The 142,758-nt window shown below is 37.7% G+C and overlaps 10 protein-coding genes and 1 non-coding gene across 17 annotated transcripts in view; 6 read left to right on the top strand and 5 right to left on the bottom strand.

Moving 5' to 3' along the window:
* The window catches only part of LOC116298733 (voltage-dependent L-type calcium channel subunit alpha-1D), a 55,693-nt gene extending 8,073 nt beyond the window's left edge, over positions 1–47,620 (bottom strand). For 2 of the 3 annotated variants that reach the window (XM_031707275.2, XM_089036129.1), the window contains exons 1-44: positions 47,451–47,620; positions 47,016–47,247; positions 46,708–46,813; positions 41,229–41,368; positions 40,656–40,762; positions 39,309–39,461; positions 37,973–38,175; positions 36,429–36,532; positions 35,425–35,540; positions 34,283–34,345; positions 33,630–33,729; positions 33,148–33,308; positions 32,392–32,504; positions 31,383–31,495; positions 30,413–30,544; positions 28,592–28,667; positions 27,856–27,979; positions 26,288–26,462; positions 25,051–25,105; positions 24,309–24,372; positions 23,726–23,828; positions 23,274–23,403; positions 19,097–19,156; positions 17,895–18,001; positions 17,158–17,254; positions 15,747–15,854; positions 14,681–14,733; positions 14,203–14,248; positions 13,657–13,757; positions 12,678–12,879; positions 11,997–12,155; positions 11,275–11,385; positions 10,742–10,825; positions 9,428–9,508; positions 8,325–8,444; positions 7,603–7,668; positions 6,642–6,733; positions 5,719–5,881; positions 5,400–5,527; positions 4,886–4,982; positions 4,255–4,360; positions 3,247–3,357; positions 1,251–1,378; positions 328–444 (exon numbers count right to left, since the gene is read on the bottom strand). In XM_031707275.2, the coding sequence (XP_031563135.2) occupies positions 328–444; positions 1,251–1,378; positions 3,247–3,357; positions 4,255–4,360; positions 4,886–4,982; positions 5,400–5,527; positions 5,719–5,881; positions 6,642–6,733; positions 7,603–7,668; positions 8,325–8,444; positions 9,428–9,508; positions 10,742–10,825; positions 11,275–11,385; positions 11,997–12,155; positions 12,678–12,879; positions 13,657–13,757; positions 14,203–14,248; positions 14,681–14,733; positions 15,747–15,854; positions 17,158–17,254; positions 17,895–18,001; positions 19,097–19,156; positions 23,274–23,403; positions 23,726–23,828; positions 24,309–24,372; positions 25,051–25,105; positions 26,288–26,462; positions 27,856–27,979; positions 28,592–28,667; positions 30,413–30,544; positions 31,383–31,495; positions 32,392–32,504; positions 33,148–33,308; positions 33,630–33,729; positions 34,283–34,345; positions 35,425–35,540; positions 36,429–36,532; positions 37,973–38,175; positions 39,309–39,461; positions 40,656–40,762; positions 41,229–41,368; positions 46,708–46,813; positions 47,016–47,247; positions 47,451–47,463 (4,920 nt within the window). In that variant the 5' untranslated portion in view covers positions 47,464–47,620. The remainder of the gene's footprint in view (positions 1–327; positions 445–1,250; positions 1,379–3,246; positions 3,358–4,254; positions 4,361–4,885; positions 4,983–5,399; positions 5,528–5,718; positions 5,882–6,641; positions 6,734–7,602; positions 7,669–8,324; positions 8,445–9,427; positions 9,509–10,741; positions 10,826–11,274; positions 11,386–11,996; positions 12,156–12,677; positions 12,880–13,656; positions 13,758–14,202; positions 14,249–14,680; positions 14,734–15,746; positions 15,855–17,157; positions 17,255–17,894; positions 18,002–19,096; positions 19,157–23,273; positions 23,404–23,725; positions 23,829–24,308; positions 24,373–25,050; positions 25,106–26,287; positions 26,463–27,855; positions 27,980–28,591; positions 28,668–30,412; positions 30,545–31,382; positions 31,496–32,391; positions 32,505–33,147; positions 33,309–33,629; positions 33,730–34,282; positions 34,346–35,424; positions 35,541–36,428; positions 36,533–37,972; positions 38,176–39,308; positions 39,462–40,655; positions 40,763–41,228; positions 41,369–46,707; positions 46,814–47,015; positions 47,248–47,450) is intronic. The other variant, XM_031707276.2, reaches the window with a different exon arrangement.
* Positions 43,302–43,373, top strand: Trnas-aga (transfer RNA serine (anticodon AGA)). The gene has a single exon. It is a non-coding gene; the product is annotated as a tRNA-Ser (tRNA).
* A 6,135-nt stretch (positions 47,621–53,755) lies between the features above and the next one.
* On the top strand, positions 53,756–67,586 carry LOC116298742 (uncharacterized). The gene is made up of 10 exons (XM_031707285.2): positions 53,756–53,912; positions 56,092–56,132; positions 57,002–57,129; positions 57,571–57,637; positions 59,385–59,448; positions 60,332–60,415; positions 60,790–61,155; positions 62,835–62,876; positions 64,243–64,443; positions 65,461–67,586. Exons 1-10 carry the CDS (start codon positions 53,760–53,762, stop codon positions 65,530–65,532), a joined length of 1,218 nt encoding a protein of 405 aa, XP_031563145.1. The 5' UTR covers positions 53,756–53,759; the 3' UTR covers positions 65,533–67,586.
* Positions 67,587–71,083: 3,497 nt separating this feature from the next.
* Positions 71,084–76,133, bottom strand: LOC116298731 (histone-lysine N-methyltransferase SUV39H2). Its single transcript, XM_031707269.2, has 3 exons — positions 75,196–76,133; positions 73,289–73,537; positions 71,084–72,248 (listed from the first exon to the last, which is right to left on the bottom strand). Exons 1-3 carry the CDS (start codon positions 76,051–76,053, stop codon positions 72,021–72,023), a joined length of 1,335 nt encoding a protein of 444 aa, XP_031563129.1. The 5' UTR covers positions 76,054–76,133; the 3' UTR covers positions 71,084–72,020.
* A 736-nt stretch (positions 76,134–76,869) lies between these two features.
* LOC116298738 (N-alpha-acetyltransferase 10) lies at positions 76,870–84,232 on the top strand. 2 transcript variants are annotated; one of them, XM_031707280.2, is made up of 9 exons: positions 76,870–76,978; positions 78,052–78,150; positions 79,197–79,255; positions 80,082–80,127; positions 80,315–80,368; positions 80,595–80,656; positions 81,237–81,281; positions 81,669–81,753; positions 82,246–84,232. In XM_031707280.2, the coding sequence occupies exons 1-9, from the start codon at positions 76,958–76,960 to the stop codon at positions 82,348–82,350; spliced, it is 576 nt and encodes a 191-aa protein (XP_031563140.1). In that variant the 5' UTR covers positions 76,870–76,957; the 3' UTR covers positions 82,351–84,232. The 2 variants fall into 2 exon arrangements, with proteins under 2 accessions (XP_031563140.1, XP_088891550.1); XM_089035424.1 differs by lacking the exons at positions 81,669–81,753; positions 82,246–84,232 and adding an exon at positions 81,556–81,616.
* A 516-nt stretch (positions 84,233–84,748) lies between these two features.
* Positions 84,749–86,370, bottom strand: LOC116298739 (uncharacterized). The gene is made up of 3 exons (XM_031707282.2): positions 86,203–86,370; positions 85,993–86,108; positions 84,749–84,925 (listed from the first exon to the last, which is right to left on the bottom strand). The coding sequence occupies exons 1-3, from the start codon at positions 86,338–86,340 to the stop codon at positions 84,832–84,834; spliced, it is 348 nt and encodes a 115-aa protein (XP_031563142.1). The 5' UTR covers positions 86,341–86,370; the 3' UTR covers positions 84,749–84,831.
* A 1,395-nt stretch (positions 86,371–87,765) lies between these two features.
* LOC116298737 (calcium/calmodulin-dependent protein kinase type 1D) lies at positions 87,766–110,972 on the top strand. Of its 4 annotated transcripts, none has more exons than XM_089035124.1 (13): positions 87,766–87,990; positions 98,621–98,695; positions 98,881–99,012; positions 99,253–99,327; positions 104,708–104,846; positions 105,262–105,284; positions 105,967–106,067; positions 107,201–107,276; positions 108,044–108,136; positions 108,952–108,971; positions 109,187–109,265; positions 109,507–109,594; positions 109,844–110,972. In XM_089035124.1, the coding sequence occupies exons 1-13, from the start codon at positions 87,911–87,913 to the stop codon at positions 109,946–109,948; spliced, it is 1,086 nt and encodes a 361-aa protein (XP_088891250.1). In that variant the 5' UTR covers positions 87,766–87,910; the 3' UTR covers positions 109,949–110,972. The 4 variants fall into 4 exon arrangements, with proteins under 4 accessions (XP_088891250.1, XP_088891253.1, XP_088891252.1 ...); XM_089035127.1 differs by lacking the exon at positions 87,766–87,990 and adding an exon at positions 93,545–93,569; XM_089035126.1 differs by lacking the exon at positions 87,766–87,990 and adding an exon at positions 97,859–98,012.
* A 1,612-nt stretch (positions 110,973–112,584) lies between these two features.
* On the bottom strand, positions 112,585–119,567 carry LOC116298744 (EF-hand calcium-binding domain-containing protein 12). The gene is made up of 6 exons (XM_031707287.2): positions 119,161–119,567; positions 118,581–118,783; positions 116,328–116,665; positions 114,931–115,201; positions 113,807–114,032; positions 112,585–112,889 (listed from the first exon to the last, which is right to left on the bottom strand). The coding sequence occupies exons 1-6, from the start codon at positions 119,411–119,413 to the stop codon at positions 112,741–112,743; spliced, it is 1,440 nt and encodes a 479-aa protein (XP_031563147.1). The 5' UTR covers positions 119,414–119,567; the 3' UTR covers positions 112,585–112,740.
* Positions 119,568–120,007: 440 nt separating this feature from the next.
* Positions 120,008–122,715, top strand: LOC116298740 (uncharacterized). The gene is made up of 2 exons (XM_031707283.2): positions 120,008–120,737; positions 121,507–122,715. Exons 1-2 carry the CDS (start codon positions 120,081–120,083, stop codon positions 121,546–121,548), a joined length of 699 nt encoding a protein of 232 aa, XP_031563143.1. The 5' UTR covers positions 120,008–120,080; the 3' UTR covers positions 121,549–122,715.
* A 4,044-nt stretch (positions 122,716–126,759) lies between these two features.
* Positions 126,760–127,935, top strand: LOC148908769 (uncharacterized). Its single transcript, XM_089035142.1, has one exon. The coding sequence runs from the start codon at positions 126,760–126,762 to the stop codon at positions 127,840–127,842; it is 1,083 nt and encodes a 360-aa protein (XP_088891268.1). The 3' UTR covers positions 127,843–127,935.
* A 100-nt stretch (positions 127,936–128,035) lies between these two features.
* On the bottom strand, positions 128,036–130,454 carry LOC148908768 (uncharacterized). The gene is made up of 3 exons (XM_089035143.1): positions 130,266–130,454; positions 130,089–130,151; positions 128,036–129,281 (listed from the first exon to the last, which is right to left on the bottom strand). Exons 1-3 carry the CDS (start codon positions 130,370–130,372, stop codon positions 128,594–128,596), a joined length of 858 nt encoding a protein of 285 aa, XP_088891269.1. The 5' UTR covers positions 130,373–130,454; the 3' UTR covers positions 128,036–128,593.
* Between the last annotated feature and the right edge of the window lie 12,304 nt (positions 130,455–142,758).

The following is a 142,758-nucleotide window of genomic DNA, read 5'->3' as shown; positions in this document are numbered from 1 at the left end:
TTAGTTTAGGATGGGGAGGGGTGGGTCATTGCTTTTAAAAATAACAGATATGTGAATATTTCTTCCATAGCATGCGCCGCCACTACCATACAGTCAATGACTCCCCCCCTCCCCCGCCCTCCTGACACTAGATTTCATGGGACCCCTTCTAAATATGGTCTACAGAGTCTAAGTTATCTCTAAGCCAAAATTCCATCTTTCTTCCAGTCTGCAACGATATTGTCAAATACTGGCCTTAAACCAGCTGACTAAATGGGATGCTGATTGAGAGCACTATCACCCTTGATTCCCTTTGTCTTGTATTCTCTCGATCATATGGATATTTACCTGCGACTTTTGCTGGACATCTTCCTTTAAGAACAGTCCTACGTCATCATCGTCCAGTTGACCGGAAATGGCTCTTCGTAACTGAGGGCCCAGTCCATGAAGAGTTCTCAGACCAGCCTGTATAAAAGTACAACTGATGGTTATCTTATGATAGATAACAATAGTCATGGAGTCTTCTCAAAATTCTCGAATTCGAGGTTAACATGAAAATACCAAAAGAAGAAAAAAAAAAAGAAATGCCAAAAGTTCCATCCAGAAAAAGTCTGCGTTCTTTTGTTTTCATGTTAGCCTCTTATCCAAGATAATTTTGAGAAAGCTCCATTGATTAAATTGTTTGATATGGATTGAAGTTTTTTATTTATCAATGAAGTAATATATCAAACACTCAAAAGGAGTGTTACATTCGAATAGACCTCCTCGGCTCGGCGTAATGCTGTCCCATTTCAGACCACGTGTCATTCCCTCGAGAATAAGATTCTTTGCTTGAGTTATATCCATATTCATGTGTCTTCCCATGTGCAATCGAGCGCAAACCTTACACAAAGAAATGATACTCTAGGGAATGACAAGTGGTCTGAAATGGGAAAACCTATTTCTATTCTATTTCACACACTGAGAAGTGAGTGAAAAAACGAGACGAAACCGAGTTTTTTTAAACCAACTTCGAGGTGTTTGGATAAAGGATGAGACACAGTGCTTGACATGGCTTCTCAAGCTATCAATTTAAAGCATACTAATTAAGAATACATTTTCAAACCTCCTTCACGCTTGTGATTTGAGTAGTCAAATGTAAGCAGAGCGAGGATCAGCTTAATATTTAATATTTAATCTTGAGCCGGGAAAAGGCTGGGCTATAGGAACGGTGTTATGTCGATGTTTTAAACACTAATCTTTTTCTATATTAGTAAATTATTTCTACAGACCTGTAGAGCCTGGGTACTATTGCTGTCTTTGTGCTCCATGTCCTCTGCACGTTGCCGTGCCTTGAACCGCCTGAAGTAATCCTGGATAAGGTACGTGGCGTAAAACTTGCCTACTGTTACCTCGTCGTCTAGAATAAACAACAAACATATTATTGTCTGTATATGTAAGTGTATGTAAGTGTTTTTAATTGGCCAGGAGGTCCGCATATGGAAAAAATATAAGGCCCCGTCCACACGTATCCGGAAATTTTTGTATCCGCAAATTTTTTTTTGCGGATACGAAAATGTTCGCGTCCACACGCAGCGTATTCGAATCGTTTTCGAATCGTTTTCTCTGTCCACACGTTATCGGAAATTTCTTGATCCGCCCTGATGCACGCTAGTGTCTAGTCCCTTTGACGAATAGTTTTTCTTATTGAGCATTTGCAAAATCGTGTTTACGTCATCATATTCAAAAATTTGCGGATACGGCCGTGCACCCGTATCCGTATTCGGATCGTATTCGATAATTTCCACTCTGGAGACCGTTTTCAAAAAAATTGCGGATACGGATACAAAAATTTCCGGACACGAGTGGACGGGGCCTAAATAAAATCGACTTTGTTTATAGTGGTTGACACTAGGCAGTAATTCTAACGATAAACTCGTGGTCATCTTTTAATGTCTCTAGTTAATTAGGGACGAGACTTCCATTAATATGCTCATCCGAGGCACGTGAAGGTCTAACCATTTGCAGCTGTAATTACAAAAGCAGCACCTTCTATTCAGTTATTTTAAGATCCTGGGTGTTGGTCCGGCTGAGGCTTAAACCACGACCTCCCGCACAACAGAACGACGCCGACGCTCTTACCAACTCAGCTAACCGGGTGGCGGCTTAAAACTGTGCCCGAGGTCCACTTTTAAGGCCGAGGACACAGTTTTTCCTTATCCCAACCGACTTTAGGCCGGTAAATTACTTGTTTTGTTGTTTAGCAATCCAGTATCCCAAGATAGAAAATGCCGCCCGCTCCAATAGAAAAAAAAGGTTACTATATCGTAGATAAGTGAATTAATAAACCGATGTATTAAACCAATTTCCTACAATTTTCCGTGGCATGTCCTCTTATTTACCACTGTAGAATAGAGATTTTCGTAACTATAAGACGTGAAAAAATTCTGATTTCCTCATTAAATTTAAGACCCAAAACTCGAATTTAAAACGCAATTCGTAGACTTCAATTCTAGATTCTTTCAGATTCTTTCAGGTCTGAACAGAAGAAACAAAATGTGTCTACACACATCTCACGTGAGACTTAACACATTACGTCATTTCCGTTCTCACAACCACGATTTTCGTCATCTAGCCGTCAAAATGTGTTGTGGACTCACGAGGTCAGGCGTAGCCGAAAAACGGATCCTTTTGAAGTTCATTGCGATACTCTAGTTTCGAGTTCTCTTTTGCTCAGCCTCAGTTGTGCGTTAAAATATTCAGCTATTCAACCAAAACCCGTAGCATCTTAATCAACTCGTATTGGACGCCAGGGAAAAACGTTTGCGCATGCGTGCACTTCAGCACGTTTTCTAAGAATTTTGAAGAGTTTGAGTGAAAAAGTAAATGTTTGTTTTCTCCAAGCATACAAAAAAGTTCGAGAGTATACTTTTGTCAGACCAAGATACTGTATTAACAAACACAATATGAAAGAATTAGCCTTAAGTTTCAAGCATGGACACTAAGTTTTGGCATTTTGTGAAGTCCAATTTATCAGGCATGCTTGAAAGTCAAATTATGTTTTGAGTAATTTGCATACGGATTCAGAGAATGCGCAGACGTTTTTCACTCGTGTCATCGTATTGTTCCGTAGCGTGTACATTCCTACTATAAATCCCTTTGCTCTTGGGAATTGAATTCTTTCTCATGTGAACGAATTCTATTGTTCCTGCCATGTAACATGGCTGCCGTCACGTGATGGTGCAAAACCTCTATTGGTTAGAGATAACATATATCATATCTAAGTACCTCCGCCAGGGGGTTGGACGATTGTGTCCAGGAATTCCGGCGATGTTTTTGACCAGACTTTCATTATGATCGCTCGCATCTCCTCATTTGCCTTCTCGATCGAGCCCTTACCTAGAAGAATATTAGAGAACTTTTTTTCAACTAGCACTGTCATCATCAATTAGTTAACAATTATTCGCCGAAGGCGAAGTGAATATCGGGGAATAATAACCGAAACGAAGTTGTGGTTATTATTCCCAATATTCACTGAGCCTGAGTGAATAATTGTTTTAGTATAAATACACAGGTGATTCTTTAAAAAAAAGAAAAAAAAGAAGAAAAAGACACTTTTTTTCCCGGTAACAGCAACAAAGCGGCTGGCCGCCATTTTGGATTATCGCTGGAGGTGATTATCGTGTGATAATCTGAGTTTCTCAACCAATCAGCGCGCGAGATTTTCAATAATCACCTGTGTATTTATACTAATAACTATTATGAAGATCATCGTCAATAATCCCTAAAGTGCCACTACGATGAAATCTTAATATCTCCAATTCTTACAATTTAAACACATGTTAAAGCACTTTACAGAATAACAAAATAGGCGTTTTTTATTTCTTGTTAGCATTTTTGGTTCGAGAGATATAAGATAATTAGAGAGTTTTAGATTGACTTTTTTTCTCGCCGCAAACGGCAAACGTGACCACGTTTTCATAGTTTTCCTTTATTTTACTTTACTATTTACAAACCTTCTCACCAAGCGCAAATACTCTTTTGTTTTTCTACTACTTGGACTTTTTTGCGATTCTTTTTCAGTAATTTAAAATAATTTTTTACTGGTCAACTGACGTTTCACGTTTGCCGCGAACGTAAATCTAAAACTCTCTATTAGTAGGTTGAAGACGTCACGTCACTCACAGTTTCCTTCAAAAAAGATTTCAGTATATCTGAAATTGACTTTCTGATGAATGTTATCTATCATAATAACAGATTGATGCTAAGACCTACTGATGTGTGAGATGTTGTTACCTTCAGGTCGTTTGATGTTCAGTGATGTTCGAACTAGACCAAAGAGTGTAGCGTTGAAGTTCACAGTTCCATCCCTGTTTAACGGCATGTTCATGCTTACTAGACGCTGAAACACAAAGAAAAACATCACTTGCTTATGTGCAATAATATACAGCTATGTTGCATATATTAATATATTATTATAATATATTATAATCATATGTAAATAATGACAAAACAGAAGAAAGTATACCGGATACATGTGCGAAAACTTTGCTTAAATTCCTAACAGTCGTCATCACCTTCATCGCCATAATTTCGTCGTCTCCATCTTCACCCATCATCATTATCACCTACATCACCATCATCATCGTCATCAACAACACCATCATCACCATCCTCATCACCATCATAATCATCCTCATCGTTATTGTCATCATCCGATCATCACCGTCATCATCATTATCATCATTGCCACCATCATCATAACCATCATCATAGTCATCATCATAATTGTCATCATCATCATCATCATCATTTTCATCAACGTCATCATTGTCATCATCATCATCGCCGTCATGGTCATTATCATCATCATCATTATCATCATCATCATCATGATGATATTAACCATGGACTGGCCAGTCGTTACCTTGCAGGCTTCTCTGTGAGGACAGAACTTCCCGAATCCAAGAGGAGGGGCAATTCTCTTTAATACAGTAACAATGTCCAAATGCTTGACACAACCACTGTGGACGTCAAAAAACACAATAAATCACACTAAGACATATAATAACACACCACAATACGGTGAGGACTAAAGGGGCGACGCCGATCGCTAGGGCAAACCTTCAAAACTCATCCATGCATCAGAATCAGCAAATTCATCCCGACCAAAACTACCAAAATTCCTTTTCTTGGATAAATGCTGATATCACAGAAGATTGATCAAAGGAAAAGAAAAGAATCTTACTGGAATTACGTTCATGAGGTACAAGTTTTCGATGTAGAATTTAGCAAAGCCTGCTTAGCGTGCAGATGACTTGCACTCTTCATCGAGAGAACACAGGTTTGAACCAATCGGAGCACGGGTAACTAGAGGTGACTAAATAATAATTGGTACTTGATTCTAGTACCACTGATTGATTCTAGTATGGCTGTCATACCTTGCTTCAGGGTCGTACTCAGACCACACCCTTACGAACTCATCCAGATGGTGGGGGCCAAGAATTGACCAATCGCGCGTCAGATAGTCAAAATTATCCATTATAACAGCAACGAATAAATTGATAATCTAAAATGCAATAAAATATACAGGATTTAGTAACCTAGCACGATATGAACACTTTATTTGGGGACGGCAAGGGAAACGACTACAGAGAGAAAGCAAGAGGGGCGGGGGCGGGGGGACCTGAGGATTCCTGCTTTTGCTTAAAAAGTTTTATCTGAAAACCATATCTAGACAAAAATAAGGCGATGACTGACCAAGAAAGAACAGATGACGTAGAAGGAGACGAAATAGAAGAAAGAGAAGGACGTCCCACAAAGACCATTCTCTTCTTGAGGTTCTGCATTCACATCACACTTGACATCAGGTGAGCTCGAACAAGCTAACATGATCAATTGCCAGTTTTCTCCTGTGGCTGACCTGTCAAAGATTTTAAAATATCGACTCATATCTTGGATCTGTTAGCGTGACATTATAAGACATCTTAATCGGAAAAAGAAGTTTACTTTCAAATAGCGCAGCGCAACCGTGACGTCATAAGAACGAAGACAAAGGCGAAATTCGGACAAACAAACTTACAAGTTCACTTTCAGCAGATAATTTTCACAGCCGATCGCAGTTGATCTTAGTTTACATGGGTTATTATTGTATTTTTAAGTAAAAATAATAAAATCGGTTCGTATAATCCTCGTAGAGGTTAAACAGAATGCAATGTTTGTCCGAATCTTTAAGCTATTTTTAGAATCAGTGCGCTGCGCTATTTGTCACATCGATAATAGAAGAACGTTCGTGGAACTTTTCCAAAGAAATGTATGTCTAACCTAATAACGAGGCTGTTAACGCATGTGATGTGTTAGTGCCATACATTTCTTTTTAAAAATGTTAGGTTTAAAAATTCAGATCAAGCCTTAAGCATTGGTTAATAAATCAAGATATATTTTTCCTTTATTTTCAAGAAATGAGCTTAACTTATGCATAGCAGTTTTGAAGCTGATTTTGATATTTTTGGAACCAGACATTTTTTTTAGCGCAAGCATGCGAGCCCGCGATTTTGGCCACGACCGCTGATTCGTTTTTTAGCCCTCAAAAACCATAGGGTTCCCGCGGATCCAATATTACTTGAAGAATGCAGCGTGTTACATATGACCAAAATAGCAATAGTAACAACACAATAGCTTACCTGAAGAGCACCATCAACGACTGCGGGAAAGTCTGGAAGTTGTTGTTTCTATTTATGTGTGTATCATCGTCTATCGCTATTCGTCCAAACATCTACACGTAAATACAACATGGAGGTACTTCAAAATTGAAAAGTCAGGATTCATAATAAACTTTTAAAAAATACATATGTTAGGGTCTAAATATCGTTATACTACCGTAATCGTGCCATATTTTTCTTTATCATATATATATATCGATGAAATACCAGGTTTTCTCTAGTGTCGAAAACTTGATATCTTTCACCAGTGGAAGATACCATATCTTTCACACGTGAAGATATCGCTGTTGAATCGGCTTGCTATTTTAATAAAGAATTTTTGAGCTTTTGTTTTATCTAAGTTTCATCGATATCTATATAATAAACAGAACATTACATGGCCGCGCGGAGATACGAATTTTATCTTCTCGTGTTCAATTTAGACATCTGACTCGTTCGCTGCGCTCACTCGTGAGATATCAATTGAACACTCGAAGATAAAATTCGTATCTCCGCGCGCCCATGTAATATCCTCTATATATTTTATATTCTATATTCATTAGCCATTCCTAGGTAAGGAAATAAACTGGGTCAAGTTGATATTGCAATGCATTGTGGGACTGTTTCATGGGACTGTTTCATGGGGACATATTTTTCAAGATAATTAGAAAATCCTAAATGACTTTCAAAATGACTAGTTCGATAAAAATTGCTTTATACAGAAACAACTTTTTACGCTCAGGATTTCATAGTTAAGTAGGGTTTAATAAATGCAACTGTAGCACGGAGAACTCAAGGGTAGGATCGTACTCAGTATGATATGAAGTAACCCCTCCCCCCATAAATTTTGATGAGGGTAAAAAGCTCAAAATATTGTGGTCTTTTAGTCCCCCCTCCACGGTGACTTGATATAGATTGGAATGGTAGCCTATATATAAGATACCTGCATGCCAACCACAGCATAGATGAAGAAGGTCATGATAATAAGAAGACCAACATATGGCAAAGCCTGTAAAGAAAATAGTAGATACACATAAGCCACAGCCGACTAAACTACTCATACTATATTGGTTATAAAACAAAGTAAAAAAACAAAAAAAAAAAAAAAAAAAACACACACGAAGGAAAAAAAAAACCCCAAAAAACAAACCAATCGAACTCACTTGTTGAAATCAATATCTAATCAGAGAGAATTTTTTTGACAATACAACGTGAAAATATAAAGGTTGAGGTAGAGTCGGATATTTAACGTCGAAAGGCTCATTTTTCGAGCGAGGCTGGTTTCAAGAATGTCAAAGTTGCGTCCTTGTAGCAACCCTCCCCATCTGTGCTCAGTAGACCTCCTCGGCTCTGACGTAATGCTTTCCCATTTCAGACCACGTGTCATTCCCTACAGTATAATTTCTTTGTTTAAGGTTTGCGCTCGGTTGCACATGAGAAGACACATGAATATGGATATAACTCAAACAAGAATATATTCTCAAGGGAATGACATGTGGTCTGAAATGGGAAAACATTACGCTCGAGCGCTCCAGAGCCGAGGAGATCTGTTTCAAGGGCATTTAACAGATAAGTCACTGAGGTTGAACCCAAGGACTGAGCTCGGGCGCAGGAGGCCATCCAAGTTGTTTGAATGCATAAATTAACATAATAACTAGGACAAACCTGGAAGGATTTGATGAAAGTCCATAGTAAGGTCTTGATACCAGAGCCTTGGTTTAACAGCTTGACCAGACGAAGAGCTCGAAACAGACGGAAAAACCCAAAGGCAAACATCTGTTCGCTCTGTCAATACAACAAGTAGTCATGTTTGTTTATCCGACGTGGTCTTCTCATAGTTTATGGAGCAATTTTCGTATGACCGTAAAATACTCAGAGCCGTATGCGGTAAAAAAAAAAAAAAAAAGGAAAAAAAAAAAAAAAAAAAAAAAGAAGAAAAAGCCGTAACCGTGGTTTTCTTAACTTTTGATTGGCTGATTTTTTTTCGCAATTTGATTGGTCCGACAGTGTCCCGCACCATATTCGTGCCGTGTTTTGGGTATTTGATTGGATGGAGAGTAAATTCTCATGCAATGTGATTGGCCTGGCCTACGCCTTGCTGTGTCACGACCGCGTTCGTGCCGCGAGCTTTTCACTGTCATACGAAAACTGCTATAAGGGCCATTCGCGTAAATGGCAATTGTGCTAGGGACAGCAAAAGCAGAAGAGTTCCCTAGCATAAGATACACACTACCTTGATGTAAACAGCTTCTAAGGCCCTCGCTTACAACAACCGCCCAAGCATAAGCATCGACAATACGTTCACAGCTTGTTGCGTGTCGGTTGTTGTCATAATCATTACATTCGTGTTCTCATAAAGCGAGCTTCGTCAAAAATGACCCATATATTATTTATGACTAAACAATTTGAATAGGACGTTGGCCAACCTTGGTCAACTACCGCGAGATTTGAGGCATGAAACAATATTTTGCAGAAATTTAACTCGCTTTAAAACTCTTTAGGGATATTTTAATTTCAAAGCTTTTTCAAGTGCGGCCCGACTAGTGAGTTGAGAAATTTAGATTCAAACTTAGCATTTATAAACTAGATAGCGCAGGTACTTTGGTGAAAAATTGTTAATTTTTGATCTCGATTATTTAAAAGTTTAGTGCACTTATATCAAAATTAACCAATTATTCTCATGTATTTAATAGGAGATCAAGCCTTTAAAAGAGAGATTAAGAAGTGATAAAGTGATTATTTAATTGTTAGAGTTTAATAAGTCTTACGAATTTATGTATTTTTGAATTCCTGCTGTAGTCGTCGTCCCTCTTTGGCCCTCCTATGGCCATTCCACTATACCTGTCCGGCTACAAGACAATATCATGTATTAAATGACTTGAAAGGATATTGATTGGCTGTTAAACGTCACACTAGGGGGTATGGATCAGTTAACTGACAGGCAGTCAAGGACAGCTCGTACAGTACACACTGTCAAAGGCCTACTCACTGGATGGTGATTTTGTACTGCATAACGCTTCGATGCAAAGGCACGGCTATCTTTCAAGATGGCGGAGGGAACTGTGAAGGGGACTATTGTTTGTATGCAGTATTGAGTTTTTTTATAAAATAGAATATGCATACGACAGTTGTTTCCCTAAAACACGTCCATGCTACATATCCCCTAGTGTGTTTAGAGTTTAAAAAAATTATCAGCAACAGAAACGAAATACAAACAGATGACAAGGTGGGAACAACAGGCTGATGCTACAAATAGAAAAAAAATAGAAATTACGCCAAGTAAATGACTTGATTTTTTAGGACACTAATAATACGTTTTATAATGGTTGCCTCTTATCTAAAACATATTTCAAACTAATTATTGCATTATTGATTTAGTTTATCAGTTAACAAGAGTTATTTCAATTATCTTGAGTAGAATGCCACACCTTACTATCCCGGGTAATTCGTTATTTACTGTTTTGTCTTATCATTTTTAACAAGCCTTTATAGTGAATTTTATATAGTCAAGCAGCGCTGGACCTCGATCGACGCAAGTTATAAATCGTATATTCCCGCTGAGCCAGTTTCCTTCCCGGTGTTATCATCTTGTGAATGCATTAAACACGTCTTTCAGCCCTGCTACCATTAAAACGTTTTTTTTAAAATCGTAAGTCCAAAAAATAGACCCCTTGCAATGAGTCACGAGAGGAATTGTTCTAAGGGACAAAACAATGGATGTTTTTGCATAAGAAAAAACGGCCTACTGTTTTGTCCCCCAGAACGATTCCTATAGGAAATCAATGCAAGAGCTCTATATAGACTTTTAAGCGTGACGTCAATCGTATGGAAAAACGACTTCGGGTCCAATACAAAAACCAGTCGTATTGCTTTTACTTCATGACAAGATTTGCTATCCAAAGTTCTAATTGTTTTTCGGTTGATTTTAGCGGTTTTTGTGAGCAATTGGAACCGGAAATACGTCACAACTTAACAAATCGATTTAACCCTTGTTAGGGATAAAACTGGGCGAAGACCTGCAGAAGTGAATTTTTTTTGAGAGACGACAAGGAAGAGGAAGACTGTTAATGTGACTGACTTACCGATACTTCGTTCATGGTGATGTCAACTACACTACCCACGACCACTACGAAATCAAACAGATTCCATCTGTCCAGGAAATAATTCTGTAGACAATAAAACCATCGTTTTCTTTAGTCAGCATTACAGTTAGTCACAGGGGAGGATACAGGATTTTGAGTGTGGGGGGTAAAGGGGGGGGGGGGGGGGGGGGGAGTCTTTTTACATAAAATGTTGAACACGGGGGAGGGCCATTTTACATTGAAAATGAATTAGTGTAAATTAGACAATATACATATGTAAGCATTCCTTCAATGGCAAAGGGGTTCAAGGGAGCCTGTTAGCCCCTACCTGGATCCACTAATGAGGCATGACCAACCAGGGCCCGGTTGTACGAAGCCTGGATAGCGCTGTCCAATGGACAAATTTTATCCAGTGCTTAAATTTATTGGATAACTGACAGGATCGACTTATCCACTGGATAAAGGTTTATCCGCCGGATAGCGCTATCCACCCTTCGTACAACCGGGCCCAGGTGAATAAAGAAACGACCTACCTTTGGTTTGAAGGCAAAGAGTTTAAGGATGCACTCCAGTAAGAAAACAGACGTAAAGCCGATATTAAAACCATCTAAGACCCTGGTGTACAGCTTCGGCTCGTTAAAATACTAAAAGGGAAAAAGAAACAGGAATACTTAATTCTAGTCTCAAGTCTAAAGATTGTCTTGCTAAATACATCTGTACGTATGGGAAGTACTGGTGACGTTAAGCGCTCGCCTCTCACTACCAATGCGACACGGGTTTGACTCCCAGAATCAGTATCGTAAGTGAGTAGAGTTACTTGTTGGTTCTTTCCTGTGCTTCGAGGGTTTTAATCCAAAAATAATGATTAAATTCCAACTGGATTTTTAGTGAACGAAGGCTTACTCTGCATAAATGCCACTCACGACTAAATCCCATTTCTCTATTTTTTCTCTATTTACCGCCATTTGCATTGCCACGCGGCCACCCCAGACAAAAAACGCGACGTGCACTTTGCAACAGATTGCCGTCAATCAAACACGTTGACGTCATTTACACGCGTGTGATTCAAAAGGCGCCAAAACTTCGGTCGATTGTTTACAAGTATTATGAGCCACACTCACCGGGCCTATCTGGGCCGATCCAAACGCGTGTAAATGGGGTCAACGTGTTTGATTGACGGCAGTCTATTGCAAAGTGCACGTTGCGGTTTTTGTCTGGGGTGGCCGGTAGCAATGCAAATGGCGGTAATAATTACCTGCATCATAAGCAGAATGGTATTGCCAGTAATAAATGCAAATATCAGGTACTCAAAGGGTTGTGATGTTACTACTCGCCACACATGGAATTGTAGCCGATGGGTGGGGATGTATCGGCAAATGGGACGCGCCTTCAGGGCAAACTCCACGCATTTTCTCTGAAATAGAAAAGAATGATTAGAAGAATGACACACAATCTATCCCTGTGACGATAATGAAAGTAAAAAGTTATGTTTAGCGACGTTTTACGCATCGTCGCTCAATGTCTAGGGCGGGGCCAGATAAGGTCACACCCTAGTGCTAGTAACAAGTCTTATGTTTTTCTACTCTGTACCCTTGATGACGACAAAAATAAAAGCCCTTGTACTGAATTTTTAGCAATTAGTCCTAGAGCCCGAATGGGCCAGAAAGGGCCACACCCTAGTGCTAGTGACAAGTCTTATGTTTTTATACTGTACTCTGCGTGACGACACAAATAGAACCCCTGGTATTGACATATTTAGCAATAGTCCCCTTCACAGTCGCCTCAGCCATATTGAAAGGTAGCCGTGCCTTTGCATCGAAGCAAGACGAACGGCGAGCTTGCAATGATAGAGACTTAATAGTGAATAATTGTCCAAGGTGCAAAAAGTAATAGATTTCTATTCCAAATAATCGATTTCCATTGATTCCATACTGACCTGGTTCTTATCTAGTTCACAATCCTTATATTCCTCTTCACCCTCGTTCTGGAATGTGACGATAACAAAACCAACGAATATGTTGACCATGAAAAAGGCGATGATGATGATATAGATGACATAGTAGACAGCCACCCAGGGACGGTTATTCAAGAACGGACCTTGGTCGATATCTGTAGAGTCCATGGAGTTCTCTAAGATACTAAAAAAAACATCATCTAAATCAAACAAGTATGACTGCAAAGATTCACGTTTTACGATACTCGTGAGCGAACTAGGAAGTTAAATAGAGCTTAATTTTTCACCCGAGTGGATTAGAAGCAAACGCTACTGATCTAGCTGCAGCATGTACACGGTACGACATACCCTGACACTGAAATGGCTTCCCATGTTTTTTCCGAGTAAATTAGAACTAACGCACGCTACTGATCTAGCTGCAGTATGTACACGGTACGACATACCCTAACACTGAAATGGCTTCCATGTTTTTCTGAGTGGATTAGAAAACGCATGCCACTGATCTAGCTGCAGCATGTACACGGTACGACATAACCTAACACCGAAATGGCTTTCCATGTTTTTCTGAGTGAATTAGAAAACGCATGCCACTGATCTGGCTGCAGCATGTACACGATACGACATAAGCTAACACTGAAATGGCTTCCCATGTTTTTCTGAGTGAATTAGAAAACGCATGCCACTGATCTGGCTGCAGCATGTACACGATACGACATAAGCTAACACTGAAATGGCTTCCCATGTTTTTCTGAGTGGATTAGAAAGCGCATGCCACTGACCTATAACACTGAAATGGCTTACCATTAAATTCTTTTTCGAGTGGATTAGAAACGCATTCTACTGACCTAGCTGTAGTCCCCATTATTTGCAATGGTCGTAAGACATTTAAGTACGGCTACAATAATTTAACGAATTTTTCCTATGATTTACGAGTGAAACTTAGTCTTAAATTGTTGTTTACCCTGGCCATCCTTCAAAAGTCATGACTGTGAAGAGGGTCATCATGGCGTTGCCAACGTTGTCAAAATTGAATTCGCGAAACTTCCATTCTCTCTGTTTTGTCTGGAAATCAAAGAGTAAACATCATGTGAGAAGATTCGTCTGGAGTGAGAAGATGTCACACACTAAGAACTACAACAGTCTTTAGTACTATATTACAATACTACGCACTCATCTAACCACGAGAATGCCAGTTGATCTGAGAGGAAATGTTAGCCAATCAGAATCAAGAAAATTTGCAAAACTGAGGTGTCACCTTTCCTCTTGAAATTATGGATTTCCAGGCCACCAAATGAAAAGAAAAAACTAATAAGAGGTTGATGACAGTAACACAATAACCAATGAGTTTTTATATTTTTATTGCAATGGTGGAGAGGTTTGTATTTTTTGTTGGTATTAAAATGCCAAGCACACAAACATCTTAATAATTCGTACACACGTTTTCTCAAAAAAACCAAAAACTAATGACTGACTTGAAGGAAAGGTCTTAGTACTCAACACTACTTACCACAGGATTTGTGAGTCCAGGACCCTTGAATTCTATGTACTCTCCCCTGGAAATAAAAACAGCTAACTTAGATTCAACAACAACGAAGCGCACAGAAAATCCAACAGGTCGCACACGTGACATTAAATTTTGCTAGAAGTACAAAAGGCTATGTTTTAGGCATGACGATTAGATGGTGAAGAGCGGTGAAAAACGGCATGAAAAACAACATTTCATTATAGTGCGAATCGAAAAACCGTGGGCACCCAGAAATATTTCAATAATGTTTAATCAGCCAATCAGAAGCGTTATTGTTATTTTTCCGTTATCTTGTGGTTAGAAAGTCCATTCTGATTGGCCAAAGAAAAACAGAACATTCCTAGAATATTTTCTAAGTGCCCACGGTTTTTCGATTTGCACTGTGAGCGTTTTTCTCTGTGGTAAATGATCACTGTACTACGTGGTATGAAGATGAATGTAGATTTAGAAGGTAGCTTACCTGCAGGCTTCTTTTGTAATCTTCTCACCATCAGTACAGTAGAAAAACGTTCCCTAAAACATACACAACTACGTTTAAGTTTGGTTACAGCGCTTCGGAATCATACGCGTGAAATCGTACAATTTGCCATTGCGAGGAAGTAGGTTTTGGTGGACGTCAATTAATGCGTTTCCATGACATTCCATAGTTACGTGCCCTTAAAAGCTTCGTGTTTTCCGAAAATGCTGGGAAACACTTTGCTTGGCGATTTTGCGCGTGTGATTGAGAAGCGCTGTAATGGAAGCGAAAACGCGCCAATAGCGTGCGTTTCTCACGGTTAGTAGAAATAGACATCGCAAAGGATTCTGGGATCAATATGCTCGATATGGATGATATACAATAGTCACAAAAAAAAAACACAACAACATTGCAGCATATAAGCATGTGCGCAATCATGACGTCATCGGTTGCTCTTCGCAGAACATCGAAAACAGCATTAATATCATTGATCACGGTAAAGATCGAATGAGATATGGAATGCGTAAGAAATTCCATCTCAGTAAACTGCTTGTTATATCAAGGTTTGTGCAAGATTATTCTAGATCTGCGACTTTTTAAATTCAAATCTTTTATTCGTTTTCGATGGATTTCAAAATCGAGGAATTTTCGAGGAATTTAAAGATTTGCATAAAACGTGGGTGTGTAACAAACTGGTTTATCTGGTTTAGTTGGCAGTTTTCTATGCAAATGACTCGTAAACTGGTTTATCTGGTTTAGTTGGCAGTTTTCTATGCAAATGACTCGTAAACTGGTTTATCTGGTTTAGTTCGCAGTTTTCTATGCAAATGACTCTTAAACTGGTTTATCTGGTTTCAAAACACAGCGCGCAAAGCAGGCTGGAGGCTTTGGACTATAACAGTTTTTTATGCAAATGAGCCAAGTGATAGCATAGACCCACAACTACTCCTACGGAGTATCCGTGAGTCAAAAAGAGATTTTTAACGAAGAAATGGAAGACGAATATTAAATAGATTGCTCCTTGACAACCGAGACCATCAAGAAATGCTTGTACAGACCAAGTTGTTACCTTGAACAGTTGTACCCCAATGACAGCGAACAAGAAGTTGAACAGGACTGTGACCAACATGATGTTACCAATAGTCTTTACAGCAACGAATACGCACTGAACCACGTGCTGAAACATTACGACAAATCACTGAATCACTACTAACAGGGTGTATACCATATATATCTGTGAAAACGTCAACTAACAAAATTGTACAAATTAGTGCAAAGTTTTGTAGGTTTACGGTCTGCTGAGCTTACTAATTTGTGCAAATTTGTACAATTTCTTACGACGTTTTTCAAGGATATATGGTACGCAAAAATAAATATGTGTAACTTTTTCATTCCTTGTCAGTTCTTCAAGGTTAGTCTTAATTTTGTGAAGAATATTCATGTATTCCTGTGAATGTCAGCTAATCAATTGTTCATATTGTTGAAGTTGTGCATTCTTTACTTTACCGTTGGTATTTGTGAATATTTAGAAAATGAAATGAGGCTAGCCCTGAGTGAGTGAAAATGAGTCTGTAGTCAAGGAACACAGCGGTAATTTGGGATATCGAGAATGGTCTACTCCACAGTACACGCACAGCATTCGTGCAACAGGGAACACGCTTATATAATGATTTAAGGGAAGAAAATCGAAGGACAACGAACGAAAACTTTGAAGAACGGGAGAGCAATCCAACCTACCCATGACATATATAGAGTATATAAGGGTGACGTTACTCGTATGAATAAACGACTTCCGGGTCCAAAATGAAAAGCATTTCTTTAAATTTTTTTTTTTTTTTACTTTATCTTCATGACAGAATTTGTGGTCCAAAGTCCTAATTGCTTCAGGTAAAGGTTAAGTCAATCTAAAAAATTTCGCTTTATTTTAGCGGTTTTCGTGCCGATCAATTAGACCCGGAAGTACGTCACAACTTAGAAGCTATATACTACTTGTCCAATGCCACAGAGGTGAAAAGCAAACTAGCTTCAATACGGTGAAATAAGATTACCTTGAGTCAGTGTGTGTATATATGTGTGTTTTGAAATTTGTTTAAGTATAATCTGTGTATGTGTATCTATCTAAGTAGGGCAGATTCAAAATTCAAAATATGGTACTTCATGTTTTGCTCATTCTTAATTTATCATACAAAAATATATTGTAAATAGTTATCTATAAAAAAGGAAAAAAAAATCTAGAGGGTTGCACTTAGTGGTGCAATACTCATCAATTGTAAATGACAGAATAAATTCTAAAAGCCGGATTTGTAAATATATTATTATTTTAAAAAAAAGCATATTGTAAATAGTTACAAAATAGAATCTAGAGTTTTGCATTTGATGATGCCTTACTCATTAATTGTAAATATATTATATACATATAATTTGTAAATATATTAATATATTGTATTATTAAAAAAAAAAGAAAAAAAAAAAAAGATTACCTTGAGTCCCTTGGCTCTGTTGATGGCCCTCAATGGACGAAGGACCCTCAGGACCCTGAGAATTCGCACTGTCGAGATCTGCGATGACTTAGACCCTCTGCGGATAAACAGACACATAAATAACGATGTCGCTTATTACTGGTGCTTTTTTGCTAGTTAAGCCAGTCCATAACATGAGTGACGTGTTGCAACTTGCTACGAATATGATCGACACAGTTGTTGCATGCTTTCAACAGACATTTTTACCCACGGCAGTTGAACTGAATGAAGTCAATTTTTCATTAAAAAAAATAAAAAAATAAAATAAAAAAAAAATAAAAAAATAAAAATTAAAAAAAACAAAACAAAAACAAACTGAATAGCACAATGGACTACTTTGACGATACGGCGGCCATCTTGGATCTCAAGGCATCATCGGGCATTCAGTGGGCAAATAAAGCTTTGTTACAGAAATGACGTCGATTGATATTATCAGCTCACCACAAGAGAATACAACAAAAGATGAATTAAGACGACACATCGATCACCTTTATCCATAAAAGAAAGACAAACACATGAAACTCTTTATATTTTCCGTCATTTTTGTTTTGTTTTGCCTCCTGGTAAGATGGCCGCCGTATCATCGAAGTAGTCCATTAGAGAATACAACTCATTGATTCCTTCGAACGATTTATTGCAGACAGCCTAGATTTGATCGAATGGGTCATTTAACGCATTGAATTAGTATTGATTGATACCTTAGAGCAATAGACAGAATAGATACTGCAACGACCAGGAAATCAAGTAGGTTGAAGGCACTACGACAGAACGAGCCTTTATGAAGAAACACACCATAGGCGACCATCTGGGGAAATAATTAGATCGTTATCAATACCGAATGAAAATATAGGTATACACCTATTTCAAAAAACGTTGTCTTCGCCAAAGGCGATAAGCAATAGGCGATAAACGAAAAGCTATAGGACATAGGTCATTCCAAGATCCAAGAATTGCTGGAATGACTTGTGTTCCTGCTTCTTATTCTCGTCAAGAACATGGACCTTAGTGTTGAGACTGATTCAATGTTGTTTGTATTCAACGAAACCATTTCCATGTCGGAATGAACAAATCGCCTATCGCCCTTGGCGATGACAAAGTATGTTGAAATAGGTGTATACTAAGAGAAAATATCAAATAGTGCTGACAAAACATTATTAAGGTCAAATCATCGAAACCAAGACCGAGGGGTATTCTGGGTAGTCGATACCCTGAGCGTTTGAAGAGTGTTTGCAAACAGACACATTCATGAAGAGTGACTGAAATGCTTTGTTTGGTAACTTGAATCAATGTTAAAGAGCTTCACAAACTACAATAGAGGCTTTGCCACATCACGTGATTGCAGCCATGACAGGAGGCAGGGACAATAGACCCTTTTCGAGTTCCACAGTACCGCTGTGTTTCTTGATTACGAACTCATTTACTCAGGCTTATCCTCAATTTTGTGAAGAATATTCACGTGTTCCAGTCAAGGTCCGTCAAGTTTTAAAGTGCTCGTATTGTTGGAGTTGTGCATTCTTTACTTTACCGTTGGTATTTGCGAGTAATTAGACACTGATTCGAGGCTAAGCCTGAGTGAGTCTGTAATCAAGAAACACAGCGGTAATTTGGAACTTGAAAAGGGTCAATTGAATATCGTTTAATCTCATTTACACGAGGAAAAATTTAGTTTCCCAGGGGGGAAAGGCTATTGTTGTGCCTCCTGTCATGGCTACCATCGCGTGATGGTGCAAAGGCCTCTATATGTATAATATTAATCAGTGTTTACTCAGAACACTCTTCGGTCTAAACTTCGATGATTGAACCTTTTCAACCTGACAAAGATTTTTTGAATTTGGTGTATAATATAGGCATACTTAAAGCTTACACATAGCAATGACAAAATCTAGAAAAAAATATTTACCTTAACTGAGATCTCAATGGTGAAGGCAGCCGTGAAAAAATAGTCAAAGTAATTCAGCACCTAATATACACAGAAAAAGGGTTAGATTTTCTATTTAAATCACGTATCACTAATTCTATTATCACCAGTAACGTAAACAAAAATGAAACGAATTAGACATTTCCGATTTAGCGGCATAGGGAAAGTATATTCCGCATTCTATAATCCGACCGGAATAACATAAATTAAAAAGAGCTATCATTATTTTATTCCAGATTTAACCAATAGAATTTTTAAAACTCCTTATCTTACTGTTTTCTCAGCTAGTACAATGTATTATTAGGTAAATAACAACTGCGTAAGAAAGTTTGTAACTATTGGTACTGACGTTACTCCTTCGTCTTACTAATGGTCCTTATTAGTCAATCCTCTTACTACGAAGAACTAATGTCCGAAACGTCATATACTTATAAACTTTCTTATACACCTGTTGTATTCAACGCACCAAAACAGTCACAACTGACTAGTTAGCGCTAGTTATTATCGACATATCTTGAGATTTGTTTACAGTATTAAGCTAGGAATTTTTCTGCTCTCACTAATATAAACATGTGTTACGCCAGTTTGTTTTACTTTTCCGAAAAGTATAACAAAAAGAACATATATAACATTACAGTGTTTTTAGAATTCTTTTCCTTCGATTAGCAAGAGCACCACAAGTTGCTATTACAAAGGGTTGAAATGGCCTCATGTGTCGAAAAATATCCGAGGTCGCTGAGTAAATTTTCAGGAATCCAATGGCGTGCTCTACATGGATACGAAGCGACCTTAGCGCTCTGTTGGCATTCTGTTGTCGTTTGTTGTAAGCAATACGCCTTGGAGTGATAAGAGGTGGGGCGTTAGCGTATCCCCCATCAGCTAGCAGGCTTGCTCGTCGTGGTAGATTCCTTCTTCTTCCATGTCCTATAACAGGAAGTCGTCTGTATGACTCCGCATCGTTTTTATTTATTCAAACGTGGGACGTTTGTCACAACTGTGTATTACCATGCTTCGGGAGTAAATCGGAAAGCGGCCAAGCGAGATCAGACCGTGCATGGTGCGAAAGAATTTGGTGTTATCGTCATAAGCAAACAATAGAATTCCCAGAGCATCAAATTGTTGGGAGACGATCAATGTTTTCTGTGTTTTTCGTTTGCTTTAGACCGCTTTAAATGTATTCAATAGTCTTGCAATTTTGTGTAATATTAGTTTAAGTACTAATTTGTATCCTGACGTAGTTTTGAGAGAAATGATCAGCGAATTTTAGAATAATGGAAGATCTAGTAAGATTGACTAGAAAACTGCGATGAAAAGTGCGCATCAAATATTTACCCCGTCTTCTGCACTATCCGTTTTCACAAAATCGCATAAGTTGATTACCTTCAAAATGTTCCTTTTAAAACTAGATACAGAGTAAAACTAAATGAGCAATGACTTTTGTGAATATATAGCTCTGAAATATTAATTTCGGCCGTATGAAATCCATTGTTTAGTTTTGAAGTAGATTATGCACTATATTTAAAGAATCTCAAATATCTCATAATTAGCTAGATAGATTTTTCAAAAATCCCTACAAATGGAGGCATCTAGTATGTTTGATATGTGGTACGAAGCATTTTAGTGTTGAACGCTCTGCAAGGCTAAAATCATTTTCTAAACGAAAACAAATATTTCATCATAATCACGTGTTATGACGTCCGATCTCACCAAAAACTGCATCAAACATTAATTCAATCTTTATCTGACTTATGTGCAAAAAAGATTTGCGATGGGATGGGATAAAACACGTTTATGCACCAGCGTTCCAAAAGTGGAAGGTAGCGGTCAAGCGTGAGGGGGTCCAGCCACCTTAAGCAGCTGATTGCCAAAAAGTCGGGCTAAGAGGTTAGCTCCTGTTGGTGCCGTAGAGACAAGCGCAACGAGTGTGATGAGCAGGTTCCATATTACATGCATAGGAAATAAAGGGACCAAACGTTGTGGTCTTTGAAGACCCAATTTTATACCTGCAAAGATAGACAGCAGGATTACTACAATAAACATTGAGAAAGGTGGGACATCCATTGTTGACTGACGCGAACAGGTAGTGTATTAAACATATATGCAACTTTTGCGTTCGCAATCACGAAACCAAACAAAAATATTTTTAAAGAAAACATTACGACCAGTGCACGTGTGCACGTGCCTATGTATGCAAATTTTTAGAGCTCTTTTCACTTTTCTTAGTCCTGCGAGAAAGGTGTGATGGACAACAACAAGCAAAGAAAACCAAGGAAAAACTACACTCAAGTCGAAGATACTCTTCTTCTTCAAGCTGTGCAAGCATGTGGAAGAGAGTGGAAAAGTGTTTTGAGTTTTATGAGGCATGTTGAGGTTTTGGGAGAAGCAGGTGATCAGTATTTGGCTGAAGGACATTCCAACAAAGTGTTGCAGGAGCGATTAAGGAAGAGAGCTACTAAACTGCTTAACAACGCTTTTCCTTCAAGGTAAGAATGCTGTTGACCAAAGAAGAAAAGACTCTCAATAACGGTATTATATGGAGTGTGATGATTCTTTTATTTCCTGTTAAGAATGCCAGTGAAGCAAGCACGTCAAATAAAATAATTGATGAAGAATACTCGTCCACATCCAGTGAGGAAGAAACTTGTAATAAAGATACTGAATAAGTTGAAGACATTTGCGAATGACCGCGAAACAAAGTATGTGTTAGATGCAGAAAATAACGAACCAAATGACGACCCTGCTGACATCATTACACGAATCAAGAAAACAAGAGAAAGCGAGAGGATGGAAGACAGGTAATTTATAAGCAGAGAGAATTACTTTGAACGTTGCTCATACCTATTTGATAATAAAACCTCGTTAATTTTGCTATTATCCTTTCAGGAAAAGACCTCTCAAGGAAAGCTCAAAGTCAAGTAAAAAGCTGAAGTCATCTAGGAACTCCCAGGTCACCAGAGAGAAAAAACTGGACAGCTTACTCATGCGGCCCAAAGTGCTGCACGAGAGCACCAGAAAGCATTAAAAAGCTGGAGGGCAGTTCGTGGTCTTGACGTGACAGATTCTTCGACAGATGAAGACTAGCACATTATAGGCTTTATGAGTTCTGTTCACGTTATTAGTAAATAAACATTAAGCATCACGTTTTTCTTACCGCAGAGCCTGGCCGGCATAAGCACGTTTTTGTTCTTTCCCTGTAATTTAACTAGTACCTTTTATGCACCTTCTCAGCAAAGACAAAGATTATTTTATTATTTATCTATTGCTTCTTGAAAAACTTTTCAACTTCTTTTTACGCTTTTTTCGTTTGCGTAACACAAATGTTTGTCGAAAACACGAGATTCTTACTGAATCTCTCAAATATCTTGTTTTATCCTGAATTTCAACGCATTGGCTATGTGCACAGCCTTTTCCACTGTAGAAGAACTAACAGAGAACTTGAATGATATCCTGTTTTTCCCCGCAGAGGAGGGGGTACAGAGTTGGGAAGCAAGTGTTTACAGGCAGTGAACAATCTCAGTAGCCATCCACATATCAACTATATGTTAGCGATACGTACGTGTCCATGCAGAAGGAAAACTTCTCGAAAATAATAACCGTCGTGATATTCTACATTATATGCTAGCATTCTTAGTCCTTTTATAAATTTAAGGGCGAGCATTTACATTAGTATATTATGAACGCAACTTTTTTATATACCTGCGTTTGGACGAGATCTTATTCTCGAGCACACTGCTCGTCAGTTAAGCTAATAAAACAGGTAGTGTTAACGATATTAATTGTGCAATACCTTAAGTTAAATAAAACAGGTCTACTGAAAGCTGTTTCATTATTTTATTGAATTTTCTGGCCAAAACAATGATTCTAGCCTTATTCCGCTGGTTTATGCTTATTCCGCTAGTATATGCCTATTCCGCTCATATGCCGCTAAATCGGAAATGTCTAATTGCTTTACTTTGTTGGAAATGACACATGGTATGAAACAGGAATTTGGTCTTTTCTCCAGGTTTTTAGTGTTGTTTTTTTTTATTTTTTGTTTTGTTTGTTTGTTTGTTGTTGTTTTTTTTTTGTCAAACGTTTTACAACGAGAAACTTCAATAAACTGGACATTTCAAAGCTAAAATATCTTTGCATATTAGTAAGTAAAGCAGGAGAGACTCACTTGGTTTCTCTCGGAGTTGGCATTAAGAGGGTCTTCAGCAGCCAACAAGGCACTACTAATGATGATGAGTATCAGGATAAAATTAACGAAGTACATATTGGTGGCGATTCTATGGCACATTATACGGAACCTGACAAAAGAACATAATGAATTATAAGAAAAGAAAGAAAGAAGGAAAGCCAGCAAGCCAGCAAGCCAGCAAGCCAGCAAGCCAGCAAGCCAGCAAGCCAGCGAACCAGCAAACCAGCAAGCAACCAAGCAAGCACGTAAGCAGCCAAGCAAGCAACCAAGGAAGGAAGGAAGAAAGGAAGGGAAAAAAAGGAGAGCAAGAGAGAGAAAGAAAAAAATTAATGAAAGAAAAGAGAGGAAGAATTACAAATTGCATTCGCCTGAGAATTCATATTACTATGATTGGTTGGGAAATTAAATTTATTCATATTGGGTTGACAAACCTGTTGGTATCCGAAAAAACGAACATGGAACTATCTGGTGGCATGGGCTCACGGTCCAGGTTTTCTTCTGTTGACGTTGCACTTCTTACTGAAAGGGTCGATCCTGGAAATAAACGGCCAATAACACTCGTTAAAATAGTTACGCAAAACAGTAGCTTTGTTCTATGGAGTTTCCAAGCCATTTCGCTCCATTAACTATGGTGCAACATAGAGAAGTTTACGTATGACTGTGAAAAGCTCACGGCACGAACATGATCGTGACACGGCAGAGCATTCGCCAGACCAATCACGTTGCAAAAGAATTTATTCTCCGTCCAATCGAATGCCCGAAACACGGCATAAACACGGCGCGGATACGGTCACGCCATGGTCACGGCAATCACAATGCGCAATAAAAAATCCGCCAATCAAAATTCTAGAAAACATCACGTTCACGGTAAGGCACGCATGCGGCATCGCTTTTTTCACAGTGTTACGAAAACTGAACTATTGCATCGTGTGTCATGGCTCGCAACCTCGACTGCCTGCAACATAGCCCAGAATGTTGCACCGTGGGTCTGTGGCTTTACTTTAGCATACTTACGATCTAAGGTTGCTTTTGAACCCTTTGAATTTGACTGAGCTTCAATATCACCTTCAGATATCGCCTGTACACGAGAACAAATCAAATAAGAAATTATATAAAGAACAAAACATCGTTATGAACACTTAGAAGTACGACAATTAAACGGGAAACAAGGTATTTGCAATGAATAAGTTATTTCTCGTGTTCTGTTTGACTGTTTGCTGGTTTTTTTCTTACGCTGTCATTGACCAGACAATGTGTCACTCCTATTACGTCCAAGGCAGAGAGTTCTATCATTTATAACGTTCAGTGAAGAAGCAGTCACATATTCCAAGTTAAAGAGTACGAACATTTTTTTGAAAGCAAGAGAGTCGTGAGTGAGGTGGTCCTCGGTCCCGCCAGATGATGATGATGATGATGATGATGATGATAACGATGATGATGATGATAATAATGATGATAATGATGATGATGATGATGATGATCATCATTTATTTATATAGCGCTTATTTCTTAGAGTCCATAAGAGCTTTACAAATTTAAAAAATATCTACACTAGCTAAAATATACACATTCAAAATAAAGAAAAAATAATAATATTAATACAAGAAAACTCTGAAACCAGAGCTAAAAAGTTATTAAGATTACGAAATACAAATGAAACAAAATACGTGTTCAAAAATAAGCCTTCCTAAAAAGTTGTGTAGACGGAGATAACAATCGTTGGGAAGTATAATGTAACTAAAATAGGCGGTCTTACCTTGGGTATACTGTTCCCATTGGAATGAAGTTCTTGAGAGGTTCTTACTACTGACCTGAGCAAAGCACATAAAAAATAGCAAGTGAATATCCATGGGTCAAAGGCGGATCCAGGGGGGGAGGGGGGTGGGGGCACAGGGGGCTGAAGCCCCCTTTCAGCAGGGAAAAAAAAAGCCAAAATAAAACTGAAAAATTAGATGCTTTTTTTGTTTTCCGTGGTGTTGACGGAAGAAACTCAATTAGCCCCCCCTAAAATTTTGGTTGGATCCGCCCTTGTGGGTGTCTTAGAGCAAATTTCGTATGACCATGAAAAGCTAGCGGCACGAACACGATCATGACACGGCAAGGTATACGTCAGACCAATCACATTGCGCAAACATTTTACTGTCCATCCAATCAGAAACACGACACGAACATGGTACGGACAGGGTCACCGCCAAGGTCACGGTACTGCTAGACCAATCATATTGCCCGAGAGAAAAAAATCCGCCAATCAAAATTCTACATCATGGTAGCGGAAAGAAACTCGTACGGCACTAAGCTTTTCAGTCATACTAAAACAAAGCTGGACGAGCATGATTGCCAGTGAGGGACTGCAACCTTACCCCGGTCCTTCCAGAGGCTCTCTCGCTCTCGTAGGTTTCTTTATCGCGAGTGAACAACGACAAAGACAACCAAGAAGACGTGGAGCGAGAGAACCACTGGAACGGCAGTTCGACGTCGGGCGTTTCCCTTCAAACTTATGACATTCAGCAAGGCTTCATAAGGAAGTTGTTGCTGGAAGGACTGGCATATTGAATTTCATTAGTGCCGAGTTTTTCTCTGGTGTGTTTCTCCGTTTTCCTGGGCCTGATATCTAGCAGTTAGAGCTTAGCGGTTAGCAGTAAACCAGATGCTAAAGGTCTCTAAGGGTAGCATGGGTGGCGTTCGCGGCTAACGCGTCGTCATTCACCGCTGTGAGTCCAACATTTTGGTTCGCTGGTTCGAGCCCTGCGGACACCATATGTGAATTGAGTTAAATGTGTTGTTCTCTCCTATGCTACGAGGGTTTTCTCCGGGTTCTCCGGTTTCCTCCCTCCGTAAAAATCAACATGTGAGTTGAGCGTTGTGTGCATAGAATATTAAATGTAGTGGTCGTGCGTGTGAACGAAAAGTGTCCCCAATTAGTGTGAAAGCGCTAGAACGACTAGACACTTATTTATCATTCTACTGATGTGCTCCTACACTGATGTACCTACCCTCGAACCGGTGAACCAGTTTCTCCACTTCTCGACTCTTCGTCTCGTAAACTTTCCCACTCTTTCGCTTTTGCTTCTTCTTTCTTCTTCATCTTTTCATTCTCCATTTCTGTTAGACTTTCTGCATCTGCTAAGTTGTCGACGGCGATGGCCAAGAAAACATTGAGTAAAATATCTTTGACATGTTAAGAAAATATGTTGTACTGACAGAGTACTAAGTGTAGTGTTTGTGCTACGTTCGAGGGAAGCCCTATATTTGGCAGCATATTATTAATAGCCTACTTTTAAAGTAAAAATTATGACCCTCGATTCTCTTTAAACCGGATTAAACCTTTTCTTAGTACGTTAACTCCCCTTTTGCAGGATATCTCATGGAAAGTGGGACATAGTTTTAAGTGTGTTGGGAGGGAGGGGGTCTAACTTTCCAAACTGAGGCTCTCAGTAACGCAATATCCAGTGTTTTCTTAGTAACGCAATATCCAGTGTTTGTCTCAGTAACGCAATATCCAGTGCTTTCTCAGTAACGCAATATCCAGTGTTTTCTCAGTAACGCAATATCCAGTGTTTTCTCAGTAACGTAATATCCAGTGTTCTGGGGAAAATATATTTCTTGAATTCCTGCGGTTTTCGATATTCTGCGAACTCAAACATTTCAAAAGCTTGTTGTGAAAATGGTTTTTCACTGCCGTCAGTTAAGAACATAAAAGGTAACGACAGATTATTTTTGATTGACGGCAGCGAAAAACTAGATTTCAGTGTGCATAATGCTCAGTGATTCGTGACGGGATAAAATAATTGATTTAATTTAGTACTGAAACCTTTGTGCGTGACAAGCGAATTCAGTACTGAAACCTTTGTGCGTGACAAGCGAATTCAGTACTGAAACTTTTGTGCGTGACAAGCGAATTCAGTACTGAAACCTTTGTGCGTGACAAGCGAATTCAGTACTGAAACTTTTGTGCGTGACAAGCGAATTCAGTACTGAAACCTTTGTGCGTGACAAGCGAATTCAGTACTGAAACCTTTGTGCGTGACAAGCGAATTCAGTATTGAAACCTTTGTGCGTGACAAGCAAATTTAGTACTGAAACCTTTGTGCGTGACAAGCAAATTTAGTACTGAAACCTTTGTGCGTGACAAGCGTTGCCTATCAAAGAATGGACCCTTCTAAAAAGTAGCGTGACTGCGGGACTAACAAAGAAATTCAAAATTTTTTCTCGATGGAATAGACCGTTTTCAAAAGGTTGCGTGCGTATGCAATCTTAACGGACCACAAAACTAAGAAAACGCAAATTCAGTACAATTGACAAGACAGTTTTATTTTCAAAGAGGAGAATAATCGATTTTATAAATTCTTATCGAAAATTTTTTCATAGCAACGCATGATAATACTTGTGTTCTGGTATCGTGGCCCGTCAAGTTCCTTCAATTTGGATGCGCACGCAACCTTGAGAAAAGGGTCTATTTGTGGCATTTTTCGTATTTCCATGTTAGTCTCGCTTTCAAGACAATTTTAAGAAAGGTCCAATTGGGCTACTAAAGTCATACTAAATATGTTAAAAAAGATACAGTTTCCAACGATAACAAGAAATATAAAATATAAAATAGGTATGACAGATGAATGATCGGTGATTCCGCCCCAAGCTTGTATACCAATGTACATTACAGAATTCCAGTCTTCTCCTGTCAGGATCTGAAGCAAAAAATACAAGGGAAATTGGTATAGCGAAGCACTGTGCCTCTGTTGGGTCATCCGATAATCATTAGCATCACCATCACCATCACTATCACGTACTATAACCACCATCATATGCATCATCATCACTATGATCATCTATGATCTATAGACACATGCAACTCTGTTGGGTCATCATAATTATTAGTATCGCCATCACCATCACCATCACGTACAACAACTACCATCATATGCATCATCACCACTATGATCATCTATGATCTATGGACACATGCAACTCTGTTGGGTCATCATAATCATTAGTATCACCATCACCATCACGTGTAACAACTACCATCATATTCATCATCACCACTATGATCATCTATGATCTATAGACACATGCAACTCTGTTGGGTCATCATAATCATTAGTATCACCATCACCATCACCATCACGTGTAACAACTACCATCATATGCATCATCACCACTATGATCATCTATGATCTATAGACACATGCAACTCTGTTGGGTCATCATAATCATTAGTATCACTATCACCATCTTTTAGACTGAAGCGACTGAACTTACAAATAACACTTTTAAAAGATGTCACCATGACGACATACCTGGAACACAGTGACCAACGCACGCCAGAAAGAGTCAAAATTACTTCTAGGTACCTCTACGTCATCTAGATTGAACCTACAAGGAAGCAATAACTAGAGCCCTTAAATCGTTTGCCGGGCCATCGATACGGAGTTTAAGCACCTTGATTACGGCAAACATCAGTCGACAAGCAAGATATTTTTTCAGAATTAGTGAAAAAGAATTGAAAAAATATAATAACTGTACATCGTGAAATTTGTAATTGCTTAAAGTAAAATGAAATGCAGGGAAAGGCTGAAAACGTGGTCATATCTACCGTTCGCGGGAAGAAAAAGCGCGATGCTTAATCTGTCTATTATCTCTTTTTCACACTACTTTTTCTTAATAATATATGATATATAATATATTAAGAGGAATTTTTTCTCAATAATGAGCAATAATGGCAAAAAGCGCCAAAAACTAGACTTTCGTATGAGTTTTGGTCCCAATTTTCGTTTTGGGTTAACACTCAAAACCTTTTTTAAATAGTTAGAAACTGATGTACATGATAAAGTGTCTGTTTGAAGCGGTATTTTTAATTGTACAAAGATGTTTTGTTGCATTTGTGTTAGAATGTTGCTTTGTCAGGTGTTTTTATAGAAAATATATGGGAAATAAGCAAATGAAGGCCTAAACCTCATTTTCGAATAAAATTTTTGCTTTGGGTTAACACTTTGATTCCACTTTCATCGGTCATCTTCACTTCCAAACAAGTTAAACTTTCTGAATAACAAGATTTTAGCCTTGTACAACAGCCTTCTTCAATAAAATAGTTTTTGGCGCTCACTGCTTGAATACGAAAACAAGTCTTTCTTAATATATCAATAGACCGTTTAAGCTTGTTTGAGTTGTATCCATATTCATGCGTCTTCTCATGGGTAACCATTAAACAAAGAAATAATATTCTAGGGAATGACACGCGTTCTGGAATGGGAAAACATTACGCTCAAGGTAAACAGATCTATTCTAACCAAAATAAAGGATCAAGGTGCTGGCCAGACGTTTGAGCCTTAGTCTGAACATACTAACCGTGCGCTCTGATTGGTTAAGCTACTAGTGGTTTATTTCAAAATTCTTTGTATCCATTTATTAGACCGATTATTAGGTTTAGACTTAAACAATTAGACCTCTTGCCCTCATGGTGCACGAGTCAATAGACCATTCGACCGTCGGCCTCATGGGCTTAGTATTGAGGAAATAGAAAACGCGCGCGCGTGCTGTGTGCAGTTATGAAGCACTCGGGGTTTGGCAGAACACGAGAGAAGTGTTAGAAGAAGCATGACGCGTAGCAGAGTGCTTTTCGACACTTCTCGAGTGTTCTGACAATCCCCAAGTGCTTTATAACGGCACACAGCACAGCAAGCAAGTTTTTTATTTCTTTTATAAAATACGAATTACATCAACCGTTATTTTAGATAGCAGTGATGCAACGGAAAGTGCGCGCGCGTGCAATGCGCTCTCATAAAGCACGCGCTCCAAACCAATCAGAACTCGACATTCACAACAGTTATTTTATAAAAAAACTCTTAGACCATTCGGGCTTCGTGGCTAATAATTCCATTTCGAGTTCGCATTTGTCCAGTCTTAGCCTCGATTGTGTACGAATGCGTTCTTCTATTTTATTAAGGTCCATTGTATAGTAAGTAATGTACGTACTAAGGAACAATAAGAGTTAATTAAAATGCCACGGGTTTTGGTTGAATAGCTGAATATTATGACGCACAACCGAGACTAAGGCTGAGCAAAGAGAACTCGAAGCTGGAGTATTGTTAAACATTCATCAACAGTTAACTGTGACTTACTTTCCACCAAAGATCTGCATACCCAGCAGAGCACAGATGAGCATGAATAGCGAGAGAAGCAACAATAATCCGGCTATAGATTTCATGCTGTTCAGAAGAGATGCTACCAAATTACTAAGAGAACTCCAATATCTGTTAACAAAACATTATTCCAAGGTTAAAAGAAACTAGAAAACAAATTGATGGGAAATAAACTGAATAAAATGTATTCTTCGTTTGCAATAGACGTCATAGTCGCCATGTTGGAAGAATTTGACAAAAGATTTTTCAATGAATTCTTTTGTTATATCTTCCAACGTGGTGGACATCCCTTTTGTTATTGTGCTCTCTTGGGATTGATCTGATTATCTGATAACTTTTCCTTCGACATTTTCTACGGAAATGCAAGTACTTCAACAGACGAAAATAGTAAAGTAATATTATTCTGACAGTTCCTTCGATTTCTTTGTTCCATTTTTGCAGTACTCTGTGTCTCAGAGTGCTTTGTTAGCATCGATCAATGCACATTATCTATGTTGCAATCACATACCCAACTGGCTGAACAATGACTATCTAATTGTAGATTGAGAACTCGTTTAAACTAATGAGTTTTCAAAGCGTTTGGGCCATGCGTTTACTCTTAAAACATCAAAAACTCAAAAGCTTTTTCAACAACAGCGCATACATTTGAAAACGCTCCAGAATGGAGACATTTGAAAACGTATCGTATCGTATATCTATCGTATCAGCGTAGACAGGGTAAACGGGGGCTTTTTAAAGCGTCCGACGTCTTTTACACCGGCACGTCTGGCTTTTTTCGCATCAGCCCAGATGACGATATTTGATGGTTGTTTTTGATGGACGCTATGAAAACGCTAGTGTGGACGCAAAGCTTTTGATGCGTTTTCGGTTAGGCGAAAACAGAGCGTTTCGAAAACGCATTAGTGTAGACGTGTCCTGACTCGTGGTCAGCCAATGTAACAGTCCTTACCTTGTTACTTTAAATATTCTAAGAAGACGCACACAACGCAGAACACTGATACCAATAGGACGCTTTTCCAGTGTTTCTGTTAAAGCTAACTCCAAGAGACTGCTGATCACAACCTACGATAAAGAGTGGTTAAAAATAATAATGGTTCAACCAACATTGCTTCTCTATTGGCCAGTCATAAGCACAGTTCGTAGATACTATCACTAGGGTAGCCACAGTAGTGCACTCGCCTCTCAACTCTGGGGTATTTAGTTTGATTCCTGGACTTGACATGACATGTGAGTTGAGTTTGTTAGCCGTGCCCTGACTCAGCCCAGAGGTTGTTTCAGGGTATGATCTGTAAGTTACCATGCCCTGACTTAGATCAGCCCAGAGGTTGTATCAGGGTCTGATCTGTAAGTTAGCTATGCCCTGACTTAGATCAGCCCAGAGGTTGTTTCAGGCTTGGATCTGTAAGTTAGCCGTGTCCTGACTTAGATCAGTCCAGAGGTTGTTTCAGGCTTGGATCTGTGAGTTAGCCATGTCCTGACTTAGATCAGCCTATGGATTGTTTCAGGCTTTGATCTGTGAAGTTAGCCGTGGCCTGACTTAGATCAGCCCAGAGGTTGTTTCAAGGTTTGATCTGTGAGTTAGCCGTAGCCTGACTTAGATCAGCCCAGATATTGTTTCAAGGTTCGATCTGTGAGTAATTAGTTTTGTATCGCGATTCTAAAGAATTTAACACACACACACAAAGAAAAATACTGACCGATTTTCTTTGATTAAAAGCGAAATTCTCCTTACGAGCGCGCGCTATGGGGCAAGCAACAAGGGTAAAAATTTGACGCGCGCGCGCTCAAGCTTTTCTTTTTTTCGCGCGTTAGCCAATCAGAAACCTCAATTTTGAAACGACAATACCACAAAATATTGTTGTGTCAAAAAAATGAGACTATTTAGTGAATCGCGATACTCCACGATATTCACTCACTTCGTCTTGGGAGAATAATTGTTAAATATCCCAAGTACTCACCAGGCAGTCAAATCTATTGAACAACGAAGCAAAATAACCATGGAATCCCAGACAATACATCTTAATCACCATCTCTAATGTAAATAGCGCTAAAAATAATTTATTTGCCTTATCTGTGGAAAAATAAAAATAATACGTCATCATAAGGGATGAACCATTAGATAATAGTCTCCTTCACAGTTCCCTGCACCATCTTGAAAGGTAGCCGTGCCTTTGCATCGAAGCAACCGTTGGTCTCGCTTCGATGCAAAGGCACGGCTACCTTTCAAAGTGGCGCAGGGAACTGTGAAGGGGACTATTGGCGGGAGGGGGTGCAGAAATTTATATGTATATATCGCGATATATTTTTTCATAGAAGAAGTGCTTGTTCGATATTTTTTGGGGATTTACTCAGCCCCACCCCCCCCCCATCCCTCCCCCCTCAATTATCTAAAGGTCCGTCCCTAAGCATCAAGTTAACGTGAAAATGGTCTATTTTTGAGTAGGGAGAGCCGACACTGAGTAGCCTGAGGACAAGGCTAGTACTATCAATACTTTACCGTGACCGCTGGTATCAGTGAATATATAGACACTATTTCGAGGCTAACCCCGAGTAAATGAATCTGTAATCAAGGAACACAACGGTAATTTGGAACTTGAAAATGGTCTGTTTTGGATTAGGAAGAGCTGACAATGAGTTGCCTGATGACAAGGTTAGGACTATCAATATGTTGTGGTTGCAAAAGGGACCACTCTTTTATATGATGATATTCTCACCTAAAAATTGAGTAAGAAATTCCGGTTGATTGTAGTGCTCCAATGCAAGCGTCAGGGAGTTCAAAAAGACAACTACTATAACCGTCCAGTAAAATGTCTGGGTTTTGACAGCTATTCGACATTTTCTTCTTAATCGATGGTGAAATTTCTTGATGACTTTCCTACAAGACAAAACAAATACTGCTGTTAATGGCCTTATCTGGTGATGATCAACCAGCCATAGTATAGATCCCTTGTCCTGAGACCCGAGAGACATTTTTCTAGGGGAAAAACAATAGAAAAGACTGTTTATTGTTTCGTCCCCCAGAACAATAGTCCCCTTCACAGTTCCCAGCGCCATCTCTAAAGGTAGCCGTGCCTTTGCATCAAAGAGAGACGAACGGTGAGCTTGCAATGATAGACACATGTGAATAATTGGTGTTAAAAAAAGGTAGAAAGTCAAATAAAGAAAGTGGCCTTTCATAAACCCAGATTTGACCTACTTATTGTGTTGCCAAAAGCCTCCTTGGTCTAACGTGGTGGTGCTCTCCACATTCTCTTCGTTTGGCGTCAATTCACCATCTTCCATGCGACGTTTTGTAGCTACAAATTGATCAACCATCAAATTAGTTTTACCCAAACGAAGTATAAAGGCCGGTTTACAAGGTTTCTCGATTTTTCCTCGCAAGTGTCACGCTCGGCATGCTAACGACACGAATTGCTAGGTGTAAATCGACCGTAAAACTTGCTGACGACCGTACGACTTGACCGTGATAAATTTTAATTGGCTGATTTTTTCAGTCTCGCGCAATGTGATTGGTCAGGTAGTGGCGTGACCTTGGCGTGACCGTGTCCGCGCCGTGTCCCGGGTATTTGATTGGATGGAGAGTGAATATCTGAGCAATGTGATTGGTCTGGCGTATGCCTTGCCGTGTCAGGACCGCTTTCGTGTTTAAATGGCAGCTAAAACTTGGCGTAAGTATGTTGCGCGCGCGCGACAGTTGTGAGGAAAAATCGTAATCTGTAAATCTGCCTTAACGATAACATGGGTAGATATTGAAAAGTAATAAAGATAAAAATTAGATTGGAATCAAGAATTATATTTCCTAAATAATATAGATAAAAAAATATATATAATAACTGTTTTTTTACTTACAGACTTTTCTACTTGGTTTGCCCTCCTCATCTTCATCGCCGCTGCTTTCGCCTTCAATATCCTCTGTGAATTAATCAGTATTTATCAATGTATGTCTTGCATGGAAGATAGTTTGGTCTCTGCTTGATCAGGTTACATTAACAGCAAGAACACTTATGACAATGTCAGTCGTAACAAGTGAAATAGTTTGCAACAATGAAAATTAAAAAAATTGGCCGAAAACCGGGGTTGACGAACACTTGAAAATGATATTGATTTTGAAGCATAAGCCGTTCCGAGGTTGAGAAAATAACTGGATCGCGTTGGTATTGCAGATAGTTGGACTGATATAGGAGATATATATATTTAATAGCGTCTATTTCGTCTCCTAAAACAGTCCTACAATCTCCGGTTCTCAGCGGCGTATGGGGGAAAGAATAGACCTCTTCGGCTCTGACGTAATGTTTTCCCATTTCAGACCACGTGTCATTCCCCAGAGTATCATTTCTTTGTTTAAGGTTTGCGCTCAGTTGCACATGAGAAGACACATGGATATGGATACAGCTCAAACAAAGAATCTTATTCTCAAGGGAATGACACGTGGTCTGAAATGGGAAAACATTACCCCAAGCCGAAGAGGTCTATTAGGCTACGATAGATTACGATGGAAAATAAAAATCGTCTCCGAGGTAGTAACAGTAACTAATTAATCATCTAAAATAAGTTTATTTGCCTTCGCCATTTCCACCCGGATTTATGGAGTCTGCGCAGTACGATTAAATACGCCTAATCAACTCGCACCCAGAGCCTGCGTTTCTTCTGGCCTTCGGCGGAGAACGAGGGCTCTGGCATAATCCATTTTTTGAGACCAGGATTTCTTGGACGGTATAACAGAGCACGCGTTCAAACACTTGCCAAAAATTTTAAAAAATATTTTCCCGATTTTCAATTTTTATTATGATTTTTACTTTGATTTAATCTTTACTTTGATTATTTTGATCGGTTATATCTCACTTTCCGAAAATTACGCATACGCCAAAATATGGATCATGCTCTCGTTCTTCGCCGCAGGCCAGAGGAAGCGCAAGCTCTGGGTATGAGATTGACGTCTAGTCTCTGGTCTAGTCTGTCACGCGTCTTGTTGTTTTGTAAGAATGGTATACCTGCTCGAGCAATCCAGTCTAAATACCCGTGATACGCTTCGTCAATTTGTTGTTTTTCTCGTAGTTTTTGAAATTCGCCACTTTTCTGTGCTCTTGCTTTCTCTTTTGCAAATTCCCTGAAAAATGAGAAAGGTTTTCAACGACACAACGATGTCTGGAATAAAACTGATGAAAACCACAAACCCTTGATATGTTTTTCACGACGACACCACATAACTAATATTAAACAAACGAAGATAATGAGGTCGAAGTATATCGAAAATATGGTTAGTTATGATTACCACATGGGGATAACGGCTTTTAAGGGGATTTTAGACTTTCGCAGTCCTTCGTTCACGCTGAATAAATCACAGGCAGCCCCCGTGGGGGGGGGGGGGGGGTACTCTCCCCTATATTCGCTATACGGGTACGTGCCGCCAAACAGGGTATGGTTTTCAGCGATTCTACTCTGGAACAGGGTATATAAAATCGCGCTCGCTCTGGAACAGGGTATATGAAATCACGCTCTCTCCTCTCTGGAACAGGGTATCTATTTTCGCAATACCGGAACAGGGTATGATTTTAAGCGATCTTGCTCTTGAAAAAGGTATGAATTTCATCGATTTTACTCTGGAACAGGGTCAGGGTTCAGAGGGCTCAGCGGCACATCCCTACTTTAAATGGGCAAGAGTACCGCTCCCCCCCGGGCAGGCAGCCCAATCAGGATCACACGCGCTGGAACTAGACGCTGGAAGAAAGACTTTTCCAACTTGCTTCCCGCCAAAAACGGGTCGCAGAATTTTGTTCGCGCTCGCTCTTTTTTGAATTATGAAAATCTTAGCGCGCGCTATTAAAATAAATGCCATCTTTATTGGCGCGAAACGCCAATGAAAACTATTTGATCTCTCGCGATTTCAACGCTCGCATTTTTTCTCTTCTTTATTTGCTTTGCTCGTGACTCTGCAAGTCACTCAGAGAAGTCGGCTTAGAGCAAGTCTAAGGGGACTGGTGTTGAGTTTTCTTACCCGCTAAGAACACCCAGAACAAGATTGAGGACGAAAAAAGATCCCCAAATAATGAGAGTTACAAAGTACAGCCATGGCCAGGAATTACCCACAGCATCGTTAATCTGAAATATGATGAATAAGTAAATTCTTTATTATTAGAGCAGTTTTCGTATGGCTGTGAAAACTTGTGCCGTATGCGTAACTTGCCGTGACTGTAATATTTCCTACAATTTTTATTGGCTGATTTTTTTCTCGTACAATGTGATTGGTCTAGCAGTGTCGTGACATTTGCGTGACCGTGTCCACGCCGTGACATTTGCGTGACCGTGTCCACGCCGTGTTCATGCCGCGTTTCCTGTAATTTGATTGGATGGAGAGTCAATTCTTGTGCACAACCGTGTTTGTCGTTTTGGCCTCGAGCTTTTTACAGTCATACGAAAATAGCGCTATCACTATCATCAACATCCTCAATCCACTTCCGTCGAGATTAGAGACACTACTTTAAGCCATTGAGTCTTGTTCATCATTGCGCGCCCAAGTAGCACTAAAAGCCAAAAGGCTATTAAACTTGTGGCCCTCAACAATGAATGAGGTTTGCAAAACGACATGGTAAAAAAAGAACGAACTTGAACTTGAAAATCAAATAAGCTATTTTTAAAAGCTTTTCGTGACATCATAAAGTCTATCGATTTGCAAGCCTCTTAGCAAGCATCATTAGAAGTCTATATTTAGGACCTCAAGCAGAGACGCCAAATGATGGCCGCGTTTTCTGTTGTTTTAATCAGACCTTGATTCATTTTTTTAATGTATTTTTTCTCACAATAGCCTCGTTATAATAATAGGTACACTAGAGTACAAACACTATAAGTGTTCAACATAAATACCACTAAATACTGCTAAATAATGCTTGTTTAATTAGCACTATTTACTGCTAAATAGTGCAAAGTGTTGCACACTTTTAGTGTTTGTACTCTACTGAACGACCAAGTCTTGTATAAAGAATACACTCATCATTTGGTAAGGTTGTTAGTGATCTAAATAGAGATACTATAATGTTTTGAAAGGGAACGGATGAAAAGAAGGATATAAAATATAATAAAAATAGAAATGAATAAATCTTATAAAAAATAAATAGGATTTTGAAGTGGAATTTTTCAATTGGAATCCACTGAATTATCATAGATAGATTTTTGTGGCTATATATAACAAGGCTACTTTGAGATTCTAATTTTTACAAGTATCTCCTCAAGAGAAATCTCGAAAATGCCTGGCTCCTCCTATTCCTGTATTAATAAAAGGAATGTGGGATTTCATATAGGTTACTATCAATAGACGTCACTTCCGGTAATAGCTCTTTTTTGATGGCTTGTAGAATCCTGGAGGTTGTTTTGATCTCTTGTTTTCTGGTTTGATGTCGTGAAAATAGTCAAATACAATAGTTTGAGGACTTATTTTGATATGTTTTGACTTAACATCCGCTAGTTGCCTCCCAGTTAGCCGCTTGTTTGCCCCCCAGTCAACTCCAAAAAGTCACGTGATTGATAGTAAGCAATACTACTTACACTATATAAAACGTCTGTCCATCCTTCAAGTGTTATACATTGAAAGACTGTAAGACAAGCCAGTCCAATGTTATCAAAATTGGTAATACCATAGTTAGGCCCTTCCCATTTAGCAAGGCACACTTGGCCTTCACCTGACTGTGAACAAGAATACCCTTCTGTGTCTGTACTGCAAGGATGTGGTTCATCATTTGTTAATTGACCTGAAGATAATCGCATGGTATTCGTGAATATTTAGACATAAGGGACTTTGAGATTTGCAAAATCTACGACGGCGACATCAAGGAAAGTAAAAGGGGAAGTAAATGGGAGGGGAAAAGACCGTTTTTTGTCGCAATAATAATAATAATAATAATAATGAAAATAATAACAATAATAATAATAATAACAATAATAATAATGATAATAAATAATAATAATAATAATAGTAACAATAATAATAATAATATACTTTATCTATATAGCGTCTATATCAATAATTGCTCTAGGCGCTTTACAATACTAAGAAAATATATTAAGTTAAAATATTTAACAAGACTAGTAGAAAATGATAATAACAACAACAACAACAATAATAATGATAATAATAATAATAATAATAATGAACTTTATTTATATAGCATCTATATCAATAATTGCTCTAGGCGCTTTACAATACTAAGAAAATATAATAAGTTAGAATATATAGCAAGACTAGTAGAAAATAATAATAATAATAATAATAATAAACTTTATATATATAGCGTCTATATCAATAATTGCTCTAGGCGCTTTACAATACTAAGAAAATATAATAAGTTAGAATATATAACAAGACTAGTAGAAAATAATAATAATAATAATAATAATAATAAACCTTATTTATATAGCATCTATATCAATAATTGCTCTAGGTCCTTTACAATACTAAGAAAATATAATAAGTTAGAATATATAGCAAGACTAGTAGAAAATAATAATAATAATAATAATAAACTTTATATATATATAGCATCTATATCAATAATTGCTCTAGGCACTTTACAATACTAAGGAAATATAATAAATTAGAATATATAACAAGACTAGTAGAAAATAATAATAATAACAATAATAATAATAATAATAATAATAAAAATATAACAACTATAAAAATATAACAAGACTAGTAGAAAATAATAATAATAATAATAATGATAATAAAAATAAAACAACTATAAAAATATATGTATGATCAAAAAAAAAAACCATAAAAATATATGTAAGAACAAATATTTGTACTAAGAGGCTGTCCACGTGGGAAGAGGAAGTTCTAACAAGTCATTTAAGCAATAAACTAAGTATCAATCAATCTTACCTGTGACATTATCATAACAGGTTTTATGAAGCTTGCCCATAAATAGCTCAACACCAATAATAGCATAGATAATAACTACAAACACTACCAACAAGGCAATGTGAAAAAGTGGTATAAGAGCTTTGATTATAGAGTTAAGCACAATTTGTAAACCTGGGGGAAAGAAGACAAATGATGATATAAACATTAGTTCCATGCACCTGCTTCCTTATGGTACTAGAACTATATCTGGCTGGCTGTCATTTGATTTTACAGGCTCTTCCTAAGTAGCAGACGATGTTAGTACAAATTAATATCTCCAGCCCATTAGGAACTGTTTATTTTTTATTGGAGGGAAATTAAGGGGGAGAGGTGGGCAGGCAGGGGCGGATCCAGGATTTTGGGGGGGGGGGGGGTGCACTTATTTGGTTCTTAACCTCATAATGAGTGATGACGTCAGTAAACAAGAAAATTCTAGTTTTTATAGTTATTTCCACTCAAGCAGCATTTTAATATGTGATATCAAATCAAAGTGATTCACAGTAAGATGCAGTGTATTTTGTATAGCATTTGCAAATAAAAAATAAAAAAAATAAAAAAAATATAAGTGTAGAGCAAAAGATCGATTAAGATTAATAGGCAACAATTCTTAAAATGTCAGCTTCTCTCAGGGGGGTGGGGGGGGGGGGGGGGGTGCACACTCCATAGCTGGATCCACCACTGGCAGGGCTTTATATAGTTCATAATGAGTGATCAAACTAGTTTGAGTTCTGTCATAACTCATTTCTGACTCAAAGTTACTGGTCAAAATTACAGGCAAGGCAAAGAATTTAATGGACAAGTTCCAAATCTGGATCAAAATTGTCTGATATCCGGCCATTATTCTAAGCCCTGGAGAGGGGAAGGGGGAGTGGTAGGATTCGTTTGATAACGAGTAAATATTAACGGCCCCTGATAAACCTGACAAGGTCAATCACACATTAATTCCACTATGTACTCTTACATTGAATCCTTTAAAAGGGGTCAAAGGAGCCATTAATAGCGCAGCGCAGCCGTGACGTCATAAAAACGAAGACAAAGGCGAAATTCGGACAAACAAACTTACGAGTTTACTTTCAGCAGATAATTTTCACAGCCAATCGCAGTTGATCTTAGTTTACATGGGTTTTTATTGTAACTTTAAGTAAAAATAATAAAATCGGTTGGTACAATCCTCGTAGCGGTTAAACAGAATGCAATGTTTGTCCAAATCTTTAAGCTATTTTTAGAATCAGCGTGCTGCGCTAATGATCAATAAAGAGCTCCAATATGGACAATAAAAAAGCACAGTAAGCCCACCAGTTGGGTGTTGTTACACACACTACTTACTAGGTACACCAGATACAAGGCGTAAAGGCCTGAGAACCCTAAATGCTCTCAGGGCTTTGACATCAAAACTTTGGACGTTTAGTGTCTTCACTAGAATAGTTGCAAGTCTGAAAAAAGAGAATGATAATATTCAATGTTACAATCCATTCTTCTTTTTGAAACAGCAGTCTAGAAATGAATATTCCGATGAATGGACCTGGCCAGTTGAGCAGTGAATTTAGTTTCAGCCAATCACAGCGTGTTTAGATGTTTTGCCGCCGGCCCTTATTAACAGGCTACTAAACCCCACTTTTGCATATTTTTTTCTTCTTTTGACTAACGCATTATATAGTGCCTACGAGAAGCTGAAATATGAAAAGAAAGAATAAAAACAATTTCACTTAGCACCATGTTTGCTTTGATCATTCAAGCTCCAAAAATGCTTAGGGCCGGTCATTTTGTCCACTCATGCTTTGTGCTCTGTGTTCACCGCTCACCGCTTGTATGGCCATCTAATCTTTCCAGCCCCCCACCCACCACACTCCTCCAACCCTGTAGTTGAAATCAACAATTAACAGTTTGAAATGTACTCACCCTACAACAACAATTACAAAATCTAAAATATTCCATCCATTCCTAAGATATGCTCCAGGATGCGCAGCAAATCCATATGCTATGATCTTAAGTATGGCTTCAAATGTAAAAATTCCTAAAAATACATATTCAGCTACTTCCTGGAAAAAAAAAAAAGAAAAAAACTTTATATTATTAAGTTCCCTGCTAGGAGAGCCTATTTTCCTTTTGTTTTTTGGTGGAGTGAGAAAAATAGACTCTGCCGATGTAGGATGTTATACTTGTCGTGCCTGCTTGGCGTAACTTAGCAACACTGCCATGATTTTGACAGCCGCTCTCGTCAAAACAACGTTTGGCGCCACGATGAGTTACATTTGCTCATGCGCACTACATGTTCCCAGTGCAAGTTGTCTATCTTACGTGTAAAATAGCTACAATTTTGACATAAAATTATGTATTGAAAAATGAGGTTTTTCAAAAATATTCAAAGTTCATTTCCAAATTTTTGTCAAAAAAATAATACCAGTACTACATTATTAGAATATTAGTTATTATTTGATTACATATTTTAAACAGAAAATTAATTGTATTTTAAGAATGGCATTAACTGTGACCTTGTTTAGTAAGCTGGATAAATACCATGGCTTGAATAATAATGAGGAAAATAACAATGTGTGGTTCCATAAATTATCCATATAACCCCCTCAAAGAGGAAGGCCCCACCCAGGAAATTCAAATTTTCTTCCATACAAACTCTGTCATTTTTGTTCTTTCTTTGACCCCCCCACCCCTACCCTTCGGAAATTCCAAATTCCTCTGTGGGGTGGGTATGAATAATAATTTCTGGAACTACACGATGTAAGATTAACTAACATACATAAAAAACATATGAAAAAAATTTATCACGAAAAATTTTTATCTTTCTTAAATGCATATTTTGATTAATGAAAATCAAGGTATTGAAAAATATATGTTGAAAAACATTTTATTGATTACTGTCTAAGTCATAATACACAATTTCTAACTCATTTTGAGCCCATGATTTTCACAATTATATCATATATATATACAATATGTGCAGTCGTTTGTAAAAATTATGGCCATTGAGGAACGTTCCATCATTTACTGTACTAATATATCAGCTAAGTGCAATGAAAATATGGGTGCAACATGTGGATTACTCTTATATTTCGACAAAATGACATTTTATAGTGCCAGCCATTATTGACATTATACACTTTTACAGTACAGCTGGGAGCTACAATCATTTGACAAGCTTTTTTTCCTATTATTTAAGAATTGCGTGTCATGATTGGCTGCAGCATGCGCGAGGCAGTATTTTCTATCTCTGACCGTGGTTTGGTATCCTGGAATAATTGATTGCTAAACTACGAAAGAAATTTGAAAAACAAGTCGTAAAGTAAATAGAAAAAATAGGAATCATTTTTTTATCATCTACTACACTATGGCTAGCTGTAGAGCACTGATGAAAAGCAATAGATACACCTCGGCCTGGTTGTACGAAGCCTGGATAGCGCTATCTGACGGATAAATTGTATCCAGTGGATAAATTCATTGGATAACAGCATCACTTTATCCAATGGATAAGAATTTATCTGCCAGATAGTGCTATCCAGGCTTTGTACAACCGCGCCCTGATGTTTAGCTTGTTTTTCTCTTACTCTACAGCTCCCAGACTGTTTATATCATAATACAGAGACATGCCTATGTTATATTCCTTAAATATAGTAACAGCTAGACACATTTCAGATTATTTTATGAACAGATGGTGAGTTGTCACATGTCAAATGGTACATTATCATTTAGTTAAATTGTAAAAAATTGACTTGGAAGTGAAAATAATATTGACTACTTTGACAGTAATTGATGATATCAGGAAATGAACAAACAATATGGAATTTTCATCAGAGTGCCTTAATTTCCTTTGTTTTAAAATATTAAACTGATTATAAATAGTCATGGCAGCCATCGATCACTCTTCAGGTAAAAATGTACAATTACATAAATACATGTTCTATCAAATGTTACACTACATGTATTAACCATATTCCGGCTGCGTTACCAGCATTGTTGGTCCTTGTAGTGTAGTGGTTAACACATCGGACTAGAATACTGAAGACGTGGGTTCGATTCCCGCCAAGGACATTTGATATTTTTCTCTTATTCTCTCTACATCATTGTATAATCTTATTTAGATCTTCAAGGATGGGAATTCCCCATAAGAATCTTCTCTTATTTCAGTGTCTAATGAATATCTTCTGAAAAATCACACTGTGTCTTAGGGTTGGGGGCTTGTTAGAGGCAATGATCGATTTACCAGTATATGGATATTATGTGAAAATATTTAACGATTATTATTCGCAGAAGGTGAAGTCTTTATCGGTGGAATATTTACCAAACATCAAGTCTTCAAGCAGCTAGGTAAATATTCACCATAATCATTGAGCCTGAGGGGAATAAGTGTTTTAGTATAATCTTAGACTCGAATATCAGAGAAAAGTCGAAATTCAAGATAAAAAAACGTTTTAGTATTACTTCCAATCTGGAAAACTTTGGGAAACCGCATAATCACTGCACAACCAATCACAGCTTGAGAAACTCTACGTTAAAGTCTAAAATTATTATACGAAAATGGAATAATGAGAAAAAATCAAGATAAAGTTGAGACAGGCAGAATCAACACAGCCTTACAGCCTTGATATCTAATAATATTACCTCATGCAATGATCCAATAACACAAGTAATAGCATACTGTCTTAATACACTGTTTAAATTTGCAGTATTTTGTCTATTAATTATTATTACTTATTATTTTATAAAAAACGATGCTTTTTTATATTGTTTTCCATTGCGTTGACGGAAGAAACTCAATTAGTCCCCCCTAAACTCAGTTAGACCCCCCCTAAAATTTTGGCTGGATCCACCCTTGTCAGTTTACTTTAAGCTCTAGGCGTATATAATTGAAAACATAGTTAAAAGTAATATAATAGTATTACAATATTAATAGCTAGTAACATGTATTCAATAATATAATTCATTTGTGATACATCAATTTTAAAAACAGAATAAATAAAAAATTGAGTTGAGTTAAGTTGGATTTAATGAAATCAAAACGGATATAAGAATTTATTTTTCAATTTGGGCTCTGGAACGGGTCTTATCTCTACAAATTACCCCAATATTCTGACTGTTAAACCTAAGTTGTCAATCCAAGTCTTGATTGAAATACATTAAGATATTAATTCCATTCTTGGTATTATATATTTCAGAATAAAAATGCATTTTTGCTATATGTCTAGTGTGATCATCTAGTTAATGTATTCATATCGTAGAACAAGATACATTACATATTAATAATATTTACTTTATGTAAACCACAAACAACTAAGGACTTAACCACAAGTCCTACGACAAGACCTGCACATATATGCAATAACATGACTGCAATTTTCCATACGATTTCTAAAATATGAGCATAGTGCAATGCAACTATATATCAAATTATAAATGAAAATTGCATAACCTAAGTCATGTACAACATGGTTGTTAAACAAAATGAAGAAATAAGAGCAACTGTTTTGAATATTGTTCAAAAATAATTTTGCACTTTCGGCTTATATATGAATATGTATTTATATATCAAGACTTAATAAATGCTAGATCTTATGAGAAGCATACTATATCTGCCCCAGAAACATTAAATCAAGCATTTAAAATCCCAAAATTTGACAATTTGAAAGCTTTTAGATTCCTTTCTGGGCTGTTAAATGATTTACAAAATCATTGTACAAAGGAAGAGTAGTCTAAGAGAGATTTACAGACTTATTATCATTGCTTTTACGTAGAAATAGTCGTGACAACTCTCAGGTCCCTTAACATTATTTTAAATATTCAACGAATCCTTTTTTCCTCCACAGCATGAAATATTCAACACGACAGTTATTACAGATTGGTGTAACAGACAGGATAGGGCTGCTCCCAAAAAAATTACTTTAGCGATTAATACAAAGATAGATTTACTAAAGAATACTAGTGCATTACTGTAAACATTGGTTAATAATTTTAAGATGTAAGAGCTCATCTTTTTCATCCTTATTTCACACATTAATTTTTTTTTACTTGCCTTTATAATATGGATACAAACTTTATTTACAACATTTGTTTTCATTACCTTAATTAATCATACATTTTCTTGAATATTTGATTTATTTTGACCTCTTGAATAACTTTATTTTTAGAGAAATAAGGAAAACAAAAACCTGACTTTGTTTCTATATAGCTAAACACTTTACATCTAACGAGTTTAGAAGGTTATTACTAAGAAAACAATCTCAAAGCTTTGAACGTTGGTCTGAAATGAGGTTGCGTTTGACGAGATATTGAACAGTTTGTGGGAATCTGTAGATACATTCACGTCTTCACGTATATATATTAAAAAGCTTGGGTATTTTCGAAGCAGTTTTCAAGCAATATAAACACGCACTTGTGATGACAGTCTGGCTTTTGTGTTAACCTATTTGCAAGGGCCTGAAAAATTACATTACACGAAAAGGAAAATTAACTATTTCTATAAAACGAGATAGCAGAATAAAATTTTGAGAGATTTAAATATGCAATTTAAAATTGCCGGGGTAACGACGTTTCACACACGTTCAAAAACAAATGTACACTGTTGACGCGTTTTCTGTACAATATTGAGTCAATCCCCGTTCGAAATTAATCTTTATTAAGTGTGAATAAAGCATGCAAATCGACAACCGTTTTTTGACGAGCCTGAGCATTAAGTGAATGACTCGTTCATCCATGAGTGATCGCGAGTATGAGCAGCAAATCGTGCATAGCCTCGACTAAACTCTGAGCGATTAAAAATTAACCATTATTCGCACATCAAATGTACAAATGCAATGCACAAATGGTCAGAGCTCGATCTAAATAGCTCTCTCTCTAGACAGCTTTCGACACCTTAAAGTTACCAACATCTAATACTAATGTTTTCTCCTTACAACAAAGTACTCAGAAGTTCTGAATAAAAGGCTTTTGGAATGAACTTTAGCGATAATCATAACCAAAACAAAACAAAAAAAACTGAAGTCGTAAAACAGAACTGAACAAATAAATGATACAGCAAAACTGGTTATGAGAAACCTATAAGTGTAAAAGCAAGTCGTGCAGTGGTTCATTCGTATAATTCGCATATTAAGAGTATATACTGATTAGCAAGTCTACACAAAAAGTCCATGGGTTTGTGGGCAGCCTTCAACATACATATTATACCACTTGCTATCAAAACATTGCGCTGGTATTTTTGTCTGCCATCGAAACAGAGAAGAGCGTACCACTAGGGATACGGCTTCCCAGAAAGCTAGTTTGTTATGGTCGCAAACTCTATATAATATAACCAAAAGCCAAGCAATAAGTTAAAGGAGATAGATGATACCTTAAATATTAACTGAATTATCAATAAAAGTCGTCTACTTACCAAATCCTCGTTGACTGAACTACTGTCTTGTTCAGGAAGCGGTTGGTAAGCGGCTAGTGCCGCACAATTTGCAAAAATAGTTATTAATATCATAACATCGAACGGCGTACGAAGTAAGTTAAGGCAAAAATTAATGATTGAGCTAGAAATAAGTCACTGAATGGTTAACAGAAGTAGAATGTTGCCCAACAGATAACACGAAACGCCCGATAGCAAAGTAACACTTCACTTTGAGAAGATTGAAAGCAAAACAAACAGCGAACGTGAAAAACCTTAGAACGAATACAACTGCTTTTCTAAAAGGATATTTCCATTCTACAAGACTGATGGCAGCACTTCGTATAGGATTTCCTAGAGTTAAACAAAGCAGAGCTCGTTTTGGGCGAACAGCAATCGGTGGCTTCTTCGGTCTTTTCGGCTGCTGAGTTGGCTTGCCATATTTTGGTTGGCCGTTCAACTTAGCTCGTGAGATAAGCACTGCGTCTGTAGACGATGGCCAAGTTGACTTCATAGTAGCCAAGGACTTTTCTCTCGTATAGCCTGACAAATTGGAAATCGATCGGTTAGATATAAGGTCTGTTGTCGCAGTCAGTTAACCACTCTTCAGCACACACTAGCCGCATCGTAAATCGCGCTGAAATAAGCGCCACAGAGAGGGTGCATGCTTCTCAAAATGAAATGTTCATTTGGGTTTAATCGATACACAAACTGTCCAGAACAAATTCACTTGCATCAAGACTGACCGTTTTGGTCCATGTTAGACAGATCAATTTGGCTTGTTCCTTAGAGTATGTACATTTGGTTTCTACAGACATTACGCTACCGCCATGTCAATAACTTCCCGAAATCACATCATAAATTCATTGTTTATAGAAATTCCTCTGTCCGATCAGACCCGTGGTACTTACATACGGGAAATCTAATATATGGAAAGCTTTTTATGTTTTGCGTGATCAACGATTAACGGGATATATCTGGCAAAGAAAACAATTGTTTCTATGACGACCGGGACAAGTGTACGCCTCCTTAACCTCTCACAATGAACTCTCAGTTTGTCACGTCATGCTCAATTAAGAAACCGCATTTCTTGGATTGGTGCTTGAAGGACCACTGGGGCTTTCTGGCACTCTGTTCTATCTGGAACTTGGTATAAGTAACGGTGATATGACAAGAGCACGAGTCGTATGTAGAAAATAAAATCACTGCTTAGGCAATGCGATACACCGACCACTAGTTACCGAGCAAGCCTATGCAAACAAATAAATCGTGGAAAATACGATTAGCATTCGTTGCAAGTGCAAGGAAAGATATCCAACGCATCATCATTTAACCGCGCAGACAATATTTTCAATCATACAACCAGCCCTTATTATAAAGAATGGTAATGATAATCTCTCATTACATATTTTTTGAAGGGAAAATTAAAATTATTTAAGATTTATCGCGCTCGATTCATGAGTTCGATTTTCTTTATTTGATTGGTATTATGCTAAATTATTCATCGCGGCCTAATGGATTGGAAATTGTGAGCTGCTCGGTCGTGAAAATAGAATAACCCGATAATTTAGCTTCTGAGCGCTTTACTTACAAAGCAACTGTACTAACACCAGGAGAACGATTTTCTCGTATTCCACGTTTACGATTTTGATTTTTGTTTTTCTCGGCCAAGTTATTTCTTTCTTTCTTATTTTATATTTTCGCAATTTTTTAAAACAAGCAACTGTTCCTTTCTGCGCGCGCAAATGAATCTTAACTTGAAGCAGACTTCATTATATCGCACAATGAAAAAACATTTACCTTAATGCTCTTTGCGTATAAGATATCTGAATAAATTGAAAGAAATCGTTCCATCGGCTTTTGCAAATCTTCCAAGGCTAAAAAGGCAAGAGATCAGCGTAAGATGCGATAATCTCGATAGCTCTGTAGCTCAGGACAAGGAAATCTTTTGCCTGCTAGGCGTGGGAGTCGGGAATTTCAGTTTGATGGATGCGTGGGTTTTCTTCGCGATGGAGTTATAACACGTGACCGCCTAAACGTTTGGATTGAAGAGTTCTTCCTGAGTAAACTAAGCTCTTCTTTTGGTGAACTGAAAAAGCGCGTCATGAGAGGGAATTTTCGAAGGCAGTGCGTTGACCATCATCGGTAGCTTCACGAATGGGAACTGAATTGGTAACTTAAAAATTTCACACCAAACATTTTTTAAATCGCCATTTCGTCTTCATGTGTTAATTATGATCACACTTTCGGGCAACAGCTTCATTTTGTTAAATGGTCATGGTAATTTACTTAAAAGCTTTTGCTTTGTTTAAGACTTTCTCAAAAAATAAATTAACCATTATTTCAAGAATTAAGAAAAAAATCGATTTGTTTTTAAACACTCTTTAACTCTACGGATATAAGGAGATCCGAGCTTGAATCGAATAGTTGGACACGTATCGCTATAGAACGGAAGATTGGGGTTAATTAATCCAAAAAAAGAGACCAAAGTTTAGGTGTATCGTTTTGATCTCATTGGTTTTGAATATTGGATTTTGGTAGGCTAAAAAGCCCGCCATTACTCGATTCATCTTGAGACTATCTAAGACCTGCTGCTTTGTATACGGCAGCTCAACGTAAAAACCAACCTCTCCTTCTTTAGTTAAAAACAATGTTTGTCTGGACCAGAGTTTCTTAATGGATATGAATTTTACCAGCGCACAATTGAGCGAAATAGTTAATATCAGTAAGTGTTATGAACCCTGTGGCATTTTCAAAGATTTTTTTCATGAAAGTTGTGATCTTTCTTTGGCAGACTTGGCAATCGAGTCGGGCCAATCGATCAGTGTGCGCTTATTTGTTAACGACAAGGCCTGGATACTCACAGTTTAGTTGATGTTTAACAGTTTTTTGTTCAATCTTTTGACTACAGGGTCACCCCTGATTATTAAGCCGGGGTGGTTTTTTTGTGTTCTTGATCTTGATAACAAGCTACCAGAACTGAAAATAGAACGTCAATTAACATGACAATCATGTAGTGTCTGTAGGAATAGCTTTTTTTTACAAAACGCTTTACGAAAACCGGAAATCCAACTCTTAAAAGACTAGAGAGAAATGGGATGAAGTATCCAAATGCCCTGAACCAATCTGTAGTGGGGTTTTGGAATAATAACAACAGAAAAGAGCTTACGCCTACCGCCTACACCATGCACGGGTCATTGTTTGTCTTATTAACATTATTAAACTTCAGGAGCCTGATTGCACGGGCTTTACCACGACTCTTCTCATTCTCCTGAGAGCTATATTTTTTGAATATATTACTTACAAGATATCATCTTCAGCCTTTCGAAGGCGCGCTCAACGGGATATAAAACCACAGGCAGCCCATGCTCTGTTCTAGAGCTGCACTTTTATATGGAGAATTTATGGGGATTATATTTTTAAAAATAAGAATAAAAAATACTAACCTTAGTTGACCTCTTGATCTATATTGGTTGTTACATACGCCATGAGTATTTTCCCCCCGACATACCCTCAAAATAGCCTGAAAATTGATCACAGGGATAATGAGCAAACAAATAAAAACGTCAACTAAGGTTAGTAGATTTTATTCAAAATTTTTAACATCAAATACGGTCGAAATTTCCAAAATTCTCTCAAGAAGTAAAACTCTAGAACAGAGCTTGGGTTGCCTGTGCTAAAAGTCGTGGTCATTTTGAGGCCGATCGGGGGCAGATCATTCTCAGGCTGTTAAAAAAACTTTATAACTAATCGGATTATCTAAATGCTGTAAAATTACATACATTTACCATTACACTACTTATTCTTAAATTACGAAGCGAGTAAGTAATAGATTTGTATTAACTTTTGGAGTGTTCATTTATTTATAACGAGAAGTCATTTAAGGTTACTGGAGACCTTCAGGGGTATTTTTCTCTTAAGGGCTTTTTCTACGCAACACTTTAAGAGAGAATTCTTTGCGTATTCAAGCAGTGAGCGCCAAAAACTATTTTCTTGAAAAAAGGCGTTGTACAAGGCTAAAATCTTGTTATTCAGAAAAATTAACTTGTTTGGAAGTGGAGATGACCGACGAAAGTGGAATCAATATTGACAAAACCACATAAAACTATATATCGTTTTAAAGGTCATATGATAAAAATTTCAAAAATAATATTATTCGAAAGCGATTTTTTCATTTGAAACAATGCCAGAGCCTTAAACACAAATCGGGCACTTTCAGTAAAGGTGAATTAATGGACATGGAGTTAGCGCGTATACCCAAAAGAATTTCACTATGTGAATAAGCAAAAGATAAACTACAAAAGGGCATGAGCGATTTTTGTTATTTTGCTTCTTTAAAAAGTTATTGAATTTTGAAGTTGGAACCTCGAAAAATTTCAATGTCGGTCGATGTTCTACCGCATAAAAGAAAAGAAAAATACTCAAAAATCGCTCGCACCCTTTTTTGTAAATTATCTTTTGCTTATTCATATAGTGAGCTTCTTTTGGCTACACGCACTAACTCTACCTCCATAAATTCACCTCTACGGAACGTACCCGATTTGTGTTTAAGGCTCTGCATTGTTTCAAATTAGAAAATCGCTTTCAAATAATATTATATTCGAAACATTTATCATATGACCTTTAAGACGATATATAGTTTTATGTGGTGTTGTTTAAAGTGTTGCGTGGAAAACGTTTAAGAGAAGCATACCCCTGAAGGTCTCCAGAAGTTATCAGTTAACCCCTTTGGGCGCAGTAAGGGGCGTCAGCACAGCCTGATTAAGAAATCCTTTTATCTTAAGTTGAGTGTTTCAGCCGATATTTATGAGTGGATGCACTGGAGGAAAGGAAGCTTTCTATCATTCATTCCCGTTAATCAACTTCAGTAACACATCGTATGTAATACAATTAGTCAGAATATGTATATTCATTGCTTCCTACGATAATTGGTAATGTCAATAACTATGGCTCCTGGTTGGTCACTGGCGGGGGAGTTGCACGCATATATTGGGCCAAGTTGTGGAGGTGTTATATTTCGTTGATGAGAGGGGAAAGGAAGCTTAGTTCCACTTCCGCCTTTCAGACTTCAAACTTCACGTATTAAGCAATTATTCGTACATGACCTAACATATATAGGCCCTGATTTTCTTACACAGTCATAAGAACTGAGGATAACAGAATGTAATATAGCCAACTGACAAAGAAAATACTGTTATGCTTTAGTTTGTGATGACAGCACAGACGGATGGACGGAAGGAGGGAGGGAGGAGGGGGGAGGGGGGAGGGAGGCGGGAGGAGGAGGGAGCCAGGGAGAGAGGAAGGAATGAATGAGTGGATGATCGAATGGAGGGAAGGAAGGAAAACTATTTCAAGCAGTTACTCTTTCCCTTTATGTTATCTTTCAGGAAGAGCTTTGTTCTTATTTATATGATACTGGCATTCAGTTGCTTTCTTATACAGTGATATGGAAGGTCTAAATCACTTCCCCGCGCACAGCCTGGGATACATCAGGAATATCGGGGAGGATCCGGAATTGTAAAACGCCAACATGAATGTAGCCTGCCGAGCAGATGTTTTTAGTGTCCGCTCGTTCTTTCCGCTCCCCACAGACTGAATGGAGTTAAATTGAAAGCATCTTATACGGCCGGAAATATCTAAAAGAGCATAACTCCCAACTCCCCCTCAAATCATAATAGTATTGTGAATTAGTTAAGTCTTATTAAGCTGTACTTTCAATTTCAGCAGTAGTACTGAGTCACCCCCGCATCTGAATCCAGTAATATATAACCAGATATACTGCAGTAAAGTGACTTGTGAAATTGAAATTTTGAAATAAAGTAAAGTAAAGTAAAGTGAAGTATCTTCTTTGGTCAATACTAGTACTGCTTCAGTCTTAAATATTTATAATCGAAAGAAATGAGATTACTAAACTTTATTCCTTAAAACTAAACCAAGTCTACGCCATTATAACAGAGGCTTTTCAGACTCTCATGCTTAACTGAATAATTAGTCGCTCGGCAATCATTCTGAATGAATAATAAGATAAGATTGAAGCTACTCGTTACCTTGTTTTGTATCTGTTCTGTGTTGTTGTTTTTTTCATGGTACCTCGGTGGATCGAAAAACGACCATTTTTCAAATTTGGGCGAATACAAAATTGATCATCCTTGAAGATCAGCGAAGATTTTCCACTTTTTCGGGTTCCTTCCATTCCTTCGCACAAAAAGACCATAACGACGATTGCTCTCAAGACTTTAAATGAATTTAAGTTCATTTTGACAACAAGATCAAGGGTTTAATTGTTCTTCATGTAGTTTTAAATGCGTGAACAAGATTCTAACTGAAAAAATTCAGCTGGAAGCCAAACAACATGCACGAAACACAAAAAGCCGAGCTAAACACACTATCAGTACGCAGGCGCGACCGCCGGCCTTTCCCGCCTTTTCAGTAAAAATCCTTACTTTCCTTAATTTTCGTAGCTTTGAGTAGCTAAGAAAGTTCAAGATTCTGAAAATCTCCAAAAACTAATTTAAAAAAATGACCAGAACTGGAACTAATGAAATTTTGAAAAGTAGCTACTAATATGGTACTAAGCAAAAGACGAAAGAAATTAAGCATCCTTTTGACAATGGCTCTTAATGCTTTCGAGGTGAAGAGTATCGTTTTTGCTTCCATAATGGAACGCCCTAGAGTCCCTTGAGTGCATTCTCCATGTCATTGAAAAACGGCAAATTTACTATTAATTTGCTTTATTACGACATTTATTTTCAGGAAATAAAAGCCTTTCTCCTTCTTTACCGGAAGCGCCTCACACCGACTGCGCAGGAGGCTAGGGGGAGTGGAGGGGGAAGAGATGGCTTTGAAAAAATATTCTCCCCTTACAAAATATAAATTCGATGTTCCCTCCTTCTTCAGTGCATTCCAAGTTTTAAAGCCAAACTTCTGAGAGAAAAAAACGGGGGCAATCAATGCAGTTCCGATTTTTAGTGCGCACTCATCGACGCAGTGCGTAGGTTTCAAAATACTTTTATTTTGGGCAGCGGTTGATCATAAGGCAAGATCTAATATTCAAGATGGCGGCTGGCGGCAGCGTGTATTGGCCATCAGAACTAGAACTCAAATTAAACCTCAATGCTATCAAAAAATCTGATCAGTTCGTTGTAAATATTATAGATACTGCTTCGCAAGTCGCTTTATACAAGTTTAAATCAGAAACGCAAGCGTGGGTAAGTGAATTTAAACAACAAATTATTGTGGATAAATTGACGATGGTTGTTGTTTGACAAAAGGAGCTACATGTAGCTAGTCGTTGTGCGATGTTAGGCAGTTTTCAACAAAATAAGAACTCTGTAAGAGGAAATATTTTCAGTGCATAATTGCTTTGTTACAGAAAAAGACGATTTGCAGATGAATTCTTATTTAACCCCAATTGTTTAGCTATTAATTGCTTATCAATCAGTGAAATGATTATAAAATACAAAATAAGATTTTCATCACCTCTTAAATAATGCAAACACTATGTTTATATTATGTTCTCTACGCAATATTGCAATGAAAAGCTTGTTCTGGGAGAAATGAACGACAACAACCTGGTTTTTTCTATTCATAATGTAGTTATTCAACAATTGTTTTTCAACATATATGCCTTGAATTAATTAACTTCCTGGTCAAGATTTCAGCTCGTTTCGAATGTGATTTTCTTTTCACATAAAACTGTAATATGATAAATTCAAATATTGTCCAGTTGCGAAATGACTTAACAAAATAACTCCTAGAAATACCTCATTGAGTTATTGATGTTGTTGTTCAAGTCCTATAGCTAGCAGGAAGGATTTGTTTGTCTAATTTTTCTCCCACTACGATTTAATTCCAGCAGTTCCTCATATTTATCATCACCTTAAAATCACTTTATTTAAATAAAATATATGAATATTTATTTGATTTTGTTGATTAGAGGACTTGAGGTGATGTCTCACTCACTAGCTATTGTAGTGGCTAATGTTTATATGTGTAAACATTTGATGTCATGTCTCACTCACTATCAGTGGCTAATGTTTAAATGTGTAAACATTTGACAGCACACAACTCAACTCACATGTTGGTATTTGCAGAGGGAAGAAAAGTGAAAGACTCAGAGAAAAATTCTCTTTGCATTCCCCAGTTTTTGATATTTTGCAAACTTGGTAGTTGCAAGCTGCACTCTGAAATTTGGTTGTTTAATTCTTGTCGCCAATCAAAAATAACCATTCGGTACCTCTAATGTCCTTGACTGGCATAAAACAGTAAAAAAAATTGTTTCAAAACGAGCCATTGAAGTGCCTTAGTTCCATGTCGAAAGCCGACAATATATTAAAAACAGTGCAAGAATCAAATCAGCAAAACAGATGACAGGCAAAGATATCAATACTATACCATGTACATGTGTGTCACCCTAAATGTTATGCAGGAGAGTTGAGGCATGGCTTTTGCATATCCTTACATAATGTGACAGACTTTGGAGTGGATCTGTAATGTTTGTATAGTATTTTCTTAGTGTTTCTTTACTTCATTATCTTTTCTTTCTCATTGTATTCATGACCTTTTGTGTGCCAATATCCTTATTAGAAATAACATTAATTCAGCTACCTAGCTAGTTTAGCGGTTATGGCTATTAAATAGCATGCATCTGTAAATATATTAATTAGTTATAAATATTCAATGTCAATTATAATTTGTTTATGATTTTAAATAAAGTATATGTATGTACTATGTATGTAACTATGTAATTTGCAGTCGGCATTCATCATAATGGCATTAGAATATTTTTATGGGGAAAATATTAAGAAAACAATTGTTTTTAAGCCCTTTGTAACCCTTGGAAAACATTCTGTGACTCCTTTCAGTGGTGTAGTGGGATAGGAGGGGGGGAGGGGCAATTGTTACATCCCCAAAACGTTTTACTAAACCTGTGGATATAAGGGGAAACTAGAAAGATGCAATCTGTACATGCGTGTGTGTGTATTGGCTGGAAAGTAGTAAACACTTTTTATGGACATTAGGGCCTGGTTGTACGAAGCCTGGATAGGGCTATCCAACAGATAAATCTTATCCAGTGGACATTGGATAACAGCATCAACTTATCCACTGGTTAAAGATTTATCCTCTGGATAGCGCTGTCCAGGATTCGTAAAACCAGGACTAGATGAGTATAGTTATAAATAAGACTGCACTATGTGGTTTTTAGTGGGTCCACATGGGTTGGTCTCCTGGTACAGTACCTGATTAACGTATAACTAAGGAATGAAGTTGGAAGTTATGTTCTTGGTTGGAGTCCCCTTGACATGATAGGGTTCGTGAATCTTTGATTGTCAGGATAAATGAAATAAAGGCCTATCATTTTTGAATATCTTTGCTGTTTTGTTGCAGGATAAAACTGATGTAGAAGGTGCACTATTTGTCTATATTAGGTAATTACATTAGACTATTATATACTTCATTTATCATATTAATGTGACATAACAAGAGGTTTATCAGAAAAGGGAGCTTGTTATGCCTTGTTAATGGTCAAAATTACCAGAATGGCAAAGAGTTAACTAGACAATTTCCAAGTTTGGTCGGACATTGTCCAATGACCAACCGTTATTTAATGCTCTGTCATGTCAGCAGAGAAATTGGAACACATTCAAATCTAGGCATGATGTGAATCATTCTCTTCAAGGCTGTAATGCTTTGTTTCCCATTGAGGTGTAAAGGTTAAGGTTGCTACTGCTTCATTTCTGTTAACATATTTTAGGCCAAACAAAAAAATAAGTGTGTTTGCTGTTGCGCGACTGACCCTAATTTTCTTGCCAATTTTTGCCGACCCTAATATTTTTTCATTCCCAAATGCACCACAGGGTTCCCAGTAGACTCATTTCCACGGTTGTGTCAGTAAAAAAAATCTGACCTACCGACCCCAATTATTTTTCTCATGCAATATATATTATATATAATTAACATATTTATTTGTTAACATATTTATTAGTAATATATACAGTATGAGTGGCCGTGTTGTATCAGATTTACGAAGTTGAGGCGTAGGCGAGAGTTTGTATATCTGATACAACACTGACATGAATACCGTATATTGCTTATCAAACGTCTAGGTTAGTTCCTTTGTGTTTCACTAAAATTTTCAAAATTAAAGTGAATCTGGCCAAGAAAATCCAACTTAAAGTTTATGCAAATGAACACAGTTTTGTATCAGATTTACAAGACTCTTCACGGTCGTGATTTCTGTTGTGTTTTCCTCATGAATTATTAATGAGTTTGATAATATTTGTATTAATGTTTTCAGGTCCAGTCATCCCAAGCATTCATTTTTTATCATGAACCGATTAAATATGAACAATATTAATGAACCAGTTACTTGTGATATGGAATTCAAGCAACAGGATCCTTTTCTTCTGTTTAAAAACAAAAAAAGTAAGTAAAATACACAAATTTAAGCTGGAAAAACTTTGTAGTAGCAACTTCTAAGGACTAGATTGGTCTGAACCTTGCTGTATACATGTATCCTTCTACAGTTGACTCTCCGGTAAGCGACCACCTCAGGGCCAGGAGAAAGTGGTTGCTTATGGGAGATGGTCGCTTACGAGAGTTAACACAGGAAGCCCAATCAATGGGAACAATGGCATGGAAAAACCTTTATAACTTCAAGAAGCTGCACTCAAACTATGTAATTTTTTCAGGTTATTCAACATGTTACCCCATGTAGAATCAATACTGACAATATTGTCAGAAGTGTGATAGGCACTAAAAAAATACTTCATAAAAAGATAGTGCTCTTACAAATGACCTCCTCAATCTTGAACATTTTACAGCAAGAATTTTACAACTTAATTTCATTTTTTTTCTCTCACTTAGATGGTATTTTTGGAATATGGTTTTATGACGCACAAGAATGTACTAGACTTTCAAACCTACTAATAAAGTAAGTTAAGATCCCCCCCCCTAGTGTTATTGTGTAGTGCCAGAAATTATCCATACCCCCCTGCCCCCCACCCCCCTCCCCCATGGAGGCATTTTTTTCAGGCCCTGTTACTCCCGGGAATTTCAATTTTCTTCCATACAAACTCTGTAATTTTGTTCTTTCTCTGACCCTGCCCCCCCACTACCCCTTGGAATTTTCAAATTCCTCTGTGGGAGGGGGAGGGGAATGGATGATAACTGGAACTGCACATTGAATAAATCATATATTAAATGAATGAAGGAATGAATGTGTCCTGGAATAAATGAGTGTCTTATCGATTGAATGAATGAATGATTGGAAGAGTAATGAAAATAAATGGATGATTGAATAAATGAATGACTGATTTATAGAATGAGTAAATGAAGGACTGAATGAATAAATTATGAAATAATTAAATATTAATGAATGATTAGTTAACTTAATAAAAGGATTCGTGCCACTCCTTAAACTCCTTGAATTTAATTCACGTTTTCAAGGGCACTTGAAAATCTCTTGAATTTTACAATTTTAGCGAAACTCCTTGAAAACTCCTTGAATTTTTGCTTTGATCATTACTTGCATGGTTCTGAAATAGATCTAGTCAGAAAGATTGGAAATTCTGAAAGTCGGCCATGTGCAACCACCATGTAAAACCTTGGCATAGTTAGCTGAACATACTCCTTGAAAATTCATATTTGGGTCCTTGCATACTACTTGAATAGTCCTTGAATTTTAAGTGGTTACCTCAGTACAAACTCTGTAATAAATAAATGATGGAATGAATGAAAATATGAATGATTGAATAACTATATGGACAAGCAAATGAATAAATGATTGCAGTATTGTATTGAGTGAATGATTGAAGGAATGAATTACATACAGTCAATGTCATTAACGTTGTCCACCAAAAAAAGACATTTACACATTTAGACATTTAGACTAAAAGAAATGTCATGTGTTTCCTTGAAGGTTCTGGCATAAAACAAATGCTGAAATACCATTCTCCATCTTAAATCCTCTCTAAATGGTCAGGGTATTCTGGATTTTCGATTCACAAGCTGAATTTTACATTAGAAGTTCAGGCTAACGCACACAAAGAATACATAATGAAACACATGATATATCTTTTAGTCTAAATGTGTAAATGTGAAAAGCCTTTTTTCGGTGGGCAACGTTAATGACATTGACTATATAATTGTGCGATTTTTTGTTTATAGTTCACTCAACAAAATTTCAGTAAATAATGCGAAGCGACGCCGTTCATCTTTGTCTATTTGGCGGCAGATTTTCAGTCCATCGCGCAACTGAAATGCATAAAAAAGATTAGTTCTCACACCTTTAAAATTTTATTCTTATGTTTTTTAAGTACAAAAATGATAGAAAATAATTGTTTTGGCATTATTTTGGCTGTGTTGCCATAGCGACTTAATTCGGTACTCCTACGGAGTACAATTAAGGCTATAATTGTACTCCTCTCGACCAATCAGAGTCGAGTAATTTTGTTGAGTGTACTATAAGTCATTAAATTCAATTTATAAATGAATTAACAAATAAAGGAGTTAATGTCTAAGTGAATATTTCATATACCATAGATAAAAACTAAGCCATAAGTTGCAGTGGTTATCAAGGAGGAGGAGGGATTTCTTAATTCACACCAAGTATACTAGATTACGAAAATAATTAAAAATCTTTAAAATTCCTTGTTAAGTGTAGCAATTTCGTTCCACAGACTAAGTTCAGAAGAGACAACTCCTTCCAGAAGACCCCTTAGTAATCCAGAATTTGTTTCAAAGGTACAGTTAGGCAAGATTTCAACTTTTATATGATTGTGTAGTTCCAAAAAATAATTATCCACTTATCCACCCCCCCCCCCCTCACTCAGAGGAATTTGGAATTTCCAAGGGGTGGGGAGGTCAGAAAAAGAACAAAATTACAGAGTTCGTATGAAAGTAACGTGGAATTTCTGGGGTAAGGGTGAGGGGGGGGGGGGGGGGGTATAAAAAATGCTCTCTCTGGGGGAGGGGGAGGGGGATATGGATAATTTCTTCACTATATGCTAATTAATGATTACTTCACTATATTTTCAATTTATTATTTTCTTCATTGAAGATGTAGAGCTACTCTGTAGTTATGCTTCAATAAATTGTTATTATTAGTATATGTAATAGGACTCCATGCAATTGGACGAGGAAAATTCAGAGGACTGACAAAATTGGATGAGACCATAGGCCGAGTCCAATTTGGCAGTCAGAGGAATTTTTTGAGTCTAATTATTTCTTGATTGGGGAGCATGAAATCCCATTACCTATTAATTATATAGCTGCCTAATTAATCTCATATCAACAAGACCTGTCCAATTAAGAAAATAATTGGACAGTTACCTATATGGGATTAGTGAGAAGCTGTATAATTATTATTATTATTATTATTATTATTATTATTATTATTATTATTATTATTATTATTATTATTATTATTATTATTCTGGAACTAACCTGACCCCCTTGGACCTTCCAGTCATGTTCTTTATGCTCAGTTTAGAGTAAAATTGGAACCCTCCTTCGTGAAGGCAATCTTACCAAAACCGCTTTAATTTTAAAATCCTGGATCCTGCTCTTGCTCTATGCATATTTGTTTAACATACTGTATCAATTTTGATTTTTTGGTGGAACAAAGGACAAAGAACCAAAAGAAGAAGAATCTGAAGACAAAGTGGACATAATGAGCATGTTTGCTAAAGCTCAGGAGCAGTATAACAAGGTAAGAAAAATTTGTCACATCAATAATGGTAAAAGTTTGAAATGAAAAGTTTTGTAAAGATTGCCTTGAAGATGAGGAAGATATGGATTTTTGAATCTAAGAATGTTTGTGTATTTTTTTTTTTTTGCAAAGAAATGTATGTGTCTAGCTTGATAATGAAACTGTGTTAACGCATGAGATGCATTAGTATCATACTGTACATTTCTCTGCAAAAATGCTTAGTTAAAAAAATTAATATCTTGGTCATTTTAAGAGCAATCTCCTTTTTCTGATAAATCCAATATCTTATAATGTCACGCTAGCATGATAATTGTCAATCTCACTGTGAAACTTATATTAATCTTTGGTTGTTCATTTGAATGTGTGAACAAAAGAAAACATCAGAGCAAGTTGAACCTCCAGAACAAAAACCACCCCTTCAAGAAAAACAGCAACAAAAGTTTCTCCAACAAAATCAGCAGCAACTGGAACAGTTAAAAAGCATGTTATCTGGAAAAGAACACGTCAAAGTGAAACAGAGAGCCTACTCTTCTCCTGCCCCTTATCAACCACAAGTTTACCCAGCTATGCCAACACAGTTTCCAAGTATCACTGAAAATGGCTTATCAAATAACCAGCTTCCTATGGGGTATACCAGAGAAAAGGATCTTGCAAAACCACAGTCGTTATCTGTAAGCAATGTTTTAACTTCTCAAGGAACTTCTGATATGTCTCCTGATAGACCTGGAGCACAAAGAAAGGTATTTTCCACACTATCTGATTGATAAGGACATCATTTCGTGGTTTTCATTTTAGGTAGCGGTGGGTGGGAAACATGTTACAGTATTTATGAAATGTGTTTTTGTCACTCGGTAAAGATCTATATGTAAAGTGTATGCTACATTGAGTGTATAAGTAGATTAAAAATCTGCCTCAGTTGGGTTCTCGCGGGACTTGAACCGCTGACCTCTCGTTTGCTAGATGAGATCTCAACCACTCGGCCACTGAGGCTTTATGGGAGAAGGTCGTGTTATATCTATATTTTAAATCAAATCTGCACGTGATCTTTTACCCAACTGAGGCAGATTTTTTAATCTGCTTATACACTCGATGTAGCATATACTTTACATATGTTACAGTGACAGCTGACCATAAACAATTAACAATGAATTAACCCAAACAGGAAGGGTGTTCACTATTGGTTTTGTAAACTGGAAGCAATGATGAATAATTATTTGTTAACTGTGTATAGGTTTATTTCCTGGGGGGTTTTACAGTGTGATTGGAAAAGGACAGGGATGCTTAGTCATACCTTTTAGGGTTCCAAATATGCGATTTGCAATTTAGGGTACTTCATAAAATTAAAAACTTCCACCAGAGAATTAGCCAGTACCTTTTAGGGTGTTTGGCAGTTAATAAGTTGCCTGTTATGAGATAACAGCTATTTTGATAAATAGGCTGGTGAACCTTTCGTTGCATGTTGCATACCAAGCCTGCACTGCACTATGGTTGATGAGAATACAATCAGCAGGGCCCGGTTGTACAAAGCTTGGATAACACTATCCAGCAGATAAATCCTTATCCAGTGGATAAGTCAATGCTGTTATCCAATAGAATTATCCACTGGATAAGATATATCCATCGTATAGTGCTACTCAGGCTTCATACAACCGGGCCCAGAAGGTCACAACAATATGAAATTAATTTCCCTAAACTTTGTCTGCATGTCTTACTGGCATAATTTCTTCTGTGCTGAAATTATTTACATGTTCACAAAATATAATACATTTCAAGCTTAGCATGCAACATACACCATTGCAACATGCAACCTGCAATATACAACATACAACATACAACATGCAACATGCAACATACAACATGCAACATACAATATGCAACATACAACATACAACATGCAACATACAACATGCAACATACACCATGCAACATACAACACGCAACATGCAATATGCAACATACAACATGCAACATACAACATACAACATGCAACATGCAACATACAACACGCAACATGCAATATGCAACATGCAATAGGCAACATGCAACATGCAATATGCAACATACAACACACAACATGCAATATGCAACATGCAACATGCAACATGCAACATGCAATAGGCAACAGGCAACATGCAACAGGCAACATGCAACAAAACCTTCACCAACTATTTTGAAATAGTACCATATTAATGACAGCTATAATAGCAGTTGTAACTCAGGATATTTATTTTCGGTCACTTAGATCACTTTAAAGTGTAAAATTCGTGAGTTGCCACACCCAACTTAACAAGAAACTGATACCCAGCAGGGGTCATTTTCAAAATTTCTGATAACCATCCCTGCTATTCTATTTATTTAAGTATCCCCCCCCCCAGGTCACCTTATGTTATTTATTCTTGATGGTTTGTCTTGCATTCAGCTGTTTCAGGGGGATAAACAACAAGTCACAAAACAACAACAGGTACGTTACTCAATATTGTCACTAATCTTGAACACCTTAGAAATTAATATTGTCAATATCCAGTTGATCCCATCATCTTACAGTGTGAATCGAAAAACCGTGGGCACCTAGAAATATTCTAGGAATGTCCTATTCTTCTTTGGCCAATCAGAATCGACTTTCTAACCGCAAGATAATGCAAAGATAACAATAACGCTTCTGATTGAATTGGCTATTACTGTCATTTGCATTCCTACGCGGCCACCCCAGACAAAAATTGCAACGTGCACTTTGCAATAGACTGCTGTCAATCAAACACATTGACGTCATTTACACGAGTGTGGGATTCAAAAGGAGCCAAAACTTGTAGATTGTTTACAAGTATTATGAGCCACACTCACCGGGCCAATCCAACTGCGTGTAAATGACGTCAAAGTGTTTGATTGACTGCAAGCTATTGCAAAGTGCACGTATGGATTTTGTCTGGGGTGGCCACGTAGCAATGCAAACGAAGGTAAATATTCTTGAAATATTTCTAAGTGCCCAAGGTTTTTTGTTTCGCACTGTAAATTATAGAATTTCTTACTGAAAATAGATTTTTAATAACTTAAGAGATAAGTTTCTATTATTTTGTCAACAATGTCAGGTAGAAAGAGTTTTAAACAGGACACGCCCATGTTTCTAGTAACTTTAGAATTTTCTGTTTTTCTGGGTTAGCCTCAAAATTTTTGTAACATTTTCATTTTTTCCAGTGAAGGTATTTGGAATTTTATGTGTTGTGAAAGTACTACATTGTTTACTTTATTGTTGGTATTATTTTGTGAATGTGTAGTCCAGAAATAAACCATACCCTCCCCATGGAGGAAGACCCCCCTACCCCAGAAATTTTTCCTCTGACCCACCACCCCCTTGGAAATTCCAAATTCCTCTGTGGGGGTATGGATAATCTCTGGAGCTACACAATACACCTAATTAAAAAACGTTGGGTTCAAAAAAAGGTTATATCATCAAAGCTAAGACCGAAGGGGAGCATGGGAAGACAAACAATTATGCTAATTTCATGCGTATTGCAGTTTTCCCTTCCTGTGCACATTTTATGAATCATGGTTTTGGCATGTTGTTTATCTAGGTCGACCGACTTTGCTCTACTGTGCATTTTTACATGTCTATATGCAAATATAATACATATTTCGGAGTACCCAGAATCCTTTTCGGTCTTAGCTTTGATGATATGACCTCCTCGAACCCGACTACGTTTTTCAATTAGGTGTATATATGATTCTGAAATAAGGTTAAGCCTGAGTAAATGAGTCTGTAATAAAGAAGCACAGTTATTGCAATATTTCATGGATTCAGAAAGGTGTCTTTGATTTCTGTTTTATTGTAGGACTCACCTCAAAAAGGCTCCCACCAACCGGTATCTGTTTCCACATCTCTTTTATCTCCTATGGCCTTTAAAACAATGGCAAAAACAACAACAACAACGACCACTACACCTGACCCTCAACCAAAATCGACACCGCAGAAACTGGACATATCTCCATTAACCCAGGAACAGTTATTACAGGCTATGATGTATTTAATGAAGGTAGGTTTAGATTAACTGGACATATCTCCATTAACCCAGGAACAGTTATTACAGGCTATGATGTATTTAATGAAGGTAGGTTTAGATTAACTGGACATATCTCCATTAATCCAGGAACAGTTATTACAGGCTATGATGTATTTAATGAAGGTAGGTTTAGATTAACTGGACATATCTCCATTAACCCAGGAACAGTTATTACAGGCTATGATGTATTTAATGAAGGTAGGTTTAGATTAACTGGACATATCTCCATTAACCCAGGAACAGTTATTACAGGCTATGATGTATTTAAGGTAGGTTTAGATTAACTGGACATATCTCCATTAACCCAGGAACAGTTATTACAGGCTATGATGTATTTAAGGTAGGTTTAGATTAACTGGACATATCTCCATTAACCCAGGAACAGTTATTACAGGCTGTGATGTATTTAATTAAGGAAGGTTTAGATTAACTGGACATATCTCCATTAACCCAGGAACAGTTATTACAGGCTATGATGTATTTAATGAAGGTAGGTTTAGATTAACTGGACATATCTCCATTAACCCAGGAACAGTTATTACAGGCTATGATGTATTTAATGAAGGTAGGTTTAGATTAACTGGACATATCTCCATTAACCCAGGAACAGTTATTACGGGCTATGTAATAACACCCAACAAAGTTTCATACAAGTTTGACAAGTTTTTGACAAGTTTTAATCGATCTCTTACCGCTAACCAATTACATTTTGGCGCTTCACTTTAATGCTTCAATATCGTTACATTGATGTACGTACTCTGCCTATCCAAACATCAAGGTGAAGCGCTGACATCTAATTGGTTAGCCGTAGAGAGCACAATTAAAGCTTGTCAAAAACTTGTATGAAACTTTGTTGGGTGTTCACAGTTCGACATGCACTGTAAAACTATCAAACTCTTTCACTCTTTCATTTGTTAGGTTTTTTCACTCTTTCATCTTGATAATCTGATTGAAGGATAGGTAACAAACATATTACATATTTTTTTCCAGAATGACAGTGATTTTATTAGGAAACTTCATGAAGCCTACTTGAAGAGTTTACATGAACTGTTACCGACATAAATAACAATCATGACTGAAGATAGGAAATATCTTGGCTCATTACACACGATACAGATGACCAATGTGGATAATATGGGGGAATTTCTGGTAAAAGTATGGGGATGTTTGTTGTGTTTGAGGGATTTAAGTTAGTGATTTGGTATCTTTTAGGATATTGAAAGTGAAATTTAGAAATTTTTAGCATGCCAAACAAGAAAATCCATGAACTATATTTAACTCTCATTAAATTAGGTAAATTGTGTAATAGACCTCCTAGGCTTTGCGTAATGTTTTCCCATTTCAGACCACGTGTCATTCCCTTAAGAATAAGATTCTTTGTTTGAGTTATATCCATATTCATGTGTCTTCTCATGTGCAACCGAGTGCAAACCTTAAACAAAGAAATGATACTCTAGGGAATGACACGTGGTCTGAAATGGGAAAACATGTCAGAGCCGAAGAGGTCTATTTATAGATGGAGGGCCATTAAATAAAGTTGATTGATTGATATAATGTATAATGCTCAGGAAACAAGCCAACTCAGCCATTCCACATTAGCAAAGGAATTAAATGTGGTATCTTTTAGGGTTTAAAAATCTATGAAGCCACGCCCATTTAAAAAGTTCCATATTTTAGGCGTATGATTTTTAGAAAATTTCCAATGAACATCCCTGATACTTTTACCACTGCGTCCCCCTCTGGATATGGATGTATCCTGTCTTTGTACAAACCATTACATTCAAGAAGGCACCAGGGAAGGCAGAAGGCATCGTTTTTGTATGAGTAGGAAAAAAAGACAGCAAATTCATAGTCTTTCTGGAGCTGTAGGAGTGCATTCCGTTATAGGGCTTTTTTGATGGACACTTTTTTAGACAGATGTCAGTTTATGCATCAAAAAACGATAGAAATTTAATAATTAACTCAACAATTAAGGTTTCCTATCTAACTTTTCACTATCATCAAGCAAAAAAGAACGCCATATAAACCAGCCCAATCATGCAATGCACTTTTGTTGGAAAAATTGGAAACCAATATCTTGGTCCAAAGCAATTTCATTGTTACAGTTAAAGTATAGATCATGCTGTAACCCTATATTAACATGGGAGGATAATCCTAGAACTATGAGCTTTGCAGGTGAATCAACTTTCATTGGACCATCAATGTGTTTTGAAATAGGTTTATAGACCTTCCACACCCATTTTCTTTTGTTGTCCATCGGTTTTGATTTTTCAATTAAGACCTACATTCTAAAAGTCGGTCTTACCGATGGGGAACGAAAGAAAATGGGTGTGGTGGTCTATAAACAACCTAAAAACTGCTTGCTTGGTCTTCATTGAAATTCAAGACCTTGGGCAATTCCTTCGGTCTTGAATTTCAATAGAAGACCTCGCACTTGGTTTTTAACCCGTAACGTATTAATTTTATTACTTTCTGTTTCTATGCACATTGACAGGCTTCCTTATGGTACTAGGATATTCCTAGCAGTAGAATCTTCCTGTTTCTCAGATAGGAAGTAATATTTCAAAGCCAACAATGAGGACTGGACGGGATTTCAAGTCCAAGCAATTAGTTCCAGTCCGAGGCGCAGCCAAGGACTGGAACTAATTGCGTGGACTTGAAATCCCGACCAGTCCGATATTGGAGGCTTTGAAATGACTTCTCATCTCATTAATTATTCGACTTGGAGTAACTGGAACAAAATTAATTCAGTCCTAGGACTGAATTAATTTTGTTCCAGTTACTCCAGACTGAATTAATTTTGTTCCAGTTACTCCAGACTGAATTAATTTTGTTCCAGTTACTAGAGAATGAATTCAGTCCTTTCACATGACTTTACCAGGTTTCTAGTAACATCATGTGACCTAAAAATAGCCCATTGATTGGCTTTTTCCTCATGAATTATTAATTAGTATGAGAAGGTTCTAGCATGAGGGATAAAATTCACACCTTATTCCCCATATGAACTGAACAGTCACATGGTTAATTCACCTGCAAGTACGATCCTAAGTTCTAGGATTCATTCTCCTTCCAGTAAATATGGCCTGAAGAGTATAATAAAATTTGCAGAAGTTGTCTCCATTGTTGAAGTTGCATTCTCCAATAGTTAAAAACTTAAGATAGATGATTGTTGGAATATGGGTAGATTTAGGATTGGGCCAAAGGGGCCACACCCATCCCCCCTTAATTTAGTTTGGTCACAAAGATTCCTTTTTAATGTGAAAGTTTTTCAGCTCTCCCTTTCTATGATTTATAGGCAGAGCAGTTTCTCTAATGCTGATTTTTTTCAGCTGCTTTCTCCAAAGGCTTAATAGATTAATTATTTTCCACATTGTGTAGTTCCAAAAATTATCCATATCCTCCTCACGGAGGAATTTTTTTAAGACACCCCCCAACCCCCCCTGGAAATTCCAATTTTCTTCCATACAAACTCTATAATTTTTGTTCTTTCTCTGACCCCCCCTACTCTTCGGAAATTCCAAATTCCTCTGTGGGGTGGGTATAGATGATTTCTGGAACTACACATTAAGTATTAGAGTCCTATTGCTCTAGCCTTCAATATTAAGTGCACAATCACATCCATTTGCCAAGTAACTCACAATCATATGGTTTAATCACAAGACGTACACTATACCAAGATATTTCTAAGGAAGAAAGTTCAGTTTTTATCATTTTTTATGTCAGGAAAATGTTTTGCCTTAGATGTTAAGTGTATTTTAACCACAAGATATTTTATTTCTTGTACAATAGTATGAAGAAAAGGCTGATGAATAAGCTGTGCAGTAGGTAGTTTTTGATAGAAGTAGCATGAAATATGGCTATAGAGGTTTTGCATCATTAGATGGCAAGAACAATACAATCGTTTTACATGAGAAAGACATTAGGTTCCCCAAAGCAAAGAGATTTTATTGTTCTGCCATCTAACCACAAGCAGCTCAATCTGTATTATGACCTGTTATCAGGGCACCGGAACGTGATGGTGTAAAAGCTCTAGTCAATTTACTTTCTGATTAGATGAGTGTGTATGTGAAAACTTGCAAAAAAATAAAAAAGCTTTCTGTAACCACACACTGGTAATAACATTAAGGATTTCCATTGGACTCCCTTTTCAGGCCATAAATAGTACTGAATAGCGCTATAAATCATGCTAATTCTGTGCCAATGGATCTTTCTTGATGTAAAGAAAGTTTCTAATTTGTATTCTAGTTTAGGGTTTTTTGGGTTGGGCATTTTGAGGGTTAAAATAAAATGGCCGGTTTTTGAATTTTGCCCCCCCCTTTCGGAAAAACCATGCACTATGTGGGTGAATATTCTTGGACCTAAGCCTATTAATCTCATAGCAGGTAATGATAGACAGTTTTCTCAAGGTTGGGTGAGTATGCAATCTTTACGGGTCACAAAACTAAAAAAATGCAAGAAGCCAGTTTTATACTTAAAGAGGAGAATAATCGATTTGATGAATTCTTATCAATTTTTTTTTTATAGCAATGCATGATAATACTCATCATAAAGCTCGTATTCTGCTATTGCGGCCCATAAAGTTTCTTAAATTTGGATGTACACACAACCTATCGCTCTATTCGTATTTTTTTATTTTGTTTTCAAATCAACAATCCTTCTTACGTCCCTGAGACATACAACTTTAAATTCAAACTTAAGACAAGTTTCAGTTGCATAAAAAGAAAACATTCTTACTCTTATGTAATATTCTCACCAAGAAATTTGTACAAAGCTGAGCATGTTTATACGAAATTTCATTAGACCCGTCTCAGTACCAGTACTGGTTTTGCACCATCATGTGCTGGTAGCCATGTTAGATGGCAGAACAATAAAACTCCTTTACTCTGGAATTGAAATATATTTCTCATGTAAAATGATAGCATTTTTCCTGCCATCTAAGATAGTTCTCCCACGTGATCCAAAACCTATAAACACCTTATTAATGTATGGAAACTAGTCGTATTTTTCCCCAGGGAGTTCTCCCATATATGGACTATACGGGGATGATCCGCTAAACAGGGTATGGTTTTTCGAGCTTCTTGTCATAAACAGGGTATGCAATTTCACTCAAGTTCCAAGTTCTTCCTGAGTTTCCTGTCATATTCAGGGTTTCTACTTTCATATTGACCAAAACTGGTCATTATGGTCCACAAAAAAACGATACGCAAGATGACATGATAATTGAAACAGGAACTCAGTGCAATTAATTATATCTTTTGTCATAAACAGGGTCTAAAAATTTGAGTTTCTTTGTCATAAACAGGGTACCTGTTTCAGAATCCCAGCAGAACACCCCTACCCAAATCCGGGCTGAGTACCCCCCCTCTGGGTTTTTACCCTACAAGCCGAGGTTTATTCTCTTTCTGCCTGGCGGAGCCTACCTTGGGCTCCATAGTTTCTATTTCACTTCAAGTATGCTTAGACGAGCACCTTAAATGCTGCAGCGAGAATAAATGACTTTTGTAGGAAAAGAAAAAATCTCTGCTCAAAGTGTAAGTTGTATTACATGTAAGTTATATTACAATAAACAAAAACAAAAAGTTCTGAATGCAAGAACAAAATAGATTTCTAGATAAAATATTATATATAATTTCATTTTTTGCCTGGACATACTTTATATTTCACCAAAGACCTACAAAGTTGAGACCACTCAGGACCATGGGAAGCACAATTTCATATTAAACAAGTAAAGCTTTTGATACAAACTGGAGCTTGATGATACTCAAAGGCGATAAAAATATAATGCGGTTTACTGTAAAGATCATATCAAGTCCATCAATAGTTATCAAGCTGTTGAAACATGTAAAATATATCTACCCACAATCCTTGCTGGTCTCAGCTTCATAGCTTTTCAGTTGACCAACGTTTTTGAAATACATGTATACAAAATAAGCGTATGGTGAACACAGACATAAGAAAGCCCTAATACAGTTTCCAGGAAGGGCAAATATTCTTCTTAAATTTAATAAAACCACTGGCCTCCCAAGCATCTTCAAGTGAGATGAAAACCATGTCATTAATACTAAGCAAATAATTTTTAGTAAGCATTTAATATCTGTGCAACGAGGACTTAATGGCCTGGAATTTTGAAGCCCTTTTAAAACTTTTAATGTAATAGTCATATATGATAATGAGTGAGTGACTAACAAGTGCCACTAATTGTAACTTACTAGCTTCAACACTGCTAGCTGTTCCTTTACAGGATTAAAAATAACTGACAGTCAGTTGCCTGCAATGATGCCCAGGGGGTGTACTCGGGTGGGTAACATGACGGGGAAGTCCGAAGTATTTTTTTGGGGTTGACAATTTTCATTCCCGGTATTTTTTTGGGTCAAGAGACCAGCCACATATTTTTTAGGTCTCAAAATGAAACCTGTATTTTTTTGGGTCGTCACATCTCCGAGTTCAATTTTTGTATCAGAAAACATTTTTTCCAGCAAGGCGTGAGTGAGTTCCGTAAAGAAACGTACTGATGCCATGTATTTTTTGGGTGTAAAATTTCAGGTTTGAGTATTTTTGGGGGGTTGCAATGTGAAGCTCCGTCGGACCCCCCCCCCCCCCCCCCCCCCCGTCATGTTACCCACCCAAGTACACCCCCTGGCCAATGATGACCAACCAAATTAGCTTAAGTGTGGTCATACCTTGCTTATGTCCAACATTACTGGTCAAAATGACCAGGAAGGCAAAGAATTGACTGGAAAACGTTTCTTTTTGGTCATTGTCTAAAGACCAGCCATTATTAAATTCTGCTGCTACTATATATGTACATCATATTTAAGTGCAAATGAACCATTTGACAATACATTCAGTACTGGTTCTGCATAAAGTAAATAGTTGATTGCTAAAATATTTCTTGATTTGAGTGATGCGTCTCTAAGTTATGAAGGTTTATACTTCCAATATGTTAAGATGGTGAAGTCAGGTAAGGTATTTGAGTGTTTTTGTTGTAACTAGTAATACTAAATGCTGGCCATTTTGAAAATAAAAAATTTAAATAGCTTTCATGTAAACCATGAGTAAAATGATGATGCTTTTTGAATACTGTATCTATGAACCAGTTCGATTTTGTATATTTAATTATCAAACTCATGAATAATTCATGAGGAAAACACAACAGAAATCATGACCGTGAAGAGTGTTGTAAATCTGATACAAAACTGTGTTCATTTGCATAAACTTTACGTTGGATTTTCTTGGCCAAATTCACTTTAATTTTGAAAATTTTAGTGAAACACAAAGGAACTAACCTAGACGTTTGATAAGTCATATACAGTATTCGTGTACGCCTTGTGATTGTATATCTGATACAACATGGCCACTCATACTGTATATATTACTTAAGCCTTAATAGACGTCACACTCATTAGCATATTGGAAGTATAAACCTTCATAACTTAGAAACGCATCACTCAAATCAAGAAATATTTTACCATTCAACTATTTACTTCATGTAGAATCAGTAGTGAAAGAAGGGTTGTCGAAGGGTTCATTCGCACTTTAAAGATAGAGCTTTAAAATAAGTAATTCCTACAGTTCTTAGCCCCACACTGACAAGGGATTCTCTTAGTTTTCTTGGCAGATGATCTAACTGGTGATGAAGACTCTCCTGCTGTCATTAGGTAATCAAAGGTAAGCTCTTCTCCTGATTGAATGTCACGACTGGCAAAAAATGCTATTTTGGGCATCCTTGGATCCAAGGTTTCAACCCAGACTCCATAGACACTGAGGTTTGGATCGCACTGGGAACAATAAGAATAATGAGAATATTTAATCCACATGCACTACCACTCTATATTTACAACATACAACACTCAACTCACATGTTGATTTTTACGGAGGGAGGAAACTGGAGAACCTGGAGAAAACCCTTTGGCAAGGGGGAGAACAACCAAACAAACTCAACTCACATGTGATCCAGTCTGAGCCAGGGCTTGAATGCGAACCACAGTGGTGAGAGGTGAGCAATAAACCATTACACCACCCATGCCCTATTACACTATGACGTCACAGCTTGTTTGAAAATACAATTTTTCACAGTTTTCTTCATGTTGTTGCTTTTTTGTCCCCCTCCCACAAACATGATTCTTGGTGCTAAAATAAAAGATCATTTTCATGTGACGTCATAATGAAATAGGGCAATCATTATTGACAGCATTAGGGCAAAATAATAATAATAAGTTTCTCCAAAATCAATAAAAATTAAATAAGAATACCAACCAGCTGATCTTAGAATAAATGTCAGCCAGCCAAAATTGAGAAAATTTGCAAAACTGAGGTATAGCTTTTTCTCTTGAAATCACAGATTTTCAGGCCACAAAATGATAAAAATAATGCTACTGATACACGCTTGATAAGGGATGGACCATTAGATTTGGGGGGGGGGGGGGGGGGGGCAAAAAAAAAAAAAAATTGAGCACAGCTTTAAAGAGTGAAAAAAAATCTTGCATAAGAAAAGTAACAGAAAAAAAATCCAAATCATGTCCAAAAAAAATTCCTGCACAACCATGAGGCGTAAAAAAAATTTCCTGCACAAAATAAATTGCCCAACCCACTCAAAAATCTAATGGTCCGCCTTAACAGTGACACAGTAATTCAAGGCTACCAATTCAAGGGCTTTTATATTTTTATTCCAATGGAGGGCATGTTTTCATTTTTTCGCTAGTCAATTTTCGCAGACTTCATATGACACTTCAGTTTCGCAGTGACGTCATTTCTACGTCACTATTTCAGATCAGTTGGAAGCAAAGAGGGAATGAACAAATGTAAATACTTGACTTACCGAATGATTAATGAAATGTGAAATGTTTCCATACTTTTTGGCATCTATAGTATAGGCACATTCACCTTCATTATAGTCAAGATCAAACAAGTACGTCTGTCCCACATGGTCATAAATCTTTCCTCTTTCCTCTGCTTCCTCATTGGTCAACACTTCTCCAACATACTCCGTAACAAACTGGTTCTTTAAAATAGGATCCATTGTTTTTACTCCCCATCCACAACCGTTAGTAGTCCTAAAAATGGTCACCTAGTTTGAAGAGGTGTAGAAATGCATGTTAGTCCAGTAAAATCAAAGGCAAACCCATGGCAAGCTCGTGAAGCTTTTTGAGTACCAATGAACTAAGATGATAACAAATGACACTTGGTGACCCGAGTAAGGCGATAGTCGGAGTTCTGTCTGGTTACGAATTTTTTCTACGATTGAGATTATCTGGATCTAGTCTAATCGATCCAATATATGACAAACCGGATTCTCCTTCCAACGTAATGATAAAAACGACAATCTCATATCTCAAGGTCCAATAAAAAGAGCATAAAGTAAACTAAGAATACTCAAAATATGCTGCTGATTACGAGTGATTATGAAGTGATCAAAAATCTAAAATGGCTTCCTCTACCAACAACTACGGTGGATTCTTCCAGTGACGTCACTTGCCGAACTCAATGGATTCCATGGTTACAGGAATTACCCAAAATGATTGGTGGAGAAGCATTATCCAAAAAATGCGAAATCTAGCCACCCCAATAGCTCTTCACGAGCTGAAAAAGGATTATCTTCCAGATTTCTATAAAAATGAGGGCGGGCAAGCGCATTTATTTTTTATTTTCTAAATTTTTATTAAATCAAAACGCAGACAAATGCCATGTTTATTTACATAATTTACTTTGTGTACACCCAATCATCCTGAAGCGAGATGACGTTTTACCCACGTCTCTAGACCATAATCCTTTTCACACTGCTTTTGTTCTTTAATTATGACTATTGTTCCTGTATTCTCTAAGGAATCAAAAATTTTAATATGAAAGAATTTTAAAAACTATTATGGTATAGAGTCAGGGGTAAAACGTCATCTCGCTTCAGGCTTATTGAGATTAACTGGATACAAAGTAAAAGTAACGCCTGTCGCTTTTTGTTCTTTCAAATTTTTCCAATAACGAATAATCAAACAAAAGGTGGCCCCAAAAAATCATGTTTTCTTTTTACTTGGCCTTAAATCAGTGTATCATAGGTCATGCAATTCATAATTCCCCCTTGGACAATAGGGAACCAATCACTGTTACAGAAGTATTCCCAATGGAATTAAAATCTTGTCCTACAATAAACTACACAGATTCTGTTTCAAATCTCCCAAGAAAGAAATGGTGACAAAAGAATTTTTTTTAGAAACAATAAGAGCAATTCATAACAATCTAGAACCTTGAACCATGGAAAGCAAGAATGATGGAACCTGAAGAAGACCAACGCAGTATGGTCCAAACATAGATCAAAAAGGAACATTTGCAGAGTATATTCCCAAAAAAATGAGTTAACAAAATGATCTGTTTCAAAATTAAGAGTACTACGAGGATAACTAACAGAATTCTAATGCCCCCCTCCCCTCCCTGGCAAAACGTGATTGGTCCCTAAGTACATGAAAGAAACACCACTTCTTGAATGCTTTCAGCTCTCCATTTTTCTTTTCTATTTTTGCAAAATTTGCTGCGTATATATGTAGATGGCATCAGCAACTGTGCTCTGTCACTAATAAAGCACGGTTCTCAACCAATCAGAGGACGCATACTATCTAATAAGACCTCTTGCCCTCATAGCCTAGGAGTCAATAGCCCATTCAGTCTTCAGCCTTATGGGCTATAGACTTGTTGAACATTAAGGCTTAGGATCTAGTAATCGTTAATCATACTTACCCTAACAGTTCTGCCTCTCTGTACAACGCGATTGCGGCACGAGATAGAACAGGAACACCTGGAGTTACACTCATAAATTGGTTTACCAGGTTCAAATTGTACTCTTCCAAAGCGATCATATGCAAAGCTACCCCCACTGTTCTTAGGGCAATCACATGTCAGGGGGGTACAACGTTCACAACTGCATCCTACAAGGTAATCTTTATCAAAAAGATAGTCCAAATTGGAAGGCATCTTGCTGCTAGCAATGTAGACAAATTCCTCTGGTGGCCCCGAATTATCCACTTTATTTTCTACTGATATATAAGGTTCATTAGGGCTGCATTTATTCAACAATTTTTCCCACGCTTCAAGCTTGAGAAGCAAATCCCATTTTCTCTTGTAAGCTGACAAATAACTGCTGCTATTGGAATTTTTCTTCGTGTTTACATCTAAGTACAACTTGTAACGCGTTTCGAACTTCCCTCTAAGCTCTTTGACGGACAGTAAGCAAGGAACTGAGCAGTCTTCCATGCCCAGTTGACGAGCCAGCGCCATTTTGGCATCCTTCCTCTTTAGCTTCTTCTGTCTTTTCGTCCTACGACCTGTCTTTTCTTCACGAGACGCCGTAAAAATTTCTTCCTTGATCGGTTTAAAATCTTCCTCCAAAGGAGGAGTTGGTGGTGCAGGCCTTTGGATATGAATATTCGTAGTTTCAATTTCGTTATTGCACTCAAATTGTTGAGGCTGTTGTTCTGTTGAAATATTCTCTGTCTTCGGAAGCATGGCATCTAAAAGATCAACATCAAGGCTGCCATATTTGCTCCCATTTAAATATTCTATGCCCTTCTGAATAAGCTGAGCACCTTGTTCTTCCATCTTAATCAAATGAAACACAAAGATGAGGGAAAAAAAACAGTGAAGAATGCAGTCGAGTCGTGTCGTCAGATCTCACATCTCCCGCCACTACACAGATTACCCACAAACCTTTTGGTGATGGCGGCTTTGCTCGGAGGTTCACCAAATCAAAATTCAGTAAAAGTAGTAGAAAAAAAATCACAAAAAAAGTTTACTTAAAAGAATTTTTCAATGTTATTTTAGATATAAATAGAGAAGAAGATATATGTTTTTAAGGGAGCTGTAAAACAAATCTGAGATGTACCTTGGTAGCACTTCCCCCCAGACCCTCCCACCCCCCTAAAAAAGCTTCTCACCCACCCTCTCTCTTATTAATAAGCCACTGGCACCCTTTAAAGTTATTTTCCAGGGCGGTGCTTGGGCAGAAGGGACTGTAGTTTTACTTTGGAAAAATAAAAGCTTCAAACCCACCCTCGCTCTCTCTTCTTAATGAACCAAAGGTCCCCTTTAAAATTATTTTCCAGGATGGTGGTTGGGCAGAAGTGACTGTAGTTTTACTTTTGGAAGATTGAAAGTTTCGATTTCCCTGTTTTTATGGATTGCTTCTTTCTATCATGGGCTTCCTGTGGATCTTCATTGCAAAGCCTGATCACCCACCTAACCCTCTTTCTTATCAATAAAACAAAGGCCACCTTTAAAATTATTTTTCAGGGCGGTGCTTGCGCAGAAGTGACTGTAGTTTTACTTTTGGAAGAATAAAAGTTTCAATTTTCCTGTATTTAGGGATTGCTTCTTTCTATCATGGGCTTCCTGTGGATCTTCATTGCAAAGCCTGATGGGTAATACCCTGTACATGTGCACTCGGTATTAGTGTTGTTGTTGGAAGGTATTTTGGTTTTTCTTATTTTCTTTAGACGGTTAAAACATGAATATCCGCTGTGCAAGGGTAAGTTGCTAGACTATCTACCATAAAGCAGTCATCCTTTTAGCTTTATGCGTGTGTTTAATACCCGCTCGACCAAACTACGTCGAGAAAACACTTTAAAAAATTCTTCAAAACCTTCGCCTTGAGTTCGCCTTGGACATAAAGCTAACCATGTTCACTTATTTCATTAGCACTCTTTTTTGCTTTGTCCCTCTCATGTTCAACATAATTTCTATGAAAACAATAATGCTGCGTCTTTAATTAAGGTAGTTGAGTTTAATGTAGGGTGTTACAAGTGTTTTTATGTCTCAATACACATCTGTACATCAAATGTCAATCAATCAGTTAATCAGTCGTTTTCATAAAACAGTCAATGCTCAGAGAATAGAGTACATATTTGAGAACTGTACAAAACTGCCAAACCTTGCAACATCTAGATACAAATAGACCTCATTAGTGTGGCGTAATCTTTACCCAATTGATGGGTTGCAAGCATTCCCAAGAGAGTTAAAAGACAAAAGCATGGCAGCCATTGTAATACCATTAACATTGGATGCTAATGAGAAATCTTTTGTTAAATGGTACCAACATGGCCGCGATGATATAACGTGCAAACGAAGAATTCAGATTATGTATCATTCCTTTGAGTATCAATTCTTTGTTTAATGGTTGCACACAAGAAGACACATAAATTTGTAGACCCTGTTTATGACAAAAGATATAATTAATTGCACTGAGTTCCTGTTTCAATTATCATGTCAGCTCGCATATCGTTTTTTTACGACCATAATAACCAGTTTCGGTCAATACGAAAGTAGAAACCCTGAATATGACAGGAAACTCAGGAAGAACTTGGAACTTGAGTGAAATTGCATACCCTGTTTTATGACAAGAAGCTTGAAAAACCATACCCTGTTCAGCAGATCATCCCTCTATAATCCATATGTGGGAGTTAACCCCCCCGGGCCTTCCACCAAAATTTCATTCTCCAACCTGGCCCCTTTCCCTATTATAGATAACCACTATTTCTATAACCATGGTCGGCTTACTTTATGTAGTCTTCAATTGAAGGGTGTTAATTTGCTTGATTTCAGCCGGAAGATTTAATGAACATGCAGCACTGTAATTTACTTTGTCTGCCAGAGAATTACCAAATGAAATATTATTTTTATCATGGATTGTCGTGGCCTCAGGTATGATAACAGTCATTGCTAATGAGATTTGATATGCCCACATTTAAAAGGGATTCTATGACTGTTTAGCATCAAGTTTTTAGGTATATTTGATTATTAGTTTGATGACTAAGTCAATAGACCATTTTCTCAAGGTTGCGTGCGCATCCAACTTGACGGGCCACAAAACTAAAAAACGCAAATTCAGTAAATCGAGAAGCCAGTTTCATATTTAAAGAGGAGAATAATCGATGTTATGAATTCTTATCGAAAAATCTCATAGAAACGTATGGTAATCATTTAGAAGCTCCCGTTCTGGTATCGTGGGCCCTCAAGTTTCTTAAATTTTGATGAGTGCGCAACCTTAAAGATTATAGGTTAAAGATTCGGATAAACATTGCATTCTGTGTAACCGCTACGAGGATTATACGAACCGATTTTATTATTTTTACTTAAAGTTACAATAATAACCCATGTAAACTAAGATCAGCTGCGATCGGCTGTGAAAATTATCTGCTGAAAGTAAACTTGTAAGTTTGTTTGTCTGAATTTCGCCTTTGTCTTTGTTTTTATGACTTCACGGTTGCGCTGCACTATTGTAAGATCATTATCGTTCAAAATATACAGTAGGAGGTGAGACCCAAAGGTATTCTGGGAAAGTAAAATTAACCTCTGATGTATTCATTTGAGATACGCAGTAGATATGAAAGTGTGTTAAAAGCCTCCATGCTTTCTGCCAGTGAAACAATTTATAAATAAAAACTTAATTAAAATTCCTTTTCGGTCTCAGGTTCTATGTTTTTGAACTCAACAATGATCTTACATGTACAATTGAGTGTTTACGAATATTTTTCAATACAAGCATGGATAGTTACTACAGATTTCAGTATTCTATGGATAATAATTATCTATTGGAACTACACATTTGCAATGCTTTTTTGTTTTTGAGTTGTTACAGTAAACAGGAAAAATTTGCTTTTAAAAGCTTTATTTGAGATAATTGTGGAATTGAATTTCAATTAAATGTTTACATGTTTATTAATATTTTAATATTTTAAAATCTTCAGCTATCTTATGTTGCTGAGGATGAAAAGGGAAAGATAGTAGGATATGTGCTAGCAAAAATGTATGTACCATATATATACACACCTATTTCAATAAACGTTGTCATCGCCAAAGGCAATAGGCAATAGGCGAAAAGCGATAGGATATATGTCATTCCAAGACCCAAGAATAGCTCGAATGACTTGTGTTTCTTATTCTTATTCTCGTCAAAAGCATGTACCTTTGTGCTGAGACTGATTCGATGTCCTTTGTATTCAACGAAACCATTTCCATGTCGGAATGACCTATTACCTGCCGCCTTTGGCAATGACAGGGTTATTTGAATTACATAGGTGTATGTATAAGAATATTTAAGATAATATAACGCTGATGACAATGTTTATCAAAGGACAGAGGACTTGTGCAAAATTGTTCAAAAATATTTTATAATTTAAGCACTATAAACAGCTGTTTATGTCTCTTTTTGTAATAATATTATTTAAACCATCGAAGAGCAATAGAAACACTCCACTATTCCTCGTTATCCAACAAGCTTGCTCCTCTCTTGCTCTACAGCTCCCAGCTTGTTGATATCACAGTACAGAGACATGTGCACACACTGTATTTTACTAAATTCATATAAACCTGTGACAGACCAGTAGACCAAATTGGAAGGCAGAATTCCTTTTGAACGCACTAAAAACGTTTATCATTATGAGATGGTGTCACATCATTATATGTATGATGAATTTCCAGACCCTAATATTCGCCTTGAAAAATCAACCTCCACTTAAGTATACACAGTCATGAAATCAAACTTTCTATACTTACTATACTATGCTTTTGGCATAAAATTCGTTACTTATTGAGTATTGGCATATAACCTTTACCTTATTCATTCTGAATAGGGAAGATGAACCTGATGAAGCTGTTCATGGACATATCACATCCTTAGTAAGTATTCATTCTAAAATGTCCTTAATAATAATAATAACTGTTGAAATATGCAAATCATTGTTAGTTAAACCTTCCTGATTTCATACTTTCATGCATTCATTTATCCATTCATCCATCTATCCATTTATTTATTTGTTTATCTATTTATTTGTTTGTTTATTTATTTATTTATTTATTTATGCAGGCTGTTAGAAGATCTCACAGAAGGCTCGGTTTAGCACAGAAACTAATGGAACAGGTAGTTCCCTAGATTTACAGATTTTTTTCAATGTTTTGATAAGCAAAGGTTGAAGAAAACCCATTTCTCACTCCTTTGTGACGAAATATCTCGGAAACCAGTTTGGTTTTCCCCATTTTTCTTTGTCTTAAATAAAGATACTATCAAATTCTCCAAAATGATTGATCTCAACTTATTTTCCCTGTGAACGTCCTTAAAACTGATCATTACACTTTTCCTTTTTCAGGCGTCAAGAGCTATGGTAGAGTGTTTTAAAGCTCAATATGTGTCTCTGCATGTTAGAAAAAGGTAACATCTTATGTATTCCTCTCCATTTTTTTAAATGTTGTTACTGCATGCATAAAAAATCTACTGCTACAGTATAAAGGATGTGCTAATGTATTTCAAATGTTTTTTCCCTAAAACTTTGTTAAATAACATGAAAAAAAAACGTCCTTTTTTCACGAGGGTAGCACTTCATAGCCAGTGGCTAACAAACCTGTGGCCCTCATTCCATGATCGAATTGGAATTTTGGATGAATGGAGCTAAATGAATGATAAGGATTAATTATTTTTTTAAATTATTTATATAGCGCCCTTTCTATGTGGATAATCAAAGGTGCTTACATTGACTTATGAATTCCAGATTGCTTTTTATACAACTTACAAACATAAGTCCTGGCCAGACCAACCCTGTTGACCTTGCCCTGTCAACCCAGCGCTGTTGAGTCCGGGACTCAAACCATAACCTCCCGCATGATAGTCCAATGCTCAACGAACTGAGCTATCTATTTGAACTATATTAAAATAGTTCAGTTATATATTTTTTGTTTACAAGCTCAATTAATTAATTAATTAATTATTATTGTATGTTGGGTTCTGTTTTCAGTAATCGAGCAGCTCTCAATCTTTATACAGTGACACTTAAATTCAGGTAGGCAATATCAGTGCTATTTAGTTCACTGATGACACCTGCAAAGTATACCCCAGATGAATCACATTACGCCACACAGTACTGCCAGTCAGACCAATCACTTTGCAGGCAAAAAAAATAAGCCAATCAAAATTTTAAGCAGCAAGGCAAGCATAAGGCACTGGGCTTTTCACAGTCATAAGAAAACTGCTCTGTGTTATGATGTAATTCTTATTTATAACAAATTGTCCCAGTTATGTCAGACCAAGTCATATATTAAGTTTGTCTCTTACAGCATATCAGAAATAGAGCCCAAATACTACAGTTGTGTTACAATGTAATTCTTATTTATAACAAATTATAGTCCCAGTTAAGTCAGACCAAGTCATATAAGTTTGTCTCTTACAGCATATCAGAAATAGAGCCCAAATACTATGCTGATGGTGAAGATGCTTATGCTATGAAAAGAAATCTTACAGGACTTGATTTAGAAGTAAGGAATCACTTTTATTTATCATTGATAGCATGTTAGAGTGGAGTCACTAAACCTGTGAAATACTACATTTAAGTAGACCCTAATTCCATTGTTTTCTTTTGTCTCTATTTGACTATTACACATTGACTAGTATTTTTTATTTCTCAGGTTAAATGCCTTCACTCTACCATCCCTGTTGTTTGGTGTTTCCAATTTTTTGAAATTTTTTTCCAAATTTTTGTTAAAAAAGAGGGAAATAAGACCTTCCATTACATCATGGGAATTCTTGGCGATAGAGTCTTTCTCCCCTGGGAAATGAAATTCTTTCTCATGTAAATCAGATTAGACTAGATTTAAATGTTCCTGCCTGTCATGGCTGCCATCATGTGATGGTGCAAAGCATCCATTTATACATTCCCCACCCATCCACATTTCAAGCTCCCTTACTGAGGTGGAGGTATTCACTGTTATCCATGCCAAATAACAATGCTATTTGTTTATTTTCCCCAGGAGGCTGTCGCCAGTGTACAAAGTGCAATTAGTGTTTGCAGTGCTAGAGAAAGCAGCTTATCAAGCAATACTGATTTGTTAGCTGAGGACAACCATGCCAAATAAAAGTCTTGATAGCAATTTTTATTATGCCTTTTATGCAGCTAAACATCTGAGAATACAATGAAATAATAGAGTGCAAACAAAAAGTACTATAACTCTAAGGCCTAGGGCAAATGTCGAACCTTCCATGCACCCAACTTGATTACGTCAAAGAATGCCGCCTCATTATTACCTGATATCCATTGTTTTTAATGAATTCGATGTATGGAAAGTTCGACGTTTGCCCTAGGCCTAACAGTGCTAAATATTCAGTGTGGCATTTCTACATCTCTTTATATTACTTCGTACGCTGAAATTTTAATTGGAATTTAGAAATCAATTTTTGCAGAGAATGAAAAAAACAGAGAACGCAGAGAAAACCCCTTAAAGAAAAGTGGAGAATCAACGAACAACTCTGCTTACATATGACACCAAGTCTGGTACATGAACCTGGGTTGCATTGGTGAGAGGCGAGCACTATGACCACTGCCACCTATGCGTCCAATAGTAGTCACTGATTCCATTATAAGTTTTCTTTTGTTTTGTATCGATTAGGAGAAATATTGATCATAAGTACTTATTAGATTTTGTTTCACAAGTGCCATCACTCTACTTTATACGTGGTAGAAAGTTGTATAATATTAGTGAGTAGAAGTCAGAGTAAAACAAAAGAAAACAGTGAAATAAAGCATGTGTATGTTACATCATAGCCGTCATCTTGGTTGACGATAACAAAGCATTTCTCATTAGCTTCTATCGTTTGATCAACATGGCAGTTGTTTCATTGTTATTCATATCTCAAGGGATTTTGATTCACATGGATGCACACACAGTATTGGTGTCTACTAACAATATATTATTACAGTAGTATTATATGGTAAGAGTGATTTTCCTTTGCCGTGAAAGAATAGTCAACGTAATACATGGTAGTAGACACTAATTCCATGTTTTCTTTTGTTTTCCTTGGACTGTTAGTCACTAAATATACAACATTGTTTCACAGGCAAAATAAAATCACTATTTTTTCACATGCCATGTTACAGTGCAGACACTCAAACCATGAACACTTCAAGGTTTTTTTGCCATTTTTTTGTAACTATCTAATCACAGCTCTCTGTAGAAATGAAGGAAATAAAGGTGCCATCAAATCACAACTAACAGCAAAAAAATCTTTACGTGTTTTATTTTTAGCTCACTCCGTGTGAACTAATGGACTGCTAGATTGTTGCACAAAGTACTAACTTTCAATAATTTACAGAGATGAAACAAAAATATTTTTCATTGTCGAAGTAGCTGTTATGAAATAATTGATACAATTTATATTGTAAATTTTTAAAAACACAAACAGCAACCACAACCCAAGAGAATCTGAAACTGCACGACAAAATGTTGGAACCTCTGTAAGAATCTGGCTTCTGAGTGGATTATTCGAGAAATGTTAAAATATCCTTGAAGTGTTCATGGTTTGAGTGTCCACACCGAAAATCACTCTGACTAGCATTACAACTTTCTTTTTTGTTTATTGTTTGCACTCTAACTTTTTGGTGTGTCTATCTAGAGTTAAAATAGACCAAACTAGCTTTCAAGTGTTTTCCCATTTCAGGCCATTTTCATTCCATTGAAAATAAGATTCTTTGTTTGAGTTGCATCCTTATATATTCATGTGTCTTATCATGCACAACTGTTAAAGAATGGGAATGCAACATGGTTTGAAATGGAAAAACATTATGTCGACCGGTTCAGCACTAAAAAAGCTATAGGAAGCCTCCAAATATACTAGGAACCCCAATTGATAGAAGTTGAACTCATGGTGAGGTGATGTGTTTAATGCCATTATTGTCATTAGCAAAAATGAAATCATGTTATTCCTGCTTTTAATGAGGATAATATGAAACTATCAGGAGAAGTAGTACATAATAGTTATGTGAAAGCTATAGACGTTTTTCCAAGGTTGCATGCGCATCCAAATTGACAGGTCACAGAATTGAAAAATGCAAATTCAGTAAAATTAAGAAGCCAGTTTTATATATAGAGTGCAAACAATCTGTGAAACACTAATTACTAAATAGTACAAAATAGTGCTAGTTAAACAATAGAAAACAATGGAATTTGCATGAAATTGTGCTATTTTGTATTACTAAAGTTTCACGGTTATATTGTTTGCATTCTATTGTGATAAAATCCAACTTGGAAATTAAGTTTGAAAAGCATTTCTGACAATTTTCTGAATCCAAGATGTTATGAATTTCAAAGAGCACGCTGGAATTTCATTTTGAAGTTCCAAAGTTCATTGCCAACTTGGGGACTTCCGAACAAACTTCCTAACCCGCCGCGGTAAAGTAATGTGAAATGCACTGTAATTCCCAGATTCCTAAAATAAGTACAAAGGTGTGGAAAGGTCATTACAAACATACCAATGATGTGAAGCAATTAAGTTCAGCTTTATTTACAAGGTAAAGAACAAACAAGATTACATTCTCAAATAAAGAAATATTAGCCTAAAAATCACTCCTCATTATCTCCTTCTACAGCCTCATTCCCATTGGCTTCTTGTTCTGCAATTCTCTGTACAGCTTCTTGTCTGGCCCAGGTCTGAGGACTAATAAGACAATTATTATCATTCAGAATCTTATAGTGCACAAAACCATAAAACAATTATTATTAACCAGTATTATAAAATAATGCAACATTAATTGCTGCTAGCCTCCTCCGCAGGCAACTCTTCACTCTTTTCTCTCTTTTCCTATACTGGGCTTCCTGTGTTGGCTGAGAGTTAACCACTCGCCTTAGTCTTCCTCGTTTTCACCACAGGATACCCATCCCTCTTGGACAGCAACAAAAGCAGCAACAAAAACCCTAGTGAGTAGCCTGTGGAGGAGGCTAAATTGCTGCAAGCATAGCGAGCAGTGATACTAATTTCCAATTTGTGGGCTCCCTGTGCAATCCATTGTCTTAATAAAATTGAATTTCAAGATTTTGGGAGTATTTTTGGTGCCTTAACACTTGCGGTCTGTGGTGGCTTTGTACCACTATTCATGTAAGGTCTTTACATGCATCTGTCTTCCCTGTCCTCGCCTGAAAAAATTGTCTTCAGTTCATTAATATTTTTAAGAGATGTCGTACTTCAGTGTGTTTATTCCATAAAGGCCATACACAGTGAAATGGAAAAACAACTTCTATTAGAGTCTTTCAGCATCATTTTATGTTCACATGCTTCCAGTTCCATAATAAAGACGTTATTGGTAAAACTCAATAAATGTGAGACATTAGGGCTTGACCATTTATTACATCGTAGAGGAGACAGTTAATTTGTGAAGGAGGGGGAGGGGGATAAGTAAATTGTGTACACCATCTCCCCAACAATATATTGCAATAAAAAACAGAGTTTGTATGAAAGAAAATTGGAATTTCCAGGGATAGGGGGGCCTTTAAAAAATTCTTCAGTGAGGAGGGGTTATGGATGTACAAAAAATGTAACCCCAATTTCAACTTTTTTTTCAGAGGATGAAAACTTTAATTCAGTCTGAATTGTTTTCTTTATTGCAGTTCTTTGATTGACGGTCCTTATCATACGAGACTACCAACTTTGCGGGTCGTACTTCAACGATATTGAAAGTAAGATAATACAGCTATCTTTATTACCAAATTCAACATGGATAATTTTACCTGGTGTCTGGCTTGTAATAGAAAAGAACTCCACCAACAACAAACATGATCACCCACCATCTGTACCATATATCTTCCCAAGATTCCCACTCTCTCTTCTCTCCAGGTTTACGTGGCTGTAAGGCAATGATGAAGTAATCTTTCTACACCCTTTAACATTGATCAATTCAAATATGAAAGGATGTGGTGTGATTTTCAAAATAGTTTTACCTTTTCATTAAAGAGAAAACCGTTCGGTGGTTCCCTTTCCTTGGTAAATATGCTTTGTGCTCTCGCTAAAGATGGTCTAGTAATGGTATTTATTCTCCAAAGACTTGCACAACGAGAAACCAAGCGACGGGCCGCCATCTTGGAAAATCTGATGATAACTTGCAAAGACTTCTGGGAACACAGGGATCCCAATTCCAAGCTTCATGCTCATATTATCATTCTTCGAGTTATAAACGCATGTGAGTCTGGTATTTGGCGTTAAAAGATTACAATTTGATGTAAAGAAAGACATAAGATAAGATTGTCCGATCGCGTTTGCATCTGGGATTTATTTAAGGAGAAGTTGTTGTATACATTTATCATTAATTTTGAAAATAAAAGAAAAAAAAATCAGGACGTTCGCAAATAATAACGAGTTGACATCAGTTCATCTGGGGGGGGATAGGGGGGTGTAGGGGAGTGATGGTTCCGACCTCCCCTAGCTAGATCCATTCCTTGGGTCACAGTTTGCAACTGGAGGTGAGACACCATCATTGAACATGATTGGGCTCCCTATGGTTCGAGTCTCCAGATACACCTTGTAGAAAAATGAGGCTCGAAAAACCATATGCAAGTCCAAATATTACTCTCGTCGTCATTCATCACTAAGATGATCAAAATAACGTAGTCAGCAAGGAGCCTTCAAAACCGTTCGCAGAACTTTATCAGAAAATTCCAATCAGCTTCTTTTCATTCCTTTTTTTAAAATTCTCAACATGTGGTAGAAACTTCAAACAAAAGACTGAATGTGTATATCAGCTATAGTGTGGTTGTTTAAGGCTGTGTGTTTGGACATCTTTTGATATATGGCTCAACTGACGACAATAAATTTGTAGCCATTTACTTTTGAATATGCCCCCTCAAAGACATTATGTACAGAACATTCTAGATGTGAAAAGAGGTTGTCAGTCGACAAAACATTTTATCCCGCCGGTTCCTGTATGTTTAAAAGGTGAACAGCAGGATGCCAAATATCAACTGTATTTGTAAGAATTTCAGTTTTTCGACTTTTGGAGCAAGAACGCGATGCAACAACCAGCCGCTATCAATCACGAGTTATCAGTAAAAGGATTATCACTTATCGCGCTTAACGTTGCACCCTACGTCAGATGGTATCACTTCACTTATTATGCCTTATGTCAACAGCTACCTTTGTGCTTTTAATTGTATCGCCGATTTGTTTGTGTTGTGGTCGGTTTGATTTGATTAGCAACTATAGGATTCTGAGAGTGTTACAGCTTACAGGGCTAAAAAGAACGATTTTTCAAACCAATAAAACAATATGTTTGCGAAGCGCCAGCTGATTCGGCCTTCGAAAAACCGTCAGATTTATCTTCTTTCTCTGGAACACCGAACAGTTAAGGGTAATGTCTTGCAAAGGACCCGTGTTATTTGCTACCGCCGGGCTATCAAGATACACAGGAAGCGAGTTCTGTATATGAACTTCGGCTGGCAGACCGATCATCCATGAATAATTAATCAAGTCAGGCAAAGGTGACGTTTAATTAGTCACACTCACGCTGGGCCGGGTTTTGTTGATAGCAAGAGGCAAGATCTATCGAGAAAATTATGTTTTAAGCTCTGTGTATGGAATAAGAAAGTGGATAGCAGTAAATAACAAAACACTGGAAACATAAAACTCATAGTGACCAACAAAATACAAGGCGCCATGGCTGACGAAAATGAAGCTAGCGATGATTGCGATGTGAAAGAATCGCGAGAAGACAAAAAGAAAAGCAAGAAAAAAAGGTAAGTGGTATTAGATCTGTTAATAATATCACCACATGCCCACTAGTTATCAACAGAAAGCAAGCTCAAAATATCGTAGAATGTATTTTTTTTCGATGAAACTAGAAGTGGCAAATTAATTGTTTAAAGCATACATCGAAAGAAAGTTGGTTAAAGTCTGTTTGTTTTTGTCTGTGTGGTCTTACTTTAGTCGCCTTATGTCGCTCGATAGAACTCCTCAAGGACAACTAACAAACGCTTTTACAAAGCCATGGATTTATGCATTAATAAAAAGAAAAGAGCATTGCACTACAGCAGTCTATTATGTGAAATATTTGCTCAAAACAGGCCGAATCTTTATCTCCAATGTACAGGTCAAGATCGTGCCTTTCTTTATAAATAAATTCTCCCGCGAATTGCTCATAATTATGCTTATTCAAGTCAAAGCCTGGCTTCTGCTTTTAAAATGTCCTGGGGAAAAAATTGGCTTTGCTCATAGGAAATGCAAAAGTTTTTTTCATCATGTCATTGATATTCTAGGATTCACTCAGAGGTCGTGGATTAAAGTACGTTTACATATATGGTGATAAATGACCAGATGAAAAGACATTTTCTTGACAGCCATCGTTTTAGAGGGCTTTGCGAAAATATTTTTTACGACTGTAACTTCGGCAGTTAAAAACATGAATAATTGAACTATTAAGAATCCATTTAATAGTGTTTTCATCAGTTCCTTCAACTGTTTTCATTTTTTATGTGTTATACTTCATCCTTTGCTATATAAGAACGTGATTCACATTTTTAGTTCTATTTATTCAGCTATGAAAAATAACAATTTAAATTTAATCAAGAACTGTACTTTCGTCTTTCCATCGATCTTCAAAGCGAGTTACCGTGAGACCAGAAAAAGTTTCGATATTCGGAAGACATTTGAGTGTCACTTGAGTGAAGAGTCAAGCAGCTAGCTGAGGATAATAATATGAATAACTGCCATACTATCGTTAGTAAATTAACGAATTCGAATTGTTTAAAGCACTTGAATTGTCCTGAAGTTCTTGAACATTCGGCTCCCTTTTCGCTACTTGAATTAATTTTAGATTTTCCCGCCCGTTTGTTTTACGACATTAGCATATTGATATTTTAAAATTTTGTATAACCAATATGACTTTTTTCAGTCGGGAAAAAGACTATTAGGGCTAAAAAATTTTATTCATTTGCTTTGTTGATGCTTTTTACTAAAAGGTTTCTAGACTTGACGTGTTACATGTTCGCTATGTTCAAAAACTGCTTCAACATCAGTACAAGACGTCCACAAATAGTCTTGAAGTTCGTTCCTACCCATGTATGTCAGTGCTAGCTGTCGTGTATGTCAGTAGCTGCATATAAATCGCAACAATCTACTAAAAGCGGTTTTTTCAACATCGCTTTTTCTTTTTTCTATTACCGTTTTGTGCGAAATAACCTCCTATTCTTGCTACCTCTTTGCTTCATGCAGGTTAAAATTTGTATTTCTGGTTTTTGAGATAAACTGCACATTTGGAAACCAGGCCTGACAGACACAGCCTGAGTGCCGCCAAACGTAAATGTTAGGCCGCGACGAGCACCACAGATAGCCACAAAACGTCAGGGCAACAACCGTACTCCATCTACATGTGTGACATGGAATTCATTATATTATGTAAACACTTGAAGACGATGACCTATATAATGATATTCTCCGTCTAGTCGATAACCAAGCGGAACTGTTATATGTTTTTACAACCTTAGATAATTTTCTCCTCAGGGTAGAGGGCAAACGATACGTTACATCCTCGGACATAGACGACCAGCCATTTTGGACCTTCACTTAACTTGCTAAAGCCGAGCCTAGTTAATATGTGGTGAATGAAATTTTCCAAAATTGTTTTTTTATCATTTTTTCAGTCAGCATGATAATTGAAAACCTTGATTATTTTCTTTCATAAAACAGACTATACAAAAGATCTGAAAGAGCATTTTTGATCTCAGGTCTCGATCTCTGTAGCCTTTTTTCATATAGTAGTTTCTTAACATTTCAAATTTTGCTTCGATAAAGATATTCTTTTATATAAAGATAAAGTGTTGAACTAGGGTTTGGATGTTAATGAGCTACCGCTATTATTGAAGTTGGAAAGCACTGTGCAATACGTTATTTCATAACAGGAAATCGTACCTTGCTGACAGTCTACCCTTAATTTCTCTCGCTAGGGGGAAATTTAAAGGGAGTCTTTGCCATCAGAGTATGGAAATCGATAGAGTATTTCCTGAAAATTGAAAGAAAAGAAAGATGGACTCCCACTCTAAATGGATAATATGACGTCACGGGTCGGTTAATTACTATTTCACGCACAGCATTTATCAAGAATATGTAGAACGTGATATAACTTTATATGTTTTGTCAGCTACATAAAATCAATAGTTCAAAGTTGGGTTTAATTGCTGCCCACTCACACATGTGCGCACAGTTATGTTAGTTAGTAGATAACAATAACTCGTTTCTACACTTCGCATAACTCGTGGATACTCGAAGTAAAAACGAGTGCAAATATATTAATGTGTCACTCGCTCGCTCACTAAGATGTTAGCTAATCGATAATTAAACGTTTATCAATCGTCTTACGCCATCTGCTTACGAACATTACGCGAAGCTTACTTTGGGACAGGACTTCGTACAAACACGAAGTTTTTATCCGATAAAGGCTTGAATCAGCTATTTAATATGAGCAGCTTGAATTTCAATGTTCGATGTGGGACGATGTCTATGAGCCGATGTCATGAGAGTATATTTTACTTTTTTCCTATGTCGTTGGGCTGCCTGTGGACATTTGTGCTCGCTTATGCAAGTCTAGTACGAACGCTACGTCAGTGTGCCGTCACTTCATCCACTAAGATGGAAAAGATGAGCAAACCAGGGACCGTGATCCTTTGGGTAGACAAAACTGTTGGCGACTAGCTTCACGTGACGTAAGGGCCAGCTGATCTAAAATAGCAACGTAGAAATGACGTCACTGCAAAACCTACTGCCAAAATGACCAGAAAATAATACGAATTGCAATAACAATAAAAATCTCATTATTTATTGCCCATTGCACTGATGAACTGCACACGTAGGAGGAATATCTATGCCAAGTCTCTTACATGTAATGATGATTAAAAGATATATGATTTATCTAGTTCCCCTTCAATATGGAGTAATGAGGTGTATGCACTGAGAGTGGTCAGTTTACAAGCATGAGGTAGTCACTGTCAGATTTTCTTCACGTTCTCAGTGGTTCTTTTACGTCACTCCTATATTTGTAAGTAATGATGAAGGTTGGAGAAATGTAGGCGTTGGCTGCTCTTGGTGTTGGCTGTCAAGGCTGCTCTTGATCCTCAATTATCTTAAGATCGAGAGTGTTGATCTAGCCAAAACGTAACCAAGATCTTTGCACGAAACGTCCGATGCTCAACGAATTGAGCCAACCAGCTAGCGATAACATCTCATGATTCCGGCAGTGTGTGATCGCATTTTCAGTCGTATCTGATCATCTGTGAGAGGGACTCGTGTGCTGGCAGCAGGTCCCAACCGGAAGAAGCTTCCCATCATACAGTTCCCATCCCCAGTACGTCCCCTGGTTGCAGGTCTTGATCACCCTTCCACTCCTAAACCTGAAAGTACACTCTCTTGCTGTGGTGCGCGCTGCAGCTGATGATGTAGGTGATAGGTTTTCTTCCTGTAAACGAAGCAACTTTCTGACAGAAGCCTGTATACCTTTAAAAACAAACTAATTGATCTTCAGATGTTGCACTAAAAAGACAAATGAGTGCCTTTTCTCACACGGCGATGACATTCCTTTGAATAGACTCTGGATTCATTAAAACGGCAGCTTATCGTTAGAAGCTAAGATTTTATTATCTAGTCAAAATTTGAGGATTTCAAGTTTTGCAATGATATAGAGGCTTTGCAACCATCACGTGACGGGATGGCAGCCATGACAGCAGGCAGGAACAATCGAATCTGATCTAAATCTAATTTTCATGCCAAACAATTCAGTTTCCCAGGGGAGAACGACTCTGTTGTTGTGCCTCCTGTCATGACTGCCATCACGTGATGGTGCAAAGCCTCTATTGAATGTAAGGATTCCATGTTATTTTTGACACCTCTCCTGACATAATAACAGTGAAAAAAGTTTCCATTGCAATTAGTTTGAACCCCCAGAAAGTCGTAGATTGACTGGACCACACGGCTAGTTGGCTAGCTCTTTCAGGTTGAACCATCTTTCTACCATCCACATACCACCTTGTTAAGGTGACTGGCTACTTTTGGTAAAAAAATTAAACTGTTTTTTAAACTATGTTCTTTTAAAGGAAATGCTGATTCCAAATATGAAAAGAAAAATTGGGTGTCCCGAGCTTGTTTTCAAGATAATCAGCATTTAATGGATGCCTACGCGCGATCTTTTGGAGCAAAAATTGCGCCCTCGTCAGTGATCAGAAAAAACTAAATAAGATCCATAGCATGATAGTTATTCAATCTATGATTGCACGAATGACGGCTAGCCACTCGATCATTCTACAATAATACGCGATATTTTCAACAAAAACACAAAGAAATATCGATTTAATTGTCATATTTTGTAGTTTCTGTGCTCTTAAAAACTCTCATAGTCGAACAAAAGTCCCTTCAAAAATCTTTTTTTTTTTCATGTGTTAAGCCCCGTTTATACTAGCGATTTTTGCGGCGATTTTTTTGTCCATAATAAATAATGGTAAAGAATTTACTTGTAATGTTTTTTTCAGGATACCAAGATTTTCCTCGACGAATGTCTCTTTTGAAGGATGAGACAAAAGATTTCATATTTCCGAAAATTGCCACAAAAATCGCCGCAAAAATCGCCAGTGTAAACGGGGCTTTACTGAGAAAAATTATCTTTTTCTAAAAAGTTGACATAACCTAGATTTTTAGGGTTTTTTTCGAATAGGCTGTTTAAAAAAAAGAGAGACGTCCCGTATAAAATTTGAGGGCTTTGCCCTGTTGAAGATCAAAACGCGTATGGTTCTTCAATAAGATCTTGTAGATTTTTCAGCGGCTTTTGAGCGCGTATATCGTGCCGCTCGAATCGAACGTTCAAAAGTAGGCAGTCAACTTAAATAGCACTTTAATCTGCCAAAAATATCGTGAGCCTACACTTTGTAACTTTATAAATTTCTGATGAGGTAGTGAATACAATGAATAAATTATGTCATTGTGGTGGTAGACGCGGTTTAAAACAATCAAGTTTGATCATTTTATTTAAGATTACTCATTTAAGCTGACAATTGATGCAATCGACTGGAGCTGTACCGTTGAGGCACTGTCTCGTCCGGCTCTCAATCGATCGTCTTCCATTTCTGAATTTATCGACGTATTAAATAATCCGTCTATCAACTTGCAAGTTTCTCATCAATAATAAGATCGACTTCTCTTTGCGCCGTGCAAAGGCCACATAATATTACTGCTGATTTACTACCATTACTTTTGGATGGCAAGCTAGTAAGTGATCGCTTCAACAACGGTTCAATAGAGTTCGATTGACTGTTGAACTACTACGACAACGAACAAGGTAAACAATCTTCATCTTGGTACGTTTGTTAGTGGCAGCTGATAACTAAATATCTTTCCTTTGAAACCTTTACAGCTATGGGTTTACTGCTAGACGGCTCTCGTAACACGAGAGAGAACAGATATGATCCTAAAGAAAATCTTAGCTTTTCATCTTGCATTCGATAAGAGCAGTTCATTTATATATCCCTTCCTACTTTGATACAAATGTTTCTAAAAACCTAAAACGAAACTTTTCGAAAAAGTTAAAAACATCAAGACTTGATTTTAGCTGATAATATTACCTAAGAGCCATAATAACGAACTTGCTCTGAAAAACCTGTAAAAAAAAAAAAAAAAGTAACTCGTGATTCGCAAGATCGATTGTGTCGAACATCTGTTTTGGTGATGGCGGTTAGAACCGAAACTCAACCTGTCAAAAACGAACACTTGCCAACCAAAAAACTTATGGATGTCAAATGTCTTTAAATCTGTCAATCAAAAGAAAATACTCAAAATTTCTGAGCCGTATCGAAGCCCTTTCGAATGTGATTGAGTAAGCGAAAAGCGATCAAGCTATGTAAGACTGTTTATTGTAAGGAACACTGTTGTGAAGCGAAGGAAAACACCTCGTTATCGCGAATAATTCGATAAACTAAACCTTGCTATTCCGACCACTTTAACCGATCGGTTAACCCAGACGAACGTCAAGATTATCCGGTAGCTATCTCGATCTGTCTGCTTCACTTTACTCATTACAAACATGCGAACCTTTCGCAAACAAGTTTATGCTAATATCGCTTCTGTCAGTGATTGTTATCCTTCCTCCTTCCTTCATTTTATCATTCAATCTTTAATTTGTTCCTCGAGATGCATGGCTAGTTAGCGGCCGATTCAAAGAGCTTTTATCGGGCTGTACTTAGACTAATAAACTCATGTCCAAGAAAAACAAATGTAGCTTGTTATTTCGCTTTTCTTTGCTGAGATCAGAATTTTATCTTGCGTAATGTCCACCGGCATTGTTCATCAGCCATTTTTGCACCTGTCTCGAGCAAAAAAAAAAAGAAAAAAAACCCGTGACAAATGGAAACGCGGAAGCAGTCCATTTTGTTCGAAATAAAACTTGTCAATCACAATCTGTTCTTCTATCGAATTGCTCTGATTGGATAAGGTGCGTTTACTATTTTCTGATTGGTCGAGAGTTAATCGGTAAATTTGCTTTGACTGCTGACCAGTCTCATGTCTTTCTTGCCTTCTTTTTCGATTCTGAAACATTGATCTTCTACTGATTTCATTCGGAAATTCGTCTCGTCTGATATGACTTATAAAGTTAAGTGGATATGTTCCTTAACCAAGAATATACCTTTTTACTGATACGGCGGCCATCTTGAATTATGGGATTCCAAGGAGGCAAACACGTAGGAAATTTGTACGAGCATTCAGTGGTCAAATTATTAAGTCTTGGTGTTTTGGATATTGTTCTAAGTACCAGTAAATTCAATTGCATTTTTGATCTGCATCTCATTGAAAACCATAAAGTTATGGGATTCAAAATGGCCGCCGTATCGTTAAAAAGGTCGAGATAACGACGAGAGGGATCCTTCCCGTTGTCTGTTCGTTGCTGACTGATGCGGTGAATGTATAACCAAAATACCGCATAGTTGGTGTGTGCCTGACACCGTTGTAGGATAACTCATATGGGCCTTCATAATTTTATGTGTGGTCAATTTGACTTGCTGGCCACTCAGTTCACACATAGCGAGTTGTTGTCATTTCTCTCTTATTCGTCTATCTAAAGTCTGATGTCTTAGTCTAGAGCTGAACTCATTTTTACTAATGTGCGCGCGGCAAAGACGAACCGAGTAGCAGAAAGGGACTGGCGAGAATCGTCTTCTTCGTAGTTCGTGCGCGTGCGCAGTTTTCCTTTTATTTTGAGATATAAATGAATTAACTAGTTTATGAGAAAAGTGGGTCCATTTCTGACCTAAAGAGGTCTATGGTCATTATTACATTTCGTTTTTCTAGAGCTCGAGATTGAAGGGCAGAGGAAAAGCGTCCCGCTTTAAACTCGTCCCCACTCCCCGCGCGACCAAAACAGGAAAAAACCCCGACCCGAGTTCCCTAAGTGAAGTATGAGAAAAAGGAGAGAGGGACTGTTAAAAGCCAACGTTTCTCAGCTGGAGTGTATTTATCCAGGATGCAATCTAGAAAATCCAAAAACTAGTTACAAAGCACAAAATGAGGAAATTTTGAATTGGGCTGCCTGTGTTGCTGCTGATCATCTGATTGATTGGCTGCAACTTGAAAACCCAAATTTGCAGATTTTTTAGAGCAATTTTCGTATGACTGTGAAAAGCTTGCCGGTGCGTGAACGCGGTCGTCACACGGCAAGATATACATACGCCTGAGAGAATTTTCTTTCCATCCCATCAAATACCCGAAATCCCGGAGAGGGGTCCTCCCCTATATTCGCTATACGGGTACGTGCCGCCAAACAGGGTATGGTTTTCCGCGACTCTACTCTGGAACAGGGTATATAAAATCACGCTTGCTCTGGAACAGGGTATATGAAATCACGCTCTCTCCTCTCTGGAACAGGGTTTTCAGCGAACTTGCTCTGGAACAGGGTATGAATTTCAGTGATTTTTACTCTGGAACAGGGTCAGGTTCAGAGGGCTCAGCGGCACATCCCTACCCTAAACGGGCAAAAGTATCCCCCTCCCCGGGCCCGAAACACAGCACGAACTACCAGACCAATCATATTGCCCGAGAAGAAAGTCATGCAACGTCAGCCATTCAAAATTCTAAAATCATCACGGTCGGAGCAAAACACTCATACAGCACTGAGCCTTTCATAGTCATACGAAAACTGCTCTATAATAATCAAGTGGTTTGTGCACAGGTAGCTCAAGCTAGGTTTTTTGTGGTGTCATGTTATAAGAATATGTATGGCGATGTAACATGACACCACAGAAATCTATCCGTGGGCTACCTGTGGTTTGTGGAGATCAGCTTGTAGTCAAAGCACGGATGGGAGTGAGATATCTCAAAGATGAACAAGATCAGAATTAACACGATCAATCGATTAAGTAGATTCCAATAGTAGATATTTATATTGACTCGTGTTTATTATGATTATTCTTGTCAAGAACCTGATAGATGTTATGATATTTGAGATGTTTTAGTGTTGTTTGTATTCGACAAAGCTATTAAAAACACATTATATTTGGTGTTTAGTCCTATGTCTACAGTTGCTTTCGGTAGTGCAATCGGCGCCAATATTGGCGCCCATTCAATCTTTTTTGAAATAGCTGTATGCAAGCTTCCGTTTCTTAGTGCTGCAAATTTTTTGTCTACCACAAAAACCGCCATCAACTAAACGGATATACACTCTTTTGACTCCGACGAAAGACTAGCGTCCGAAACGTCAGTGTCAGTGCGTTTTTTCATTTTTTCACGGTGTATGATTTACCCTTTTATCATTATTGTTTCATTAGAAACACCGACGCAGCTCACACTAGTTTTTAGCTATAGTTAAATGATCTCTTCGGAAATACACTCATAGGATCTCAAAGCAAAGCGAATAAAAACTGAAGAATTTTGGCTGAATAAAGACAGATACCTTGCAAACCCATCAAAAAGCCATCAATTGCCAAAGATATTCGACGACAAAGTAGGAAATAAAGCAAAACTAACGACGCCGGCGTAGCTTATTAAGTTGGTGCCTTTGAACCCGCGTAAACCGACCATGACTGAAGACCTGATTCAACTGAGCAGTTCGTCTTCATCTTTTGTTTGTTCGTTCGTTCTTTCGTTCTCTAGTTCATTCGCTTCGTTTGTTCGTTTGTTTTTACATTTTTCCCGTTTCTTTGCTATGCATGGCCGATCATAAACCACCCTGCTTGCCTGTCTGTCCGTTTTTGTGTTCGTTTGTCTGTCTGTCTTTCGTGAGTATTGCGGAGAACTCTGGCCCTCGATGTAAAGCATGGAGGAGTTCAAGAGCAACACGCAGCGTATCCGAGAGCCTTTCTGGCTATTCAAGTGTACTTTACAACTTCTAAAGTGTTCATATCAGAGAACACGAACGTAACGAGCAATTTTATATTGCATCTTAAAAAACCCGCATACGACGAAATGTAACACGGCGCTCCAAAACCTTTGTCCTTAGAAAACAACCAATCAGAGCTCGCGTACTATCTTAATGAGATATGAACACATAAACGTTTCTTCTATCAGCGACTTATCAGTTAATTGCCCTTTCTAAACATTCGAATATCTCCTATTTCAATATCAGTTGGGAAGATTTGGAAAATCGAAACAGCACGGTGACTCGCCCTCTCGTAATGATTAAGTAAATTGAAACATTTCTACCAGTTTTTCACTGAAACGCACCTTCTAATCAGTAACGTTAATCCTGAATCCATAGTGAAATATAATCATTGCAAGACAACGAAAAGAGAATCGGGTAAGAAGGTGATCCATAAGGTCTGATTATTGTCATTATTGCAGAAACAGAGAACTTATTCGTGACTTTTTTTACCGCGAATCACGCGAACATGTTTACATCTATAAAACCCGGCATCCATCTGATTGGCGTTTTCGCAACAGTTTTTACTCAATACCAAATGTTTTTTTTTACCATAGACACATATTACTACATAGTGGTTTAGGAAGCTATGGGGATCTTATGGCTACATGAAAATTTCAGTTCAGTGATGAAAGCGTGCCACAAATGCGTAGTTAAATATTTAAGAGAGACATGATTTGGTATTTTCAATGACCCTCCGTTTTATGCTCACACAGGAATGAGTAATCATAACTGTCGTAATCTTACACCCCCTCCCCCCCTAGGGAATGCCTAACAACAGATCAATGCACACAGGAATGCACGAGCTGTAGAACGAAGCAAGAATAGCAAATACTCGAGTATCTGTAAATAGAAGCTAAACGTCTAGGCAAGCATTGTTACTATCGTCTTGTAAATTGAATTGTAGTCTTGACTGGTGCGCCCATTACATGTCGACTGTGATTAATTCCTCAGCGATCAATGAGTTCATGTCTTTGTCTTTCCAGAATGCCTCTCTTTGGGAAGAAGAAGTTCGATGACAAAGTCACCAACAGATATGATTTACGAGAAGTTCTAGGATCGTAAGTATGGCTTTTTCTTTGCTTGGCATTCGAACTTCGAGGGAACGAGCATCTCTAGTTTTCAACAGTAGATATCGTTCACATTAGCTCGAAGTAAAATGAACATTTCCTTGGAAAAGGCTTGCGCGAGAACCGTTGACCCTGACAAGACTCCTAATAAAGTGTTTATTCTTGAATTATTGCAGAGGAGCTTTCTCCGAGGTGTTTCTAGCTGCAGACAAAAAAACTGGCAAATTCTTCGCTATTAAGTGCATTCCCAAGAAAGAAATAAAGGGTAAAGAAGAAGCCGTCGAAAATGAGATCGCTATCCTTAAAAAGTACGTGATTTGGAAAGATTATTGACAGAGATATTTGACTCAACTGATGCCAAGCTGGTTGTCAAATGTCGGATTGTTTTTTAACTTATTCCGTTAAAAGTGTCGATTTAAGCTAGCTAATCGATGCGTCTTTAAAGCTAGCCGTATCTATTAAAATATTACTCTACCTGTAAAACGCTTTGCCAAAACTAAACTAAACACTGTGCGTCTAAGAGTAACATGACTGTCCTTATACTTCAGAGTTTCGCACGAGAATATCATTGGTTTGAGAGACATTGTCGACAACAAGTCTCATCTTTACTTGGTGATGGATCTGTAAGTAAAGCACAGTAGATTCTCCATCTTTGCGTGTTATTATTACGATTCGTGTTAGTCTTGTTCCTGAAGTTACGAGAGAATTGGACTTTATTTTTAACAATCAAAGTTATAAAAACACAGAAGGGCTTCAGAACTTTGTACAAAATTCGGGCCTCACCTAGCAAAACTTCGAGCCAACATGTCATAACAAGTCTTTTTGCGTCACTTTTAACGTTCAAGATTTTCCTTGTTGAATTTTACGCTTTTATAATTTTTTTTACGAACGATATGTTTAGGAGATATCGGTTGGGTAATTGTCGTTTCTGGAATGCACCTTGCTTGATTTTTAAAATATAATATTCTTAAAATATAATATTCTGTGAATCAGTTTGATAATTTATTTCTATCCCGAGTTCACTTGCCAAAGAAAATGTACATACGACAATTTAAATGATGACCAATTTAATAAATGACAGCAAATCTAGAATTTCAAATCTCATAAGTAAATGTAAGCACACGGCTTCCTCTAGGCTGGCTGGCCTAGTCTAATCTCAACCTCGAAACGTTCAACTACCAAACATCGAACCAGGAAAACCTTAATCTGTTGTACAAAATAAGTAGAAATAAAAGAAAAAAAACCAACAAAAATTTACTTATTTTCGGTCGTCAAAGTCAGATTTACATCAGTATTTTTCATGCGGGCTTGGAAAAAACCCCTTAAACTCATTAGATAACAACGAAGTGACATTCTTTCGGCTTTTCTTCGGGTTTTGACATCGAATTTGTTTTATTTGCTTCTCTATACATTATCTTTGGAATGAATAAACAAATCTATTTTCACCGTCGTGTTTGATTATAATCTGCCGTATTATATTCCTGGTATATTAGTGAGTTAGCTGTATCCACATGCATAAATTATTATTATAGAAACATCAACAGAAATTACCAATGATTTTTCTTCCATCATTCCACAAATTGAGGGTGTACTTACTTATAATTATGAAGTTATAAAGATGGTGGAAAAAACCTGGTGAGATTTTTGTTTTATTTTTATATCACCTTTGGCATAAAATTATATATTTATTTTAACCCCTTCATTTTTTTTAATGATCTCATTTATTATCAAAGTGTTAGACAACTCTCTCTTGGGGCATTTTTTTGAATATTTCCTCTTCATACAATACTTCTCATTTGAAACACTTGAAAATATACTCAAGCTAACATAATAAACTCCTCGGGATTCTGAAATGTGCAGGCGGCAGTTACAATTTTTTTCTGTTTTGCACCAGTACGATTTTATTTTATTTTAATTTGTTTCTACGTTATTAATATTTTAGTGAATTTAATTATTTTCGTTCGTAGTAATTAACAGTTTTCAATATTAGTGTTTTTGTTTTTGCCTCAAACAAAACTTATGTTTTTTAATATTTATATTTCCTTTTCTTTGCTTCTAGAGAATGCTTTCCCATAACATTGACACATTTGGTTTATATATATATATATATGTAAATATATAAAAAAATATATATATATGTGAAGGACAGCGATTCCATTGTGTTATCAACAAAAATTCGTTACCAAATCATTCTAGAATATGTAATAAGACATCTTAGCATGTTTTGAGCTAAATTGCTCCATGTTTATTGTAAATTTTCCAACAAAGATAGCACCAAAGATATATGTATATATATCGCTGAATTGTCAAAGCATTTTTATTGTTGAAAGATACATATGCATATAATATGCATTTGATTTTCAAAATCTACCACTAACTCAGCAGTCAAGCAGTATAGATTTCAAATTCACAAGTACTCCCCAGGAGACTAATTACTTATCTACATATTTATCTATTTTGATGTACTTCTCCATTTATCCAGGGAAATGATCAGAAAACAAAAATGCTTTCATTGTAATAGCTTATCAAATATGCCAACATTTATGAAAAAATAATAAAAAACATTAATAATATAACTCTGAAAACGTAAAATATTTACTGCTGTAGTCCAAAAATATTCCTATAGAAATTTTTCATGTGGCATATATATATATGTGCCTTCGTTATTCATGTTCCAATAAGAGATTGATTTGCTGGTGACACAAAGCAAGGTTTGACGAGCTTTTGTGAAAAAGATTGACATATTAATTAACATCGCATTGGTTTTGCTAGTAAAGTTTTGCTATCATAGGTATTTTAACATGAAACAAGAGTTGGAGTGTTAATTGCACATGCTACAACAGGAAGATTAGACCTGATTATGAAAGTCATCTGAATGATAAAAATTATCTGTGTGTAAGTTCTTAGTTTTTAAATATTTAAAGCAAGAAAAAATAAATATTCATATTTAAAAATCTTGACCTCTTATGCTAGCTACTCCAACAGCATGGAGTAATCTACAAGAATATGTAATACTTAGTGCAAGAGCTCAGCATTAAGAGAGAATTCTTTTTGTATTCAAGCAGTGAGCGCCAAAAGCTATTTTCTTGAAGAAAGGCTGTCGTACAAGGCTAAATTCTTGTTATTCAGAAAGTTTAACTCATTATGGAAGTGGAGATGACAGATGAAAGTGGAATCAAAGTGTTAACCCAAAACAAAAATTGGAGTCGAAAAATTAGGTTTAGGCCTTCGTTTGCTTATTTCCCATACATTTTCTATAAAAAAGCCTGACAAAGCAAGATTCTAACACAAATGCAACAAAACATCTTTTGTACAATTGAAAATACCGCTTCAAACGGGCATTTTATCATAGTACATCAGTTTCTAACTGTTAAAAAAAGGTTTTGAGTGTTAAACCCAAAACGAAAATTGGGATCAAAACTCATACAAAAGACGCCTAGTTTTTGGGCTTTTTGCCATTATTGCTCGTTATTGAAAAAAATATCCCCTTAAATTGTTAAATATTAAGCAAGAAAAAAAGAAGTATCAAGTTTTCAAATCTGTTAAACCTATTATACTATTCCAACAACATGGAATAATCTACAAGACTATGCAATACTTAGTGTCAAGAGCTCAGCACCACATGAATCATATCTGTTTCATCTAGCTATGACAAGTATCAAGATATGAATAGTTAACCCATTCATAATTTGCATGTAATATTTATTAAAGCACTTACTACATAACATGATTAGGGTAAATACATATATGTTGTTTACCAGCCAGGAAGACAAGATAGGAATAAACTGTGCCTAAGGTCATGAATTTAGGATCAAGGCTATTAGGCAGAAGTCTGTTTTTAAGGCCAAGGGCATAGCTTTTTTCCAATCCGGACCAATTTTTGGGCAGTAAATAACTTATTAATTTTTATGAGCTGCCATTAAAAAAGCAAGATGATTTTAAGGATACCTGGCGAGAAAGAATTAACCACTTTTGTGAGTTATTAACCAACAAAAGTAAGCCATGCAAAACAAAAAGATGGAAAGAATATTTACTTTAATTCAAAGTCGAAGAATATTAGCTGAAAATAAGCTGTGAATCAGCAGCCCAGACTCTTACAGGGCTCAAAATAGTTCCTGCCAATGGCCATATGCCAGGCTAAAATTAGGGTTTGACAGGAAAAAACAATACTCCATTTTACAGTTCAGTTCGAGTGACCACGAATAATAGTTGCAAGTCAAGGCTGCAGTTTCCGCGCATAGCAAAACTATACTTTTTATCATGCGTGGAAACTCCAGCCTCGGCTCGGAACGGGACTGTAAAATGGAGTATTATGAATTGCCAAATGGAAAATAAAATTGCAGGTGAAATATACTAACATCATCTTTCACTGTTTCTTTATCTGATGATAGTTCCTATTCACAAATGAATCTCCTCCAATCAAAAATATTACCAGTTGAAAAAGCATCCTTTGACTTAGCTTTCCACACGTATATTAGGCCACTTTTTATTCCTTTTCACTTTTTCCTCTCCTTTTTCTTTCTTATATATATATATTTCTATTGACTAAAAATATATAAATTGTACAAAGATGTTTTGTTGCATTTGTGTTAGAATGTTGCTTTGTCAGGCTTTTTTATAGAAAATATATGGGAAATAGGCAAATGAAAGCCTAGACCTCATTTTTGAATAAATGTTTTGCTTTGGGTTAACACTTTGATTCCACTTTCATCTCCACTTCCAAACAAGTTAAACTTTCTGAATAACAAGATTTTAGCCTTGTACAATAGTCTTTCTTCAAGAGAATAGTTTTTGGTGCTCACCGCTTGAATACAAAAAGAATTCTCTCAATGTAATCTTATAATTTGCCAACTGTCTTGTTTTACCTAAGGTTATTAAAGCTGGCTTGTAGCAATTTATTTTCTGTATTCCTATAGTTTAGTATTTTAGTAAATTTAGCAAATTGTATAGGAAATTGCACGATCTCAAGTACAATTAGGAATTTTTAGGTACGAGTGATGTTTTGAAAGTTTTCAAAATTGGACAAGCCTTTAGACAAGTTCAATTTGAGAACTTTAAAAACTACACGAGTATCTATAAATTCCGAATTATACAAGAAGATTGTGCAAATTTTTGTTTATATAATACAATCAAAAAAATTGAGCAACTTAATTGGGACTCTACGGAGTACAATTTTGGGATTTAATTGTACTTTTCTTGTCCAATCAGAATCGAGTAATTTTGTAGAGTGTATTATAAGATACTAAATAAAGATTGATTGAACATTAAAACCCTCCGTATAGTTTATGGATGCATAAACATCTGTACATATCGTCACTTTTTAAATTTTTTTCTCTGACAGAACAAAATTATTTAATGTCTGCTTAGAATCAGATTCAGGATTCCTAAAATTGTGTAATGTTATTTTGTCGGAAGTCTTGTCTATTTCATGTGGCATGCCATAAAAATAAATGGCAGGTCATAATTTGTTTCACTGGTCAAAAATAAAAAACATTGATGGGCCAAAAATTTTTTTCCTATTTTGAGCCCTGCCTTATCTTACACATCTTCATTATACTTTCAAATTAAATATATTTATGAATATCTTTTCTGTTATTAGTAACGTCAAATGCATATCAGTACTAATAATCAATACAATCTACTTACATAGAGTGTGTACCATATATCCATGCAAAAATATGTAAGAAATTCTACAAATTTGCACAAATTATTAAGTTCAGTAGACCTCAGTAGACCTATAGACCTACAAAACCTTGCACTAATTTGTACAATTTTGTTAGTTAACCTTTCATGGATAGATGGTAGAGTGCAAACAATGTAACCAGGGACTTTTAGTAATACTAAATAGCACAATTTCATGCAAATTCCATTGTTTTCTATTGTTTAACTAGCACTATTTTGTACTATTTAGTAATTAGTGTTTCACGGATTAATTGTTTGCCCTCTAGTATATACTCTAATAATATAATAATAATCCTATATTTTAATCTGATTGAATGATAGAGTTCAGGGTGGAGAACTGTTTGATAGGATTGTGGAAAAAGGAAGCTATACTGAGCAAGATGCAAGTCAGCTGATTCAGCAGATTCTGGAGGCAGCAGATTACCTTCATTCACTGGGTATTGTTCATAGAGATTTAAAGGTAATAGCAATACCCTTATTTGATTTGATTTGATTTTACGTCATTTCATTTCATTTTTATTTATTTTATTTATTTCATTTCATTTCATCTTATTTTATTTCATTTGTATTTTATTTTATTTTATTTCATTTGTATTTTATTTTATTTCATTTTATTTTATTTTATTTGTATTTTATTTTATTTCATTTCATTTTATTTTATTTCATTTGTATTGTATTTTATTTTATTTCATTTTGTTTTGTTTTGTTTTGTTTTATTTATTTTAGTAGTTGTAGAGTGCATGCAGTAAAACCATGAATTAAAAATAAAGTTGATACTGACAAATAGTACTTTTCTGAATAGAGTATTCCCCAGGTGTAATATATGTCACATCTTTTGCAAATTGTGATTAACTTTTCAAAGTAATTTGTTTCAGCCTGAAAATCTTCTATATTACAGGTAATTTGAAATTGTTCTTGATTATTGCTGTTAAAAAATATATACATTCACTTTTTGTAAAAAGGAATAGTGCACTTGCAAATGAAACATACCTACATGATGGAATGGGGGGAGGGGGGGGGGGGGGGGAGAGGGGTGTGGAATTGGGGGCTGTCACTGCCAATAACTATAACATGATGTGTCCATCCTTGCTCTTATCTTTGATTTCCATACATTGATATTCAATCACTTACACAAGTAAATATAACAAATCTGGCATGCTCATTGGTCCAATTTACATCTTATGATGTTATAGTCACCTACAGGTGACTATATATAACCCACATGTGCACGCTTGTTTGTAGATTTGTGCAGCTTGCAGAGATAAATAAAATTTTAAAAAGCAAAAAAAAACTCTCTCACCATTATTTAAATTATGTTCACCTGTTTTAAAAATACTAAATCACTCAGGCTCAGTGAATATCAGGGAATATTTACCTTGATGCTTGAAGACTCACACTCAGTAAATATCCCCTGATATTCACTTTGCATTTGGCAAATAATTGTGAAATAAATATTTTTAAAATTAAGGCAATTTTTGATTTTATGGAAAATTGCCTTTTAATGAGTTATACCATATGTTCTTTTTCTTCTCATTGTTTGTATATTTGACTATGAAAAAATATTCCAATTCTTTTTTTAGTGCTGATGAAGATTCTAAAATAATGATAAGTGATTTTGGTTTGTCGAAAATGGAGGGACAAGATGGGATGGCAACGGCATGTGGAACTCCTGGATATGTTGGTGTGTTTAAACTATTCTATAACAAACATATTATCACAATAAGACATGATAGAGTGAAGTCACTAAACCCATGAAATAGATATTAGACTTATACACTTTAATAGACCCTAATTCCATTGTTTTCTTTTGTCTCTATTTGAATCCCGGGGGGTACTCTTGCCCGTTTAGGGTAGCAATGTGCCGCTGAGCACTCTGAACCTTGACCCTGTTCCAGAGAAAAATCGCTGAAATTCATACCCTGTTCCAGAGCAAGATCACTGAAAACCATACCCTGTCTGGCAGCACGTACCCGTATAGTGAATATAGGGCAGTACCTCCCCCCCCCGGGATTTGAATATTATATGTTAACTAGTATCTTTTATTTCATGGGTTAAATGCCTTCACTCTAATAATTATTTTTTATAGTGATGAATAAATTTTGGTAAGAAAACTGATTTTCAATTTGCTGGGCTACAATTCAATTATACATTCCTACGGTTTTTATTGCTCTGCGCTGATCGAGACAACAGTCCCAACAGGGAAATCAACCAAGACTACCATTAATCAAATGAATCATTAGAGTACATAAAAGTACATCGGAATTTACTCTAACTGATTTTTTTGATTGATGATAGTCTATGAACCATTTTTGAGTTTCGAATTACTACTGTGTTCCTTGATTACAGACTCATTTACTCAGGCTTAATTTCCTATCAGTGTCTAAATATTCACAAATGCCCAATGGTAAAGTAAAGAATGCAGAACTTCAACATTATGAACACATTCCTTCACTGGAATGCATGAATATTCTGCACAAAATCGAGGCTAACCCTGAGCAACAGAGAACCCGAAACTGGAGTACTACTCAATGTGCCCATCTAGACTGTTGTCTCCTCAGTACGATATTTTGTGTCAAAGGCATTCATCTCACCAACTCTAGTTCTTTTAAGCATCTATTGAAGTAAGGGTGAATGACTTTGACAAAATATCGTACTGAGTAGAATTTGTTAATTAATGAGGCCTTACTTACCTCGCTTCCATTCAATTGTCTCTAGTCCCAACCGAGTTTGGCGGCCATTTTTGAAAGTCGTGTATAGCAAAATTCAATGATGATAAAGCTAATGTAGCATATTTCCCCCCTTGAATCCTTTTAGCACCAGAGGTATTGAAACAGGAAGTATATGGCAAAGCTGTGGACTGTTGGTCAATTGGAGTAATATGTTATATCTTGTAAGTAATGAAGTAAGGTGGGGTGCAAGAGAACTGTCTCCTTCACAGTCATTCCACCATAGTGAATAAATTATGATAATTACATCAAAATGAGACAAATAGATTTACAAACTAAACAAAAAAAAAAAAAGTTGAAAAGGAAAGAAAAACTCTTGAAATTCTGCCCAATGTCTTAAGACCTGGCTAAAAGAGGAAACATGTTTACCGCATGCATATTCCCTCAATGTTTCCCCGTTTAGCCACATGCGAAACATTGCTGCGTGCAACGAATTTTGCTTCCAAGATGCAAAAAATGTTTTTGCTGTGCGGCAGAAACATTTCATGTTTCCAAGACGCATGGAAACATTGTTTCCCAATGTTTCCTGACAGTAATTGCCACCTTAGGAAACATTTAGGGAAACATGTTTCCTCGTTTAGCCAGGGCATTAGAATCCAAGACAGAACTAGAAACAACTCACAGTTCGTTTTGCTTCCATGTCATTTAACATAATTTATTTACTATGGCAGAGGAACCAGGAGCTATGCTGGAAAAAAAAAAGTCGTCTTGTAGAGGTCCAGAATTGATGTAGCTCTGTATCTACATTTTGTGTAATATTATTATAGATTATAATAGTAAACAAGTGGCAACTGTTACAGAATTCTGTGATAAGTAAAATACAGTATATTATCAATATTTATATCTAAATTTCCCATTAAGAATACCATGAATATTTTGAAAATTACTTTTTCCTCTGGAATATTATATTTTAATATTTTATTTCTTACAGGTTATGTGGCTATCCACCTTTTTATGATGAAAGCGATGCAAATTTATTTGCTCAAATCATGAGAGGAGAATATGAGTTTGATTCGCCTTATTGGTAAGTGCTAATTCGTCCTGTTTTTTTAAGGCCATTTGAAGTCATTTTTTTATTTTTTTGACCATCTTATGAGAGGGGGGAGGGGTCCTTATTCCATTTCCCAGCCCCATTTTGACCAAATCCCATAGTCCAAGCCAATTTTTTGTTTAAATCTCAATCTCCATCACATTCTCATTTTTTGTTTGTTTATGAATCGCATTCCCAGTGCAAAAAATCCCGTTTTCCACACCAAAAAAAGGTGAATCCCAGCTTCCACTTTACCTATTCAGGGACCCTCTTATGACAAAGTACCAACAGCTAAACTGCTTTCCTATATTGCTTTATGTTTTGTAATACAATTTTTCTCTTTCCCTCTTCAAGCAGGTGTTTTCTCTATTTCCTACTTTCACATCCCCATAATACTTCGCGTTTTTTGGGGGTAACCAGAGGGTAAAAACCCACTTATTTTGCTGAAGGCTGATCAGACAATGTTGACAATACCTTGTTTGGTATCCAAAAATAAAATGAAGAAGTAAAAAACAGAAAAAGATAGCAGCTTGAAGACGTTTAAGAAAAATTTTTAACATTTTTTCGTAAGTCAATACATTTTTTGTAAGACCAAAACTCTTGATGATCTGTACACGCAAAAAGTAACTTGGAATAAACTGATAATCAGTATTGTACAGATAAAAAAGCAGGTATAGCATAGATTCAATTTTAAAAACTTTCAATTTGGGACAGTTTTTTGATTGGTTACCCCCCAAAGGGATGTGAAAGTAGAGAATCTCCCGCATGTAAAACATATTCTAAACTTATCAATCGTCTTTACTTTATAGGGATGATATATCTGAGTCAGGTAAGTGATCTTTTTGCTAGCTTGACCTTTTAAGTCTGTTTTTCATGTGCCAACCAGAGAAAGATTGGCTGGTGACGTGACAAAGCAACTTGTGATGAACTTGTATGATAATGTTGGCATATCATCATCGTGCAATGACTTTATCAATAAACACGAAGTATCGTTATATAGCAGTAAAAATTAGGGTGATGTTAATGTCTTTTATTTTTTCTTAGCTAAGGATTTTATTAGACATTTAATGGAGATAGATCCTAAACGAAGATACACGTGCAGACAAGCCCTCGCCCACCCGTGGTAAGTAAGAAAATAACCACTCAAAATGATGAATAAGAATTAATTGTCCATAGGGACTGAAAGGAATCTTATTTTACGAAATATATTAATTAAAATACTTACAAAAAACGCTTCATTTTCTCCAAGATTTTCTTTTTCTTTATTTTTACCCAGGCGTGCCTTGGGACTCGAGTTTTCGCGCGCATCCTGTCCCATAAATCTTCGCGGCTTTCACCTGGATTCTTTTTGACTTTTTCAACAGGATATCAGGAGGTACTGCGCTCAATAAAGATATCCACGCGTCTGTTAGTGAACAAATTAAGAAGAATTTCTACAAACAGAAATGGAAGGTGTGTGAAAAACTTTCTATGGTATTTTTTATAGCTTATTTTAGAGTTTCAATAAATGTTGGATACCAAGAATATTTGGGCGGGAAAACAACAAAGGTTGGGTCTATTGAAGTATCCCGTATATATTTTGCTTGCTTTTGTTGTTAGAACATATTCAATCCCCCTCCCATGACCGAGACTTAGCTACGCCGCAGTCTTAGAGATTGTTATTCACTATAACTTGTATCGTTTGTCTTTTTGGATTTCTAGCAAGCATTCAATGCAGCTACAGCGATAGGACGAATGAAGGCTCTTGGCCTGGGTCGACAAGACAATAACAACACCGCGACCACTGCTACAGCCACAGCTAAATAATCTCTACAACTTACTATCGAAATCTGATAAAAATACTAGTATGACTGTATGTTATTTGTGCCAGCTGGATGACTGACTTGTATAACTTGTATTTGTATCGTGACGTAATATACTGGCCACTTGATGTCAAGAAACCGCTGACCGACGGCTGCAGGATATATGAAAATATATTTCAATTATACAGCGCCGTATTCTTAGTTTGTTTAGCGACTTCCCTATGTATTTCTAGCCTATTGCTGTTATTTAGATTAGGTAGCATTATTACGTAAACCTTGGTTCAATAGACAGTAGAGAAAAACGTTTGCGCATGCGTGCATTTTAGCACGTTTTCTAAGAATTTTGAAGAGCTTGAGTGAGAAAATAAATGTTTGTTTTCTCCAAGTATACGAAAAAGTTCGAGAGTATACTTTTGTCAGACTGTATTAACAAACACAATATGAAAGAATTAGCCTTAAGTTTCAAGCATGGACACTAAATTTTGGCATTTTGTGAAGTCCAATTTATCAGGCATGTATGAAAGCCAAATTTACATATGTTTAGACTAATTTGCATACGGATTCAGAGCATGCGCAGACGTTTTTCCCTCATGTCGGTTGAAAGCCGAGGCTGCACATGCATGCTGTTGCATGGATCTTTTGTCTGACCTAAATGGCCTAGAAACTCAATGACTTGCTTTTATTTTTTTTTTTTAATTTGATTGGATCAAGTTAACCAAACATTTGCCTGTGTTGTCGAGCAAAATCTTTGCCCTACATTCAAACCCTGAACTGATTACCGTCAGTAAAAACAGCCAATGTTCTGTAGTAAGGGTCAAAGTAAAAATTTACAAAAGTCGGATTCATGGGTGTATCTTTTTAGAACAAAAATTAACCTGTTCGACGTCAGTCTAGACCTTAATTGCTTGATCCATCATGGTCGCGCGGGATATTGTAAATATGACCAAAGCAACTGATGAATGGAAGGAAAGGAGCTCTAACCTAGTAGCTTCACAGCTGATTAAGATTATAAAAGTTTTTGATACAAACATGTTGTGTGGTTTGTTATTATATCCTTGTGTAAAAATGTTATTCTGATACTATTGCAAGTTTTCCTGGCCGCCATTTTGGTTGAATGTAACAAAAAGACTTTTCGTTAGTATCTTTTTTTATATCAACCAATTGGCCGCTATTATATTAGGACTTTTTTTTCATATATCGTTTTCTTAGGAATGATTAATGAACCAACAACAAATTGATTAATGTATCAGTTACAGTTAACTCAAAGGTCCTATTGATATGTATGATACCTGTAGGCACGCCACAGTTTTGATATAAAGCTTGAAGGCTAGTTCCAAAACTCAGTTAAAGATTCCTTGCCGTCTATAATATAATAGATATTTATATTATAAATTGTATTTGATCAAAAAATGTATAGTTTTTTTCCCAACATTTATTTGACTCGACTTTTCCAATACACTGATTTGATTTTCTTGTAAGATTTCTAAGTGTGGTCAACTGGTACGAGGTAGGTCTGACTTGAATAATGCCATTAAATCTGATCGCTTTTGCTGTCCTTTATTATTTTCACTTATCAATATTTTTTTAACGACCCGGACTTTAATAACTTAAGGCATTATATTTTTTGTAGCAATATATTTTGACAATACGAAAACGGACATGAATATAAATTGACTTGTAGAAGCTAGAGAATTAATTTTTCATTTCGTTATAGATTCTATAAACCAGAGTAATACTTGCTATTATACTTAACTAACTACCATTTGATAACTGTAACAAAAGCTTCTTGAAATTTGTGTGTACAGATAAAAAAAAACACTGAAATAAATGAGTTTTAAAAACTAATCTTTTTGTTTTCTCGGCCAGCGGGAAGGAAAAAATTGCTAAATTCTGTACCCTAAGTAAACTTGACTTTTAAATTCGCCACCCCCATCCCGGCTGTTGGGGTTTGGAAATAATGCAATGACCCCTTTGCAAGCGACTTCAAAGGAGCTCAATTAATATTTGGAGGACAATCTCCTTAGAATCGGAAACCTATTGTCATGTCCTTCAAATTCAAACTGCATTCCTACATGCTGCAAGGGGTAAACTTTTATCATATTATTTATTGTATCTATAGAGGTACAGATACGGTGCAATTGCAATCGTGGTTGACTCATCGGTCTTATAACTTGCACACCCCTTGGCGCCAAAAGCAATATTGCATGTTTGCTTATTCCATTCACTTGTATTGTTTAGCACACTAACTTGGCCTTAAAATGCAAGAAGAGAAAAAACTGAACAAAACAAATTCCATACAGTGTGAACTGGGTGCATGTATTGACTTGAGGTGCGGTATAGATATAAATATACTGGCACTGTCATTGTTTTTCCCTAACACTGTGACCCTAACACTAGTCAAAGAGTCAGTAGTAGGGTTGTTGGGAAGGGTAGGCCGGAATTGGGGGGGGGGGGGGGGGGGATAGAGGGGCAAATGTAGACCACCACCCCTTTTTTGCGGTAATGGCATTATTTTGTGTTAGTTTGAGTTCTGTTAAAAAGAAAAACAGAGGTAACGCCCCCTTTTAAAAAGTGCCTCTTAGTCCACCCCCCCCCCCCCCCCCCCCAACACACACACACACACTTAAAAAGTACTCTCCGTTCCTAGGCCTGCAACTGCAGTACCAAATTCCAATAATTTTATTCCTTCTTAAAGTTATACAAGTTAATTTTCACAGAATATATTTTACAGCTTGTATATAATTTTTCGATCGTAGATTAATGTATATCAGCGTAATTCTGGACTAATAAATCCTGTTAAAATATCCAGTCAGCTAATTGTGTATTGGATGAATCGCGAGGCCGTGATGATGGTACATGATGTCGTGTTGATATGGTGAAGATACCGGGCTGTCTTATTCTAGGGAGGCACTGTGCGACTGGCTTGTCCTCGGGTTGAAGGAGAACTGATAAAATAAATAAAACTTGTCATCAAAAACTTTAAAAAAAAAAAAAAAAAAAAAGAACTCGTCATCGCTTATTTCCACCGCAAGTACAGCAGTGCCGCAGCTCAACGAGGTCGAACTGTAAGAATGTTAAATGCGCCTCTGGCAGCCGCTATACAGTCCATGTGTGACCCCGGAGCACAGCTCTAAATCATGTTGATATTCATGCATTAATACATTCATTTTCTCTTCCCTCCATCTATCAATCCTTCCTTCCATTTTTCTTTCCCACCCAAAATACTAATCTATTATCCATCCATCCATCCATCCATCTATCCGTCAATCAATCAACCATTCACTCATTCCTTCCAAAAACAAGGACTTCAAGATTTGCAAAATCTACGACGGCGAAGTCAACCGGAAGTGTAAATAACTTATCTTTAGGGTTCTGTTCATTAGAAATTTCCTTCAAAACATTGTCAGTAAAGACGCCAGACCCAAAAAGACAACCAAGAGACAACGACAACAACAACCGTCTCTCAATGCATCGTTATCCGAGCCACGGCGGGAGCGAAGGTCTAACTAACCAGTTGCAAATATCGTCAGAGCAACGACGGGACCTTCTACCTTGTTAATCTAAGATGCTGAGTGTTGGTCCGGCCGAGCTCTAACCCAAGACTTCAACCAACGGCTGCTTTAATAGAGGTTTTGCACCATCACGTGACGGCAGCCATGTTAGATGGCAGGAACAATACAATCGTTTTACATAAGAAAGAATTCAATTCCCGAGAGCACAGGGATTGTATTGTTCTGCCATCTAACCACAGACAGCCCAAGCTGGATTATGGCGCCGGCACGTGTGGTGCAAAACCTCTATATAGACGAACGGACAAGCAAGCAAGCAAGCGATCTTTCTCGTGCTCAACATGTAATCTCACCTCTCCCTAATAGTGGCTTGCTCAACTGTACTCCATGCATGTCACACAATTTTACAGTGTCATGATATTCTTGTAGCGTACGTTTCCTGAACCGGTCAATAACTGCCCCAGTGGCACCCCCCATCGTCGATGGTGCTACCGTTTGTTTTTCAATTGGTTTCTTTTTCTGTTTGGCCTTCTCTCGTTCCTTTTTCTTCTGCTGTTTCTTTATGCGCATGACTTTCATCTGAAAACAAATGTGATAGCGTTAGCTATCTTTGCATATCCTGCTCTAGCCTTTAATGAATAGCCTTCTTTTAACTAGACGTTACATAGTCACGCAGCGTTTTCCCTACACGTTGCGTGACGTCGCCCTAGGAGCATCTGTGTAGGAGGCTAGCCATTGTGATTATCATTCAAATTATTTTTCCCGTTGTTTAGATTGGCCGAGATAACTGCAGATAACTGCCTACAAAGTCTTTTTTACGATATTTTTTCGTAAAAAAATAGAGCTATTATTAGAAATATTATTATTATTATTATCATTAGAATTGTCAGTAGAAGCTAGTTTGGGTAACATACTCTACAGGTTCTCTGGTTTCCTCCCCCGATAAAAATCAACATGTGAGTTGAGTGTTGTGTGTCGATAGCAAATACTAGTCAGGGGCGTGGTGAAGTCTCAATTATGGGGGAGGCTTATGTACCCTTTTCGTGCCAAATCCACGGGAATCCCACATCGATTAATTAAATTTTGGTGCCAAAAGCAAACTTTTGGGGGTCACATCCCCCCCTCTCTCACCCTATGCTAGTGATACCAACTGTAGAGTATGTTGAGCGAATGTCATGGAAGTTACATAAATTATTTTATTTCACAGTAAGACCCAACATTCAAACCTTAGGTTAACAATAAAACAATGTGTAGTTCCAGAAATCATCCATACCCACCCCACAGAGGAATTTGGAATTTCCAAAGAGTAGGGGGGTCAGAGAAAGAACAAAAATTACAGAGTTTGTATGGAATAAAAATTGGAATTTCCGGGGGGTATGGGGGCATATTAAAAAAATTCCTCCGTAAGGGGGGTATGGATAATTTTTGGAACTACACAATAAAATGATCTCAAAATGATATGCAAGTCAATATGTACCTCATCTAAAGAAACTTTTTCCACTTTCTCTGTCAAAGTAGGTTGTGGGATTTCCAGAAGTGAGGGTGAAGACCCTCTTCGTACAAATGTTGGGCTTACTGTTCCATCTGGTACTTCCTTCAGTGTTGGGCTTGTTCGCTGTGGACTGGTAGGTCTTGAATCTTGTCCTTCACTGCCCTGGCTGATGCTCTTGTCTTCTATGAAACCATTAGTAAGAGACTCTTTTTGATTGGGCTTTCTGGTATCAGTTGGAGATGACTGTCTTTCAATTCTAAATAATAGATAATGAGAGTTAGTGAATAAATGAGAATTACTAAATGGATGGATGGATTTATGAATGCAAGGATGGATGGATGGATGGGTGGGATGAATGAATGGATGGATGGGTGGGATGAATGAATGGATGGATGGATGGATGGATGGATTTATGAATGGAAGGATGGATGGATGGATGGGTGGGATGAATGAATGGATGGATGGATGGATGGATGGATGGGTGGGATGAATGAATGAATGGATGGATGGGGGGATGGATGAATGGACTGATGGATGTATGTATGTATGGATGGATGGATGGATGAATGAATGGATGGATGGGGGGATGGATGGATGGACTGATGGATGGATGGATGGATGGGTGGATGGATGGATGGATGGATGGATGGACTCAAAGAATTGCTACAAAAGACACAGATATGGGATAGGAGTAGGGGAAATTTAGTTTCTTTGACTCTTTGAAACTGGTACTTTATGAGCCCTAATCTAATAAACGTGCTTATAAACAGTACAATATTATGTTCACCTTAACTGTACTAGACTATGTTATGGCGTACCTATACTGTACTACAGTATACAGGGCTCGAAATAGAAAACTATTTTAGTCTGCCATAGTAAAGAAGCTTGGTAAAAGGAGGTCATTCCAGTAAATTTTGCATGCCATTTTATTGTTCATTTGGCAGTCCATCATTATAACCCCTAAAAGGTTCACACAGGAAATATTTTCAACCCTAAAAGGAATGCCGATCACCCCTACCATGCACTTAGACAAACAGAGTACCCTCCCCCTGGATTTTAGACTAAGCCTATACAGGTAAGTGCCGCCAAACAGGGTATGGTTTTCAACAATTCTACTCTGAAACAGGGTATATAAAATTGCGCTCACTCTGGGACAGGGTATATGAAATCACACTCTCTCCTCTCTGGAACAAGGTATCTATTTTTGCAACACTGGAACAGGGTATAATTTTCAGTGATCTTGCTCTGGAACAGGGTATGAATTTCAGCAATTTTACTCTGGAACAGGGTCAGGGTTCAGAGGGCTCAGCAGCACATCCCTACCCTAAACAGGCAAGAGTACCTCCAGGGGGAGAAGAAATGGAGAGAGGGGTAGGATTTACCTTTCGTCTAGGTAAGCTTGCCTTCCTGTTGAGAGTTCTAAGAAATCTAAAGCATCATTTTCATCTTTATCCAATGCCATAATCAAATCCTCCAGATCAGTTTCACTCAAAGGAATTCCTGCAGACCTTATGATCTTCCGAAACTCCTCTCTCGACACAATCCAGTTTTTGTCCTTATCAGCTTGTGCAAACAAGTCCAATAAACGCAATCTTTTTTTTTCAAGGTAGTCTTGGATGATTGCTAATGCAGCAGGTGATGGTTGGTGGATCGTGGGCACTCCTTTGTCTACACCTGTTGATGATTCTTCTTCTTCTCCTTTACTGACAATATCTGGCAACTGAGGAGTAAAAGTCAAATGTCATGCAACGTTTGTAACATTTAAAGTGCCTATACTGTATCACCTAGCTTAATATTTTCAGTATTGATTCTACATTAAAGTAAATATTTGAATGGTAAAAGAATTTCATAGGATTCAAGTGATGCATCTTGGAGATATCAAGGTTTATATTTCCAATACTGTAAATCCTCTATTTAGCCCCCCGGGGGGTTATTTATTTCAAGGATGTTTGAGGGGGGGCTTATTGGAGAGGGGGCGCTTATTGATTTAGTCGAAACGCAGTAATTTGTACGCTGTCAGGATGTAATATGATTGTAACTCAGGATTATCTGGAAGCATTACTATTGACCGTCTCGCATAATCTGTAGTGATGTACATGGCATTTTTATTATTTGATTCACCTGTGTTTGTCTCTCAAGTATAATCTACGATTATTGTGAATAGCAAAACTAAAACACGGTAACATCAACAAAGCAAGCTAAAAAGAAATGTTCTGAACAATCAAGACTTTAATAAATCACCTTTAATCAGATTCTTTAGTTGTGAAGGGGGAGGGGAGGGGGGCTAAAAAGAGAGGGGGGGCTTATTAGAGAGGGGGGCTTATTTGAGAGGGGGGGCTAAATAGAGGATTTACGATATGTTAATGAGTGTGATGTCATTATAGGCATGATTAAATATACAAAACTTTTCTAGGGCAGCAAAATATCCTGTATATAACATCATTGTCTTACTCAGGGTTTATACAAAAAATTTTAATAGCAAATTTGTTTTCTCATAGTAATCAGTGTTGCAATTTAAAAATGATGAGAAGCAAACTCAAATTCCTATAATGACATCACAATCATTAACATATTGGAAGTATAAACCTTGATATCTTCAAGATGCATCACTCAAATCATATGAAAAAATTTTACCATTCAATTATTCACTTTATGTAAAATCAATAATGAAAATATGAAGTTAGGTGGTGTAAGCACTTAAAGGTTCAAATTGATTTTGAAAGCCATAAAGGCATTCTTTTATTTTAGGGGATTTTAGGGAGGTACAGTGTTATTGTTTCTCTACAAAAACAAATTAGAGGAAAGGAAAATTTCCACTTAGGTTCTGAAGCTGGTAATTTTTTTCCACGTGGTAAATTTCATAACTAGAAGCCAACAATTACACCACCCCCCCCCCCCTGTTCAAACTTTTTAATTGACAGTTTCCAAAAGTAGATGATAGTAAATCCTAAAAAAAATGGGATAAATTTAAGCCAAACAACAAGTTGGTTAAGATGTATTGTTTAATTCTCAACTTTTACTGAAGGTCACAAAAGTTTAATTCACTATCATTGTCAAACCTGAGTAGATGAATTTTCACTTAACATTCACCATATATATTTCTAAGATTTTCAATTTCAAGACTTTCAAACCCCCCCTGCTCTGTCCCCCACCTCCCCCCCTACTTTGTCCCTCTACCTTTCTCCTCTACCCTGATATGCATTGGTGGCATGGGTGGCATAGTGCTTTACCGCTCGCCTCTCACCACTGTGGTCTGGGTTGAAGACCTGGCTCAGACTGGATCATGTGAGTTGTGGTTATTTGATGTGTTGTTCTCTCCCTTGCCACGAGGGTTTTCTCCGGGATCTCCGGTTTCCTCTCTCCGTAAAAAGCATGTGAAGTTGAGTGTTGAGTGTTGTAAGTTGTAAATGTAGAATGTAGTGGTAGTGTGTGGAGAGAACCTCATGGAAGAGCTCCATGTGGGAGAAGTGATTTTTAAAATATAACTCTTATCTCTGGAGTAGATGAATTTTCACTAACATTGGCCAACTATTTCTAAGATTTTTAATTTTAAGACTTTTAACCCCTCCCCCCCCCCCCCCCCCCCACCCTACTCCTCTACCCCAACATCTGATTATCTTGTCCTATATACTTACCACTCTCCTAACTCTTATCTCTGGGGTATTTCCTCTTTTCATTCTCTTCAGAACACGCAACTCAAGAGGTGTCTTCCCACTCTTTTTTTCTAACCAGTTTTGTTCTAGTCCAGTTTTTCCTAAAAGGGACCTTAATTTTTTCCTCTCTGCCAGCCATGCTTTATGATTTTCGATTCTGGCCGCAGATGGTCCTGAAGTTTCTCCTAGAACAACCAAGAAAATATGCTTAACTAAATCCATAAGCTGCATTATTATGGGGTTGAGCTGTTCAGGTATTAGTCTAGTTAAAACTGGGTTGGAATAATCTTTGTCATTAGCTAAAAGTTAATTAAGCTATTACTTCCAATTTAAGCTTCACTCTAAAAGTATATTTATATATCTTGAATTGCTGTCCTCTGGGAAACACAGAAAACTGAATTTAAGACCTAGCACTTATAATAAGCAAAGATATCTTAAATTCAGATTTTTGTGCTTTCCAGAGAACAGTAATTTAAGATATTGTAATTATTCTAATAGTTTAATATGTGGAAAAGCCTTAATAATAAATTTAAAATTATAGAAACTTGAGTTAAATTGTCACCTGTGAGCGATCGCTTGGAGTTGGAAACAGAAGCTGAATCAGACTTCAAAAGCAAAGAATCTTTTTTAGAATGAGTATCACTTGTTCGTATATCAACGTCTCTAGCTTCACAAGCAATACTTGGCACAATAATGACTCTTTTTCGAAGCAGATTATTCGGTTCGCCCCACTTTTTGATCGAATCACGATACTTCTTCCCAGCCAATAAATCACGCTGTTTGGGCAGTTCTTGTTCTTCTACCTTGGTATTCATAATTCAAAGGACATTATCTTCCAATCCATAACGTTTTATAAGATTTTGACGCAGTAATTATTGGGCTTTTTAATCTTTAAAGTCGATGAACGACAAATCAAGCGTCTTTTTCCTGCCATTTTGGATTTGCTGTTGTCATGGTAACTGTTATTCCAAAGAGAAGTCATTCCATCGTACCCAGACCCTGCTCCTGTAAAAATACTAATTTTAAAAACACTTTTTCTCCGTTATTTATTAAATTCACTTGTGTTGAAAATATAAAAATATTCACATCAGGCTCAGTGAATGTCGGGGAATATTTACTCCCCGATATTCACTTTGCCTTCGGTGAATAATTGTTAAATAATAAATTTAATTATAAACAATAAATCAATCGTACGATTATTGTTTGCTTAGGCTTTCGAAGAATTCGTTTTCATTATGAATGTTCGAATCGTCACTAATGACCTACGTGTTCACGCTTGACAAAGTACTTTACTGATTTATTTATTCGTGTACAAATTCCAAAGCCGGGCTCCCTGTGTAAAGACTGGAAGGGGGAATACCCGTATCCCATCATGCATTCTTCGATATATAAAACACACCCCTGGCCTTCGTCGTCGCTTGGTTTGTTTTCTTCTCGGGGGTGAGGGTTTGCTTTATTTCATTCCATCAAAAAATAACCTTGATGAACAATATCTTTAGCACTCAATTTCGACAGATCCTTTTGCTAGTCGATCAGCATCTGACTACGCAAGATAAGGAAAGATTTCGTTTTTATTGTAGCAGTTTTCTGCCGAAATCTGTTAAGAGTATGCTAGAAATATTCGAAGTCTTGGAAGACCAACATGTCATTTCATATCAGGACGTGAAACTTCTTAAGGAATTTTCAATCACCATCGGTCGCAACGATGTCGCCAAGTTGCTTGCAGAGTACGAAACGAGAGTTAGTTTGAAGATGATAATCTATGGGTATTTGGATTTTAGATCTGGATGCAGAAATGTCAAATCGCCTATGTTGTTGACGACTGACTGCGTTTCAAAGCATCTCGTCAATGGCGGAAGTCACTCGCATGACAGAGTGAAAGTGGTCGTAAAGAAGCTCCATGGTACTTTTGCTTTAAAATTCGCTTTTGGGAATTTCATCGACAAATGTTTCCCAATATCAACAGAAAAGTACAGATGGAATGATGTATTGGATGTGATCCAGATCTGCGCGGAGTTCGTTTATCTACGATGGATGTACATGCGAAACTTCAAGCAGATGATGTCCGACATTGAGGAAGTTGTTGAAGATGTTCTGAGGATAAGAATTGTTCCTTGGATGATGAAGAACGGTGGCATGGTGTGTATTAACTATTTTCTAATTCCTTTAAATATTGATCCACATTCTTTTAAAAGATGTAATTGTCTCTCGGTCCTCTCGGACTAGTGATTTCCTGGTGCGCTCTAGATTCATCTAGACCTTGCCCGAAGTCGACATCTCTGATGAGTGTCTGCTGCGAAGCGAGCGAGTGGATATTTTGCCAACCTGATAGAATCGGAAAACAAGAAATCGTTCAAGAGTTATTTCAGACTGGTTTATAAGAAAACGGAAAACCGGCTGTTAGCAATTCTTTAGCTTGATTTCTTTTGTTAATTCCTTTTTTTAATTAGTTGACGGAGGATTCTGGATTTCTGTTTCCTGAATCAAAAAATCGGAAATCCGGGAGGACCAAATGAATATTAAGCATAGTGGAAGTTCGAAAAAATAATAGTTTAAAGCGGTGGGGTCAGTTGGTGTTTCGTTCATTTGATTTTTGTTTGAAATTAAAAATCAAAATTTCATTATCAACGACGTAAATCGCGTTCCAAATCATAGTTTTTTTAAACAATTGACAGAATTTTGATGACGAGGAAAGTTAGAAATTAAAAATCGAACTTTAAATTCAATTTCAAAAGGCTGAACTCAGTTTTCAATTATCCTGGAAATCAAAATCTTGGTGTGGATTAAACCCTGCTGGGGAGGGCTGGTTAGAGGAAAATGGCCTGGGACCTCCCTGGGGAGGGATGGGTAGAGTAAATATTTTGTCACTCGATTTTAACATTTCATACTATTTATTTTCTTATTTTAGAGTGGTTGCTACTCTGTCGTTGCACCTGTGCAAAATTGGTGATTGTAAAAGAGTGAAGTACAGTTAACTGCCTATCAAAGGGAAGCAACTGAAATATGATAGAGCAAACAAAGCAGTGTGAGAAGAAAACATTTGAGCTTCATAAACAAACAAACAAAAACAGATTGTAAAAAAAAGAAAAAAAAAAGGAAACAGCGAAAAAAGGTAACAAAAGAAAGAAAAATAGAAAAAAAACTGTCTAAGTGCAAGAAAAAAAAAAAAAGCCGCCAAGTGTCAAACAAAGAAAAATAGAAAAAAACTCAGACCAAGCGTCAAATAAAACAGCCAAAAAAAAAAGTGTCAAAGAAATAGAAAAAACGACCAATTGTCAAAGAAAATCGAGAAAAAAGAAAACAAAGAAAACAAACCAAGAAATGAAGAAAACAGACCAAGTGTCAAAGAAAACCAAGAAAAAAAGAAAACCAAGAAAACAAACCAAGAAATGAGAAAAACAGACCAAGTGTCAAAGAAAACCAAGAAAAAAAGAAAACCAAGAAAACAAACCAAGAAATGAGAAAAACAGACCAAGTGTCAAAGAAAACCAAGAAAAAAAGAAAACCAAGAAAACAAACCAAGAAATGAGAAAAACAGACCAAGTGTCAAAGAAAACCAAGAAAAAAAGAAAACCAAGAAAACAAACCAAGAAATGAGAAAAACAGACCAAGTGTCAAAGAAAACCAAGAAAAAAAGAAAACCAAGAAAACAAACCAAGAAATGAGAAAAACAGACCAAGTGTCAAAGAAAATCAAGAAAAAAAGAAAACCAAGAAAACAAACCAAGAAATAAGAAAAACAGACCAAGTGTCAAAGAAAACCAAGAAAAAAAGAAAACCAAGAAAACAAACCAAGAAATAAGAAAAACAGACCAAGTGTCAAAGAAAACCAAGAAAAAAAGAAAACCAAGAAAACAAACCAAGAAATAAGAAAAACAGACCAAGTGTCAAAGAAAACCAAGAAAAAAAGAAAACCAAGAAAACAAACCAAGAAATAAGAAAAACAGACCAAGTGTCAAAGAAAATCAAGAAAAAAAGAAAACCAAGAAAACAAACCAAGAAATAAGAAAAACAGACCAAGTGTCAAAGAAAATCAAGAAAAAAATCCGAAAAAAAGGCCACAAGAATCCTAATGGAATCTTATCGTTTTTAAATAAAAGTTTGTTGTATTATCGTCATTATTATCATTTTCATCATTATTATCATTATTGAAGCTGAGTCCAGGTAGTACCATGTGGCCTTGTAGCCTTGTAGCCGCTGATGGGGAGGGATGGGATGGGGGGGGGGGGGGGGGGAGGGGAGGGAGGGAGAGAGGGAGGGAGAGAGGGAGGGAGAGAGGAGCAATGGGAGGGGAGCATGTTTTTTTGTACCACAGGGAGCCCAATTTAGATAAAAATGAAAGTTTAAAACACATCACCCAATGCAAGACTCGAGATTGTCAATTTTTTATCTATTTTCTCCGCCTCGTTTATGTCTCAACTCCTTGTCATCATTAACTTCGGCTCGGCATTGGCTTGGTCCATACTATACTATGCATGACTCGTATTCTTTTCCATTTTTCAATTAAAAGGTTTCAGTCTAGAATGTGTTTTTTCTTCCGATAACAATGAGCCTTCAATGAAATATTTAGCAAACTCTCATTAAACCGGGTTCAAAGTTTCAAAGTTTGTGATCGTTACATGCTAAAGTTGCTGCTCGTAGTCTTCTTTTGATATTTTATTACTACCAGAAACCTGTTTATAAATATTATTCAGATCTAAAAGTGAGTATAATTGTTCATTGTCTTATTATAAAACGTCTTCCTAGATGACAGGAAAGACAGGAAAGTCTCGTGACACTAGCTTCCGTCATGTACTTTGATGAACGACAACATTTACTCGTTTCCGCTTTTCCACTCTTTACAGCTGTGCTCGAATATTCCTCAAAAATCCGTCCCTTACACACTGTAAAGTGATCCAAGCAAATGAAATGAGGAAATCGCTGTTAACTAGATTATCTTCCTTGTCACATGTTATTTATACTTACCGAACAAAATCGAACAATCCGATTTGTTCGATTGGTTGGTGTTCGATTTTATTTCGAAAATCAAACTCACAGCAAAGCTCGAGTCCGATTGTCTTCGATTACCAAACAAATCGAACGATTGGTGTTCGTTTGTGTTCGACTGATTTTTTGTTCGGATTTGTTCGGTTGATTAAATACGCCGGGTAATTTTGAGTTAACCTTGAAAAGGCTTCCTGAAAAACAGTGTTTAATGGGACCGAGTGTAAAAGGTAAAAAAGAACTAAAAAATTGTAAACCGAGAATAGTTTGAGAATATGATAAATGGTATATACAGAAAAAATTGAGCTTAAATATCAAAGGAATTTCTCATAAATCGACTTTGAACTCTGCCGTCCGACAATCCTAATGTTTACGAATGCAAATTTGCCGCAACATGGGTACCACGCATGCGCAGTCGTTTGACCACGGTGTTCATTCCCAGATGTTTGGGCTCCCTATGTTGTGTCCAGTCTCTCTCCGTAATTCAATCCATTCATGGTTGTCGTAAGTCGTAGAACGTTAAAGATTTCATTGATTTTCCACATTAATTTCTGGTCAACTGGTACGTTAGGTAAGTCAGTATTGATGTGTTGTGGTGTAATGGCTGACTTGAACAGTTTCATGGTTTAAAGTGACTATATTTGTGGTTGGTTTGACGAACATTTTCACCTCACGTGTTCCATCCTTGATTCATGGGACCTGCTGCTCAGTACCAAATGCCGGGCAAATGTGGTAAACGTTACTTGAAAACAAATTAATTAAAATCGCAAAGCAAGAGTGTGGGAATACTCTCAGTAGCGAACTAGAACAACGAAGACCAAAGACATCACTTTAGTTCTAATATTTAAGAGAAGATGTCTGTAAAAACCAGACAATCGTGGCAAAGCTCAAAAAATAGATTTTGCTCATATTTTAACTATAGATAGACCATAACATGAAACAAATCATGAGGTATTTTGTTTGAAAAAAAATTGCATTTTTTACGAGAAAATCGCGAAAAATGAAATTTCGTCAAATCGCTGCTTTGAGACGGTCAGATTTTAAGTCAACTTTGGTGGCCTCGTGTGGCAAACTTAAATACTCTTATGACTTCAAACCTTCTTAAAATTGTTAATTGACATCTTAAGTTTAGTCCAAAGGCTTTATAAAAATTTCTAGCTACTTTTTGATATTATTTTAAATTTATTTTAAAGTTATACTTTACGCCTTATGAAAAATAGTGGAGAAACAAAAAAATATTTTACTATGTGCTACCCAAAATTATTCAATAATATTTCGTATACTTAAAGTCAAGATATTAAATATATGACTATGAAAAAAACAGCTTGGGTAAATGTGATGGAGCGAAGTCATGGAGCTTCGAACTTTCGCAAAATCGTGCTTCGGTCTAAGGTCTACGGTCGCCTAAGATCTGTCAAATCGTCAAGTCGCAACTAACAATTTGCATCAACAATCACGGGTTTTTTTCTTTTGCCGGCAAACTGTCTTTAAATCAAAACAACAAAAACAAAAACATATTTTGCCATTAAATTTCGTAGATTTCAACAACTTGTAGCTATAAATCTTGTAGTTTATATAGTTCATATTTAGCCTGCCAGCGCTGGATAATTTATGCACAGGACTTCGATTAAATTGTAAACACTTTTTAAATTGCGGTTTTCCTTGTATTTGCTGTCTTATTAAAAATATATTAGTTTGATTTCTTTAGGGAATATGTAGCAGCAGTAAGGGGGACTCGCGATCGATGCCAAAGATTTAGGGGTTTAACCCGCGGAATTACGAAGATGGGTACAGCAGATTTACGGGTATTTTACCAAGACCTAAAGTTATTTTGGTATCGCAAACGGAGGTAAAAAATATCTTATAAATATACGATGCACGAATGTAAGAAGTTCGTTAACGACTTTTGCATAATTTGTCTAAGACCTAAAGTTATCGTACCCAAGCCAGAACCCTTTTGGTGTTGTGGTAAAAAAATGCAGATAGAAGATGACACCTCCGCACAGTGTTACGAGTGTGGTAAGAATATTCGTAATGCCGTACCAAATGCTACCAAAGAGCAGTATTACGCCAATGGAGGTCGTACGAAAACACCTTATAAGAGAATAAAATACTTTAGGGACTGGATGAGTCATATCCAAGGTTTACATCCGGTATATTTAGACGATGAAGTAAAGAAGAAAATCATAGACCATTTAGAAGAACCAACGCCACAAAGCCTACGGAAAACGCTGAAAAAATTAAGACTAGGGAAATATTACAAAGACATCTCTTACATTTTGTCTGAAATTACCGGTAAGTCTATTCCTGAGGTTTCTGATATGACAAAAGCCGAGTGGATGTCTTGTCGGCTGGATAAGGATATTCCTTATTATCCTGACGTAATTTACGAAATATTTTACAAAATTGACCCCAACCACCCCCTGTTAGGATGGATTCCGAGGCGACAATAACATATTACGCGTAATTCATACGATGAATTTATATTACGCGTAATAATTTGCCAAATAAAGTCATGCAAATAATTCATATTACGCGTAATAATTCGCCAAATAATTCATATTACGCGTAATAATTCGCCAAATAATTCATATTACGCGTAATAATTCACTGAATTTATATTACGCGTAATAATTCACTGAATTTATATTACGCGTAATTTCTAGACTGACGTTCGATATGTAAATAGAATCCTGTCACGCTCTTTTCGAAGCAGATGTTTACTGAGCAAGCTTTCTTTGAAGCTCTTCTTTCGCTTCTTGATAGATCTTTTTGCGAGATTCCTCGGAAAGATCTTTTACGACTGTTTTTTTATTCCTTATGTCCGACTTTAATTTCTCGTATTTGTCTTCTTCGGCCAGAATAAGCGAGAATTCTACGTCGTCTATCTTTCTGTCACGCAAAGCCTTTGAGACAAGATCGGTAATTGTATTTACTTTAGCCCTTGACAGAGCTATTGTCGTGTCATGCTTGGATATTTTGCTTGACAACTGTTTCATAATACCCGTAGCAACAGCAGAAATAATAGAGAGTTTAAGATAAGACCGCTACGGTAGACTACTACGGTTGAACGCGTCTGGTGAATACTGGATCGAGCATACCGTATACGGTTCAGTGGTCGCAAAAAATGATATATTTTGATTCGCAACCGAGTGCTATCCGAGTGTTGGCTAGCAGAAATGTCGTTTGAAGATATAAGAAATGCAATCGTCATTGCCTTTGCTGATGGTATTTTGAGAGAGGATGAGTTCTTGATTTTATATGAAGAATATAAACCCTCTAATCCTTCTTATCCATTCTGGAAATACGACTCCTTTTGCTTGGATGACTTGAGTTCTAGCGAGTGCGAATCTAACTTCAGAGTCGCAAAAGAGGATATACCAGTGTTAGGGAACCATCTGCAGCTACCTGTACGCTTCGTTTGTTCTCAAGGGACTGTCTGCAGTGGATTAGAGGGCTTGTGCATGCTGCTAAAGAGATTGGCCTACCCTGGTCGGTATTACGATATGATTCCTACGTTCGCTCGTCCAATACCCGAGATAAGCATGATAACAAACACTGTGCTTGACTGGATTTATGAAACTCATGGTTTCCGTTTATCCTCCTGGAATCAACCTTTTCTCTCCAGAGCATCTCTTCAACGATATTCAGAAGCCATATTAAGAAAAGGCGCTCCTCTAACGAATTGTTTTGGCTTCATTGATGGGACTGTCCGTCCAATATGCAGACCCGGCTTACACCAAAACGTAGTATACAACGGACACAAACGAGTTCACGCGCTAAAGTTTCAAGCATTAGCACTTCCAAATGGTTTGATAGCCAATCTTTACGGTCCAGTGGAAGGGTGCCGACATGATGCAGGGACGTTAAGAGACTCGGGACTCTTGGGAACCCTTGAAAGAATAGCTTTTAACCCAGCAGGGAACGTTCTCTGTGTATACGGTGACCAAGCCTACCCGCTCCGCCCCAACTTGATGTGTCCCTATCGCGTTGGAGATGTTCCTGTTCTAACACCTGATATGAGGTCTTTCAATGAAGCTATGAGCTCAGTCCGAGTCTCCGTGGAGTGGTTGTTTCGCGATGTCTCGAACTACTTCAAGTTCATTGACTATAAGAAAAACTTAAAGATAGGATTAAGTGCAGTAGGAAAGCAGTACGTAGTAAGTGCATTGTTCAGAAACATGCTCACTTGTTTGTATGGTAATACAACCTCTGAGTCATTTCAAGTTGAGCCTCCAACATTAGCTGACTATTTAGCATAAAGCGCATAATATCCTGTTGGAAATATTGCAACGCTCTTCTGTTTGTTTGTTGTTGTTTTTAATAGAATAAAGTAGGTCATTACACCCCTGAAATAGATCTTATTTAATTTGATACATTTTAGTATACCCCAATTGAAATTCCATCGGTTACATCTATTTTCTTGGGTTTATTAAGCCTTCTGGTAATACATCTTCATAATTACATTAATAATTGTTATATTATAATAATAGTTACTATAACCTGGTCCAATTGACTATTAAGCCTGGTTCACACGAGCAACGCAAGTGCGAACGCAAACGCAAGAAAATGGAAAGGTTTCCATTCTTTCATTTTTAACGTGTGAACCGTACCGGTGAAAACGCAAACGCAATACTACAACGCAAGCCAGTCCTTTCGTTTGTTTGTGTATTTGCGTTGCTCGGGTAAACCAGGTTTTACACTTTGATCAGTAATAAATATTTACAAATGCTTAAAATTATTCAATATATATTCACAATAATATTATTTCTATAAGTTGAATAATGCAGTTTTGAATAAATAGCTTACATACGTAACACACGCATCTTGGTTTCTCATACTTTAGTTTTGTTTTGTGACTGATATACTGTACGATATCGATAAAAGCATTTCTAATAGAACAAAAACACTAGCTAGTGGAAAGTATTATTAAAGTGCGTTTCACATTACATTAAGTAATGTAATTTAACATACAAATCCAAACAAGAACCGAGTGGTTTAAAAGGCAAAAACTTATTTTGCTAGTCTTTTGACAATGTCAGCCATAAGTCGCATCTGTTGCTGTTTCAATTTGTAATGTTCCTTTTGCTGTTCTGCTTGAAGACGCATTTCTTCTCTGCGTAATTCAAGATCTTGCTTTCGCAGAGCGGTTTCTACTTCTGCTTTTTCAGCCAAGTACTGCAGTGCTTCTGACCCTCCTTTTCTTGTTTTACGTCTTTTGGTCAACGCCTGCTCTACTTGGCCGTTCCCCTCTGAACCCGAATCACCACCTTCACTACCACTCTTTCTTGTTTTAGACCATGTTTCCATTGCATTGTTCCTAATGAATATGGCATTTTGTCTCTTTTTTTCCTGATTTTTTTCATCCCTTGCAACTTGGATCAGCGGAGATTTCATTTTTTCGACTATTTCTTCCAATATCATCTCATTTTCTGTTTGGTCATCAGGAGCAATGCCACTTGCAGACTCTTCATTCCTGCTTTTTTTCTTGAAGTCTGCCAACAATTTGTTGAAACGTTCCCTCACACTGCGTTGATCTCTAGGTTGACTTGAGAAATGAGCATAGCAGTTGATCCGTTCTGCTACTTCTGTCCACCTAAGACCTGCTTCTTTAGTCCCAGCTTTGTAGGCAAAAGGCTCGAGGGATACTATTTGTTGTAGAAGAAGTCTATCTCGTTCCTCTGTCCATCTAAATGTTCCACTGTAAATGAAATAAAAAAAGAAATATTTTTTTTTCATGCCCTAAACATAATTGAATACCAAGTTATAATAAGCGAATGATTAAGTGCAAATATATTGTACCCATGAAATAGAGAAAGGGCTTCCATTACATCTGTGTAATAGTTTGCTGACAAAATCGCAAATTTAATTTAGTGCAATTTTTTTTACTGAACAAAGACTAGCGAGAACTAATTAGTGCAATTTCTTAAAAAGTGTCTCACGCATATAAGGAAAATACTCTAGCAAAGCACCTCTCTCAATATATTGCTCATAATTGATTAGTGCCAAGAAAGACAAAACTTTATTGAGCCGCAAATACAAAATTTCCTGCATAGAATGATAAAATTAGGAACAGAAAGAACGACACAAGAAGGAAATGAAAAAGTTTATCAACATAAGTTTTTTTTCCAGTGAGGTGTCGCAAGTGCATGGTTGGTTTATTCCATGTTAGATGCAAATTAGTTGTTGTTAGTCCAGCAAAATATTTCATGGTTTTAAACTAATTGCATTCAAACAACAATAATGATGACAATAATAATAATAATAGTAATAACTATAATAACAATAACAATAATAATAGTACATTATTTTCCTACTTCGTTTCCTAAGTGTCGTGGGATTGAAAGTACAAATATAAAAATATTTTAGAGCGAACGCTTGTTGCAATTAAAATAAGGTGATGTGACAATCAACCTCAACTAAGAAAAACATTTTAATGGACTTTATTCTCTCTCTGCATTAACTCTTGTGAAAGAATTACAAAGTAGTTTTGATTGTTTTTACTTACTTATTGCGAAGAGAACCGGTGACATCCGACTCCACACGTGGAACATTGCATGGACTTGTGGAACTAAAAAATTGCGATATTACAGCGTGTTAAATTGTAGCAAGCTATACAATACATTCTCATAAATTTAACCTGATATACGTACGCATTTGCCAAAAACTCATGATAAACACTCACCAGTTTTCATTTTCTGCATTCGGCGAAGCCATGGCTGAAATAGGAAGCCAAAATGATACCGGATTCACGGCCAGCCACTGCATGCATGAATTTTCATCCATGCGCATTGAAACTCGTCCCAGATCACGAACCGCGTTCAACCGTAGTAGTCTACCGTAGCTGCCCTATCTTAAACTCCCTAATACCACAAGCTGCCCCAACGCCGGCCAAAGGAACTCCAACGATTATTCCCGGTCCAGTAAGCGAAGTAGCAACGCCGGAGCCCGTTAACACAACAGAAATGGATCCTGAAGTTATCGCAATCTTATGTAGCGTACTCCGGGCTCTGACGTATTTCTTCCTAACTTTTTCGTAGTGTTTTGCTTGTCCTTCCAAGTAAGCCAGGATTAAGTTCGCTTTATTCAGACGAAAGTTTTCGGCGTTTAGTTCGTTAGGTGTAGTATAGGGAACATCTGGGTACAACTTAGGTGCTGATGGTATAACATCCATTATATATACTAATGTACGACGCTTTTGGGAATGATATCGAGGAGCAGCCACATCACGACAACCGGGATTACTGGAACTGGAGGGCCTTTAGGAAGATGTTTCCGCATGCAGACCCTAGTAAGTTCGAAAGAAGACCCGATGGGATTTACTTCAACGGCTCCAGGATGTACAGCAATGCAGACTTGGAACATTCGAAGCTGGAGCAAGTAGGTGATCAGGTGCAGCGATTGACGATTGTACACCCCGTTCATAAAGAAAGGCCACCAAAACCCGAGCATAAAGCACCTAATTTTCCTAGAAACTTATTGTTAACTACGGAAGATTACCCATTTTACGATGCTGAAGGTGGTGTAAACAACTTCGAAAAGCTGGTAACGCACCTGAAGATTTCAGTGGGTAAACAATCATTTAACGTAATACTAAGAAATATCTATAAGAATACGATGTTGAAGCATACGTCGGGTAAAGAGGCCAGGGAATGGTTAGCAGGGCCCAATATGCGGTATTGGCCGCAGCAGTTAGACTTTGCTATTTGGGCTGCCACTAAAGGTTGTGGTGTTGCCGCGGACATGTTTCACATTCCAATTATGCAGTTTCACGTTGCCTTTACGGTAAGGAGGTTGTTGAAGGAGCTTAACGCACCCCTACCAGGAGATGGAGCATTTAATCCAATGAATAACCGATATGACGCCGCAGCCCTGGAAAGGTTAATTAATGAGTTCAAACCACAGCAAAAAGACTTTCGTTATAAGGAGGGTAAGACGCATGGGCTGGGTATAGTTTACGTTTGGGGTGCCAATGGTGAGAAGCCGGCTGACTACGGACATCAGGAATACCCAAATAATGAGTTAGAGTTCAGTGATATGGGTGGTAATAAGGGTAATAATTCATTAATTACTAGAATTCAAACGAACTACCCCGGCACTTGGGATCCATTTGTGTTAATGAAAGGAAAAGGTTTAAGGAACCTAGCCAGGATTAACCGTAGCATTGAAGCATTCGTGTACTGCATCCTGGGAGCGCAGGTAAATACCCGCAACCCCATTGTTGGATCCCAAGGCGCTTCACAGGAAACGCAACAAGAATTCCTAACTTTATTTGAGTCTGCAATAATAGAAAATGACATATCTAAATCGGTGCAGAGATATCAATTAGCGGTGCAGCAGTCTAAAGTGCGACTGGATTACGCTTTGTCGCCTGGTTGTTGGTTAATGCCAAGTAATTTGGTTATTAACACCAATTCCGTTGTGGGTTATAACAACAAGCTGCAGCGAGCTACTAAGGATATGAAGTTTGGGGTGAATGACGTGAACTCTGACATGACCAAGGGCATTACTCACTTCGTAGAGAAACCAAAAAAAGAGGTAGAAAAACCATCGAAGAAGGCGCATGTAGGAAAACCCGAACCAAAGAAACCAGTAAAGAAGGTTACCAAGGAATATGACCATAACTTACTAAAAGCCGGCCTAGCAGCTGCAGGCGTTGGTCTGAGCTATTATATATGGCGATGAATAACCCCTACGTAGCTGGAGTAGATTGTGTTTATACGACTTACACAGGCGAGAAAAAATACACCCAGGCATCTTGGGTGGACGTTGAGGGCATGTCAGTGAATTTGAACTACTCAGGGAAGAAGTTAATCCTTTGTAGTATTTGCTTTGGATCAGTAAGTCACGCCAACGTTGGTTTTAGATTTTGTGATGACAACGGCGTACTGCAGCCTATGCGTGTGAAGACAAACAACAGGGAGCCTGTGCATTTCTCCGTAGAGCCGAACACCGACAGCGCTGAGAATTTATCGGTTTGGACTTTTCATATGGTCGCCGATTGCCATGGGAAGGTAAAGCTGCAAATGCGCGTAGATGACACCGGGAGCGTTTGCATAAATAGCATAGAAAATCAGAGAGATGAAAAATATAACCACGCAACCATTTGCACTCTTACGGTAATGAGTCTCTAGAAGCAAATTTATTTGCTGGTATATATGAACCCACATACTAAGGAGGATTCATTCCTTTATTTTCTGGAGGAAGATAGATACTTGCGTAATGCTAATTGGGTTGACACGGAATTGTGGGTGAAGGTTGGTGGGTTGGGATTGATTATGTGCACAATTTGTATTAGCGTAAGGGAGGAATATGGTATTGGATTTAGAGTAGTAGATGAGAATAACGATCCATTGTTACCATACAGAACACTGAAAAATACTAGACGGTCAGCTCATTTTTCATATGAACCGCCAAATAGTCTAGACGATATAGTACCAATAACCTTTCACATGGTAGCTAATTGTCAATACGCAAAGCTTCAGATCAATACTGACGCAACATCTAACGTTAATGTCGAAGTTAAGATAAACGCTGTTATTTCACAATCAGCTGCGCCAAGCGATTCTACTTTTAATCATAAGACCATTTCTACTATGACTGCCATACCGCTAGTTCCGCATTATCAAGGCGGTGCGAATACTATCTTTACTTATCCCCAGTCGAGAACACCCCGTGCACCCGACGACGATTATAAGCCGCCACTAATACACAAGGATAAGATCATCCCCGAATCTTCTTCAGGAGTACCACTCCAATAGCGACGACCAAGATCCAAATGTTATTCCCCACAAACTTTAGCAGTTCTCCGCCGGCCCTAAGCGCCAAGGAAACAACCGAACCCAGCAGCCCAGGAATGCCTGCTGCCATCTTTTTTCCCAAGTCCGTCAGCCCATTGCCTAATTTCTTTACGCCCGCGCCCGTAGCCTTAAGCGTGGATAGGATGACTCCTACTACGGTACTAATAGCAACCGCAAATGCCAGTGGAACGCCATACTTCAAAAGGGCTCTTTTTACCTTTTCCTTGGTGGTAAGCCCCAGCTCTTTTTCCAGGTTGTCCTTTTGCGCCTGTAATTCCGCGACTCTTTCCTGAAGGGTTTCTACTTCCCTTTGGGCTGCCTCCCTTTCCTCTTCGGTACGAGTTTGGTCCTCGATTACTTCTTGCTGCCGCTCTATTTGCCCCTCCAGGTCTTCGATGGCTTGATCTCTTTGCCGGATTTGTTCCTCCTTGGTGTTAATTTCAGCCATTAACCGTCGCCGTTCCACTAAAGAGCCGACTATGGTGGTTTGCAGGTTATCGGTATCGTCTTTAATTAAGTCTAACTCTTGCAGGGCGAGGTTAAGAGCCCTTTGAGTTTGATTTCTTTCGCGTCGAATTTGGGTTCTTTGGTCTACCAGCTCCCTTATTTCTTGATTTTTAAATTCGACTTCCCTCCTATGCGCGTCGGCAAGCCGCTGGTTTTGCTTCATGTATTCCTCCTCCCTTTCTTCCAGCGTTTCCCGCAGTGCTTCCACTGAGGCGCCAGAGCTTTGGGCTTCTCCTAAGTCCTCCCGTGCTTTGTCTAATTCGCGCAGGGCCTGATCCACCTGATTTCCTATTTCTTTTATTCTTTCATCTTGATGGGCGGACTTCTTTTCAGCATCGGCAAGTAGCTGACCTTGCTTTGCATATTCTACATCTTTTTCTCTTAACTCCCTTTGCAGATCCGCGGCACGTTTTTCCGCGTTGGTCCTTTCGGTTAAGTTGTGCAGCCTTTCTAACAGGCTTCTAGTAGCACGCTGAAAGCCTCTTAATCTCAAGACGTCACCCCTAACGTTGCCCTCCTCATCAAAGAGGTTTTGCGGTTTTGTCCAGCGGTCTTTGTCGGGAAATCTTAAGTCTTGGACGCTTATTAGGACTTTGTTTCCGCGTTCTGTGAGCCTTACCTCGTCAGCATCAAAGTTGTCGTAGCGCAGCTCTAGCTCCTGCTTTGCCCACTCTACGGTTTCCCGCGCGGCTGCTTCCGGCTCGCCCATGTTTTGAAGCTCTATGTGCTCACGCGGAAACGTGTACTCGCGTGCTTTGGGATGTCTTAGGGCCTTTTGCAATCCTATCCCTTAGGGAATCGTCGACTTGTTGGGTGGGAAGCAGCGGTTCTTCATCACCGTCGTTAATGTCAGCCTGACCTTCCTCAGTGGTGGGATCGAAGTCGGGGTCTGTTCCTTCTACTTCCATTATATATGATAAGCTCAAAGTTAAATCCCAACGTATTACCTAAGCAGGTTGGCGGGCTGAAAGCGGAACGCACCTTTCACCGGGTCACATTCACACCTTCTAGCGCAAAGCCAGGGGAAACGCTGTACGTAGGCGTGCCCCGCCTAACGGATAACCTAGTCCTAGTACCCGGCACCTTGGCTTTAAGGTTTGACCTAGCGGTGCAGTCAAGCCCCACAGATGAAAGGTGTTGCGTCAATAACGTGGGCCGCAACCTTGTTTCTAAGATGAGAATTAAGTTTGCCGGGGAATCCCTTTTGGACTTAAATAGGTACGATCTGTATACCACCTATAAGGACCTATGGTTAACAGCCTTCGACCGCGCGCAAAGGATAGAACAAGGAATTGGTAGTCTCATCCTGCGTAAGGTCCGCACGCCTGTTAAGACGCAGCCCACGGACTCCAGCGGAGAAACCGCAGTAGCAGATGCGAAGCGAATAAAGACGGCCTATGGTAGCAAGTATGTCATCCCGTTGGACTTCGAAGTGATTACGAGTCATGGCGTGTATTACCCAAGGCAGCTAAGTGAGTTACAGTTCGAAGTAACCTTGGCCGATACGACCAACATCCTTGGAGAGATGTCCACCGCAATTAGTGGAGCCGTTCACCCTTATTCTATCACCAACTTAGAGCTACAGTACGAAACGGTATACAGCGAAGAGTTGGCACGCAGCGCTGGCATGGAATACAGCTCCGGGAAGGCATTCTTATACGACCACGTAGTAATGTACAAGACATTTAGCTTCTTGGATAAGACGGATGAGGTTATTAACCAAAGTATTAACCTCCCCCGAAGAAGTCTCACGGGGTTGATGTTGGTGTTTGCCAAACCCTACGAAGCCGGCAAGCGCAACTCCGAAGCCTTTCACAACCCTAACATTACTAACGTGGGGGTAAATGTCAACGGCGTTCCAAACAAGGTTTACTCCCAGGGGATAAAGCCCGCAGACGTTTACAGGGAGGCAATGCGCAAGTTTGGCGACCAAATTAGCCCCGAGGAATTCTTTAAGGATAAGTACGCGTTATGGATTGACATGCGCACCATTAACGACGAAGACCTACATGGTCAAGGCCTCCGTCTAGTAAATACGCAGGATGGGATAACATTGGAGATCAAGCGCACCAAGAACGCCAGTGCGGCCGACGGCGATAGGATAAACTGCTACGTCTTTGTCGTGTCGGACGCGCAACTGAGCGTAGAAATGAATCAGCTAAAGAGCGTTGCCTATTAATGACTTCGTTGCCTCAGCCATTCTAAAAATAAAATATTCCTTACGTATAATATGCTTCGCGTATTCGAAAACAACGAAACCAAACTGCAAGTCGTGCAAGGCGATAAACTTTATTTCAAAGCAAAGGAAGTGGCGCTGGCATTGGGTTACGCAGACCCAAAAGATGCGATTAAGGTGCATGTTCGTGATAAATACAAGGTAAGGCTTAGCGAACTCAAGGTGGAGGTGAATCGCCTCCCCTTTACTACGCAACCAAATGCCGTGTTTATCTCCGAATCTGGGTTGTATCAATTGATATTCAGTTCAAAGTTACCCAAAGCGCTGAAATTCCAGGATTGGGTCTTGGAGGACGTACTTCCTACGCTTAGAAAAACCGGTAAGTACGAAATAGAGCGACGGTTTGACACACCCAACAAATTAATCTTTAAGATAGAAAACGAGTTCGACCTGCATAAGAAGGTTGTCGATTACATACGCCGCTTTTACCCTCAAATGCTCATAGCGCCAGGCTTAGGCGAACTACAGGATTCTGACAGCAAACGCATAAAATGCTGGCAGAAAGGCTACCAACGCGGTCAACCTGACCTAATGATCCTGAATGCCCACAAAAAGTACCGCGGCTTCTGCATTGAGTTGAAAACCCCTAAAGGTAATGGTATACTTTCCGACAGTCAACGTGAACTTTTAGAAAGGTACGAAGAAAATGGTTATAAGACGTTAATCAGCAACGACTATGACGAGTTATGCCGCGCCGTTAGCGACTATGCGCGCGGCATCCGCATTCCTTGTCCGTGGTGTCGCAAGCGCTTCAAGACCACGGAAACGAGGGCAACACATTTAAGAATATTTCATAGATATAATGAGGCTGAATCTGATACATTGGCGTGACCTGATAGAAGGCGCAGCATACGAAATAAAAAATTACGTCGTCTTCGAAGACATCGACCGTTTACGGTTAGTCCTCAAAGACTTAGAAGGCGCAGAGTACTCACTGTGGGCGCCGGATTGTGTAAGGTACGTAATTCAAGGTGAGGAATTCACCCACTTACGCAGCTATGGTAAGGTAAATGGCCGATGGAAGTTTGACATTGAAAGAAGAGTCACTCCATCTCCTCTTTGTAGTTAAGCGCGTCTGCTAAAGTCCACTGCGCTTTAGGATCCGCGGAGCACCAATGCCCCACGAAGGATCCTTCGGAGAATACCCTGTCGCAATGAAGGCAGGTGTATTTTTTACGCGGTTTGGGTATCGGTGGCGTAATGCAGTCGGCAGGTAGTTCGCAAGTAATACAGTCCATATATTGAAAGGGCGATTAGGAATCCTCCAAAGAAGGCGGCTGCGTAGGCTAGCATATACCTTTAAGAGGGGTCCTTATATTTATTAATGTTTCTTCTTTTCTTATTGAGTTCTGCATACCTTCTACAAAAGGGGTCCTTATATTTATTAATGTTTCTTCTTTTCTTCTTAATAAACAATCGAAGAATATTAATAAATATAAGAGTGCATTTTGAGACTCTTTGCGCAAACCCTGCTTTACTAATCCTTACGGGCTTTCCTTACCTCCATGTTTTGAGCATGCCAATCATCAAAACGATCCAAGTACTCCTTAAAACCGCGGGGACGATGCTGCGGGCACAAACACTGCCAGATATGATCATCTCCTTTCCTTAAGCCGCCACACGCATCACAGGGCGCACTCCAATACTCTGCGTTCTCCCAGCGCGTACCTTCGGCGCGGTCGAACTCCGTAAAGCGTTGGTCTATTTCTTTCTTACGAAGAGTTAACTTCCTTATGGTTTCCGCTGGGCAACATCTCGCAGCGATATCACCATGCTCCTTGCATACGACATCCAAATCATAATTACCACGACATCTATGTTGATGCCATGCGTCGGTTAAGAGCTCCCCGCAGCGCGCACACACATCCTTTAAACACACCCTATTTTCTTGGTGGTATTGCAACATTTGGGGCGTGCTAAAGAGCCGATTGCAATCAGCACAACGTCTTTCCTTAGACTTCAAACACACCCTTCCTTCCACGTGATATCGCAGCGCCTGTTTACTGCTAAACTGCCGGCTGCAAGTGCCGCAGGTGGTAACGTTATCCACCTCTTTAAAACATACCTTCTTTTTTTGGTGATATTGCAAAGCCTGTTTGCTACTGAACTCCCTGTCGCAATCCTTACACTTCATTATATAATAAGAATTTATTAACCCTTATAAGGGATATTTAATAAAGTCCTGCACGCTTTCTTTTGCCCAGCCCGCCATCGTCAAAAGCGCACCAAACCTTTCTGCGCGCTTCAGACCGCACATTTCATCGTACAATTCCTGCACGCGCTCTTTTAACCGGTCTATCTCCTCCCTTTGCATTTCTATGGTGTCTCTTTTATCTTTTGCGTCGGCGGCAATCCTTCTTACTGCGTCCACTGGGTCCATCGTATATATAATGGATCCGAACCATATTCCCTGCAATGCTCTGATAGTAGGACCCACCGGCTGCGGAAAGACCCAATTCGTCGTGGAGCAGCTATTAGGACCCTTTAGATACCGCTTCGACTACATCGTGCTATTATGCCCCACCTACGTGAATAACCGCACCTGGACGGGCATAGGAGTGAAAGACGACGACTTCTTCGTAGATATCTTAGACCCTAACGAGTTATCCAGCCATCTTAAGTTCTGGCACAAACAATTCCCTAAAGATACGCAAACCCTCCTTATACTGGATGACATCGCCTGCGGGGACGACGTAAAAAGACGCACCTCCGAATTAGTGAAGCTCGCCTTTAGCGGCAGACACGACAATATTAGCGTTTGGTTGCTCTCGCAGCAGCTTACCAGCGTCTCTAAGCCTTTTAGGGAAAACATAGGTTCACTTGTCGTATTTTATACTCCGAGCAAGTCTGATCTGGAAACCATCTTAAGCGACTATGGAGGCGAGATAAGTAAGGAACAGCTGCACGAATACATGCGGCATTTAAAAACGCACCAACATTCCAAAATGATCTTCTCTTTGAGGTTTCCCTACACGGTTGGAATCTATGATTCCTAATGTATATGGACATTGAGCAACTCTTAGATGAAGTCCCCACGCAGTTAGATGAAAGTAACCTCAAGGAACAACTTAACATCCTGGTGTCTTCTGGGAAGTGCAAAGAAATGATAGGCAAGGAACTTACCCATGAGCAAGTTAACAAGTTGTCAGAAGAGGAAGTTAAAAAGTTCCATAAGAGGTACGAGGCCGCCCTTGCAAGTAAGACCACGGACGCCGTAGCAGACTCAGCCATTAAGCTGGCCACCAAGCTCCTTGGACTTGCGCTGCCCATAGACGACGTGGAGCAACTGCGGAAGGACATTAGCGAGGACTATGTTATCGCTCAAGAACTTAAGATAACCTGTGGGTGGTTGTCTTTGAAGTGCGGTAAGTTAATGGCAGTCGCCTCTGCGGCACTTCACGTAGCTCAGCACGTCGACTTGAAGGAGGTACTGGTGTCTTTGAAGGACTTCAAGAAGGACAGAGAAGTCGAAAAGGTCTTCCAGGCAGCACTTGCTGAGGTACCTGATCAAGTCGCCTCAAGTACTTAGTCAAGTCGTCCTTAAGTACTTGGTCAGGTCGCGCCCAGGTTATTTCCAAGTCGTCCTTAAGTACTTAGTCAAGTACTTATCAAGTCCTTCAAGTCCTTAGATATAAATGAGTGAACCAGAGTCGAAGGTAGAGCAGCCCCAAGAGGAGCAAAAGATTACCAAGGTTAAATCTCCAGGCAGAGTTGCTGCCGGTAAGAAGCTCGCGGAGATGAATAAAAAGAACAAAGCCAAAAAAGAAGAAAAGGTGGAGGAAAAAGAAGAGGAATCCTTTATTAATCCGGGCTACGTCATTGGCGCGTTGGGAGTCATCATAGCAGCAGGTAGCCTTTACTTACAATGGCGGGCAGCAAAGCCAAAAGTAAAGTTGGAGCCAGCGCATTACACGCCTACGGAGCCGCCCGTTAGAAAAAGTAAGATCCCTGAAATGGAGTAATAACCTTCTCGCTTTGTAATATAATGTCAACCGCGTTATTGAAAACTGTTGAAGAAGCAGCTATCATTACTTCCATCGTTGCGGGTATTGGTTGGGTAGGTAAGAAAGTGCTCAAAGAAGACTTTACTGAAGACCCAAGCAAGAGCTTCGCTAATTTTGCTAAGATGACCGCTGCCGTAGGCGGGGCTATCATGGTAAAGGATTACCTACGGAAGGAAAAGTACCTCCCTACGGTGTAATATATATGGCTGGCGTGGTCGTAGGTGGAGTCGTCGCAGCTTTAGCATTCACTGGAGCTAATTATGGTGGTCAGTATTTGGATAGATTAGTCAGAGGCGACAAAAGCGGAGAATTGGCCGCCGAAAGGAAGAGACACGACTTAGCGCTGGAGAAATATCAGCGAGACGTGGCAGCTTGGAATGAAAAAAGACAAGCTTACAGGGATTGGTTGGATAAGAACTACCAAGACAAAATGCCGGCAGACAAGAACTTCGAAAACACAGACTACGCCTTTAAGCTCTATGCGCAAGCACACCCCGCGGCATTAACGGGGTTAAAAAGGCCTCAGTTCAAGAATTACTACCAGCCTTCTAAGAAACAAAAAGATAGTGAGCTGGTCTTCGTAGGAGTCGCAGGGCTGGCGGGAGGCGTAGCTTTGGCGTATTTAGTCTAAGCTTGGCGCCTTTGGCGCCTAGAATATAATGATCGTCTTTTTGGAAAGCGATAAAAATAACTTTACCACTTATCTGAATCCCCCCATTAAAGCCCATAAGGTTCGGCTGGTTAGTTGTTCTTTGTACAATTCTTGGTATAATCTAGTCAATGGTATGGTCACCGTGCATAAGGGGTCTAACAATTACCAAGGCGTATTGCTGCCCGATGGACATTACACACCAATCACCCTTGCTAAGGAATTAGCAAAACACGGTTATACTCTCACCACGGGATTGCCGCACGAAATGACCTTCAAACATAATCTTCCTAACAATTTCTCGGTAACCCTAGGAAAAACTGATGCATTAGGATCTTTACTAGGTGTCTCAGGCAAGGAAATTACCAACACAGCCATACCTGTGAAATGGAAAGTCGCATCCTCTTACGAAGTCTATTGCGACTTGGTCCATAGTTACAACAATGGAGGAAAGTCTTCTCTTATGTCCAAGTTTCTACCCAAAGGTAATCCATTTGACTCAGAAGAATACACTCCCATTTCTTTAAGCTATGACTTGTCTCATTTAGTAGAAAGCATAAACATCACCATCAAAGTGGACGGAAAGACGGTGGATTTTAACGGACGTAAGATCAATCTTGTCCTATCCTTCGCTTGAATCAAGCGAAGCGCGATTCTATTCATATAATGGGCCGCGTAGAGGACAAACTCAAGAGGATTTACTATGGGCCTGAAGGCTATTGGAAAGGAGCGTCGGCCATCAAGAAACTCGCGACCGCGGCCAGGGTATCAGAAGAAACGGCTAAGAACTGGTTAAAAAAACAAACCCTCTGGCAGGTTTATCTTCCCGTGCCTAAGTACATTCCCAGGCCCAGCTTCACCGTAAATGCCCCTAATGAAGTTCATCAGGCGGATTTGCTCTTCTTACCGCACGACAAGGTGCGAAGAAAGACCTATAGGTACGCTTTGACCGTAGTTGATATCGCAAGCAGATACAAGGACGCCGAACCCATAACCAGCAAGGATTCTGGGGAAGTCGCAGAAGCCCTAGGTAGGATTTATAAGCGCGTCTTGAAATGGCCTAAGCTGCTGCAAGTGGATGCGGGGACGGAGTTCATGGGCGTGGTTACTAAGACTCTGAAAGACCACAGCACTAAGATTAGGAGAGCCGAAGCTGAGTACCACAGGGGTCAGAGCATCGTCGAAAGATTTAATAAGACCCTGGCCGAGCGTCTCTTTGGATACCAGTATTGGAAAGAGCTGGAAGATCCCTCCAAACGCAACAGGGAATGGACTCAGAGGCTTCCCCAGGTCATCGCGGCTTTGAACAACGAGGCGGCCAGGGCTACGGGAATGAAACCCAAGGATGCCATAAAAAAGAAACACGTGGACCACAAGTCCTACGTCAGAAGTTCGAGGGCGGTCGGACTGAAGGAAAAAAAGCTCCCCCGCAACATAGTGGTCAGATACCTTTATCAGCCGGGGGAACTCGAAGGTGGCAGTAAGAGAGCCACGGATCCTAACTGGTCTCTGGAAACGTATGAGATTTCGAAGTCCGTCACCAAGGAAGGGCAGCCCGTGTTGTATTACCTAGATGGCCCAAGTCGTGGATTCGTCAAGGAAGAGCTGCTCATAGTCCCCAAAGACTCAGAGTAGTGCTGCTCCACGCGCCCGATTGCACTCTAGGCATGTCAGTCTTACGTTACCTCTGCAATGGCCGCGCTTGTTGTTGATACGATCCACGGAGAACTGCTGATCATCATTCGGGTCAAACCTCCATAGTAGAGGTATGTTGCATTTGGCACACCGTGCCCCTTTCTTATAGACGTCGTCCACGCATAGGTCAAACTTTATCCCCGCATAGCGGGGATCTTTGCTCTTTTCTTCGTCGTGCCGCTTGTAGCGAAGGAGTTTCTTAGCAATGTTCTCCTTTGCTATGTCTTCTGGGGTGCGGTCGTAACGCATTTGTGGCCCCCAGGCTCTTTTTAACTGTTTTGCGTACT

The sequence above is a fragment of the Actinia tenebrosa genome, unplaced genomic scaffold (genome assembly GCF_029948245.1).
Source record: "Actinia tenebrosa isolate PJP-AT-01 unplaced genomic scaffold, QUT_ActTen_1.0 PGA_scaffold3__52_contigs__length_22856419, whole genome shotgun sequence".
Lineage (NCBI taxonomy): Eukaryota > Metazoa > Cnidaria > Anthozoa > Actiniaria > Actiniidae > Actinia > Actinia tenebrosa.
This window is presented reverse-complemented; position numbering and strand designations above follow the sequence as displayed.

Excerpts from the sequence above, each read along its gene's own strand:
- LOC116298742 (XM_031707285.2), top strand. The coding sequence starts at position 53,760 with ATGGCGGCTGGCGGCAGCGTGTATTGGCCATCAGAACTAGAACTCAAA. Across the intron at positions 56,133-57,001 it reads GCACTATTTGTCTATATTAG|GTCCAGTCATCCCAAGCATT; the intron begins GTAATTACATTA and ends TAATGTTTTCAG. Across the intron at positions 57,130-57,570 it reads TCTGTTTAAAAACAAAAAAA|ATGGTATTTTTGGAATATGG; the intron begins GTAAGTAAAATA and ends TCTCTCACTTAG.
- LOC116298731 (XM_031707269.2), bottom strand. The coding sequence starts at position 76,053 with ATGGAAGAACAAGGTGCTCAGCTTATTCAGAAGGGCATAGAATATTTA. Across the intron at positions 73,538-75,195 it reads AGAGAGGCAGAACTGTTAGG|GTGACCATTTTTAGGACTAC; the intron begins GTAAGTATGATT and ends TCTTCAAACTAG. Across the intron at positions 72,249-73,288 it reads CACATTTCATTAATCATTCG|TGCGATCCAAACCTCAGTGT; the intron begins GTAAGTCAAGTA and ends TATTGTTCCCAG.
- LOC116298738 (XM_031707280.2), top strand. The coding sequence starts at position 76,958 with ATGAATATCCGCTGTGCAAGG. Across the intron at positions 79,256-80,081 it reads GGATATGTGCTAGCAAAAAT|GGAAGATGAACCTGATGAAG; the intron begins GTATGTACCATA and ends CATTCTGAATAG. Across the intron at positions 80,657-81,236 it reads TCTCTGCATGTTAGAAAAAG|TAATCGAGCAGCTCTCAATC; the intron begins GTAACATCTTAT and ends TTCTGTTTTCAG.
- LOC116298739 (XM_031707282.2), bottom strand. The coding sequence starts at position 86,340 with ATGGCGGCCCGTCGCTTGGTTTCTCGTTGTGCAAGTCTTTGGAGAATA. Across the intron at positions 86,109-86,202 it reads GTTTTCTCTTTAATGAAAAG|CCACGTAAACCTGGAGAGAA; the intron begins GTAAAACTATTT and ends ATTGCCTTACAG. Across the intron at positions 84,926-85,992 it reads TATTACAAGCCAGACACCAG|TCCTCAGACCTGGGCCAGAC; the intron begins GTAAAATTATCC and ends TTGTCTTATTAG.
- LOC116298737 (XM_089035124.1), top strand. The coding sequence starts at position 87,911 with ATGGCTGACGAAAATGAAGCTAGCGATGATTGCGATGTGAAAGAATCG. Across the intron at positions 87,991-98,620 it reads AAGAAAAGCAAGAAAAAAAG|AATGCCTCTCTTTGGGAAGA; the intron begins GTAAGTGGTATT and ends TTGTCTTTCCAG. Across the intron at positions 106,068-107,200 it reads TGGAACTCCTGGATATGTTG|CACCAGAGGTATTGAAACAG; the intron begins GTGTGTTTAAAC and ends GAATCCTTTTAG.
- LOC116298744 (XM_031707287.2), bottom strand. The coding sequence starts at position 119,413 with ATGAATACCAAGGTAGAAGAACAAGAACTGCCCAAACAGCGTGATTTA. Across the intron at positions 118,784-119,160 it reads CTCCAAGCGATCGCTCACAG|GAGAAACTTCAGGACCATCT; the intron begins GTGACAATTTAA and ends TGGTTGTTCTAG. Across the intron at positions 114,033-114,930 it reads AAAAAGTTTCTTTAGATGAG|ATGAAAGTCATGCGCATAAA; the intron begins GTACATATTGAC and ends ATTTGTTTTCAG.
- LOC116298740 (XM_031707283.2), top strand. The coding sequence starts at position 120,081 with ATGAACAATATCTTTAGCACTCAATTTCGACAGATCCTTTTGCTAGTC. Across the intron at positions 120,738-121,506 it reads TGATGAAGAACGGTGGCATG|AGTGGTTGCTACTCTGTCGT; the intron begins GTGTGTATTAAC and ends TTCTTATTTTAG.
- LOC148908769 (XM_089035142.1), top strand. The coding sequence starts at position 126,760 with ATGTCGTTTGAAGATATAAGAAATGCAATCGTCATTGCCTTTGCTGAT.
- LOC148908768 (XM_089035143.1), bottom strand. The coding sequence starts at position 130,372 with ATGCGCATGGATGAAAATTCATGCATGCAGTGGCTGGCCGTGAATCCG. Across the intron at positions 130,152-130,265 it reads AATGCAGAAAATGAAAACTG|TTCCACAAGTCCATGCAATG; the intron begins GTGAGTGTTTAT and ends GCAATTTTTTAG. Across the intron at positions 129,282-130,088 it reads ACCGGTTCTCTTCGCAATAA|TGGAACATTTAGATGGACAG; the intron begins GTAAGTAAAAAC and ends TTTCATTTACAG.